Below are 114,264 nucleotides of genomic sequence, written 5' to 3'. Positions count from 1 at the left end.
AGTTCAAGCAGAATCATCAACCCTATTGAAGTAAATCTGAACTTCACCTATCAAATTAAAAATGCCCGTTTTCTAAGTTAATAGGCAAGAAGGTATAAACAAAATGGCATGGGGTGGACACAGCCCTGGAGAACATGTACCAATGCAATTTTTTTTCCCAAATTCCATTTGGTCAGCAGCAGTGATTTTTTGTTTTAAATGTTTAAAGTGAAACATTAAAAGGAAAGGAGCACTTATAAGAGTAGCCAAACACCCATGCATCCTCATGCCAGTAAACATGGGCTTCTAAGGTAAACGTTTATGTAAACAAGGCCAAAAAAGTAGATTATATTCTCGTCACCTGATGACAGCACTGAAACCGCTTATCTAAGGCTAACAGTCCCGCTCCGACGTGCTGACAGAACATCGGAGCGGGACTGTTTGCCTTAGATAAGCTGTTTGAGACTTTAATATTTGGTGCACAGTCTACCGCACCTGCCATTACAGACTTGAGACTCCCGGCGTACTGACCTCGGACCTGTTTATACAGATAGAAGATCTAGAGACACGCACTGTCAGCGGTCTATGTTATTGATGCTCTGTCATCAGGTGAGGAGAATATACTATACCTCTATGTGATTGCTTGTTTGGCTGCTCTTAGAAGTGCTCTCCTCCTTTTCTCTTTTAGATTACTGCTTTGTCTATTCAAGAGATTCACCTGGGTGCAGCTGCTTGAAGATTAGAGAGTCATCCACCTTCACTTGATTCTACAATCTGGATTTGTGAGAATTTCTTTTTTTTCCTCCACTGTAATCCTGCAGCTCCCTTGCACTGGCAAGGTGATTTGTATACAGATTTGTACGTTTACAATTGCTGGCAAATTACATTTTGCTGCCAAAAAAAAACAAAAGCACACAGACCCCCCTCCGAGGGTCTTTATGTATTCTTGGAGACCTTTAAAGGGGTCTGTGCTATATTTTTTTTTTTAAGAAGCTGTCATTGAATGTCATTTGCAGACAATTTAGGCTGTATAATTCTTTTGTTTTTAAATGTTCCTCTTGCTGTAGCACATCGTACAGCAAGAATTTTTTTTTTTTTTAAATGCATGTGGTCCCCCGAAAAATCCATACCAGACCCTTAATCCATATATGCAGACTGACTGGCCAGGAAAAAGGGAGAAGATGAACGTGCACCCTCCCCCCTTTGTGAACCATACCAGGCAACATGTCCTCAACACGGGAGGAGGGCGCACAATGCCATGTCAAGGGAAAGGGCCTCATGCCCTAATAATAAGGTGGTCCCCAGATACCGTTAACTGCAATATTTGGGCAGTGATGTCACCTTACTTAAGTGGGGGGATTCCTAATGCCGTCAGTGGATCCTAGGGATGCAACAGGTGCGAGCACCCTCTGCTTCTTTAGGAACAAGTGACAGCAGAAACTGTCATTCATATATATATATATATATATTTATATATATATATATATATATATATATATACACACCCACAGAGGGTATGTGAATCATCTAAGAAGGGGCTTAAGAAGACTACTGAAAAGTTCTAGGCTGCATCAAATGTCTGAGGTGTGTGGAACAAAAGGAACTTTGACCTGAGAGTAAGAGTTCAGGATTTACAACCGGGAAAGTAATCAGGTGCTTCTAAGAAATTTGGGTGCTCATGAGCAGCTGGCTGGTGAGTGGAGATTCTAACCTTATACCATCTGCAAGCAACTGTCCAGTCTGCCAGTGTATCCGAGGGGTAAGCAGGACCATTGAAGGTATGGCACCAGAATCCGCTACTTCTGAGCAAGGCTGTTCAGATGTCCCAGCAGGGCATCATCTTTGAGGAAAGATCCAGTAACCCTTCATTCTTCACTGCCTGTCGAAAAGAAGGAGAATGATAGTGTGAAGATGTCTGCACAGACTGGATGTGGTCTTCTGAGCCAATGGATACCATCCTATCTACCTCTACTACACTTATTTGGGGATCCTTAGGCCTTAAGTCCCTGAGTTTGTGCCTTAGATCTGAGAGTAAAGTGGACAGGAGGAGTATTCTGTTCCACCAGTAGAGAAACAAATTAGAGCTCCCTCAATCAGTCTTTGACTACGAGGAAGAGCCCCTAAGGAAAGCCAATCATGGCCCAAGGAGCAGAGAAGCAAAAGATTGATATGCCCTCCAAAGAGGCTGACATATGACTCTATAGGACAGAGCTCAGAAGAGACTGTGTCCACAGCCTGGAGGTCTTCGGAGATGCCCATACTTTTCAATGATGCACTGTTGAAAGAAGACCCTGGTCCACCTTTTGACACACTATAGTGGGAGTTTCCTATGCCTGCTCCTTTTGAAAAGCAATGCCGTAAAATTATCCCAATCTCTAGGGACACATTCAGTTAATGCAAACTGTTTATTGGTGATTTTATGTGACGCCTAATGTTATGTTTTTTCTTCTGTGTCCCCTGTTGCCTTTTTGGGGTAAAAGACGTTTTGGTGGAGAGAGTATAAAGCCCCAGTTGGCCAGGATTGCAGCTGTACAGACCAGGCTGTTACAGCCCACAGAGCTACTGCAGTGCCATTTCTCTGTCTTCCTTTTCCATTTCCATATGGTGGGAGCTTCACAGGGAGAGAGAGAGGAGGAAGACATTGACAGGCCACCTGAAGCCCCACCCATCGCCAAGAAACAAGAGATACCTGTGCTCAAATCCCAACAGCTAGTGCATGCATTTATCCATCAGGTGCTAAAGGGGTGTAACCACATAGTAACACTAGAAATTCTGAAGGACCCTCTGCACACTGGTATATACCCTTTCAAGCAGACTATACAATAAATAGGGATATTTAGTTCACACACATTTGCGTAAGCAGAGCAAAGTAGGACTGGCCATAGAGGGATTGCTTTGATGCAGTTGGCCAGCTTAAGCATGTATTGCAATATGTGTGAACTAAATATCCCTATTTATTGCATAGTCTGCTTGAAAGGGTATATACCAGTGTGCAGAGGGTCCTTCAGAATTTCTAGTGCCCATCGCCAAGAGACACAGTGATTGGCTACTGAGGCATGTAAAAGCCCACCATGGAGCCAGGGGACCTGCTTGGATCTGAAAACTGCTGGAATCTTCAAGAACTGCTAGAAGTTGTAGTTTCTGGATATGCAGCTCCTGTGCAGAAGAGACTTTGTAGGACTACAAGTCACAAAAGAGAACTGAGCAAAGAGAGGAGGAAAAGGAATGGGAAGCCCAGACTACAGACAGTCATCACATGGAGAGTGGTGCCGTGCAGAGCTGCAGGTGTGTTGCTGACCCTTTTGGGCTCTGCTGAGGTTACTGATGCAGTGGAAACTTAGTGTGGCTTGGGACCAATCTGTTTCACCATCTAGAGACCACTGCTGTTGTCAGAAAGACCGTGCCCTGGAGCAGAGGAACTTGGTGAGCCATAGGAAAAGTCATCTGAGTGCCCTAGTTTCACCTGAGATGGTTGCTACTGTGACCAGAGTTGCTGCCATGGAGATTGGATATCGCAGGAAGCAGACTACTGGGTGTCCAGGGTTCCAGATACCCACAAGAGGGAGAAGGCTCTGCAATACACTGCTGAGTGGTGAGAGGCCACTGACCACGATCCTATTATTCTCCATTTAAAGGGACAGCACTACTGATATTCGGAATGCAGCTTTGGGAATTCCTCCCCCCACTAATGTTGGGATTACAATAACACTTTTAGAGTGCGCTGACTTCATCTTGGGCCCCAATGCTAGCCAGCAACATCAGGTATGCCACAGACCATGGGGAGGTGTTAAGGAGAAACTGTTTACTGCCGCTGCCATAATTTTTGTTTTTCTGGGTACATCATTCAAATAAACATACTTTTATTCAGCTTTGGTGTGTCAGAGGGTGTGGCACTGCCGGAAGGGTAGTCGTCGCTAAAAACCAAGAACCCTGTACAACAGTGGCACTAAATGAGCTAGTTTTGTATTGAGTCAGATTAAACTTTAAAGTAAATCTAAACCCAATCACTAGAATCTTAAGTAATATTTAATATGAAATGTCAGTTCCAAAAATATTTTTATCTTTTCAAATCTGCAGTTCCATTATAATAGTCCCTGTTAATCCTGACTACAAAGGTAACTTCCTTTTATATGGTGATAATTCTTGGTTGCTGTCTCCCATTTACGCCGCTGTGTTGTCACCCTGTCACATGGGATTCCAATTGAGACTACAAGTGGCAGTTTCAACACACATTTCACAATGTATTTTCTACTCTTGTCCCCACCAGCAAACCCATTCTAAGAAACTCCATGCAACTATTGCTGGAGTGCATGTAGATGGGGAATGGCTGCAAAGAAAGTGCAGAAGATCAGCAGCAGGGGTTATAAATTATGATACACAAAGCAAATGAGAGGTTACCTTCAGTGAAAATTGCATGTCAAATTATGAATGCTCCCTTTGCATAACTGCTTATTTTTTGATAAATAATGCGAGGCTGCATTCAGTTTTAATACCCAATGCAAAGGATATTGAAAAACAGGATTTTTGCACACAGTCAGATGACAAAAGCAAACACAGCATCACCCTTATTCTATTACTTTCACTGTGATTTTTATGGGGGGACTGGGGGATACCAAGTAAACAGATCTGGCATTTTCATGTAAGGTCCTCTTAATTATTAAAACAAATTTCATGATTGCACAATATAGGATAAAGTGCATGCAGTCACTTTGAGGCAACTGAGTCCTGAACCCAAAATTGTTGAAATTTGTGACATTTTGAAATCCTGATGAGCTGTACAATGATTTTTGCTATCTAATAAAGTATTCAAAAAAAGGAAGGAAACCATGAGGCACTAAACAGATGACATAAGAGACAAACAAGGAAGCATTGTTGTGTTTGTTGTCATTGCAGCACAAACTTTGTTTGAAAGAAGAATGGCACATCCATGGATGATGGGGCACACCGGGTGGCTGGTTGTCTTTGTCTTCATCTATGGATTTAGAAGTGGTGAGTTACAAATTCTCTTATCTATGTCTGGGAAATTTTAGCTACTTTAGTCATTGGGAAAATTCCCTATTTTGACTAAAGCATGTGGACCTCCCTCCAAATAATTGAGTTCAGGTGTTTCCATTGAAGAGTACTGTTAATACTATAACATACAAAAACATCTTGGACTATTGTGCTCCTCCAGCTTTGTGGTAACACTTTGGAAAAGGACCTTTTCTGTTCCAACATGACTGTGTCCCTGTGTACAAGTCCAGCTCCCTAAAGACATGGGTTATTGAGTTTGGTGTGGAGGAACCCAAGTGGCATACACAAATTTTGACAAAGCTTGAAAATTTAAAAAAATACTTTTTTTTTTCTCTTTAGAAACTGAGCACTCCAAAGACATACTATTAGATTAATTGGATCCTGTCTAAATTGGCCCTAGTATGTGTATGTATGTAAGGTAGGGAAACTGGATTGTAATCTTCTTTGGCAAGGTCACATGCCTAAGAAGCTTGCATATGAATGTACCCTGTGTACATTTTCAAATAAAACTACCCATAATAAATAAAAAGTGGGTAAATTTGTGGTAATGTACTTTATTGAATGTAGTGGGGGTTTTTTTTAATAGCTTTTAGCTTTTTTGTGTGCATTTGATTAGTATTTTTGTATTGTTGCTCTAATTTTCTTTTTGTTTTTTTTTATGCTGTCTGGTTTTTTTTTTCATTCTGTAACACATATGTTAAATAATAAGATTGAGGGGCTTTTTTTGCGCAAGAACAGGTTCAGGATAGATGAAACTAGTAAAGTAAAACTAGTAAAGTAAAGGATAGATGAAACTAGTAAAGCTCATTGCACCCTTAAAAACTACCTTCATTTTGCCTTCTATATTGGCTTCAGTGCATTTCACCAAAATTATGAAATTTCCTGAAATGTTCCGATTTTCAGTAAAACTTTATGGAAATGAAAAAAAAACCTCAATATTTATAAGTTTATAGTACACATACACTACATTGCCAGAAGTATTGGGACACCCCTCCAAATAATTGATTCAGGTGTTCCAATCACCTCCATGACCACAGGTGTATAAAATCAAGCACGTAGGCATGCAGACTGTTTCTTACATAGTTAGTCTGGCTGGAAAAAGACAAGAGTCCATCCAGTTCAACTATCAAAAAAAAAAGCTATAATCCTATAACCACAGTTGATCCAGAGGAAGGCAAAAAACCCCAGCAAAGCATGATCCAATTTACTCCTGCAGGGAAAAAAAATTCCTTCCTGATCTCCCGAGAGGCAATCTGATATTCCCTAGATCAACTTTACCTATAAATGTTAGTATCCAGTTATATTCTGTGTATCCAAGTAAGAATCCAGGACTTTTTTAAAGCAATCTACTGAGCTGGCCAGAACCAACTCTTGAGGGAGTCTATTCCACATTCTCACAGCAATCACTGTGAAGAAACCTTTTCATGTTTGGAGATTACATTTCTTTTCCTCCAGACGTAGAGTGCCCCCTTGTCCTCTGTTTCTTCATGGTGATAGACTCTCTGGAGTCTATATTTTAAGGGATGTCTGTATTATTTTGTGAAATGTTTTATGAATATGTGTGTGCAGTTGGATATAATTTTGTGTTGGAGTTCTCATTGTTTATAATTTTGTTGTGGAATTAATTCACAATGGCAATAAATGAATCCTAATCAAATATCCCCTCTGCTGCCTCTGTCCCCGGTCACCTACACACTATTCCCTGCACTGCTCCACAGACTTGGAATGGGCACACCTTTGCAATAAAAAAAACCATAAAGCGCTAAGACTACCACTCTTCTAGGATTGTTGGGTCGCTGGTCAGCCTCTGCTCTCTGCAGTTCTATTCACTGGACCCTACAGCCCTGGTCAAAAGTTTTGAGAATGACACAAATATTAATTTTCACAAAGTTTGCTGCTTCAGTGCTTTTATATGTGCTTTTTGTCAGATGTTACTATGGTATACTGAAGTATAATTAAAAGCATTTCATAAGTGTCAAAGGCTTTTATTGACAATTACATTAGGTTTATGCAAAGAGTCAATATTTGCAGTGTTGACCCTTCTTTTTTCAACACCTCTGCAATTTGCCCTGGCATGCTATCAGTCAAATTATGGCCACATCCTGACTGATGGCAGCCCATTCTTGCATAATCAATGCTTGGAGTTTGTATTAATTTGTGAGATTTTTTGTTCACCCGCCTCTTAAGGACTGACCACAAGTTCTCAATGGGATTAAGGTCTGGGGGATTTCCTGGCCATGGACCCAAAATTTCAATGTTTTGTTCCCCAAGCCACTTAGTTATCATTTTTGCCTCATGGCTAGGTGCTCCATCATGTTGGAAAAGGCATTGTTTGTCACCAAACTCTTCTTTTGATGGTTGAGAGAAATTGCTCTCGGAGGATGTTTTTGTACCATTTGTTGTTCATGGCTGTGTTTTTTGGCAAAATTGTGAGTAAGTCTACTCCTTGGCTGAGAAGCAACCCCACACATGAATGGTCTCAGGATACTTTACTGTTGGCATGACACAGGACTGCTGATAGTGCTCATCTTTTTTTCTTAGGGCAAGGTTTTTTTTCCACATGCCCCAAACAATCGGAAAGGGAATTCATCAGAGAAAATGACTTTACCCCAGTCCTCAGCAGTCCAGTCCCTGTACCTTTTGCAGAATATCAGTCTATCCCTGATGTTTTTCCTGGAGAGAAGTGGCTTCTTTGCTGCCCTTCTTGACACCCGGTCATCCTCCAAAAGTCTTCGACTCACTGTGCGTGCAGATGCACTCACACCTCCTTGATGCCATTCCTGAGCAAGCTCTGCACTGGTGGTGCACCGATCCCGCAGTTGAATCTACTTTAGGAGACAGTCCTGGTGCTTGCTGAACTTTTTTGGGTGGCCTGAAGCCTTCTTCACAACAATTGAATCTCTCTCCTCGAAGTTCTTGATGATCTGACAAATGTTTGATTTAGATGCAATATTAATAGCAGCAATGTCCTTGCCTGTGAACCTCTTTTTTGTGCAAAGAAATATTTGTGTCATTCTCCAAACTTTTGGCCAGGGCTGCACTTCTTTAGAAGATACAGTAGTGAGGTAGGGTCTGTCAGAGGGAACCACAGAGCAGCATCAGGAAATTGACACACCCAGAAGTGTCGGATTCAGAATATTTTTCTAAAAGAGGTGAATTGGGCATGGCTGATGAGATTGCTTGAGCTAGGACTGCAGTGTCCACAGTACACAGGCAGCACTGGCTCTCTGGCAGGATCAACAGGTAGTTTTTAGCACCTATTGAACAGATCTAACAAAACACTTTCAATGGTATATTTAACAGACCAAAGAGGAAGCAAATAAGAGAAGTTAGCTGTTAGGGATTACATACACCGTAATGCTTTTGTTTGCAGACAGAGCAGGACAGAGTCCTTTAGAGAAGGCAAGATAATGAATGTTTCTTCTATAAAGCGTACTTTTGTGTTTCCTTCCTACAATATCAGCTCATTATCCAAAGACTATTAAAAACAGGAAATGATATTGTAGAATCCCCCCGGTATTTCCAGTTTTGCAAGGCATAGAACAGATTAATTTATAAACAATGACCTATAGTTCTTCATAGCTACAGTACATCCATTATATTGCTATTGATACCCTTTGTGTTCCCTGTAATTGCAATATATAAAAATTAGTTGATGGAACAAGAGCTTACAATCAACCAATCTGGTTTTAATGAAGCAACTTCCCAACTGGTTTATAGGGCAGAACAACAGAAAGTATTAAAGTATAGCTAAAGGCAAACCTTTTTTTTGTTAGTTTTGGATAGAGTGGAGAGGGATTAGAACCCCTGCCAGTTTCCATTGCTTTCTGTGCCCCTGTTAGGGAGATTCATCTTCTCTATTCATCCTATTTACCATTATCATTAAAAGAGAAAGTAAAAGAATCCCAAATGTTGTGTTGTTCCCAGAAAAGTAATAGAGGGGACATTTTCCAATGGGAGCACTAGTTCTGGTGACTTGGGAGTCCCCAAGGAATCCCTTTAATTTGCAGGGATTTATTCTCAGTTCCTGTTTGGCTATGGGATAGGAAGTGAAGGGAAATCTCTGCAATTGGACACAGATGGCAAAAAAAAAAAAAAAAAATCTGGCAGGGGTTATAACACTTCCTTACTCTATCCAAAATGAATAAAAAAAGCTTTGCCTATAGTTCTAGTTTAACTTGTTAGCTTTAATAGTAGAACTATTTTTTCGGAAATAGCTCAGAGGCCAGCAGTATTGAAATTAAAAGAGCAGCCTTTGCTGCAATACTTATCTTCTATCTAACATGACTTCCTCTCTACCATTAGATGGCTACCATCATTCAACCCACTTCTGAGCCCAGGCTGTTATGAATTCATCCCCTAGGTGTCATGACACTAGACCAGGGATTTCCAAACTGCGGGTTGAGGGCCGGATGTGGTCCTTTGCTTGCCTTTATCTGGCCCTTGGTGAAGTATTCCTTCCTCTGACAGCACAGACAGGGTACTATTCCTCCCACTGACACCAATGATGGGGCACTATTTCTTCCACTGACAGCAATGATGGGGCACTATTCCTTCCAACCAATACCAATTATGGAATACATCTCTGCAATACATGTACATTTCGCATGGTTTTAACCCTTTAAAGACTTTGCAAGTACGTTAAAATACCTGTTAATCTGCCAGAAATGCTCTCAGTTCCTACGTCTTATGGCCTGACAACACTCTGTACTAAATGGTGTCAGACCTGTCCAGTTGTCTTTTGTTAAACTATTGAATCTCCCCCCACCCCCACCCTACAACTCGTCTCCACAGCATAGGAACTACAGTTTGTATTCAGTAGTCCAATAACTGGAAGGGCTGAAGCTGAAGGGAAAGTTCCGCTTTAAGCCTTTGTCCCCCACTCCATGTTAAGGATTGGCACCTTTGGAGAGGGGGTACCCGAATATGATGGGTACTGGCTCCCACTTCTGCTACAATCACCTTAAGCAATCAGAATCGGAAGTTGTCCTCTCCGTAGTCTTCTGGGACATGTGACAGATGCCAGAATACTACGTGACTATTCAGAAAGCGCAGAGCTACTCGTGCATGCGCAGTGGACACCCGGCTGTGAAGCCGCAAGCTGTCACAGATGGGTGCCCATACTGAAGATGCTGGGGAGAGAAGATGGCCGGAGAAACCAGCCGTGGTTAGGACACTGCTGGACCGAGGGACAAGTAAATGGCTGTATTTTAAAAGTCAGCAGCTACAGTTTTTGTAGCTGCTGACTTTTATCTTTTTTTTAAATTCAACTGCAACTTGGCTTTGAGATAACACAGGAAGTGTATACAGGACATTTCTGACATAATGAATAGCAATTCTATTGCTTATACTTAAGAGCACTTCAATGGGATATTCAAGGGGCAAATTCAAACTATGAACTTTTTGTCCTAATGCAAAGCATTCACAGCATATTTGCACTTTATGGCACACTTTCCCAGCAAGGTGATCCCTTCCATCACTACGATGTTTGCGATCCCCTCCATGGCCAGCCCCTCATCTTCACCTGATCTTTTTTTGGATTTGAAGTCTTTGTCCATCTTGATTGGCCTAGCCAGGGTGATGTAACTGCTGCGCATGCGAATGCACACGGGAATCCTGCAGAAAAGTATTGAGACTGTAACACTGAACTGTGCATGTGCACAAATGCTGATAGTCAGGGAGAAGCACTTATGGCAGAATAGACACACAGGGTTCTTTTTTTTTAATTGCAATAATGACAAATAATCTGTATTGTGGGTAATATGTTTATTTCTTCTGATTGTCAGCTTCATCTAGTGGCCATAATCTAGTATTTTCCCGGCATGCATCAGGAAAATAGTGCATTATGTCCACTAGATAGAGCTGTCAGGATTTTTTTTTAACCATTTCCAGGCCAGTCCAATTCTGACATTCCTACATGTAAAAAACATGGATTTTTTTTGCTAGAAAATTACTTTGAACCCCCAAACCCATTATAATACCCAATTTTTGGTAAAATATAAAAGATGATGTTATGCCAAGTAAATAGATACTCAGCATGTCCTCGTCACTTCCCGTTTCTGATGTCACACAGTGGGCGGAACATCAATTCTTCTCACTGTGTCCCTGGAACTGGATCCCTTGGGAGAGCCCGGTAAAGGTTGTGTGAGGGTGTTGGGACCCCCTTCCGCTGGCTGTAAAGATAATCCAGCAGTTTCAGAATTACTTTAACTTTGAAAGGAATCGCTATTTGAAAAAAATTATATCTTGGTCATCGATGCAGCTGCATTGATGACCGAGATATTGCCCTTCCTACGCAGTGACATACCAATACGACACTGGAAGGGAAGTGGTTATATGCATTTACTTTGCCTTTCGCAGACAAAAAGGGAAGGAAATAGGAGAAGTTCATTTTTAGGGTTACACTTTAATTTGATATCTACTAAGGAGGAAATGTATAATAAAAATTGTCTGGGGTGGTGATAGGTTGTGCATTTAATTAAAACTTTTAAGTGGGAAGCGGTTGTGGAGTTGGGCTTTTAACAAATTCCCATTTATTTTCTCCACCCAGGTTTATGCGACATCTCCCTGACCATGGAAAAGACAATAACTGGCTATAAAAGGGATACGGTGGTCATACCCTGCACCTATACAGCATCGAAAGATGAAGAAGTGACCAAGATTGAGTGGGAATTTAAAAACGATCCTGTCATTTACAGAACCGATGATCAAGACCATATTCCACTTGTTAAGTACAGAAACCGCGTGGAACTATCAAAATCACTCCCTGGAGATGTGTCTTTGACCCTTCGGAGATTGGACACGGATGACAGGGGGAACTTCAAATGCAAAGTCACTGGGAGAGACACCAGCGGCAAACGGATAATGCAAGAAAGCGTAACTATACTTAAAGTCCTTAGAAGTAAGTGCGTACCTAGAAACACAGTAGCTTTCCTAAAAAGTATCCAAAACCAAAACATTTTCTGTACTTTTGGATGGAGTGGTGAGAGGCCGGGACCCCTGTCCGGTTTGCATTGCTCTAGAGATGATCTGAAGGAGAGCGCCAAACAATCATCTCAAGTCTAATGGCCTTTATTACAATCACAGGTAAGAACAGGAGGACATAATGGCATCCAACACTATTCAGGGCCAAAATGCTTAAACAATGTAGCACAAAGTATCCATACTGGAACCAAAATATAGCTCCATGAAAAGATCTCAAGTAAGAGCAATAGTGTACAGATGGTTTTGCCTGTACCCAAGGCAAAGAGATGTCACACATCACTTGGCCACTGATACAGGCATACTTATCTGTACTTATTGCTCCTGCTTATGAGCCTCTTCTGGAGCTACAATTCTAGTCCAAGAGATCCTTTTTGCTAAATCGTTTTAGCCGCGATGAAGATACATTTTTTGCCCACCAAAATGTGTTGGGTGCCTTTTGGACCCCATGTCGTTACCTGTGGTTGCACTAAAGGACTCTTGAGATGATTGTTTGGCATTTTGTCTCAGCTCACCTATACATGCATCTCTCAGTCTGGTTGACCCCTATTCTTTGGGAGGTCCCCTGTTTGATAGAGCTGCCAAATCCAAGATTTTAGGCTGGACCAATGGGTTAAAGATCTCCAGCACCTCTCCTTGGAGGTTTGTTTTGCTCTCTGTTTCCCTGTTGAGCAGATTCACCTCTCTGTTTGTCCTGGTGGCCATTGTTATTGAGACAGAAAAAATGGAAAATCCAATATTTTCACCAGAACGGGACTAGCGGGGAAATGTATAGGGCAGGAACATGGATGATTTTGTAAAAATAAAAAAATTTATTAATTTAAAACAATTTACAGAGCAAGCCAACTACAGCTCCTCCTTCCTCAGAGTCCCTATGTCATTACTTTGGTAGCTGCTAGTAGAATAATCTCAGAAGATCATAGGTGAAAGCCTTCTAGATCAGTGATTACAATGAGCAGAAGAGTTCCTATGATCAGGGAGTTAGGCTGAAACTACTGAATAACAGCAGGGATAAACCCCAAATAGGTGTCACCTGAACAGAGGTCCCCGTTGGAAGATTTCGCTTCTATTCCTCCACTAATAGAAAGAGGGGACACAGACAAAAACTGGACAACAGTCTAATGCCTAGTGCACACAATGAGAATATCGGACAAATGAAAAGTGGTTTTTGGAGCACTTGTGCAATAAGATGATCGTTCGTACACAGTTTTCGAGAGCCAATCACGACAGCTCATGCAAAATTATCAAGCAAAAAAATGTTTACTTGTAAAATAAAACAAACAATTTTCGTTTAATCTGTACAGTATTCAATGGGAGGAATAGTGCCCCATCATTGGGGTCAATGGAAGGAATAGTGCCCCGTCATTGGGGTCAGTGGAAGCAATAGTGCCCCATCATTGGTGTCAGTGGAAGGAATAGTGACCCATCATTGGTGTCAGTGGCAGTAATTATTCCCCATTGTTGGTGCCAGTGAGAGGAATATTTTATAGGTGGGAGGAATAGTGCCCCAAGGGCTGGATAAAGGCAAGAAAAGGGCCACTATGTGGAGACCATTGATTTTGGGGTAGGGCTCAATATGCATCATGCAGTAACCATGCATATCTTTCTGTATCTTTGCTGCTAAGATAAGAAGGAGAAAATTAATTGATTTGTCTGGTACTAATCTTTTCCAGGCTACTGATTTTTAAAATAAACCCAATCATTAAACCTTGTCAATTTAATGTCATTTCAATAGGTCTTTGTAATCTTTTTAATTCTGCAGCTTATTTAAAATACTCTCTGGCCTTGTTCAGGTACTTCCTGTTATAGAGTGACAACTCTCAATCCTTGTCTCCCAGTTGTGCTCCTGTGTTGTCACCCTGTCACATGGGCTTCCTATATGTACACATTTCATATAGTCTACTGTGTTCACCATGAGGAATTGCCATGGAGCCATCATGTAGCATATGTTGATGATAAATAGTTGTACAGAGGCTGCATGAGATGAGCAGCACTAAGATTCAAACAAGAAGGGATCAGACTTAATGACAGAATCAGAGGGTATTATTTTAATGAAAGCTGCAGATTTAAAAATACTAAAATAGATTTTTTAAATTAACAAGTTAAATCTTATGTGATATTTTAGTGATTTGGCTTATGTCTACTTTAAGGGCTCGTTTTCTTGAGCAGCTAAGGGGGCGGTAAAGGCAGGTGGTTAAGCCATGGTTTTACACCACCCACCCAAATACAAAAATGCAGCCCTTCAGTACACATGCTGTGGCTGTGATGCTTTGCAAAAAAAAGTATGTCTCATGCAGCTGGTGGTACCTCAGCTGAATATGACCCATTCAAGTAAGTGCAACCACCTTTCCATCATGAGGGGATGTGTGGCCCCCTCACTGCCCGTCAAACGCCCTTTGAAATTGGATCTGCTTTTCAGAGTGGCAAAAATAATAGCTGCACATGTGAATGAGCCCTAAAGCTGAACTCTGGGATAACCAAATATTCTTCCCTGTGTTTCGTGTATTCTTGAATCTTGCTGTACTTTGTGTATTTCTCCCAGATCTGTGCAGTCATCCAGTGTGAGACTTCTCCTTCCTGTAATAAAGACCACTCACTGCTGCTCTCTCTCTTTGTGCAGAGTGACTGGTCTCGACTCCACCCCTCTTGTAGTTTCCTATGGAGGGTGAGGCCTGCTGGGCCCCTCCCACAGGCTATGTACAGCACAGTGATAATGTCACTGCCATTTTACAAGGTAATACCAGTGTTTCCAAAAAGAGATTTGATGCACACAAAAGGCTGCTATTAAGGAACCTATTTGTATAAAAGTTTTAATTCCCAGACTTCGGCTTTAAAACGATATCTTTTTTTTCCGTTACTAAAAGTCTTACCAAATTTGAATTTTTGATCTTTCCTACTGCAACAATTTTCAATAACATCTGTGTTCTGGTATCGCAGAAAAAACTGAAACGTCAAATGTGGGCAGTGATGATGAAGAAAATGACTACTGGACAAGTATTCCATTTGTAGAAGGACATCCCTGCTTATGCAGCTTTATACGCTGTGTGCTGATTGTCTAACCGCTTTACCGCTAGCCGCTCGCATTTTGGGAAGTCTGTTTTATTCTATAGGAGCTGAAGACCGGTGTATGGTCAGTTGTGTATATTGGCTACTCTATACAGGTTTGAACAAGTCCGCCTTATGCATCCTAGCACTAGCAAGAGCTTTTCTTTTTTTTTTTTTTTTGCATACGACATGTGATGTTTAAAAGCTCTCATTACAAAGTTTGCCTACTGTCTATGTAATTGTGTTCACTGAAGCTTTAAATGTTTAATCAAAGTGGACTTTTCCTTACCTTTACAAGTCTGCATGAATAATTTCCTGCAAGCAGAAGGAAGCATTTCCTCTGTACCTTCCTCGCAACGATCAGACAACATTATAAAATTGTCGCAGGTCACCAGTTCATGGTTGCAGCAGGGGCTGATCTGATGGGTTGGGTTACAAGGGTTGTTGTAGTTTGTACTCTGATACAGTCATTGTGTGTTTCGGTTTATCATCATTTGATGGGAAGCAATTTACCTTGGAGAGTGCAGGCATACTTTTTTTTCCTGTCTTTTATATGTGAGGAATTGTTACATTTGGTTGTGCCTTTTGCACAATGGCTGGTGTAGTCCTCATGCACACTGAACATTTTGATAACGCTGGTAACGTTATCTGTGTAAAGTCATGTTAAAAACGTAAAAAAGTTTTTCAGCGTATTTTTTGCAATGGCGTTTAGCGGCATTTTCCCACCTTTTTCCACGTTTGCGGTTTTTAGCATTTTTTGGGGGGTCAAAAAAGTCCAAAAACGCTGGTTTGTGGTGTTTTGCTGCATTTTTCAACGTTAAAGAGTTTTTTACAGCTAAAAAACTAATCTAGAAACCTCTGGTCCTGGAGTTTTTTTCCAGCCGAACAGTGTCCCTGCTAAAAAACATTGATTATAGTCTAGGTGTGCATGGACACATAGGATAACATGCTGGGGAGTTTACTGGCTGTAGAAAAAACGTCAAAAGCCAAAATCAGCAGCTGTAAAAACGTCCAGTGTGCATGAGGACTTAGGCCACACAAAAGAGGATGTGTTATTCACTAGGCAGTAGCGATGCAAGTGCAAAATGGCCTTGGCCTTCTGTCCTTTGTAACAACTGAAGGCTGGGGTACTTCTGTGCCTGCCCTATTACTAGGGAATGATTTAAGTGAATGACTGTCTCTGTTAAGCTGTGGTAGCGGCACATACGGGAGCTTGCCAGTCAAGTCACTGTTTGTCCTGCCTGACCTAATTCTTTGAATTTCCAGTGGAGATGTAAGCATAAATGAAGAGTCAATAAGTGAAATAGGTCACTGGCAGCGGTGGTGGTTACCCCGTTGCTCTTATTGAAAGCCATTAATGGGTGGCAGTTTAGAGAATAGGTCCCAATATAGCCAGGCACTCCCAGGAATATGAAGAGAGATCTAATTTGTGGTTAGGTGAATGGGTATTTGTATTTTGTACTTTGATACAGTCATTAGGCTCAATTCATAAAGCTCTGACACAATTATAAGATTTTTATTTTGAGCCATGTGCCCAGGGCCAGGACAAGGGGGTGGGCAGGAGGGGCAGCTGCCCTGGGTGCTGTGGTATCGTGGGGGGGGGGGGAGCACCACGAGAAGAATAGGTAGAGGGAATTTGTGTTGGGAGGAGGAATTTTGGGGTCGGTAGGGGGTATGAATTGTTTGAGGAGGGGATATATTGGGGAGATATGCTAGAAGTGGTGATTTGGGGGGATTTGTTTTGGGAGTTAAGATGGGGGATGAACATCTGTGTGAGGAGGGGGATTTGAGGAATTTGTGCTAAAAAGGTGATATGGTGGGGGGGGGGGAGATTTGTGCTAGGAGCGGATTTTTTTTTTTTTTGGGCGGGGGGTTTGTGCTAAAAGGGAAAATTTGGAGGGGGGGATTGTGCTAGGAGGGGGGAATTTGAGGGGTAGAGAATTTGTGGCAGGAGAAGGATTTTTTTTTTTTGGGGGGGGGTGGGGGGTTGTGCTGATAGGGTCGATTGGGGGGGGGGTATTTTTGCTAAAATATTTGTGTCAGGAGGGAGCCTTTTTTTGGTGTTGTGCTAGTAGGGATGATTTGTGATAAAAGGGGATTTTTTTTTTTTTGGGGGGGGGGTATTGTGCTAGGATGGGGAAGTTTGAGGGGTAGAGTACTTGTGGCAAGAGAGGGAAACATTTTTTGGGTGGGGGGGTTGTGCTAGTAGGTATGATTGGGGGATATTTGTAATAAAAGGGGTAAAAGTTTTTTTGGGGGGGGGGTTGTGCTAGGAGGGGGACATTTGAGGGGAAGAGAATTTGTGCCAGGGGAGGGAATGTTTTTTTTGGGGGTGGGGGGTGGATTTATGCAGAGAGGATATGGGGAGAGGGAAGATTTGAACTAGGGGGATGGGGGTGGCAAAAATTTGTGCTGGGAGGGGGGATTTCAGCAAGGGGGAGGAATTTGCACTTGGAGGAGTGGGGATTTATGCTAAGGGATAAGAATGAAGATAAGTGCTCGATTTTTTGGGTGGACTTTTTGCTGATATATAATGCTCATGCATCTTGAGGAAGGGGGGGGGAGCACACAAGTTGGCATGCTCACCCTGGGCTCTAGATAACCTTGTCCCGGCACTATATGTGGCTGTTTTTTTCTAATCTCCTTGGACTTAGCTGAAAACAACTGTCACTTCTTTTAAAAATAAATATTTATATCCTATTGTAACAGCTTTGCAAATTAAGCCTATTGGGTGTTTTTAGTTTTTATCGGATAAGCAGTTTTCCCTAAAATAGATTTACCTCCGCGAGCGCAGGCATACGTTATTCCAGTCTTTTATATGTGGGAAGTAGATGATGATCCTGGATGATTCCTAAGCAAAGATGGTGCTATCCTTCCTGAAGAGGAAAGCAGATTAAACTATTGTCAAGGGGTGCACTGTGATCTTTGTGAGGAGGGAAGAACTACCTGGAAGGGTTATATTGACACATTACTTGAAAATGATATCTAATGCTAGGTCCACTTTAAACTTGCTGCAATGTGGGTTTGATTGTTTGCTTTATTTTGCTTTCACCAGCGCAGCGCTACAAACATTACAATAATTTACATTTACGTTTTATTATCTCAGCAAGGCCACCTACAGAAGAACCCCAAGTCACAACTGCAGAAGCCGAAGTAACAACAAGTAGGTGTTTTGGTTTTTTCCATCCTCTAACAATATTTATGAGCAGACTATTACCAGAATAGGCCGAATCTTTGAGTCAGTTATTATTCCTTAGCTCAGGCGGGAGACAGGCCAGCCTTCCTGGGAGCTTACATTGGGCGGACAATACTGCTTTGACAGGGAGAAAATACAAGTGAATAAGAGCACAAACAACTATGCCTTCATGTTAAAGATGTCCCATTATAACCGCCTTCCTGAACCTGTGCTTAGCCAATACAGATTAGAAATGTGCAGTACAAAATGTTCGTTATACGGACATTCGATTGTGTCTGAATTTCTGAAAAAACAATAACGAATTTAAATGAATCCGAAATAACGAAACAAAATTTCGTCCGGAAAAACACATTTTCCGAATTCGTATGGCATTCAAAAACAAAATTGGGTTTAAAAACAAATTCAAACTGTAAACACATTGCTGACTATTGCTGATTTCCTTCAAAGACCGTGTGTATTAGTGTTAAAATATAACCGTCTTCCAAATTTCTAATTTCGAAGAGAATAGAATAGAAAATAAAAGAATGGAAAAGAAAGGAATACAAAGAATAGAAAATACAATAAATATACAATAGAAAAGTCAATAAAGGAATAGAATAGAAAATAATAGAATAGAAAAAAAATAGAACAGATTAAAATGGAATATAACAGTCTTCCGAAATTCGTCTTTTGAAGAGTAGAATAGAAAAAAATAGCATAGAATATAGTCATCTTTCAAAATTCGAACTTCGAATAGAACCAGTTATTCTTCACAATGAATTTAGATCAATTTGATATTTTTAATAGAATTAAAAAGCATAAAATAGAATAGAAAAAAATGAATAGATTAGAAATGAATAGAAAATAAAGAAATAGAAAAGAGTAGAATAGAATAAAATAGCATAGAATATAGCTGTCTTTCAAAATTTGAACTTCAAATAGAACCAGCTATTCTTCACAATGAATTCAGATCGATTTGATATTTTCAATTCAAAGTCGATTTGAATTAGATTTGAATACTTCGAATCCACTGGAAAAAATGTGAATGCGTCCGAAAACAAATAAACAAAATGAAACAAATTTTGTTAAGAATGCCACAAAACAAAATGAGTAACATAACGAATCAAAACAAAACAAATGTTTTCATTCTGCAAATGTCTAATGCCGATCACAGCAAGTAAGTACAATTCCAGCTCCTTAATTGCTTTTTCATTCCTTATTTTTACTTTCTTGTAATTGCTTTGCCCATGTAAGGCAGCCCGTGTGCGAGTTCAATTCACAAATTGCATCGGTATGCCGGGCACTTAGAGGAGGACTTCCTGCTGTCTCAGAGCCAGCAGGATCCTTTGCCTACTGTCTCCATCCCTGTGAAGCAGATGCAATAGACAGAAGAGAAATACAAGAAGGAAGATTTTTGGGGTGCTGGCAGTGAAAAGGGGGAGAAAATAGGGCTTTAAGGGGGGTGTTTCACTCTTCTCAAACCGTGGAAACTGTACATGGGTATAGTGAGATTGTTAAGGACAGTGTTTTCTGAGGACTCTGAGTCATTCTGCAGGCAGTTTGTGATGAATGGGGGGCCTTTAATGCTCAAATGCCTGCTCAAAGGCTTTAGATCACCAAGGACAGGGACAAATATAAGATCTCCAATACAAGGGGAACACTTCGGGACACTACGAAAATTGCAATGTTTCCACATTTGGACCAAATTTGTAATCTCTGCTGCAGGGTAACTCCTGCTTTGTGTCTTAAAGTTTTTATTCTGTTCCAGTGCCCAGGCACTATAAAGATGCCGCATGATGTTTCTAAAACTGCCAGATTTGTAATGTTTGTTGCAGGGAAAATCCTGCATTGCACCTCAACGTTTGCAGCCTATTCTGGTGCTCTGGTATTTGTGGCTATTGTCTATCAGATTACACACACTAATGTTTATTCAAAGGAGATATCTGCCTTATCTCTCCCTCTTGAATTGCTGCCTAACTGAGCTGTTTACATACTATCCAGACACTGTACAATATGTGTAGCTATCCTCCCTGAAATACTACACTCTGTTTATTTACAAAGAAAACCTGCCTGGTCTTTCTCTATTGTACATTGTAGTCCAATCAAGCTGCTTATATGCTGTCCAGCCAACGAACACAAGATAAAATATGCCTTGTCTCTTTCTGCTGGCTGCCTTTTCAAGTACTCACATTGTAGTAGCAACTTTGGGACTACCAGGTAAAACTCCGGACAGGAACTTGAGGAAAACAAACCTTTTATTAGCGCTGATTCCTAGCAAGGACTCATGTCAGCAAGCTAAGTGCCTTGAAAAGCATCTCACAGGGTATACATATCAGCAATTACGTCACAATGCATATATTTCCTCTTTCATTTTCTGTACATTCAAAAGACTTTCTAGGCAGTTCAGAATATGGCCTTGCTAGATAAATTATCTTCAGCTGAAAATAAGGGTACCAGCTACAGACTGGAACACTTTACTTCACAGGAAATAAGGGAGAGGGCAAGTGAGCTGATGACCTTGCAAACAGATGCTGTTAGAAATGTTAAAGTTTAAAGGGGAACTCTGCAATATTTGGGTGTTGCCACAACATTACTATCCTGATGCTAGCCAATTTCCACGAAACATACCCGAGGTCTATATTTTTTATATTTTGGGAATAATTGGGAACACATGAAGGGGGTTTGGGGAATGTGGGATTTTTGTTTTGAAGTTTTTTATGTGCTTTGTTTTAATGTTTTAGTCAACTTTTAGGACAATGCAGTGTGGTACTGCAAAAAAACAAAAAAAACCCTACAAAATATAATAAGAAACTGTTTTTCCACTGACCAGTGTGTACGAATCTGAGGGCTTTAACTTAATTTTTCTAAACTTTCATATCAATTTTAGATCTGTTGCTGCTGCCACTTTGACCAGTCAATACAGGCTTACTATTGCTTGATTGAAAAAAACTCAGGTGTCGCAGCCAAAACTAAAAAGTATTTTTTTTCCAAATAGACATCAAATTGGGGTGTTGCTGCTGTATTTAAAGCAAGGTCAATGTAAATTAACCCAAAAAATGAAATTACACAAAAAATATGTGAGGCCAGTGTGTGATGTTGCTGATGCTGTCTGTGAGAATCTTACTGTTCCATATCACCAATTACAGCATAACTACTTCTCCATCTAATTCTACTACTACTACATATACTGTGGGTGGGTAGGTAGCACAAACAGGTTGGATCACGTACATGTGTCCATGTTAGGGACGCGAAGGTGCGCGCCTGCTGCTAAATTCTGTTGTCACTGGCTACAGCGAGATTTTGTCAGCAGGTTCCAGCCAATGATTTATGACTGAGAACTGCTCATTGGCTGTAGCCAATCACAGCACAGAGTTCTATGTTTGCAAACAGCACAGGGCCCTGTACACATATCTGCAATATGGCTATTTCTTCAAAGCATGGAGAATAAACAGCTAGATCTGTAAGTAAAAGCAGCACATATTACACATAGTTAGGCACACACAGTTAACCCCTTGATTGCCCCTAGATGTTAAACGCTTCCCAGCCAGTGTCATTAATACAGTGTACAGTATTACATATGATCACTTTATTAGTGTCACTGGTGATTTCAGTATCACTTAGTGTATCCCTATTGAGGGTCTGTTAGGGTCTCTCCCCCATCTCTCCCTCCCCCCTCTCTCCCCCCCTCTCTCCCCCCTCTCTCTCCCTCCTCTCTCCCCCCTCTCTCTCCCTCCCCCCTCTCTCTCCCTCCCCCCTCTCTTTCCCTCCCCCCTCTCTCCCTCCCCCCTCTCCCCCCCCTCTCTCTCCCACCCCCTCCCCTCCTCTCTCTCTCCCCCCCCCCTCCCCTCTCTCTCCCCCCCCTCCCCTCCTCTCTCTCTCCCCCCCTCTCTCTTCCTCCCCCCCTCTCTCCCCCCCACCCCCCTCTCTCTCCCTCTCCCTATTTTTCTCTCTCTCATCTATTTCTCTCCCCCCCCTCCCCTCTGTTTCTCTCTCTCCTATTTATCTCTCTCTCCTATTTACCCCCCTCTTCCCCCTATCTCTCTCTATCTCACTCCCCTCTCTCTATCTCCCTCCCCTCTCTCTTCCCCCTATTTCTCTCTCCCCCCTCCTCTCTCCCCCCTCTCTCTCCCCCCCTCTCTCTCCCCCCTCTCTCTCCCCCCTCTCTCCCCCCTCTCCCCCTATTTCTCTCTCTCCCCCTCTTCCCCCTATTTCTCTCTCTCCCCCTCTTCCCCCTATTTCTCTCTCTCCCCCTCTTCCCCCCTATTTCTCTCTCTCTCCCCTCTTCCCCCTATTTTTCTCTCTCTCTCCCCTCTCATTCCCCCCCTCTCTCTCCCCTCTCTCTCTCCCTCTCTCTCCCACTCTTACCCCTATTTCTCTCCCGCCCTCTCTCGTCCCCCTATTTCTCTCCACCCCCTCTCTCTCTTCCCCCTATTTCTCTTCCCCCTATTTCTCTCCACCCCCTCTCTCTCTTCCCCCTATTTCCCCCCCCTCTCTCTCCTCCATCTCTTTCTCCCTCTCTCCCCCCTCTCTCTTTATTTCTCTCTTTCTGTCTCTCTCTCTCTTTCTATCTCTCTCTCTCTATCTATTTCTCGATTTCTCTCTCTCTATTTCTCTCTCTCTCTCGAGCAAAGACACACCTCGCTATTTTATGCATTTGCATTACAAAAAGTGTTACATTTTTTCTCTAGGAGATCCAGTGTCTCATACCTTTCTGTTACACAGAGTGCCTGATACCCCTTTATAACATTTGCCTTATACCTCTTCTTAACACACAGTGCCTTGTACCTCTTATCTCTGTGTCCCAGGATATTCGGGCAGAGTCTCTTAACAATTAGGTACATTTGTGTCCAGCTTGACGGAGCAAAATTTGCAATATGAATAACATACATTTTCATGTAATGGCTACCAGATTGAATAGCTCTAGACCAGGGGTGTCCAATCTTTCTGACCTTCCTGGGCCACATTGGAACAAGAGAAATTGTCTTGACCCACAAATAAAATACACGAACAATAAGGATAGCTGATGAGCAGTTCCTCATACGGCTTTTGGTGGGTAGATGCGGCCGCAGAGCCCGTTCACTGTAATGACAGGTTGCTGGCGGATGCGCCTATTTGTAGCTCTCTGTGCAGCCAGCTATTACCTGCAGTGGCTGCTGCTAGACGCAGACAAAGGCGATTAGGGCCGGTGCGGATTGTATCGGCAGTTTCTGCGGTTCTCAGCAGGTAGGTGCAGCCCTAATCGCCAGTGTGACTATAGCCTATGTATGTGCTGTGGGGTGGCGAGAGTTGTAGGCATGGGGCTTTGAGGGGGCACAAATTCAATCTGGGGGGGGGTGCAGCCCAGGACCACCCTAGATCTGGGCATGAAGCATTTACTTACCTGGTGCCACTGCATTCCCTGCTGCCGGTGCTATTGCAAACATGGCATCCCTGGCCGGCAGCTGTGCTTGAATGGCATCCCTCCAGATGGACCCGGGCCACATGCTAAACTCTCTGGGGCTGTGGGTTGGACACCCCTGTTCTAGACCATATCACTCCAGGCCTTTCCCTGCCCAAGTCTATAGATTTAGCTACCTATCAATATGTTATTGCTACATCTCAGATACAGTATGTTTGCATATGTTTACTCTGTGATGTGCCTATAGTTGAGTCAGTTGTGCTTACATTTATGTACAGTAGCTTAAAGCCCCACTGAAGTCTCTGAAATATATACACAGATAGACTTTGAATGAACAACTTTAAACTTCTTAGCTTTACCTCCACTTTTCTGTTCCGGCAGCTGTGCTGGGTGTCTAAGTATGACATTGGCGTTTAATAGGGCAGCAGAATTAGTCTTCGAGCTACACTCGGTAATGTAACAATCCTGGTCAGACACGCCCCCTCCCCTTCTCTCTGAGTCTATGCTGAGGGGGTGTGGATGTTACTCAGCTCTGCTAGCACAGAGCACTGCAGTGTGAGAGCAGGAATCAGCATTTCGACAAAAAAAAGAAGGGTATTTAGTGCAATTTCCTAGCAAAAGTCACTCATAAATAATAACAAGATGGACTATAAAGAGAGGAAAATGTGTGAGACTTTGTTTGGTCTTTAACGGTGTCGCTCTCTAAGTGCACTAAATGAGGATAAACTCTGTAATATCACCACAGAAACCCTTATTACTACCAAACCTGATGTGAGAGATAGTACAAATGGAGAAAAATCGTTCACAGAGGACAGCACTGATGCTCATAATGAGGAAGTATCTACTACAAAGATCTCACATGTTTTAACAGGTATAAATGATTGCCTGTGTGTGTGGCTTTGTCTATCCATATGACTTTATTTCCCTAAGTGTTTGTTTTTCTGGGAGTCTGTGACCTCAAAAGCCAGATTCGACCCATCAGTGGTACACATTAACCACTAGCCCTCCTGAGGATTTACCCTCCTTCCTGACCAGGCCTTTTTTGCATTACGGCATTGCATTACTTTAACTGACAATTGTGCGGTCATGCACCCAAATTAAATGTACGTCCTTTTTTCCACTAGCCACTAGCCCTCCTGAGGATTTTTCCACATTAACCACTAGCCCTCCTGAGGATTTACCCCCCTTCCTAACCAGGCCATTTTTGCGTTACGGCGCTGCATTACTTTAACAATTGCACGGTCATGCAACCAAATTAAATGTACATCCTTTTTTCCCACAAATGGAGTTTTTTTTGGTGGTATTTGATCTCATGTGCGGTTTTTTATTGTTTGCGCTTAAAAAAAAAATGTTGAGAAAAAAAACAATATTTTTGACTTTTTGCTTTTAAATATGTCCAGTAAAAAATTTAAAAAATCAAAGTTAATCATAATTTTAGGTCAAAATGTATTCTGTCTTTGCTAAAAAAAAAACCAATACGTGTCAATTAGTTGGTTTCCATGAAAGTTATAGCGTTTACAAATGGCGTTATAGAGACTGGATTTTTTTTTTATACTAGTAATGGCGGCGATCAGCAACTTATAGCTGGACTGCGGCGGACATTCCGACACTGGGGGGAACTGACTTGGTGTCATTGATATTCCCGGTGATACCAATACAACGATCAGTGCTAATAAAAAGCACTGACACTGTACTAATGGCACTGGGCAGGAAGGGGTTAACATGAAGGGCCATCAAAGGGTTAACTGTGTGCTGGGAGTGTTTTACTAGGGGGCGGTGTATGTGTGTTTCACGGTAATCACACTGCTCAGGATGGCTGTGCCCGAGCTGACAGGGAGGAGAACTGTTCGTAAACAAAACAGTTCTCCTCCCCGTCAGAGATGCTTGGTAATCACCGGCCGGGACCCGGTGATCGGCGACAGTGAATGGCGGCGTGGCCCATGCACGCCCTCTACCCGGAAATGCAAAATCACGTATATATACATGCTTTTGTGCACCCCTGCCGCCCTGTAGCAGTATATCTGCTATAGGTTGGCAGGAAAGCGGTTAAAGTGGAACAGTCAGTAACGCTACAGTAACTCCCTGTATAAATAAAGTCCTGACATGTCACAGTATACAGCAAATATATAGTTTCTTCCAATCTTTAATCAGAAAAAAAGTCTTTCTTGTGATCCAGTTAGTGACTTTGCCTAGGTCAAGGTGATGTCTTTAGTCTGTAGCAGGAAGAGAGTAGCATATTCCCCGTCTGCTCTCCCCTAGTGATTAGATAGCAACATTGTAACAGCAGGGGCTGATCTAAATCACGCACTGGGAATTTACATGATTGCTGAGTTGAAATTTTCATCCAGGTAGTAGACGGTGACCTTGGATGAACAACAATTTTCACCACCTGATAGCACCAGTGTTCCGCTTCCTGTCCGCTCTATAGCAGTAATACAGGGTGCATCGGGTGCGCCAAATCACGTATACACGTGATTTTGCATTTCTGGGTAGGGGACGCTTGCGAGCCGCGTGCGCTCCCTACCCAGGCCACTATTTGCAGCCTTGACTGTCAATCACCGGTGATTACTCGCCGGCACTCTGTGATCAAGGAGCATTACCGATGGAGGGAGAGAACTGTAAGTAAACAATACAGATCTCTCCCCTGTCTGCTCCTGCACACTGCTATGCATGGCTTTGAATAGCAGAGCCATGCAAAGCATTGTGCTTAAAGTGAAGCACACACACTGCTTACTGTAAAACAGCACACAGTTTACCATTTGATCGCCCCACATGTTATCCCCTTTCTGCCCAGTGCTTTTTATTAGCTGTATTGGTGTCGCTGGGGAAGTCAGTGACATCAAGTCAGTTCCCCCCAGTGTCAGAATGCCCATCACTGTCCTGCAATAAGTCACTGATCGCCACCATTACTAGTAAAAATAAAAAAGTTTTTAAAAATCCCATTATATATACCGCCATTTGTAAGAGCTATAACTTTTACGTAAACCAATTAAATTACACGTATTGGGTTTTTTTTTTTTTAGCAAAGACATGTTGCAGATAACATTTTTGCCTAAATTTATGACAAAATTACATTTTGTTAAATTTTTTACGGGACATGTTTAATAGCAAAAAGTCAAAAATATAGTTTTTTTCCTCAAAATTGTTGGTCTTTTTTTTCTGTTATAGCGTAAAAGAATAAAACACACATGCGATCAAATACCATCGAAAGAAATCTCTATTTGTGGGAAAAAAAGGACGTAAATTTCATTTGGGTGCAGCGTTGCATGACTGCGCAATTATCAATTAAAATAACGCAGCGCCGTGACACAAAAAATGGCCTGGACAGGAAGGGGGGGAAATCCTCTGGAGGACAAGTGGTTAAACAAGCTAAATGTGAAACGAGATAAAGTATTGCACAATAATACGTCATAGCACCCAACTGTCCCTCCTTTCAAAAGAAATTCCACTGCCCCCTTTTAGTTGTCCTTCATTTTGCTCTAATATAAAGTCCACCAAATAAAATGTATACTTTAAAGTGGTAGTCTACTGCCAAAAAAAACCCCCCCAGAAAAGTGGTCCCCTGCAGGATTATAGCATAATGTGCATTGCATACTAGCACATTACGAGAGACTTACCTTGAAGCAAAGCCCTCCAGCTGCATTCTGACAGGGCTTCACCTGGTCTTCCTTCCGGGTTTGCAGACTTCTGCTGCCAGCCACGGTGACGTCAATCCCATGCATGAGCACGTTGTCCAATGAGAGCGCAGTGCACATGCGCTGGTTATGTCACCAGCTGCTACTACAGTAAATATCTCATGTTTGGGAGATTTTTACTGTACCTACAGCAAGCCTTATTTTAGGCTTACTTGTAGGTACAAATAAACAGTGGGAACTCTACTACCGTTTTAACTACCTTAGGCTTTATAGAATGGAATAGAATAAAATTAAATAGAAAAGAATAAAAGAAAATAGAATAGAAAATAAGAACAGAGAAGAGAGCGAATATAGTCATCTTCAGAAATTCGAATTTCAAATCCATTAGAAAATATACAAAACAAATCCAAATAAATCAAACAAATTCTGAAAAATCATTATAACATAATGAATATGTTGAAACAAAATGATCAACTTAATATTTGCAAACGAAACTGTCATGCACATCTCTAGATCCAACAGATTTCTCCATCCACGCTAGATAGCTCAGATGGACAAATCTCCCCTGGCGGCTTATGTGTGCTGACACCGGACATTGTCTGAATACCCAAACAACTGACTGACTGCAGTCATGGTCTGGCTCGCAATTCTTTGTCTGGGTCCTTCAATCTTCAGTTTGAAATTTGTAAAGCTAGGCGGTGCCAGCAAAGCCAGCCATGCTCTGAATTGTTGCCAACTGGGTAGGAAACAGACAAAATTTTATCTTTGTATGGCCAACAGAGGTGAAAAAGAGTTGGGCTTAACCATTCATTTTTGCTTATTCCTCATTGTCCACGTAATGGGGGTGTATCTTTTGCCTACAAACTTTGTGTTCAAAGTTGCCCTTCTCAGAAAGTTGGGAGCTATAAAATTTTATACCAGGTAAAACACATGGAATACAGTAAATGTGACAATTATTCTTTGCTTTGATACCATCGAACATATTGTTACTGTATCACCCGATATGGAACGTGAAACAACTGCATGGTGGGACATTAATACAAGTAAATAATAATAAATGGTTTCTCCATCTTAGTATGTTTTGATGACGCTGTTCACATGCACTTAACCATCTTCATAGACTTGTACATGCTCTGCCTCTTTCCTTAAATGTCTTGGAATTTATGCTGTAGTCTCCAATGTGTGCCATAACATTAGCCAGAGTGTATAAACGTCAAGAATTTGCTGTGCGCGCAGTATGTGTTCACCTAGGAGCATTTACTACATGCAACATTTTGTTGGCTCTTTCTGCTTGCTTCTGTTCAGCTTGCTGCTTCATTTTGGAGCTCATTCCTATCAAGAGAGTTGGATTGGCTGCCTTGCGCTTTCCTTGTCCATCAAGTGATATTTTGGGAATTAAAGTCCATCTCTGGGGAAATTTTCAACGTCTCCCCACCTGACTTCCACCTAACTCCCACTTACATAATAACATAGTTATTCTGGTTAATAAAAAGACACAAGTCCATCCAGTTTAACCAACTTGACTCCCTTCCAAAGTCCAAAATAACCTGATCCTCAATCTCACCTCTTCCAGAAGTGGTGACCCACCATTGCAGTTCTGTCCAAACCAGTCATGTTGCCATCATTACACCACTGCTGATGATCAATGAGGTATAGGGGGTGGGAAGGTTAAGAATTAAAGTCCATTCATCTCTGAAGATATTCAAAACTTACACCTGACTCCCATTCATTCACAAATTAAAAAAAAAAACTTCAAAAGTCGTCAATCAGCTGATCCTCAATGGAGTGAAGACTGGTGACCCACCACTGCAGTCCTTGCCTTCTGCCAAACCAGTCTTGTTGCCTCCTCTCATCATGCTATCATCACACCACTACTGGTGATCAGATGTTCCTATCTGTGCTGTCCACTGCTCAGCCTATTAGAATTGCCGGTATTGCCCAGCAATTTAAAAAAAAAAAAAAAAAAAAAGCCAAATTTTTTTAAAAATATAGCATGCGGGTTCCCCCTAAAATCCATACCAGACCCTTATCTGAGCATGCAGGTCAGAAAAGGGGGGGGATGAACGAGCTGGGGGGGGTGTTTTTGGGCAGGGGGCTCCCCTCCTGCAACACACCTTGTCCCCATGTTGATGGGGACAAGGGCCCTTCCCCACAACCGTGGCCAGTGGTTGTTTGGGTCTGCGGGGGGGCTTATCAAAATCTCCCCCAGATCCCGCCCCCCCCCTCCTATGTGAATGAGTATGGGGTACATGGTACTGCAACTCATTCATAAATTAAAAAAAAAGTGTAATGTAAAAAATTACAGGGGACAGACTTTGAAAAGTCCTCTATTAAAAACAACAATAAAAAAATGTCCCCTGAAGTAGATACAACGTCAATCACGATGCCCGCCAACCTGACAAAAAAAAAAAAAAGTTACGCTCTCGACGCTGGCTCCTGCCATCTGACAGCTGAGCCAAGATGACTGTTTTTGAATACAGTGATGACATCACAAGGGGGTGGGGTCACCCTGCCCCTTGTGACATCATTATGCACTGTGATTGGCCAAAGCATTTCACCTGACCTGAGGTCAGGTGCATTGCTTTGGCCAATCACAATGTACTGTCAGGGTGCAGTGCATTGTGGAGTGCGGTGGGCAAACAGACCGCCCTTACCGTTCGTGTGTTTGCAGAACACACAAACGGCCGATGTTGAAACTGAACTTACGTTCGACTCGAACATCTAGCTCAACAGTAATGCTTTTGCATTCTGATGTCTTGTGTGGGGAGAAAAGAAGTTCTGAAGTAAACAAAATCCAGAGCACTAAGGCTGCATTCACACTTGAGCGTTTTGTAGCTTGAAGCTCCTGTGAGGAACCCTTTGTGATAACATTTTGCCCTGTTTCAGTTTTCTCCCCTTTGTAAAGCGGTGTTATGTAGACAGGCATTCTACACTGTTTGTTTAGGGAAATGTGACCTTGTAGTCTTTCACTTCTATAGAGTTCATACTGTATTGTTGGTTGTAGGGTTTTGTTGTGGGTGGGAAAACCCCGGTGCCAGGCTGTCTGGTGGGGGTGAAGCTGCATATACTGAGCTGTGTTTAATAAAGAGTCATTCATTTCACCCTACACGAAGTTCCGACTCGTGGTTTGGGACAGCAGGGGAAGGATTGGTTTTGAGCTCTAATACCTGCCTTGACAGAGTGCTGGAAGACTTGCAGGACAAGGGGACCATTGGGTGAGACGTATCGCTCCGCACGAGGAAGCCCAGGCAGAACGGTTCCGCCGCAGCTCCAAAAAAGCTCAAACTTAAAAAAAATCAATTGTTCTCTATGATCTCATGAACAGGCACCATAGAGAACAATTGACTTTTGACGTTTGAGCGTTTTTGGAGCTTCAAGCTACAAAATACTCCAGTGTAAATGCAGTCTAAGTGTCATTTCTGTGTGCTGCTTCATTCCTCTGCTATCAGCTTTGGTCACTTATGACAAGTTTTCCTAAGAAAAATGGTGACAGGGGAGGTACCTCCAGCAGATTGACAGCCTCAGCTCTGTTTCTGTGTGCTGTGTGGAGGGGGTGTGTCCCTTCCCTCCAATCAACTCTCAGAACTCTCCTCACTGAGCTCTGTAGAGTGTAATTTCAGCTGTCCACCCTCCTTTTCTCCGAACTCTCAGACAAGCTTTATAAATTCAGCACTTTGGACAGAGGTATAAAAGAGAAAACTGCAGATAAACAGGTACAACTTATGCGGGAGGATTTGTTTATCTGTGTGTATTGCCTGAGGCCAGTCACTTCACTAGGAATATGTGAGAGTTTGCTGATACAAGAGTGCCTGGAACTATTACTTCAAATGTTCTACCGCAGTTTCTACAGTCTTATTACTAGTGTTGGTGATCGCCGATTGCTGCCTATGTTGTTATCCTTTATCCTGCAAACTATAAATACAATAACTGTCAACCCTACCCACATGGAAGAAAAATATATTTGAAATATATGTTAAAAATATTCTTCCCAAATATATTGACATATATTTGAAATACATAAATTTCAAAATATATTTCAATAAATATATATACTGTATGTTGAAATGCATTTTTATTACAAAATATATGAAAAATATTTAAAAAAATACTTTCAAATATACCGTATAGCTTTAAAAATAAATTCAATTTACATTTTTGGAATGCATTTACAAATATATGCTAAAATAACTTTTTTATATGTAAAAAAAAAATCTGAAGAATATATTTTAAAAAAATATATTTTTAAAAATATTTTTCATATATTTAGTTATTAATAAAAACACATTTCAACATGTATATATATATGTGTGTGTGTGTGTATTGAAATATATTTTGAAATATATTGAGTACGGCCAAAATTGTAGTATTTCAAATATATGTCAATATATTTGGGAAGAATATTTTAAAAATATATTTCAAATATATTTTTCTTCTGTGTGGGTATGTGGACTCTGTGTACCGTTTCCTTAACTTGGGTGCCACCTTGGGTGCCACCTTCTTGGCCCCGTCCACACCCAAATAAGTCAACCATATGGGTGATCCAGCCCCGCGGCTTCAAGACTACCTTTGTTGACCTCGGGTTGACTTTGTGAAAATGCTTTGCTACCTCTGGCTTCAATACTTTCTAAGATGTGATGGCTCATTAGCATCCTGATTGTCTTATTAATTTTATTATTATTATATTATTACTCAAAATGTGTTTGAAGTTTATATTTGTATAGTTTATTTTTTAATATTGTTGTGTTTGTGTCTATTTTTGAAAGAGTCTTTCTCTGACAGCACTATATTGGGATAATTGATGTAACTGTTATATTATCACAGGATCCTTTACTACTGTTAATCCGGTTGTAAAAGTTAGTTCTGTTGGCAAAGAACCAGACTTCACTACAGGTAAACTGTTGTAGGGTCCTCTTCTGTCTGCAGACTGCTTTTGCTCTAGGATTGTTAAAAATCGAAGGTGTATTCTTTATAGTTACTTTGACTTTTGAAAAGAAGACAGAATTTGTATTGCATTCATATTTACAATTTGGTCATGGGCAACACAGTTGCTAAGTGTGTAGCGCTACTGCTTTGCAGCACTGGGGTCCCCAGTTTGAGTCCTGGTAAGGCACTACCTGCATGCAGTTTTTATGTTCTCCCTGTGTTTGCATGGTTTTCTTGCCACACTCCAAAATACATGCTGGTCGGATAACTGGTTCCTGTCTAAATGGGCCCCAGTATAGAGCCTTGAAAAAGTATTCATACTCCTTTCCAATTCCAGACGATGGATTAAACAGTGCTTCGTGAGATGTTCAAAGCTTCGGATATTTTTTTTATAACCTAACCCTGCTTTAAACTTCTCCACACTTCTTTGACCTGTCTGGTGTGTTCCTTGGCCTTCATGATGCTGTTTGTTCACTAATGTTCTCTAACAAACCTCTGAGGGCTTCACAGAACAGCTGTATTTATACTGAGATTAAATTACACACAGGTGGACTATTTACTAATTAGGTGACTTTTGAAGACAATTGGTTCTACTCCACTTTAGTTAGGGATACCAGAGTAAAGGGGGCTGAATGCAAATGCACGCCACACTATTTATTTGTAAAAAAACATTTATCATTTCCACTTCACAATTATAGTTGGTCTATCAAATAAAATTCCAATAAAATACATTTACATTTTTGGTTGTAAAATGACAAAATGTGGAAAATTGAATAGTTTTTCAAGGCACTGTATGTGTATGTATGCATGTGAGCAGAGCTGCCTATGCACGGGTTGAGCTGGGCCCCATCAGTTCTGCAGGGAGGGAGAGAGGGCACTCTTTAGATACTTTTGATTGCATGCATTGTAATTCTTGGGGCCGTGGCTGGCAGCAATTAAAAAAAGTTCCTGGGGACCCATCAGTTAGACAGCAGAGGCCTGGGACAGAGGGGGAAATATTTAATCATTACTCACTGGAACAGGTGGAGTAATTCTCTGTACTGTGACTCCCCATAATGTAATTAAAATTCCAGCCATTTCTTCTACAGTATATAAATCTGCCAGGGCATTCCTGAAATTTAATTGGCAGGGGCATCAGCAGGAAGAACTACTCCACCCTATTCTGTCAGCAAGCCCAAAACACTCTAGTCAATGGCTTGACAAAGCTGGAGAAAACTCAAAATGCTTTGCCTGGCTAATGCAACATATTAAAGAGGAGGTAAACTGTGAACTCAACGTTCCCTACCAAAAAAGACCCTACAGTTACGAACATTGTGTAGGAACCACAAACAGTGGACACTGGGAATAGTCCTTTTACAGCCCCACCACCGGCGTTTATGGGAATGAAAAACTGTCTCTGGTGTCCACTGTTGCTGGATCACTGCACACTGTTTGTGGCTGTAGGGTCCTTTTCAATCTGGAACGCTGAGTTCACCGCTTCTTTCCTCCTTGACAAGTGTGCCTTAGACAAGAAATGTGTTTGAGTCTTTTCCACTCTTGTCAAGCCAATGGCCAGGGTGTTCTGGGTTTGCTATCATCAATAGACACCAAGACTAGTAGGTAGATCCTGCACTGTACATGGTGGTAGGGTCCGCTTAGATAGGAAATGCTAAGTTCCCAGCTTCCCTCCTCCTGGACACTTATGCTATAGCCAAGCAACAATTTTAGGAGCCTTCTCCGCTTTTGTTAAGCCATCTGCCTGGGTGTTCTGGTTTTGCCGAGATCAACAGGCACCAGTACTGACTGATGTCTGTCCTCCAACTGATGCTTGTAAAGAAAGCTGACATGATTTTCTTAATACATTGTGTGATCCTGATGTGCTATGTTAGTGTGCCTTTATGCCATAAATACTTCTAAGAGGAAATGTTTTAGTATCACAGAAAACCCTGTTTCTAGCATTGATGATTGTGATAAGAAATCAATTCCTACAAAGAAATTGTGACAGGTGTAACGCTTACATTTGTGTGGCTTTGTTTTTGTGGCTTTGTCCTTTTTGTTCTGTTTTCAAAAACAAGGCTCCACCAACTCAGGGTACTTGTAGAGTAGATGGCACACAAACTGCCCTTTGATGGCCACCCTCTGCCCATGACAGACAAACCAAAAGTAAAATGTCGAGTCGGTAATAATGTAAGAAACACAGCTGAAAGAGCATCTGAAATAAAAGCGCTATTTAGATTTTTTTCATACCTATGACTCCTCATAATAATGTTATCATTTGCTTTGGTACCATAGAATATTTTTCTACTGAGACACCCGATATGGAAACTGAAACAACTGCACGCCGGGTTCTTAAAACAAGTAAATATTGATAAATGATGTCACTGTCTTTGCAGCTGTTTATGGCGATGTTCACTTGCGCTTAGCATCTTTCTAGACATGCACGTGCTCCATCTTCTACTTGAATTTTTCTGCATTTCATGTCGTAGTCTTCAATGTGTGATATGCTATCAGCAGGAGTGTGCATTCTAAGCTGTTGCTGTGCATTTAGCACGAGTTCTTCTAAGAGCATTTACTCTCTACCATGTTCTGTTGGCTCTTACTGCTTGCTCTGGTGTATAGCTTGGTACTAAATTTAGTAGCTACCAAGGGAGTTGAATTATCTTCCTTGCTTTTTCTTTGTCCATCATCTGATACTGGGTTTATTAAAGCTCATCTTTGGGAAAATTCTCAACATCCCTCCCCCAAATAAAAAACCCTTCTGAAGCACCTGAGATCCACCATCATCTGATCCTCAGTAGAGCCTCTTCCAGGACTGAAGATTGGTGACCTACCACTGCAGTCCATGACTTCTGCTGACCAGTCTTGTTGCTTCCACATGTCACTCATCGTGACATCATTAAATCACCGCGGTTGTCTTTGTGACCCAATGAAGATCAAATGGGAATTGTCCACGTTACTAGGTGACGTGGTCATACAGTTTATACTCTTTAGTCCAGGAGAAAGAGGAGTCCAGACTTGTCACTTGGCCACAGATTAAAGTAACTATTTGGGCTGCTTAGCTTGTTTTTTTTATCTACTGGAGCAGCTAGCTATAAGACTGTGTAAAGTTTAATGGGCGGGGGAGTAGATATTGCTAAATGGCATCTCCTTTCATCTTTATCCGTTAATGGCACTGCTCAGTTGTGCTGAGCATCTTCATACACACGCACATGTTCCACCATGAATTTTACTGTAATTCATGCTGCAGTCACCAATGGGTGCGATGCCATCAGCAGAAGTGTATCAGCTCCAAGCAGTTGCAGTGCATTACGTATGTGTTTACTTAACAGCGTTTCTCTATACGATGTTCTGTTGGCACTTCTTGCACTGGTATTCAGCGCAGTTCTGCATTCTGTGGCTCAGCATTACCAAGGAAGATGGATTGCCTTCCTAGCTTTATCCTTGTTTCTCATGTGATACTGGAAGTATTAAAGCCCTGAAGCACAAGAATCCAGCATCACCTGGTCCTCCGTAGCACCTCTTCCAATGACTGAAGTCTGGTGACCTACTGTTGCAGTCCATGCCTCCTGCTGACTAGTCTTGTTGCCTCTTCTCGTTATGACAACATCACACTACTGTAGTCTTCAGGACCTCATGAGGATCCCGCTGATGGATCCAATGGGAAATGTCCATGTCACTAGGCAGCGATGTGGGCATCCAGTATATAACCCTTCCACACTTTAGTCCTGAAGACAGAAGTGTCTGGATTTGGAATGTCACACGGCAACATTTTAAGTAAGCATTTGGGCTACTTAGTTTTGTTTTTTTTTTATTTACTTCAGAATTTAACTAGAGAAGGGCTTAAAGTTTAATGGGAATGGGGTGAATATTGATAAATGGTATCATATCTCTTTTTTAATCTGTTGATGATTCTTTCCAGTTGCCCTTAGCATCTTCATAGACAGGTACATGCTATGCTTTATTCCTGATTTGTGCTATAATTCATGCTGGAGTCACCAATGTGTGCCATGCCATTAGCAGGAGAGTATTAGCTTCATGCAGTTGCTGTGCATTCACTTAGGTGCATTAGGTTGATTTCTTTGTGCAATCTTTTGTAGGCTTTTCCTGCTTGCTTTGGTATCCAACTCAGTCTAGCATTCTGTAGCTCAGTTCTGCCAAGAAAGTTGGATTGTCCTCTTAGTTTTGTCCTTGTTCATCATGTGATCCTGGAAGTTTTAAGACTCACCTCAAGCACCCAAGTCCATCATCACCTGATTCTCCATAGCACCTTTTTTAGGACTGAATACTGGTGACCCACCAATGCAGTTCATGCCTCCTGCTGACCAGTCTTGTTGCCTCCTCTCATCAAGACAGTATCACACTTCTGCTGTGTCCACATCACTAGGCAGTGATGTGGGTATCTATTATATAAACTTCTCATTCTTTTAGTCCAGAGGACAGAAGATTCGGAACTTGGCATGTAAGATGATCACAGATTCAAGCGACCATTTGTTTCCTCTCTTTTTGGGAAGAATGTCCATCTACCTAGGTAGTTGGTCTACCTAGTACTAAGCTCCAGAATGTCTATCTACATAGGACGAATGTCCATCTACCTACAGTGGGGCAAAAAAGTATTTAGTCAGCCACCAATTGTGCAAGTTCTCCCACTTAAAAAGATGAGAGAGGCCTGTAATTGCCATCATAGGTAGACCTCAACTATGATAGACAAAATGAGAAAAAAAATTCAGACAATCACATTGGATGATTTGGAAAGAATTTATTTGCAAATTATGGTGGAAAATAAGTATTTGGTCAATATCAAAAGTTCATCTCAATACTTTGTTATATATCCTTTGTTGGCAATGACAGAGGTCAAACGTTTCCTGTAAGTCTTCACAAGGTTGGCACACACTGTTGCTGGTATGTTGGCCCATTCCTCCATGCAGATCTCCTCTAGAGCAGTGATGTTTTGGGGCTGTCGCTGGGCAACACGGACTTTCAACTCCCTCCAAAGGTTTTCTACGGGGTTGAGATCTGGAGACAGGCTAGGCCACTCCAGGACCTGGAAATGCTTCTTACAAAGCCACTCCTTCGGTGCCCAGGTGGTATGTTTGGGATCATTGTCATGTTGGAAGACCCAGCCACGTTTCATCTTCAATATCCTTGCTGATGGAAGGAAGTTTGCACTCAAAATCTCACGATACATGGCCCCATTCATTCTGTCCTGTACATGGATCAGTCGTCCCGGTCCCTTTGCGGAGAAACAGTCCCAAAGCATGATGTTGCCACCCCCATGCTTCACAGTAGGTATGGTGTTCTTTGGATGCAACTCAGCATTCTCTCTCCTCCAAACACGACGAGTTGTGTTTCTACCAAACAGTTCTATTTTGGTTTCATCTGACCATATGACATTCTCCCAATCCTCTTCTGGATCATCCAAATGCTCTCTAGCAAACTTCAGACAGGCCTGGACATGTACCGGCTTAAGCAGGGGGACACGTCCGGCACTGCAGGATCTGAGTCCCTGGTGGCGTAGTGTGTTACTGATGGTAGCCTTTGTTATGTTGGTCCCAGCTCTCTGCAGGTCATTCACTAGGTCCCCCCGTGTGGTCCTGGGATTTTTGCTCACCGTTCTTGTGATCATTTTGACCCCACGGGGTGAGATCTTGCGTGGAGCTCCAGATCGAGGGAGATTATCAGTACTCTTGCATGTCTTCCGTTTTCTAATTATTGCTCCCACAGTTGATTTGTTCACACCAAGCCACTTTCTTATTGCAGATTCAGTCTTCCCAGCCTGGTGCAGGTCTACAATTTTGTTTCCGGTGTCCTTCGACGGCTCTTTGGTCTTCACCATAGTGGAGTTTGGAGTGTGACTGTTTGAGGTTGTGGACAGGTGTCTTTTATACTGATAACAAGTTCAAACAGGTGCCATTGATACAGGTAATGAGTGCAGGACAGAGGAGCCTCTTAAAGAAGAAGGTACAGGTCTTCGAGAGCCAGAAATCTTGCTTGTTTGTAGGTGACAAAATACTTATTTTCCACCATAATTTGCAAATAAATTCTTTCCAAATCAGCCAATGTGATTGTCTGGATTTGTTTTCTCATTTTGTCTCTCATAGTTGAGGTCTACCTATGATGCCAATTACAGGCCTCTCTCATCTTTTTAAGTGGGAGAACTTGCACAATTGGTGGCTGACTAAATACTTTTTTGCCCCACTGTATAACTAAACTCCAGAATGTCCATCTACCTTGGAAGAATGTTTGCCTCCTTATGGAGCTGGTGTTGGCAACTCTCCAGGTAGAAATAGGCTCCAGAATGTCTATCTACCTGGGAAGAATGTTTATCTACTTAGGGAGTAGGTCTTCCTGAAACTAAGCTCCAAAATGTCCATCTACCTAGGAAGAATGTACATCTACCTAGAAAACATGTATGTCTACCTAGGAAGTTGGTACACCTAGATATAAGCTCCAGAATGTCCTAGGAAGAATGTCCGTCTATCTGGAACTAAGCTCCAAAATGTCCATGTATCTAGGAAGAATGTTTGTCTACCTAGAAAGAATACCCATCTACTTAGGGAATAGGTCTACCTAAAACTAAGCTCCAGAATGTCCATCTAGCTAGGAAGAATGTCTGTCTACCTAGAGCAGCCTTTCTCAACCAGGGTGCCTTGAGGTTTCTTCAGGAGTGCCTTGGCAAAATGTTCACAAATTGGCCAAAACTTGTATACAAACCAGCGGGAGGAACAATCCTGCCACAGGTTTTCATTGTGCACCATTCTGCCCTTCTAGCCTCTGGGGTCCTGACAACCAATGACATCATCAATTGGTAAGGAGGATGTCAGCTGCCTGCACAGCATCCTAGTTTGACCCTCCCCTGCCCCTCTCCATCAGTGCTGCGGTCACATTAGCTTAGTGATGGAGAAAAACTAAGGAAGAAGAGAAACTGTGGAATACTACTCGGTACCAGTGTGCAAAAGTGTATTTGCTTTGGAAGGATAAATCACCTCTAATGCTTGGTGCCCTACATGTGTGGATGTTGCTGCGTTATATAAAACTATTAGAATAGTTTTTCACATTTTAGAATGGGGTGCCATTTTAAAATGATGCACAGTTGTGAGGCTCCCCATTCTAAAATGGCATGCCTCAAGACTGTCCATAATTTTAAAGGGAGCCTCAGGACTGTCTATAATTTTAAAGGGTGCCTTGACTGAAAAAAGGTTGAGAATCACTGACCTAGAGAGTTGGTCTACCTAGATTTAAGCTCCAGAATGTCTGTCTACCTAGGGAGCTGGCTTTGTCAACTCCCTAGGTAGAACTAAGCACCAGAATGTCTGTCTACCTAGAAAGAATGCCCATCTACCTAGAGAGTAGCTCTTCCTATAACTAAGCTCTAGAATGTCCCATCTACCTAGGAAGAATGCCTGTCTGCCTAGAGAGTTTGTCTACCAGTTCTGCCAACTGCCTAGGTAGAACTAAGCACCAGAATGTCCATCTATCTAGGAAGAATGTCAGTCTCTCTAGAAGTAATGTCAATCAACCTAGGGAATAGGTCTACCTATAACTAAGTTCTAGGATGTCCATCTATCTGGGAAGTTGGTTTACTCAAAACAAAGCTAAAGAATCACCCATCTGCCTAGGAGGAATGTCTATCTACCTAGTGAGCTGTTTTTGCCATCTCCCTATATAGAACTCCGGAATGTCCATCATGTGATGCTGGAGGCATTAAGGTTGGCTTTTTAGCTACTTTACAGGTCTGCACAAACACATTTCTGACATGACAAAGCGCAACCTTTTATCATTTAAAACTTAAGCTTCGGGCAGCGACTTTGCTATCGGTCTGCTGTAGACAGGGGGAAGCATTTCCTCAGTCTCCTTTTCCCCAGTAGTGAGACTGCAACATTGAAATTTTGTAACAAGTCATGTCAACAAGACATTTGTGAACCAAGCCAGAAATTGCATAGGCACCATAATTTACATGATTGTGTCATCTCTAAACCAACATCTGAGTCCAGGAAGTAGATGGTGACTCTTAATGTGACTGAACAAAGATGATGCAATATATCCCAGTCGGCAGCACATTGCACATTCAATATCTTAGCTCTTCCCTCCTGTACACCTGTGCGCTTGTACACTCTGCAAAGCAGGAGAAATCTGATTGGCTCTTCCTCTCAGTCTGATTTCTTCTGTGCAGAGGATAAATGAAGGCTGATATCAATATATGATTACAATATCCCAAATATTTTTTTCTTTCTTATATAGTTTATCTATGTAGGCCTTTTTATGTTGCAGAGCTTACGGCATCCTATGAAAGCTGTGCTTAAATGTGTCAAGCTTAAAAGTGTGCCACTTGGGGGTCTATTTTTAAAAAAATTTGCTGTAGGAACATCTCAAGCTTTTGCACAGCCATCACAAATAATCTCTATTTGTGTCCAATACGTGTATTTCCTATGATCATCAGCTCCATCTAGCGGAGCTATTGCAGTATTTTCAGGTAAATACCACATTTTGGCCACTAGACGGAGCTGCCGATAATAGGAAATACACATATTAGACAGGATACAGGGATTATTCATGACTGCTTTGTAAATTCTTGTGACTTTCACAAAGAAAATATTTTTGTAAATAGACCTCTAAATTAGAATAAACTAAGTAAATGTTATATTGTCACAGAAATCCTTTCTACTATCAGTCCCAGTGTGAAGGTTACTAATTTTGGAAGAGAAGCTGACAGAAGCACAGGTAATATACGTAAATAGAAATCCATACTTGTAAACAACCTATAATAACCTAAAAAGTTGCTATATCTTGATAAGTCTCTACAGTTCAAATTAAAGAGGAGTTGAGACCTTCCCCCCTCCCAAAACTTCTGGCTCAGTTCACCGCTGCGGTCAAAACAAGGTACCAGTTGACACCCCCCAAGGCAGATAAGCAGAGCTTCCACTTTTGGAACTCCACTTTAAGAAACAGAGGACTGCAACATTAATGGGTCTATTTAAAAAACATTGTTGAACAAATGTCACACACATTCATGCAGGCTGGATGAAGTTTCCCCCATATATTACATAGTTACATAATTTTTCTGGTTGAAAAAAAAAAAGTCCATCCAGTTCAACGAATAGAAGAATAGAATTACCAGATTTTTTTTTTGTAATCGTCAGCTCTAACTGCATGCAAAGTCGTTGTGCGAATGGGGCAAAATCGAATTCTTCCAGGCTATATACTCTGCAATTGGAATGCTTGAATGTGGAAGATACTGCATTATGGCCACTAGGTGGCTCTGAGGAGCGTACTTACATCCTATGACAGTAAGCACCATCTAGTGGCCATAATGCTGTATGATCGCTGTAAGGTGCTATCATATGAAATAAATATGCTCCTCAGCGCCATCTAGTAGCCATAATGCACTGCTTTCCACATTTGCATATTCGATTTACAGAAAATAAATTCGCTTTTGTCCCATTGAATGAAATTACATTCGGTTTCAATGGATGAACAGCTATGAAAATACTTTATAAATACACCCTTATCTACAAAACAAAGCAAGTAACCACTAGGACCCATAGAAAACGACTGTTTTCTATGTGCTCTATTCACACCCCAATGCAGCGAAGAGGTGCAGCAAAATGCAGCTTGTGTGCATTCTTTTTGCGCCAGCGTTCCCCTTCATCTCCATCCGTTTGTTTCTATGCACCCCAGCTCCAAGGTGCCTAAGAATTTATGAAATGTCACTTTGTGACATTTCAATAAAACTAAGAACAAAAAAATGCAAAAAAGGGTAAATTGTGGCTTGCATTGCAAAACCACAAGTCATCCCCCAAACAGAACATTTGCAAACATATGCACAGAAAAACTGTTTTTTTTTAAAGTGTGAGCTAGTGTCAATGAACCCTAATGTAACTTGAAGTTTATAACCACAGGTGAATCACTGTCTATTAATAAATAATTATGTGTGTGAATGTCTCAGCATTCACACAAATGTCAGTATTAACCACTGTAATGTTTGCGATACATGGGAAATGTCATTTCCATGTATTTACTATGATTATCAGCTCCATCTAGTGTCCATAATGTGGTATTTTCCTAACGACAGTATTTTTGGGAAAAATACCACATTATGGCCACTAGAGGAGGATGGTGATCATAGGAAATATAAAAATAAGACATTTCAAACATATTACAAAACTATTGAGGGTTATTTATGTTGTTTATGTGAATGCGGAGACTTTTTTTTTAATAAACAGACCCTCAAGTGTGTAATACTGGAACAATCATCTCCAAATACTAGTTTTGGGGATTTACGATTTTAGTAAGTTGCAGACAGGGACAGACCACGCAACCCAACTAAGCATGCCTCTGACTATGCCTTATCGAGAATAGAAAATACCCAAGACTAACTACTTATCTAGATTTCTTAGCACTGCAAAACCAGACCCTGATGAATGGGGGATTTGTGTGTAACCCCCCAAAATGCATCTGTCAACATCTGATTCTGCTGTGACAAATAAGAATGATACAGGGATATAACCTTTCCCGCTACATAATAAAAAAGACACTTGACCACCCTCTAAAAGAACCCGTTTCCTTGTTTCAAAGAAACCAGACGTGAAATATAGTGTAAGTAGTACACATATCTAACTTATATAAGATATAATAGCTGCAAGTAGATTTGGAATGAAAATGTGCGCTTCAGGTTTTAACACCTAACCAATGACTCCTTGTTTTGCTTCGGTACCATAGAAAATCCTGTTACTGAAAAGCCCGATATGGAATGTGAGATCACCGTGCAGCAGGACGATATCACAAGTAAATGAATGATAAATTACGTATTTGTCTTTGCATCGTACCCTGTTTTAGAATACACTGGCATTTTCAGCTTTTCTTATAAATTCTATTATAACTTTCTACCCAAGTCTTCAATCGTACATACTATATGACCAAATGTTGGTGGACACCTGATTATCACAGCTCTATGAGCTTATTTGACATCCAATTCCAAAACCATGGTGTTTTATATGAAGTTGGCCCTCTGTTTTGGCTTTCCACAAGATTTTGGAGGGTGACTGGGAATTTGTGTCCACTTGTGAGGTTGTGTACTGATGTTAGATGAGAAGACCTGGCTCATAATTGCCATTCTAAGTCATCCTAAAGGTGTTCAGTAGGGTTGAGGTCAGATATTTATGTTGGAAGAGAAGACCTGATCCCAAACGTATTCGGTAGGGTTGAGGTCAGGTAATGTTATTAGATGAGAAACCTGATCCCTAAAGTGTCCAAAAGGGTTGAGGTCAGTTACTGATATTGGATGAGAAAACCAGATCCCTAAGGTGTCCAAAAGGGTTGAGATCAGGTACTGTCGTTGGATGAGAAGACCCAATCCCAAAAGTGTTCAGTAGGGTTGAGGTCAGGCACCGATGAAGGTTGAGAAGACCTGATCCCAAAGGTGATGAGGTCAGGGTTCTTTGAAGGCCACTCAACTTCCTCAACACTAAACCTATCAATGTCATCATGGAGCTGGCTTTGGACACAGTCACGATTGAACAGAAATAGGCCTTCACCAAACGGTTACCACAAAGTTGGGAGAGCGCAATTGTTTAATGGGTCTTTGTATGCTGTAGAAGAAATAGCCTTCATTGATTATTTAACAATTCCACAGGATGTCAAAATACTTTTGGCCCTATAGGTACTATAGAAGTAACAAATATAGTATATGTGTAACATTCTATCAGAAGGTGGGCATTATCGGCAATCATTTGCTCAGTATGTTTTCCTCTAGGAGCATCTACCCTGTCTTGCATACTGTTAGTTCTTCCTGCTTGGTCTGATGTACTCTACAGCTTAAAGTGTCACTAAAGGAAAAACTTTGCAGAGGGACTAGAACATCTGCCAGATTTTACTGCTGTCTGTGCCCTTCTTAGGGAGATTGACCCTTTTTATGTGTCCTGTTTACCATTATCATTGAAAGTGAAAACAAAATAAAACCCCAAACTTTGAGTTGACATCAAAACAGTAATAGAGGGGAAATCTTCCAATGGGAACACTAGTTCTAGTGACACCCTGGGATTCCCTCACTTTGGAGGGATTTCCCCTCGCTTCCTGTTTTGGCTATGGGACAGGAAGTACAGTGGAGAAAATAATTTTTTGATCCCCTGCAGATTTTGTAAGTTTGCCCACTTACAAAGAAATGAAGGGTCTATCATTTTTATCATCTGTGTATTTTAAATGATAGAGACAGAATATAAACCACAAATCTAGCAAAAACACGATACAAATGTTATTAATTGAGTTGCAGTTCAGTGAGTAAAATAAGTATTTGATCCCTAAGCAAAACGACTTACAGTAATACTTGGTGGAGAAACTCTTGTTGGCAAACACAGAAGTAAGACGTTTCTTGTAGTTGGCTACTAGGTTTGCAGAAAGACCCATCCCCGACCCATCTTTAGCGTTCTGGCTGAGGGAAGAAGGTTCTCATCCAATATTTTACAATACATGGCCTCAATGCGGCAAAGTCGGCCTGTACCTTTAGCAGAGAAAAGACCCCACATCATAATGTTTCCACCTTCGTGCTTTACTGTAGGGATGGTGTTCCTAATGTCATAGTCAGCATTTTTCTTCCTCTGAACTTGGCGAGTTGAGTTAATGCCAAAGAGCTCTATATTGGTCTCATCTGACCACAGCACTTTCTCCCAATCCTCTGAATCATTTAGATGCTCATTGGCAAACTTCAGATGGGCACGTACATGTGTCTTCTTGAGGAGGGGGACCTTGCGGGCGCTGCAGAATTACAATCCGTGGCGGCGTATTGTGTTACCAATGGTTTGTTTGGTGACTGTGGTCCCAACTGCCTTGAGATCATTCACAGGCTCCTCCCATGTAGTTCTTGGCTGATCCCTCACTTTTTTCACGATCATCCTTACCCCATGAGATGGATCTCGCATGGGTCCCCAGACCGAGGGCGATTGATGGGTATTTTGTATTTCTTCCATTTGCGAATAATCGCTGCAACAGTTGTCTCTTTCTCACCAAGCTTCTTACTGATGGTCTTGTAGCCCATTCCAGCCATGCGCAGGTCTACAATCATGTCCCTGATGTCCTTTGACAGCCCTTTGGTCTTGTCCACGGTAGTGAGGTTTGAAGGAAAGAAAGAGATTCTGGGGACAGGTGTATTTTAGACACATAACGCATTGTCGTTAGGAGCAGCTTCTTAAATTGACAAGACTAATCTGTGTACCACACGAGCACAAAGCCAGTCTGTGGGAGCCAGAATTATTGTTGTCTGGTAGGGGATCAAACACTTATTTTACTCACTGAACTGCAACTCAATTTATAACATTTGTATCATGTGCTTTTTTCTGGATTTTTGGTTGCTATTCTGTCTCTTATCATTTAAAATTCATCTCTGATAAAAAATTATAGACTCTTAATTTCTTTGTAAGCGGGCAAACTTACAAAATATGCAGGAGATGAAATAATTATTTTCCCCGCTGTAAAGGGAAATCTTCCCAAAGGGACACAGATAGCCAAAAGAAAATATTCACAGTGGTTATAACCCTCCCTTACTCCATACAAAAATAAAAAGATGTTTTGCCTCTAGTGACACTTTAATCCTGCATTCGGCTACTTGTTCTACCTGGTGAATTGGAATTATTGCCTTGCATTTTCTTTGTCCACCATTTGGTGCTGGAGGTATTAACTAATCAACAACATTGTCTGTGTTGTGGATGTAAGTGTTCAGGAATGGGCGTTCCTGGACAGGATGCATTTGTAATGCCAGTATGTGACACTGAGCCTGCACGATTGAAGGAACTGAAATCAAATGAATGAAATGAGTGCGCCAAGGACAGTCAGGCTGGGGAAGAAGGGATGACAAGACTCCCATCTTCTCACAGAATTGAATGGTTTTTTTTTTTTGGGGGGGGGGGTCCTATCTTGGGGAGCCCTCCCTGTTGTTGGTTTCTCTCTTAGGCAGGAATGATGTTTACAATGCCTGCAGCCTCCTGGGATACCAACACCATGGATTGCAGGTGGCGGCAGAGTACTGTCTGGTACATGCGCCATGCTGAGTTATCAGGGGATGCTAGCTGTTTCTCCATAGATTTTGCAGTTGCCCCCCCAATGATGCATTAGTACACATGTGGATCATCGCAGGGTCCTTGCACAATCCAGAAAAAACAGCAGCTGGCATCCCCATGACACAAACATGACGGTGCAGGAATAGGGGCGTTATGGCGGAGGGGTGAATCCCCTGAAACCACTGGATCTGTGAGGTGTAAGTATGTTTTTTTTACGTACAACCCAGTTGAAGAAGTAAGAGAAGAGGGGGAAAAATGGTGGTGAGGTTTAGGAAGGTGGAGGTGGAAAGTCAAGTTCCCCCAAGTAGCCAACAAATGTTTTCTTTTTTGTTTGCTGAAAGGGTAAATATGTTGACTTTTATGTTGCATTTTGTTGTTTTACATTTATAGGTTATTTTTTTAATAATTTTTACTTGTAATTGTGGCCATCAGCGACTTTTAGCGGAACTGCGGCGGGCATAATGACACGAGGGTAAACTGATTTGGTGTCACTGACATCCCCAGTGACACCAATACAGTGATCAGTGCTAATTAAAAGCACTGACACTGTACTAATGGCACTGGGCATGAAGGGGTAACGTGGGGCGATCAAAGGGCTAACTGTGTGCTGTTTTACTTGATGTTCTTTGTTTGTGCTTCACTTTAAGCACACACACACACACATATATATATATATATATATGTGATTTTGCATACAGCTGCCGCCCTGCAGCAGTATTTCTGCTATAGGGCGTAGCTAAAGCGGTAAAATGATGATTTCATTTATTAAGGGAAAAAAAGCTGTCCTAACATGCCTGGCCCCATCTGAAAAAGTATCCCTCCTCCCCTCCTTGCTAAATCATGAATGAACTGTGATTAACCACATTTTCTAAAAAGCTGAGTTAAATTTCACTTGCCACACCCAGGCCTGATTACTGCCGGACCTGTTGAATCCAAAAATCACTTACAATGGTTGTAAAGGCTGAAAGTTTTTTTTTTTTTTTTTTACCTTCATGCATTCTATGCATGAAGTTAAAAAACCTTCTGTGTGCAGCATCACCCCCAGCCCCCTCAATACTTACCTGAGCCTCCACGCGATCCAGTGATGTGAATGACAGCTTCGGCTGTCCCAGGACTTTGCCTCCTCATTGGCTGAGACAGTTAGTGGGAGCCATTGGCTCCCACTGCTGTCAATCAGAGCCAGTCAGCCAATGAGGAGAGAGAGGGGCCGGGGCCAAGCCGCGGCTCTGCGTGTGAATAGAAACATGGAACAGCGGGTGCCCCCATAGCAAGCTGCTTGCTGTGGGGAACCCCTCAGACAGGAGAGCCTGCTGGGGACCAGAGAAGAGGAGGATCCAAGCTGCTCTGTAAAACCACTGCACACGTTAGGTAAGTATAGTAAGTATAGTTTATTATTTTACACAATTTATTATTTTACACAATAAAAAAAAATGAACCTTTAAAATCGCTTTAAATGGAAGCCGTCTGAGAAAGTGAAGCACGCTAAAAGATCTAAAAATGCAACACATCATGCTGCGATCTAAAGAAATTCCAGAATAGATGAGAAACAAAGCAATTGATATCTATCAATCTGGAAGGGTTACAAAGCCATTTCTAAGACTTTGGGACTCCAGTGAACCACGGTGGGTGAGAGCTATTATCCACAAATGCAGAAAATTGGGAGCAATGGTGAACTTTCCCAGGAGTAACCAGCCTACCAAAATCACTCCAAGAGCACGACGATGACTCATTCAGGAGGTTATAAAAGAACCCCGAACAATATCTAAAGAACTGCTGGCCTCAGTTGCCTCAATTAAGGTCTGTGTTTTTACGATTCAACAATAAGAACAAGACTGGGCAAAAATGGCTTCCATGGGAGAATTCCAAGGCAAAAGCCACTGCTTACCAAAAAGGACACAAAGGCTTCTCTCACATTTGCCCAAAAAAATCTTGATTACGTCCACAATATTCCACAGAATATTTTGGGCAAATATTCTGTGGACTGATGACACAAACATTGAACTTTTTGGAAGGTGTGCGTCCCGTTACGTATGACTTAAAACTAACACAACATTTTATAAAAAGAACATCATCCCAACAGTCAAACATGGTGGCGGTAGTGTGATGGTATGGGGCTGCTTTGCAGCTTCAGGACCTGGACGACTTGTCATAATTGATGGAACCATGAATTCTCTACTCTACCAGAAAATCCTGAAGGAGAATGGACATCAATTTGCAATCTCGAGTTTAAGCGCACTTGAGTTACGCAGCAGGACGATGATCAGAAACACATCAGCAAGTCCACGTCTGAATGGCTCCAAAAACAAAATGAAGCTTTTGGAGTGCCCTAGTCTTGACCTTGGTCCTGACTTAGATCTGATTGAGATGTTGCGGCATGACTTTAAACAGGCCGTTCATGCTGGAAAACCCTCCAATGTGGCAGAATTAAAACAATTCTGCAAAGAAGAGGCGGACAAAATTGCTCCGCAGCGATGCCAAAGACTCATTTCCAGTTATCACAAATGCTTGATTGCAGATGTTGCCGGCAAGGGTGACACAACCAGTTATTAGGTTTAGGGGACAATTATTTTTTCACACAGGACCAGGCAGGTTTGGACAGCTTTTTTCCCTTAATAAATGAAATCATAATATAAAAACTGCATTTTGTATTTACTTGGGTTATCTTTTTGTACTGATAAAATTTGAAGATCTGAATCATTTAAGTGTGACACAGTATGCAAATACTTTTTCCCAGCACTGTATGTGTGTGTGTCTATATACTATATATATATATATATATATATGTATATCTCTATCTCCCCCCTCCCCTTCCTACACGTACAGTGTATGTGTATATATATATATATATATATATGCCAATCAGGCATAACATGACCACTGACAGGTAGAGTGAATAACATTGATTATCTGTTTACAATGGCACTTGAAAATGGTTAACATATGTAAGGCTTTAAGTGAACATGTTGTCTTCGAAGTTGATGTGTTGAAAGCAGAAAAAAAGAAAAAATGGGCAAGTATAAGGATTTGGGTGACTTCGGCAAGGGACAAATTGTAATGGGTAGATGACTGGGTCAGAGCAACTCCAAAACTGCAGCTCTTGTGGGACATTTCCGGTCTGTAGTGATCAGAACTGACCATAAGTGGTCTAAGGAAGGAAAACTAGTAAACCAGTGTAGCACTACCCCCTAGAGTAGCTTAGGAATGATGTTGAGTTCCCTGTCAATCTGAATCTCTTGTGGAAAGCCCAACCTCTGCTGACACCACCATGCTTCCGTGACCACATTAAATCACAACTATAAAATGGACTCGCACACAAGTTAGTGTAAACCAATATGAACTTTATATTGGAATCAAAGGTAATTTGGTTAAAAAGATCAAAATGACATTGATATAAGCAGCAAATATAACCACTCTTGGTAATTGTACGCAAAACGACATTCACCATAAAGCAACAATAACTGTTAGCAGTTATTCAAAATAATCCACTGCCTCCAATCTGAGGAGACTGCTGAATCCCCAGTGAGGAGGAACAACTATCAAGTAACAGGTAAGCTCACTGTGGGTTCTCAGGACTAGATGAGAAGGATTAGATGTGAAGGAACAGAGAATTCTTATTTGAAATTGAGCACTGTCCCTTTAAGAATACTACAAGGTCTTCTGCACGTTCGTTGAGGCCCAGTTGGTATGCGGTTGAATTGAGGTGTGGGATATAGTTCCGTGGGATATAGTTCCTTGGGATGGCAACACAAAGATGGTGAAGGAACAAAGGAGATTTTCCTATTGGTGGTAGTGAATTAGAGTGGGGTCTCCTTTAATGCACTCAACATGGGGCTGATTTGAAGCAATGAATTGCAGCAATTGGCATGAATGTCTATAGGCAAAGACAGCTCCCTTTGTCCATCAAAGGCAAAAGTTAACAGTAATGGGAAATCTTTGTCAAAGAAGGGAAACTTATGGTTTCAGTTGGCACTGCTGTATCCTGGCCCGTGATTGTATGTCCTGCTGTCAGCTTTTACGATAAACTGTAATGTAGATGTGTTTCAATGATGACAGCTGTGAGAACTAGGCTGAAAACTGAAGCAACGTAATGTTCACAACTATGCGTAGGTAGCCGAGGTTGCAAAATGTCAGTATTCAGTTGGTTAGCGGGTGCACGTGTCTCTCTCACCCAATCAAAGTAGTCTGGTAGATTGTAGCGTTCTGTCTTTCTCTGCAAACGGGGTCAGTCCACGGACTCTCCGCCTCAGACTCGGCATCCCATCTGGTGTTCTTCTGTCAGATTGGCCTGCTGGGCAGTGTGGCAGACCGGGTGGTCAGTAGGCTCTTTCCCGCTCTTCCTCTCTTTCCAACCATGGTTCCGCGGCCTAGCTCATCACGTCAGCCATCAGCACATTTCCTTCTCCTTCAGTCTCTCCCCACATTCTCCTGGCCATTCTTTGGGCTTTTATATTTATATATCCTTGCTCACACGCTACTTCTCTTGGGAAATGTGGTCCCTGACTGGCCTGCTCACAAGCTCCTTTTCCTGTCATACAGCATACAAGTTTCAGAAGGATGTTCTGCCTATGTGAGGGACCCTGAATGGCAGACCACCGCCACCTAATGTCCATTTTAATGTATTGCAAGTAATAACATTTCACTAGCTTACACCATTGACAGGGTCATGGGTGGCCAAGGGTAAATTGATGCATGTGGGAAGTAAAGGCTGGCCTGTGTAGTCTGATCCAAAAGAAGAGTTACTGGAGCTGAGATTGCAGAAAAAGTTAATGCTGGTTCTGATAGAAAGGTGTCAGAACACACAAAACATTGCAGTTTGTTGTTTATGGGGCTGTATAGCTGCAAGCCGGTCAGGATACCCATGCTGACCCATGTCCACAACCAAAAGCACCTACAATGGGCATGTGAGTATCAGAACTGGACCACAGAGCAATGCAAAAAGGTGGCCTGGTCTAACGAATCACGTTTTATTTTACATCGTATGGATAGTCGGTTGTGTATGTCCATTATTTGAGGAAGGATGCACTATGGGAAGAAGGCAAGCCGGCAGAGACAATGATCTGCTACTGATGGCTTGATGCCAGATACCACATCAGAGGTGTAATGGAGTCAATGCCTCGAAAGATCAGGGTTGTTTTGATGACAAAAGGGGGACCTACTCAATATTAGGTGGGTAGTTATGTTATGGCAGGTGTTCATAATGGTATGGCTGATCAGTGGTAAATATACAGTGTGTGTGTGTGTATATATATATATATATATATATACTGTATATATATATATATATATATATATATATAGAGAGAGAGAGAGAGAGATTTTGGTATAGTAGTGCCCTCTAGTGATTTCAAAATATGCAGTTCTTATACCATCAATTCAAAGTACTATACAAAGAGGCGTCTCTCAAGATTTTTGCTATATCATTCTCTAGCTGTCTGAGCATGCATGTGAAAGGAAAATTAACAAAACGCTGGTCCTTTAGACACTTTTTTCAATCTCAGTAGTTTGAATTCCACCCACAAAATGTCTTCAAAAATGGATGTTTAAAGCAGTGTTTCCTCAAGGGCCATCTTGTAGCTTAGATACCCTTTAGGAATGTATAAACCCAAAATCTTTTCTAAGGCTACACCCCTATATCACTGGCGGTCATTAAAGTTTAGTTCAGCTATTTTCAACTGGGATTCCGTTATAGGTTGCTTGAGCTGTGGCTGTTGGTACCTGGATAGTTTCAGGTTCAATGTTACTTGGCCAACAGCAGGACCCCGATGAAATTTTAATTGGCTGTAAGGGTGAATTCTGATTGCCACTGTAAGGGGGGCATCCTACTTTGATCACTAATGTAAGAAGCATTCTTCTCACTGAATGTAAGAGGCATTTTCCCCATTGGCCTCCAATGTAAGGAGCATTCTTGCCACTGACCACCAATGTAAGGGACATTCTTCCCACTTAGCACCAACGTAGAGCATTTTTCCCACGGATCAGTGTAAGGGGCATTCTTCCCACTGACCACTCATGTAAAGGGCATTCTTCCCACTGGCTACCAATGTAAGGGTCATTCTTGCCATTGGCCCCCAATGTAAGGGGACATTCTTCCCACTGGCCTACAATGTAAGGGATATTTTTCCCACCGGCTACCAATGTAAGAAGCATTCTTCCCATTGGCCTCCAATGTAAGAGGCATTCTTTCCACTGAGCACCAATGTAAGGAGCATTCTTCTTACTAAACACCAATATAGGAGGCCTTCTTTCCACTGACCCTCCATGACTTAAATTTAGTGGTGATTCCGTGAGACACTACAATTTTATTCAAGGATTCCTCTGGGGGTAAAAAGTTTGAGAAATGATGGCTTAGATGCCTAGAATATATTGGGCAGCTTCATTAATCTCCCATCTAAATAATTTAACATTGTTTTTTGGGGACATATACATAAAATATAAATAAAATGTGTACTTTATATTTATGGTGAAACTCCTTTCTTTGAAAGGAACGCTGGTAAAAAAACAAAAAACACATTTCTCCATATTTGTTTTTTACGTCTATTTGTCTATAGATTTCATAGAAAATAAAATAGGTTTTTCAAACAATACCTTAAAAAAAAAAGTCTGGTTTCATCCAAACAATAAAAAGAGCAAAACTGGTAAAATTGTATATATGGCTAAAACTTGTTTTTTTTTTAAATCCCATATAGTTTCATAAACCAAAAAAAAGATATAATTCTTAAAAATAATAATTCATATCCTGGTGTTTGAATCAAGACTATAGAATATATTTGAAGAAAGTGTTTTGTTTTTTTTTGTTTAAATCATAATCTTCTTTCCTAATGTCTGTCAATACTTTATTGTTTTGCTAATGACGGTTTGCAGTGTCATTACTTCCTACATTTTGCATGCACATATTGTCTTGTCCATGTGTTATATATATATAATTTTTTTTTTTTTACACAATAGGAACTTCCAGTGAAGATGACTCAGCCATTGCCAGGACAAAGCAACCCAGGAAGTTTCATGCAAGCTCAGTTCCTGCATACCCATTTACCAGTAATGTTGTGAACGATAACGCACCAGCTGAAGCTATTAAAAGTAAGCTGAAGAAACACATTACCAGTGTAATAGATTTTCATTTGGACACTTGTGTTGCAAAGACAGTATCTCTTTACAGCTAAACTCCAGGCAAACCCCCTAAACACACATCTAAATATAAAATATGGGGGCCACTTTACTTGCTAAAGGATTTGTATTTATGTCCATCCAGTCCTGATTTATACAGCATAGTCTGATGCATGACTACTTTTACTGTTCGTTATAGACTGTAGAAGACATTAGGCGATGTCCTCTCTGCACCCCCAGCCTCCTAACTGGTTGGTGAAAGAGCAGCAGAAAGAATACTGATGAGGTCATCCCTCTGCTCACTCTCTCCTTCTAATAACATGTTCCACGACAGAGCATTTAAAATTAAATGCAAAACGCTTGATTGGATCCCAGTCCTACTCCTCCCTTTTCCAGCCTGCTGTATAGGGAATTTCAAGAGTCAAGTCAAATTTAGGAATGTGCACTAGTTGTTTTAAAAAACATAAAAATTATATATATATATATATATATATATATATATATATATATACACACACACACACACACAGTATCTCCCAGAAGTGAGTACACCCCTCACATTTTTGTAAATATTTGATTCTATCTTTTCATGTGGCAACACTGAAGAAATTACACTTTGCTACAATGTGACGTAGTGAGTGTACAGCTTGTATAACAGTGTAAATTTGCTGTCCCCTCAAAATATCTCAACACACAGCCATTAACCACTTGCCGCCCTGCCACTGCATATATACGTGTGCAGGGCGGCACTGGGGCGCAAAAGCACGTTTTAAAACGGGCTCCGCGCTCCTAACGTTTTTGCGGGCAGGGGGCCCGCGCGTGCTCCCGCCGACCCACGGGTGACACCATTTGATCCCGGAAGGATCAATCATTCGATTTCAGCCAGTGATGTCTGGCTGAAATCAGATGATCGGTCCCTGTCCTATCCTGTCCTGTGTTGACAGTTACACAGGACAGGATATGATGTCATTCTTCTCTGCCTGGACACATTCCGTTCCAGACAGAGAAGAAGACATATAAATTGTGAGTAAAACAGCACATACCCACAGTTAGAACACTCTAGGACACTTTTAACCCCCTGATCGCCCCCCCCCCCAAGTTAACCCCTTCACTGCCCTGTCACCAGTGTCACTGATCAGTGAACCGATTTTTACTGATCACTGTATCAGTGTTGCTGGCGACTTCCGATAGTGTTAGCGCCCCTCCCAGATAGCGCCAGATTGCCCGCCAGTACACCAGTAATCCCGTTTAACCCCTTGATCGCCCCTCCAGTTAACCCCTTCACTGCCCTGTCACCAGTGTCACTGATCAGTGAACCGATTTTTACTGATCACTGTATCAGTGTCATTGGCGACTTCCGATAGTGTTAGCGCCCCTCCCAGATAGCGCCAGTTTGCCCGCTAGAACACCAGTAATCCCATTTAACCCCTTAATCTCTCCCCCCCAGTTAACCCCTTCACTGCCCTGTCACCAGTGTCACTGATCAGTGAACCGATTTTTACTGATCACTGTATCAGTGTCATTGGCGAATTCCGATTTTGTTAGCGCCCCTCCCAGATAGCGCCAGTTTGCCCGCTAATGCACAGGATTTTTTTTACCAAAAACATGTAGCAGAATGCATTTTGGCTTAAATTTATGACTAACTTTGAGTTTACGATATATTTTTTATAGCTGAAAGTAGAAAATATTGTTTTTGTTCAAAATTTTTGTATTTTTTTGTTTATAGCGCAAAAAATAAAAAGCGCACAGGTGATCAAATACCACCAAAAGAAAGCTCTATTTGTGTGAAAAAAAGGACGTAAATTTCGTTTGGGTACAGCATTGCATGACCGCGCAATTATCATTTGAATTAGTGCAGCGCTGTATAGCAAAAAAAGGCATAAATTACAGAATCTATACCATAGTTTGTAGACGCTATAACTTTCACACAAAGCAATCAATATACACTTATTGGGATTTTTTTTACCAAAAACATGTAGCAGAATACATTTTGGCTTAAATTTATGACTAACTTTGAGTTTACGATATATTTTTTATAGCTGAAAGTAGAAAATAATGTTTTTTTTCAAAATTTTAGTGTTTTTTTTGTTTATAGCGCAAAAAATAAAAATCGCACAGGTGATAAAATACCACCAAAAGAAAGCTCTATTTGTTTGAAAAAAAGGACGTAAATTTCGTTTGGGTACAGCATTGCATGACCGTGCAATTATCATTTGAATTAGTGCAGCGCTGTATAGCAAAAAAAGGCATAAATTACAGTATCTATACCATAGTTTGTAGACGCTATAACTTTCACACAAAGCAATCAATATACACTTATTGGGATTTTTTTTACCAAAAACATGTAGCATAATACATTTTGGCTTAAATTTATGACTAACTTTGAATTTACAATATATTTTTTATAGCTGAAAGTAGAAAATATTGTTTTTTTTCAAACTTTTTGTATTTTTTTGTTTATAGCGCAAAAAATAAAAAGCGCACAGGTGATAAAATACCACCAAAAGAAATCTCTATTTGTGTGAAAAAAAAATGTAAATTTCGTTTGGGTACAGCTTTGCATGACCGCGCAATTATCATTTGAATTAGTGCAGCGCCAAACAGCAAAAAAAGGCCTGGTCATTAAGGGGGGTAAATCCTCAGGAGCTCAAGTGGTTAATGTCTAAACCGCTGGCAACAAAAGTGAGTCCACCCCTAAGTGACAATGTCCAAATTGGGCCCAAAGTGTCAATATTTTGTGTGGCCGCCATTATTTTCCAGCACTGCCTTAACCCTCTTGGGCATGGAGTTCACCAGAGCTTCACAGGTTGCCACTGGAGTCCTCTTCCACTCCTCCATGAAGACATCACGTAGCTGGTGGATGTTAGAGACCTTGCGCTCCTCCACCTTCCATTTGAGGATGCCCTACAGATGCTCAATAGGGTTTAGATCTGGAGACATGCTTGTCCAGTCCATCACTTTTACCCTCAGCTTCTTTAGCAAGGCAGTGAAAGTTTTGGAGGTGTGTTTGGGGTCGTTATGTTGGAATACTGCCCCGCGGCCCAGTCTCCAAAGGGAAGAAATCATGCTCTACTTCAGTATGTCACAGTACATGTTGGTATTCACGGTTCCCTCAATGAACTGTAGCTCCACAGTGCTGGCAGCACTCATGCAGCCCCAGACCGTGACACTCCCACCACCATGCTTGACTGTAGGCAAGACACACTTGTCTTTGTACTCCTCACCTGGTTGCCGCCACACACGCTTGACACCATCTGAATGAATCTCTTTGTGTCATCAGACCACAGGATCCATGTCCTTAGTCTGCTTGTCTTCAGCAAACTGTTTGCAGGCTTCCTTCTGGAAAGACAGACATGCAGACCAATTTTATGCAGTGTGCGGCGTATGGTCTGAGCACTGACAGGCTGACCCCCCACCCCTTCAACCTCTGCAACAATGCTGGCAGCACTCACATGTCTATTTCCCAAAGACAACCTCTGGATATGACGCTGAGCACGTGCACACAACTTCTTTGGTCGACCATGGCGAGGCCTGTTCTGAGTTGAACCTGTCCTGTTAAATGCTGTATGGTCTTGGCCACCGTGCTGTAGCTCAGTTTCAGGGTGTTGGCAAACTTCATGTAGAGCAACAATTATTTTTTTCAGATCCTCAGAGTTCTTTGCCATGAGGTGCCATGTTGAACTTCCAATGACCACTATGAGTGAATGAGAGCGATAACACTAAATTTAACACACCTGCTCCCCATTCACACCTGAGACCTTGTAACACTAACAAGTCACATGACACCGGGGAGGGAAAATGGCCAATTGGGCCCAATTTGGACATTGTCACTTAGGGGTGGACTCACTTTTGTTGCCAGCAGTTTAGACATTAATGGATGTGTGTTGAGTTGTTTTGAGGGGACAGCAAATTTACATGTTATACAAGCTGTACACTCACTACGTCACATTATAGCAAAGTGTCATTTCTTCAGTATTGTCACATGAAAAGGTAGAATTTAATATTTACCAAAATGTGAGGGGTGGACTCACTTTTGGGAGATAATGTATATGTTTTTTTAATCCCACTGACCACCAAGCCTGAGTCATTATTTACATCAATTCTAGGGCATTTTCTACTCCCCTTGGCCACCACCTGGCCCCCCTAATGTCCGAAGGAAAGGCTCTTTTTAGTCCAGGGCAGGGGTCTCAAACTTTCTGAAAGAAGTCATTTTTACAAGCTGACTTAGCATCCCCACGTTTACCGGAACATATTAGGACAGAGTAATATTTGAAATAATGTATTTCTTTTGTTTTTTCTCGGCAGGCTCTGGAATATTCTTCTACATGCTTATCATTGGTTTGCTTTGTATAGCATCAGTTTTGATCCTCGCTATCGTTCTGATTGCCAGAAGGAAGAGGAAGAGTGAGTTGCTGTAAAAATGCAGTAGATGTCGTGCATGTATAGCACAATAACAGTATTTAAAAAAAAAAAAGTGATGATGTGTATGTCCCAGTGCCAACCTTCATCATGTGTGCATAACAGACTCTTGTCCTTAAAATTAATAGGACTTATGATTTCCAGCACATGGTGTTCAACACCATTGATGTGGAATTCAAGTGTTCAACTTTGTTCCTCTAGATATTTGCTTTTATGTATATTTGGAGTGTACTATTTGCTTTTTGCTTGGACATTTTTATTTATATTTTATTGTACAAGACACCTTGTGAAGGTTGTTGCTTTATAAAGGATAGCTAATAGTAGTTAACCACATTTTACTGGGCTTGTATAATGTCGTACTTAGTTTTGTTACTGTGTTTTGTTTCATCATTTATTCAAGCGGCTTCCTCAGTTCAAATGTTGGAACATACCCAATCCCACGTGGGCATCACTAGACCCCAACCCCTGGGGCCCATGCCCCAAGATCTCTTACCAGTTGCTCCTAGTATACAGACACCCAGCCTTTATGCTCCGCCCACACAGCCTCATCATTCATTCCTGGAGTTCTGCGAATGCGAGGCCCTGCTCCCACTCTCTTCTGATTGACTGTGATTGACAGTACTGCCAATGAGGAGGGAGAGAGTCGGTCTTGGTTCATATCTGTGCGGGTGGTGCAGCTGCGGGACCCTCACAAATACCTGCAGCCGCACCACCCACAGAGAGGAATGTGGGTTAATTCTAATGGCACGCCGCCCGCACTGGAAATCGCAACCACACTGGGAACCTCAGTTCACGCGTGGGCTGTGATTTCCTAAGCGCAGGGACTTCTTCCCAAAGTGCCATGGGGCACTGGAGTCCATTCAAATGTGTGCTGCTGCACACAGAAGGTTTTGGTTTTTTTTTTAACCTTGGAATACATAAAAGTAAAAAACCGTGCTACTTTACAACCACTTAAAGCGGTAGTAAACTCGGGGGACCCAAAAAATAGGTTATGTGTCGCAAGGTAAAGTCATAATGTGCTAGCATGTATCAAATACTGTCACATTATGAAAGACTTACCTTAAAAAGAAGCCCTCCAGCGGTGCGCTTTCACCGCTACAGGAGACTTCCACCTTCACCGGGTCTTCCTTCCAGGTCCGCAGACTGCGGCCGCTTCAGTGGCTGAGCCGCGATGACGTCACTCCCGTACACGCACGTGGGAGTTTTGGCCACGGCACACAGATCTGAAGGAACGCTGCGGGTATGCCGTTCCTTCAGAGCGCATGCGCCAGTGATGTCACCGGCTGCTGCTCTGTAGAATATCTCGTAAACCAGGGGTCTCCAAACTTTCTAAACAAAGGGCCGGTTTACCGTCCTTAAGACTTTAGGGAGCCAGAGTACCTTGCGGGAGTAGAAAATGTCCCAGCATCAGTAGGAGTAAAAAAAAAAAAAAATTACATTGTGCTTGTAGTCAGTGGAAGGAGTAATAGTGCTCCGTCATTGGAATCAGTGGGAGGAATAGCACCCCATCATTGGTATCAGTGGGGGGAATAGCGCCCCATCATTGGTATCAGTGGGAGGAATAGCGCCCCATCTTTGGTATCGGTGGGAGAAATGGTGTCCCATCATTGGTGTCAGTGGGAGGAATAGTGTCTCATCATTTGTATCTGTGGAATGCATAGTGCACCATCATTGGATCATAGGAAGGAATAGTGCTCCATCGTTGGTATTACTTGGAGGAATAGTACCTAATTGTTTATATTAGTCGGAGGAATTGTGGCCTATCGTTGTAAGTGGAAGTAAAAATGCCCCATAGTTTGTGTTAGTGAAGAAATGTTAGCTCCTTGTTGGTGTCAGTTTGAGGAATAATATGCAGAGGGCCGGATAGAGGCAAGCAAAGGGTTGCATTTGGCCCACGGGCCGCAGTTTGGACACCACTGTCCTAAACAGAGCACGTTTAGGAGATATTAATTTTACCTCCAGGTAAGCTTTATTATAAGCTTACCTGTAGGTAAAAATCTAAAAGGAGAGTTGACTACCACTATAAGCCCAGTACACATGTACCAAAAATTTGTCTGGTTCAACAGGAACCAGACAACTTTCTGTACATCTGTACTACTGTCTGTTCAACAGAAGCAGGTCTAACAACTAGCTTCTGTCTAATGGTCTTGGTGGAACATCAGCGTTCAATCAGTGCTCGCAGTGCTGATCAAGTGTATTCTGGTGGGGGAAGGGAGGTCCCTTGTTAGAATACAATAGCACTGTGGGGATCTATTTTTTTTGTTTTTTTTGTTTTATAAACCAAATGTTTTCTAAAAATGTATACCTAACTTTAGTCTACAATTTGTGACGATTGCCTTTTTTTTTTTTTTTTTTTTTTGCAGGTTTTGACTACAACATACCCACGTAAGTAAAAAATTTTTTTTTGCACTTTGAAAGAAACTGTTGTGTCAGAAGTAAAATTCACCAGGTTGGGGTAGGGAAGGAAAATGTGAGTCCTTTTTGATGGTTTTTAGTGCAATTGGCTTAAAGTGGTTCTAGAGGCTGAAGGTTTTGCCATGCCTGAAGGTAAAAAAAAATCCTTCAGTGCGCAGCTTCCCCCTCAGCCCCCTCTCTGCCAAATAATTACCCGAGCGAGCCTGATCGTTATCCAGTGCTGTGGACTAGAGCCTCGACTTTCCCGGGTCTCCCTCCTCCTCAATTGCTGAGACATGGCAGTGGCAGCCATTGGCCCTCGCTGCTGTCAATCACAGCCAGCGAGGAGGGAGCTGAGCCTCTGTATGTCTCATGGATATATTAGGTGCGTCCAGATTATAAGGAGAATGCGGTACACTCGAGAAGGGCTCTGCGAAGCTGAGAAGCTGGCCAAGGTCACTTGGGATGGGGTGACAGGTATACATTAGAACACTGATCAGTTGAATTCCAGCCCTGTCAGATTCGAGACATTCTTTTTTGTGACACCCTGTTCAAGTGCCTTCGTTTTATGAAAAATGTAAGCGAGTTTGGAATAGCAGTACACGATAACATTTTGTGTGAAATTGGGTAAAAGTGCATCCGAATTGGTGAGGAAATCTTATGGAGAAGCTGCGCTATCATCTGCACAAGTGTACAGATGGCGGAAGTACAAGAATGTGTTGAAGATGAACAATGGCCCGGACGCCCCTCTTTTTCAAAACTGCAACAGAATGTGGATGCAGTGAGGTCTGTTCTCAACCGTGACCAATGGTTTACTATCAGAATGCTTGCAGACGAACCGGGAATTGTCAAGTCAGTTGTTCTTGAAATCATGACTCAGGATTTGAACGTGAGAAAAAGCATGTGCAAAACTTGTCACCTTACCAGGAGGAACACCGTCAACTCGTTTGCCAAGACCCGTTGGCCCGTTTGGAGAGAGCCTGATTTTTTGAGTCAGGTGAACACAGGAGATGAATCCTGGGTGTTTGAGTACGATCCCGAGGCAAAGTTCTGAATCGCATGCACTTGCGTCACCTCACTCCCCAGAAAGCTCAAAAGTCAAATCAATGGTCTTTGTTTTTTTATTCTTATTCAGGTGGAATTGTCCCTAAGAAATGTGTTCCTACTGTTCAATCCGTGCATCAATGATTTTACGTGGAAGTTCTCGGTCCAAAAGTTATTTGTGTAGTTTTTGGCTGAAACAGTCCTTCCCCATCCACCCTACTTGGCGCCTTGTGACTTTTTCAAGTCCCTAAAGTTGGAGAAGGGCTTGAAAGGACACCATTTTTGTAGTGTGGATAACGTCCAAAGAGCCACTACGCAGGTTCTGAACGCCATCCCACTTGAAGACTTCCAAGGATGCTATGAAGAATGGCCAAATTGCTGGGAGCAGTGCGTACACTCACACGGCGCATACTTTGAAGGAGACCATGTTTAATTGTAAAATGCTTCATTGCTTTCTGGACACACCTCGTACAGGGCTGGCTCGGGAGCGAGCATGCACGAGTGCCCCCAGAGCAAGCTGCTTGCTCTGGAGGCAGTCGGCAGGGGGTTGGAGTCAGGAGCTTTAGAGGAGGCCCCAAGAAGAGGAGGATCGGGGCTGCTTTATGCCAAACCATTACACAGAGCAGGTAAGTATGACATGTTTGTTATTTGAATAATAAAGAAACCAAACTTTTGGATGGAAGTCCGCTTTAAGTCTAAGACTAAAGTGGTTACTTTAGTCTTAGACTTAAAGCGGAGTTCCATCCAAAAGGGGAAGTTCCGCTTTAAAGATTGGTCCCCCGCTCCCCATTAAGGATTGGCACCTTTGGGGAGCAAGGGGGGGGGAAGGGAGAATGGGTAGCCGAATTTGACAGGTACCCGCTCCCACTTCCGTTGTGATTGCCTAGGCGTTTGGAAACGGAAGTTGTCCTCCTTCCCTCCCTCCCCGAAGTCTTGCGGGACACATGACAGGTCCCAGAAGAAGACAGGGCCATTCGGGAAGTGCAGTGCTACTCGCGCATGCGCAGAGGGTACCCGGCTATGAAGCCGCAAGCTGTCACAACCGGGTGCCCGCACTGAAGATGCCGGCGCCTGGAATACAGGACGGCGGGGTGAACACGGGAGTGTGGAACAGGCGAGTGGCTGTTTTTTTAAAGTCAGCAGCTACAGTTTTTGTAGCTGGTGACTTATTTTTTTAATGGAACTCCGCTTTAAGTCCATTGCACTTTACTGTTTCCTTTAAAAACTTACTTTGCTTTTTTTTTTCCTTAGACAAAAACCTTAATGTGGTTGTAAACCTCAGCCATGAAATTTGAACTAAGCATAGCCCTCAATAGTTTGTACTTGTCTCAATCCAGAGCAGAAAGTGTTATTTCTGTCTGCCGCCTCGTTTTTCTGCTATCTATACGAGTCACTTTTGACAAGTTTTCCTGACGCTAAGAGATAAAAATGTCACAGGGGAGGGGGTTCCAGCACACAGCCTGCGATTGACAGCCTCAGCACTGTTTGTGTGTGCTGTGTGAAGGAGGGGTGTTCCTTCCCTCCAATCAGCTCTCAGAGTTTCCCTCACTGAGCTCTGCAGTGTGTAACTTAGATAATCCCAAAAATTATATTGTCGCACCTCTCTGGGATCATAAATACTGTGCTCCAAAACTCATTATCGCATAAAACAATAAATTGCTTTTCAAAAATAAGCAGACTTTTCTTTTAAACCAACACCACATGTCATGTAATGTCCACAGTTCATAAATTGTGCTTATTATTTATCTTCCTTCCTAGCACGTGCAGCTTTATTAACTTTTGCGATAAACATGCACCGCCTCCTATGTTATTGTGAACAAGCACACTGCGTATCCACCAGCATTCAATCCTGCGCTCACCTCCACCTTTTGACCTGTCTTTTACAGATCAAACTCGCTTGTTTCTCTTTCTTGGGGGTTCTTTAATCACCACCTCTCCTCCCTACGGGCTCCCCTCCATTTTTCACTTTTCATCCAAAGATTACCCACCGATACACTATATTTGGGGGTGTGGCCCATTAAAAAATGCACTCCCTGTCCTGCGGTTTGCTCATATGTCAAAGCGTATCCCCATAGTGCAGTATGTTGAGTAAAAATTATTTATTCAAATAGAATTCTAAAAATCTGAACAGGAATTCACATGTACTGCGGAGCCGAGGCTCCCGCGTTACTTCCGGTTCTCCCGGCGCCCTGGCTCCACCTACACGCGTATCCTCACGATCACGTGGCTTCTTCGGTAGTAACTTGCTGCTTTTTGAAAGCTGAGGCTGTCAATCAGCTGGAGATCCCTCTCCGTTATCATTTTACTCTCTGTGTCAGGAACAGTGCCAAGACAAGGTCATCCTGCACCCGGGGCAAAGATGCCAAACTGCCTCTCTTCCCCCGTTCATGATTTGCAAGCTTAGGAAATCCTACGCCTAGAAGTTTCTTGCTTTTCAAAATCACTGCGCAGCTCAGTTTTAACACTGGGCTCACGCTTGTGCCGATGGCTGTACTCTCTCTCCTCCTCCACTGCTAGTGCAGCTCCGGTGCGTTTGTGAACATCGCCGTTTGCATGTTAATACAGGAGCGCCGCACCGTCAGGAAGGAGGAGGGAGGGAGCGAGAACACAGCCCGCAATGCGTCTCGTGTCTCTCCTCCTCCTCTCAATGCTGCTCCCAGCGCTGGGCTGACGGGAGTAGCGATGCCGTCGTCATTACTCTTGTCAGCCTTGTAAAAGAAGGCAAGCATTCCCAGCCTTACAGTAAACCACTGCACCCAGGGCAGCTGCCCCTCCTGCCCACCCCTTTTGCAGTGTGATTCTGAATAGGGTCAGGTATGATTTTCAGCCCAGTTCAGGTGAGATTTCCAGTGTCACACACTGTAAGAATTTGTATCGGAATCATACTCGAACCTCTGAACAAAGTTGTACCGGACGGGGTTTAAATTGTGCTGTTCAAACCGGCCGGCCGGCCGGCAAGCAGCTTCTTTATTGGTTTGTATTTGGTGATAATTTCACTAGGACTAGAGCGATGGCAAAAATTAAATCATGAAAGACCAGCTCCTAGTTTAATTTCACTTGAAATAGGTCATCCAGGCCAAGCTGGCTCAAATGAACTCTTTCCTTTACCAATGCACGCACCTGCTGTCAGTGCTGTATATACCGTGCATTGCATCAGCCACATACAGTATACAGGGCTGTGTTTCAGCTGCGGTCTGGGAACTTTCCTAGGACAGGACGTTCCTAGGCCAAAATCAGATCAGACCGAGCGCCGCCGAACCGTTCTTAGGAAGCCTTGCATTTTCACAAACGACAGCGGTCGCACGTGTTGATAAAGGACATAGTTTGTTTGGGTTACGTTGGCCAAAACAAACGGTTTAAAGGGAAACGGACCCTGGAGTTTGGCTTTACATTTTAAGTAGAACAAGAGAAGAGGAAATATTTTTCAATGGGGGCCTTTGTCGTGTCGACAGCTTTCCAGAAAGAGGGGGGGGGGGTCTCTCCCATTTTGTCTTCTCGATAACAAGTGAAGGGATAACTCCCCTGTGGGATACAGACGGCAGAAGAAAAAAAAACACCACCCAAAAGGGGTTTTTATCATTCCCTACTCTATCCAAAATTTAGATAAACATTGTAGCTTTAGATATACGGTACTTTAGGAAGTTAACATGGACCTTGAAGAACAATGCAAGGACCACATTTAATATCCAGGCCACCTTAGGGTAGTAATTTAAATAAAGTAAGGTTTATACTTGCCATACCCCTCTCTTCTGCATCGCTAGATGCGAAAGCACTGTCTTTCCAGAAGTGTTTCTGGGGAAGGGAGACCAGGCCAAATGTCACGTTGGGTCCCCTAAGTACATTGCAATGGCATCTTCTCGTTAGATTTCTTCTGCTCTGTATTCTGGGATCTAGCCAGGAGCGCACGGTTATCATTGTCCACGTACCTTTTGGAACAACTCACATTAGGAGATTTGTGAAGAGGGAGAATACTTGTATGGTAAAAGTAGACCAGATCCGCTTTAAAAATGAGTGGTCCCGTTTAGCTTATTATATTTTTACTGCGTGATAGGAATTTTTAAAAAATTGCAATACATTTGAATCCTTTTCTTTTTTTCACCTGCAGTATGAACCAGCTGGCATTGAATTTAGAAGGACATTCTAGCGAACCGGCATCAAATAATTACGAGCCTGCTTTTCCCGTGTCCCAGTATGAGAGCCTCCCCATGTGTTCTAATATTTATGAGCAACTTGTTCTGAAGAATCTGGAAGGAAATGACAGCAAATCTCAAACATCACAATAATGTGCACAATGCATCTTTGCTTAACCCTGAGCTCTCCGCGATTCTGAAATAGTAACCGTAATCTGCCCGGACACGACAGAAAAGATCACCGACTTCTGTAACGACTGCAAGTGATCCACGTGACCGCTCGTAATTGGAGAAAGCATACCCATATATTACAGCATACACAACAGCATCTACACTATATGGCCAAATGTATGTGGACTCTTTAAAGAGCGGAGTGTTCCCGGGTAAGGGTTCTGTCATTAGACAATTGTTCTTTTCCAACATCAAAAATAGTTTGGCGAAGGCTCTGTTTTTGCCACTATGTACAAAACCAACACCATCAATATATGATTTGATCAGTTTGGAGCGGAGGAACCCGAGTGGTCTGCACTGAGCCCTTGCCTCAACCCTACACATTTGGGTTTAGGTCTACTCATCCAACATCAGTACTTGGCCTCGACCCTACTGAACACCTTTGGGATCAATCTTGTAATCTACCTTCAGACCCCGATCTAAACTCTACCGTGATTACTTTTGGGATCGGGTCTTCTCATCTAACATCAGTACCTTATCTTACCGTTTGAACTAGATGTTTTTTTTTTTCACCCAGACTAACAATGTAATTATGACCTCGACCCTACTGAACGCCTTTGGAATCACATCTTCTCCTCCAACTTTGGAACCTGTCCTCAACTCTGCTGAACACCGTAGGAATCAAGTCTTCTCATCCAGCTTTAGAACCTTATCTCTAACCTTCCTGAGCACCTTTGCGATCGGGTCTTCTCACCCAACATCATTACCTGACCTCGGCCCTTTTGAACACCTTTAGGATCCGCTTTTCTTATCCAACATCAGTGGCTGATCTTATTTGTTGAACTAGATGGATTTATGGCTCTCAACCAGACTAAACTATGATCTCAACCCTTCTACACACCTTAGGGATTGGGTCTTCACGCTCAACATCTGTACCCAACCTCACCGGTGGACACAAATTCCCAAAGCTACACGCCAAAATCTTATGGAAAGCTTTTCCATAAGAGGAGGTGGCTTTTGGATGTCCAACAAGCTCATAAAGGTGTGACGGTCACGGCTCAGATATGTTTTATCATCACTTGCCGTCCAGAGGATTTCCCCTCTTCCTGACCGGGCCATTTTTTTGTGATACGGCACTGCGCTATTTTAATTGACAGTTGCACAGTCATGCAACGCTGCACCCAAATTAAATTTATGTCCCCTTTTTCCCCACAAATGGATCTTTTTGGTTGTATTTGATGGCCTCTGCATGTTGTTTGTTCAGGCGCTCTAAACCAAAAAAGACCGACAATTTTGAGGACAAAATTTTTTTGGGACTTTTTGCTATAAAACAAATGCAGTAAAAAAACGGTGTAAAAGAAAAAAAAAAAATTAAAATTTGATATATATTTAGGGCAAACATTTATTTTGCTACATGGCTTTGTTAAAAAAAAAAAAAAAAAAATCCCAATATGTGTAAATTAATTGGTTGACATGAAAGTTATAGCGTCTACAAAATGGCGGTATATACATCCTGGAAATATATATATATATATATATATATATATTCTGCCACTGACATCCCCAGTGACACTAATACAGAGTACTGTGCCAGTGCTTTTTATTAGCACTGATCAAACGACACTGGGTAGGCAGGGGTTAACATCTGGGGCGATCAAAGGGTTAACCGTCTGTTGTTTTACTATGTGGGCTGTGTGCGACATACTGCGTAAGCATGCCGTGCAGAGCAATACAAAGCAGCATGCTGGAGCTGACGGGAGAGATCTGCATTGTTTACATACAGACCTCTCCCATCAGTGTTCCTCTGCGATTGCCGGCTGCCGGTGGGGAATGGGCAAGGACCGTAACACTGAAGCTTGTACTCTCACTTTGAGGCACGGTCTATTTAGAGCGGTGCCCGGGGCTTTGTAGTACCACAATCTGACTAATACATTGACCTTCTTTCTTCAACCTAATGGCCCTTATGCACGTTTTTCCTCAATGAGGTATTTCTGGAAAAGACCACGTTACGGCCGCTAGATGGAGCCGACGATCATAGAAAATAAACCTATTAGGCATAATTACGGTGTTTATTTGTAAAGGCCGTGCGAAAGTTTGATTGCTTCTAAACAGACCCCTTAGTATTAAGAATTAGGTTTAGGTTAAAGTTAGGCAGCTATAAAAGAAATCAGTTAATGCAACTCTGTATTCATTAATATATCATTGTTTAAATCCATTTATTGTAAGTACCCGATTTTGATTTAGCATTTTCCTCCTGCAAACCGCTATACGGCATCAGCCTGCCGCTTCTCCTTCACGGTCCAATCACTTTTCAAAATAGAAAATCCATATATTGTACCGAGTAAGCTTTTTTTTGTTCGTTTTGTATAAGTATATTTTTAGCTCCTATATGTATATTTTGTTCTCGATTCCAGAAATTAATAAAGAAATAACGTAGCACTGTAAAAGTAATATGTACGATTTTATTTTGTCTCCGCGGTATATACAATGTGACAATAATGAACAACAAACGAGGGTATTCTATTTTATTTATACACAGGAGTTGGAAAGGCACACACAGTCTTCATTGATAGTTATAGGTCGGCATATTTTTATTTAACACTTTTTGTATAAAATTTTCCAAAAAAAAAAGAATTGTAAGGTCTCGTTCACGCAGGCGTCCTCCAACGTGCATAAAAACATTAGCCCATAAGGCAAATGTGAGAATGGCAAGATTTTTCCAAGTTCACCGACTTACCTGTTTATAGTGCGGAGCAAAGCACTTATGACATACTGCCAATAAATGTCACAGGGAAAGAGACCTATAAAGAAAAAGTATTTCTTAAGATCCATGCATATAAACAAAAAAAGACTTAATTTTTGTTGAAAAAAAACAAACATTTTAAACATCCTATTATAAAAGATATTCAATGTAAAAAATAGAAACCAAGAATTCCAAGCGCTAAAACCCCAGATGTGTTGAAATACAAACAGTCCTCAGCTGCCGATGCCACACCAGAAGCAGGGATAAATGAAGTTAAAAAAAAAACCACGCTCAAGGACATAAAAGATATCGATTTATTCCAGTGAAAGAACAATATTGTCATTCAATATTAGCAGTATCCAACTCGATAGCGGCTGTGGTGGATTATCTGTTCACCTTGGGCCGCACAAGCCCCCAAACCAAAGCGGACACAGAGCTAATTCCTTGACGGTTGGAAGTAAGCCGACAGGAACGGGGACCACGGCGCACCGCAACCGACGTAGGGGGTCCCGGGAGGAAACGGAAGTCAGCCACCAAGGATCAGGCTGAACGCAAAGCTAGTTGCCACGATAACGCGTTTCTCACGCCTGCAATTTGTCAAGTCAAGAATAACTGTGGCAACTAGCTGTCTTATATAAGGGGGAAGATCTAAAGGGCAGGCAAAGGGGCGGAGCACGATTGTGATCTTCCACCAATGCCTTTATAATAAATCCTTCAACAAATAACCTTAGACAAATTAAAATACTAACTTATGTAGTTTGAATACATGACTATGTATTAATTCATGTATTCGGGGAGATTTAACAAATTATTAAACGATTTAAAAATATCACAATTAACGAACGATTACTCCAATCATAAAATACCTTATAGCATAAAAATGTACACAATGCCAAAAAGTTTAAAATTAAACCATTATAAAATTCTAATAAAATTATACAATATACAAAGGGGGGGGAGGAAAGATATATTCAGGCAATATGTAATTAAGAAAAAAAAAATATATAAAATTTAATAAAAAGGCAAGATTTACAATCACTATTCAGACAATACTATGGATCTCAAGGTCTTTCTTGACACCATTTGGGGACAAGGAACCAAATTTTTATATCCAAAAGGTCTCCTTCTTGCATAAGAGGTAGAACCTCTTGTTATACTTCAATGATCTATCCTCAATGCACTCGATGGCCACAACTTCAAGGCAAGCAAAATATTTATAGTTATAAATTGTTTTATCTGAAAGCAATTCCCTCTGTCATCTATTATTTTGGAGCGTCAGCGCTTAATAAACTGACACGTCGGACATCCTCTTTTTCTACATTGGAACACTCTGGTCCTGTGATTAAAATTGAACCAAATGTTCACTTTACTCCCATTTTGTTCTAGCAATTTGCTAGCGGCCAAAATATTTTTTTTAACGCATGTGCCTGGGGGAGCTGGTGGCCTGGGGAGCTGGTGGGCAAAATGAGAGCCAACTTAGGATCTAGCTGAAGGATGTTTCTATGTTTACAGACAATTTTGGAGATTTTACGGTATGCGTCGTTATATCCCATAATAAAGCTCACCATATTACAATCCTGATGTTAGGAAATATTTGTTTGTCATCCTGTGGATTTTGGTATTTGTCCAAAGCTTCGCATACTAAAGGTGGAGGGTACCCTTTTTCTATAAATTTAGATGATTAGGTTTCCCGTTGTTCTCTATACACCAAGTTAACAGTTCTTCCCCAGCTTATTGAATTGTCCACTAGGGATGTTATTTCTCCAAGCCGGACGGTGGCAACTGGAGTAACAGAGGAGTTACCCCCCGTTGGATTTAACGCAGTCGCTTGCGCATCTAACCTCATCTTTGCGAGACAATTCTAGGTCCAAAAAGACAATAGTATCCGGATCAAAAACATGGCTAAAATTGAAGCCTAGGGAGTTTGAATTGCTATGGGCTACAAAAGTTGAAAAAAACGTATCGTCCATAAAAAAAACTATAAATCCGGCAAAGGGATTGTTGGCCCAAACGTATTGTTCCTCCCAAAAGTCAATTGCCAAATTGGAATATCTAGGAATAAAAGTGGGTGCCCATTGCTGTCACATTTGTGTGCAAATAGAGTGGATCTAAAAAAAGGTGAAATAATTGCGTTTGTGGCAAAACACTGTCCCGTCTGCTAAAAATTGAGTCTGCCTCGAATTCACGTTGGTATTCTTAGATAAAGAATGCCGTAAAGCTAATAAGCCAACTCTATGGGGGCTGGAAGTATATAACAAGGACAGATCCAACGCTGCCCAATTATATCCATCTTCCCAAGCGTATCGTTTTCGAACCTCGATAACGTGACCAGAATCTCTAATGTATGATGGAAGTTGGCAGACCGTAGGTTGGAGAAAAAAGTGGATGTATTTCGATAGGCTACCAATGAAATTTAGCGCCGGCTACTAAGTGTCTCCTCGGAGGATGTTGTGATGATTTGCTGACTTTAGGGAGATGGTAGAAGTAAGGGGCACCGCACACAGAGGGGATCAAATCTTGCTTCTCCCTCTTATCCAGCACCCCATCCCTCCAAGCGTCCTCAACCAATGTTTTCAGAGCCATTTGATATCCCGGTAAAGGATCACCCATCAGCTTGATATACATCCCAGTATTAGAAAGAAGACGTTGCGATTCTTTTAAATAATCTCCCTTCTCTTGAACCACCAGACTACCTCCCTTATCAGCTTGTTTTATACTAATATTTCTAGTCGGTCTCTAGATTCTGCAAAGCATTTTGTTCTCAGTGTGAAATATGTATTGTGGTTAAAATTCCCCAATGTTTTGGCCAAAACTAAAAAAATCCCTATACACCACCTGGTAAAAGGTTTCACTAAAGGGACCCTTGGATTGTGCCAGATCAAACGTTGTTTTTGCTTTGAAACCTATGCGTGTCACTTCATCTAGGGAAATATTAAATTTTTTTCATAAATTTAGGTTAAAAAGTATTCTGCTATATGCGTTTTGACAAAAAATTCCAATATATGTATTGGTTTGTGTGAAAAGTATAGTAAAGTCTAAAAACTATAGGATAAATACTGGAATTATTATTTTTGTTAGTCTGCTAATGGTGGTGATCAGCGACTTAGCGGTACTGTGATAGCGAGGGTTTTTTGGCGGACACATCTTGGGGGGGCCCACAATTTTGCACGTTCGCCCTGGGCTTTAGATGACTTTGTCCCGACACTGGGTGAGCGTGTGTACAGACACAGGTTCCATCTGGGCGGCCTAGTGCTCTTACACACGCGTGGCAGGATGTATCAAGCAATGGACTGGAGCCAATGACGGGTCACACGGATGGAGCGTATGGGCCCGTAAGCTACCACCAAGCTCACTTGAACTGTGCCGCTTTGTTAAAATACATGTATGCAGAACTATATACGATCAATGCCGGGCAAGACACGAGAGCGTCTAACAAATGCGTGCGACTAAATTCCATGGTAGCATTTATTTATTTCAGGTATAGCGCTGTCAAATCTTTCTTTACCATGAACTGTTGGACAGTATAAAGTTGGTTTTATCGCAGGCTAGCTGGTACGAGGGCTGGGGATGTACAAGTGTTAGTCGCAGCTCTGCGCAGGCAGTCACATTCATGTCAATTGAAATGCCACAGCTGCACGAACACAGCTGCATACTCCCCAACTTTGCACGTGTAGGCCACACACCCCTTAAAGGGGAATTATTTGAAAAAAAAAATGATTGGCCATCCCAATAAATTGCTTTTTTCACCACTACTATTCCTATATCTTGGCTTTTGAAATTTGCAAAAGTAGTAATTTAGAATTCGGATCCAAGGTTTAGCACTGGGAAACACTTTTTGATAGATAAACAGTGCATTTTATATACAACTATTTAGATCAGACCAAAATCAGGGACAAATGAGGAGGAAGGAGGGACAGTCCCTTGAAATCAAGGACAGGTGGGAGCTATGCAGCCACTGTTCCCAGATTGACTGCCGTGTAGGTGCACGACCCCGGAGACGCACCGTCTGCATTCAGGGACGTGAGCCGCACCTGCACGGCTGTCCAAACTGGGAACGGCAGCTGCGTCCCAATTGGCCTGAATGGGATGCACGGAACACCTGAACCTTGCACTAACACTCTGCGATTGTGCGCATGACATGCAGTTTTGGGGCAGTTGCAGAGTCACCATTCACCTGAATATGTGCCTGCCAAAACCTACGGGGTATAATTCCTGCTGGGGCTATGAAGCAAAGCCCTGCAGCCATGGCATGTGTCCAACCGCAGCCACTGCCTCCGTGACTAAAAAGGGGAGGGGAGGGGGGGGCAGTAAGTGTGTCAACTGCAGGATTTTAATGCAGTTTCTAGTTGAACATTTTTTTACAAGTAAAGTGTATGTTAACTCAATTTTTTTTATATTTGTGTGCTCACTATCAGGAAGAAGAAATGCACGAGCATCACATTACAGAGCTTTTTCAAAAGAAAAAAAAAAAAGTGAGAAGTAATTTCTGAAACTAAGCCAAAGCATTTATGGTGTCAGCATAGTTCTAACTATGTTTATTATTATTACAGGTACTTATATAGCGCCATCAATTTACGCTGATGTACTTTAAAGATATAGCACTGGTGGGCAACTGTTGTGGAACTACATGTCTGACGAGGTATTGCAAAACTGACAGTTACAAGCATGATGGGAAGATTGGTTACTCCCAGAGGTAGATGCACAATGGGACATGTAGTTCCATAACAGCCGGATGGCTGCAGTTGGCCACCCCTGGGCTATAGGCTTCATACAAGGAGAAGGAGCTTTGTTTTCAGCCATGTGACTGTTATTTTCAAATTCCATGGAAATCGGTAAAAAAAAAACAAGAAACAACCCTCTCACTTTGTGAAACATATAGACCGGGTGTCGGCAACCCACGGCTCCGGAGCCGCATGCGGCTCTTTTTCACCTTTCCTGCGGCTCCGGAGCACACTGCCCACCAGGTGACAGGCAATAGGGTCGGCAAGCCGCGGCTCTTTTAATGCAGCTCTTCTATGTGCCGGGCGCCCGCTCCCCTCCCTCCTCCAAACATTGGCTGTCAGGATGTAGGCGGGGCAGCGTGACGAACTCCTCTCCTCTCACAGTCCGCCCTGAAGACCAGAACGGCGCGGGAACACAGCTAGAGGAACGCGCGGAGCAAAGGTAAGTGAATTGACACGGGGAATGAATTACTATATGGGGGATGAATTACTATCTGGGGGATGAATTACTATAGGGGGGATGAATTACTATAGGGGGGGATGAATTACTATATGGGGGGATGAATTACTATATGGGGGATGTATTTTCAGTTTTAAAAATGTTTCTCTCAAAATAAATTTCAATCGTGGTTTTGGCAAGATTTGGCTCAGTTGAAAAAAAAGGTTGCCCACCACTGACCTAAGGCTATGATTGTGATTATGACGATACACTGTGGCCCTGGTTAACCATTTGCTTACTGGGCCCTTAAACCCCCTTCATGACCAGAGCGTTTTTTGCAATATATGCAGTGTCGGATTTGTTTTAAATGTTGCAATGGTTTTGCGGCTCCCAGTCTTTTTTTCCCTCTCGGAAACGGGTCCAAGTGGCTCTTTATGTCTTAAAGGTTGCAGACCCCTGATATAGACCCTTATCTTACTAGTTTTGTGAATTGAGCCTTAATGTCTAAGTTTTAACAAAATCGATAGATCACCCAAAAAAGAATAAAAACGTGGCTGAGACTCAAACATCCACCCTATGTTTCAACCTCATTCCATTTTTAATTTGTATATTTGGACAGTATACATAGCTACTGTAAAGAATGCAATTGTAAATGTAGTTCTCGAAATTTTCAAAAAAAAAAAAAAAGTCTTAACCACTTACCGACGCCGGCAGTGCAGGGTTGGGTGGCCGTTTATAAACAGCCTCCACGCACATTGCTTGTGTACGCTCCCCGGGAGTGCGCAGCACCGCGATCCGGTGCACAGTGAAACACCAATCGTCGGACGGGACCTATGTACGAGGTCCCGATCATGTGATCACTGATTAGCCAATCAGTGATCAAATGCAAAGTAGTAAGCAAGATGTCACTTGTGGCATCATTGCTTACTACCTTTGAAATCTGTGAATGATCACCGAGGTCACATGGTACAAGGCTATTCACAACAGACCAATCACAGCTCACTCAGTACTCAATGGCTACAAGAATGCAGATAGAGAAATGATTGCTTTTACATCCTATATGGGTGTAGGAGCAATCAGTGTAAAAAAAAAAAATAATCTTCATCACACCCCCCAAAGTAGTACAGTGTCACCATGGTGACACTGTACTGCTAGGGTGACAGTATGTAAAAAAAATAAACAAAAATGTAAAAAAAAAAGTTTAAAAAGAATTTTTGGTTATAAACTACTTTGGCTTATTATTTTTTTACTAAAAAGATAAACGGAATACATTTTGGCCAAGATTTGCTGAAATATTATTTATTTGCAAAATTTTATAAGAAAAACACTTTCAAAATTTTTGGACATTTTCATTTACATAGCCAAAAAAATAAAAATCCCAGCAGTGAATAAATACCACCAAAATAAAGTTTTATTTGTCTCCAAAAAAAGGTAAAAAATTCATATGGGTACGGTGTTGCATGACCGCGCAATTGTCATTCAAAGGGTGATTGCACTGAAAGCTGAAAATTTCCCTGGTCAGGAAGGGGGTAAAAGTGTCTAAACTGTAAGTGGTTAATAAATCTAGTATAAATCACCAAAAAAACTCAGATTAAAAAGTTTGGTAAAGAAAACAATATATAAAGTAGACAATGCCATCTATTTGTTGCTTGGCCATTATCTAATTTTTGGAGTTAAACGTATTAATATTTTTTTTCTAAAAATTACCTTGCCAATTGCATAATTGACAATGGTTGTGTACACTGTTCATGAATAATAAAAAAAGGGTATGAAGTATAAACATAGGGTGATTGGTTGACTGACAGATTTTTTTTTTGATTGCTCAATTAGCTGGTGACTCCTCCACCTGGATTTATATATTATTTTGGGAAGCTGAGGATATTGTGAAAGTTTTGGGTAATTTAAATAAATAAAATGTAATTAATCCAAATAAATATCACAGAAAGCAAAATCATTTTAATATGGATGCACATTTTTAACAAGGAAAGAAAACAACAAAAAAAAAAAAAAGGAAAGAACCGGCACTACGATCCAAAATCTTGTTTGTGATTTTAATTTTTGTCCTCAGAGAGTATCTGGCTGAGTGTCGGTGCCTCGCTTGGGGTATTTGACAAACTGACACTGTTATTTGAGTGTCAAACTCAGCTTGTCAAATACACTCAGCGCTGCATCAAAAAGCTGACCCTCGTCTTCGCTCAATGCAATGCTGAAAGAAAACGGAATTGTTATAATGAATACCGATAAGCATATGCTTACATATAAATTATTATATTTTCTATACATTTGTGTGCTACCTGTTGCATTAGGGTGCGTACACCAAAGTTCAAATACACATGCATATACTGTATATGCACATACAATCCTGGTTGTGGCACTCTGCCCCGCCGGGCCATTATTTCCCTGTCTGCAGATTCAGAGCAAAGGAGAAACGCTTCCACATTTCTCTTATAAATAGAACCACTCACTGAGAGATCTTTCCCATCTCACAGACGGATAATGCTAATGGGGTAATTAGGGTGTGCTCAGGCACATCCAGCACACCCTGTGGTTTTGTTTTATACATACGGATAAATAAAGTACTCCAAATGTATACTTACTTCCATCTTATGGCCACAACTTGCAATTTTTACCATCCATTGGGGACAATCTTGCACGACTGATGTAGATTTATTTATTTCAGGCATTTATATAGTGGCAACAATGTATGACTTTACATGCAGTGCGGTGCCGCTTGCTAAAAGCACGGGGGGCAGTTTGAGGTTTTAGAAAGGTCAGACAAACGTATTTATTTATATAGCACCAACAACTTAAGCAATGCTTTTTCCATATTGTAAGTTGGCATCGGTCCTTGCCTCAAGGAGCTTACAATCCAGGGTCCTTATCTCACATACTAGAGTCAGGTCGGACAAGAGTCTATTAACCTACCAGCATATTTTTGTAGCGTGGGATATACCGAGGAAATCACGTAAGCACAGGGGGAATATGCGAGGCGTGTCCCGGTTGGGATTCCAATCAGAGGCCCTAGCGCCACCTTTAGACTTCCACGGGGCCGTTCCCTGAGATCCTTCATCTTTTGAATACGCTGCCATGGAAGTCTACAGGAATCTGCACGCTATGTAATCCCGATCACAGGATGGGGATGAATAGATACCTACGGAGCGGGAAGGTCAGGCATTTTGGATGAAAATGAAAGGTAACGCGCAGGGCCATCTTAATGCATGTCGCCGTTCAGGGGCCCCACAATATTATTGTATCATACCGGACAACTAATCCAGCTTTGGCGGTAGTCGGGATACAGACATCCTGGCACAGCTTAGTCAAAAGCCTAATAGATACAATGATGCGGCCTGAACTGTGCCCTCTCGATCCCAATATTGCACCTTCCCGATTTCGCCTGCACTGAGCCCTTTTATATTTTCCCCCGTACCGTTGACTATTGGGTCGATTAGTCTTTGATTTATGGCAGGTTTTCTTATTTTTAATATATTGATTAGTATTTTAATAAAAGCTATGTTTTGAAATAGCTGATTGAAGTAAATATATGTATTAGTATTTTCAATAAAAAGGTATTTTACTTCTCGAGAGCAGGCTGGTAGGGGCCCCAGGGTGTGACTTTGCCCGAGGGGCTCTTAATGCTATTAAGACAACCCCGGTAATGTGTTTCTATTTAATCACCTGGATCCTTTAAAGTGAACCAGACTATGCACACTCAAATATGTAGATATTTGAAACAAGCAGACCTAGATAGTCTGCCGGTCAACCCAACTTCTTTGTTATCTTTGAGAACAACTTACTTCGCAGTACAAGAAGCTAGAGCGGTCAGGATTGCCTTGTTTTGAAAGTTTGTTACAGCTGGGCTTCAGGGGGCCAAAGAATTTGCGTTGGACACGCGGTCAAAACATTTACCTCTAAAGGATGAGTGCCCTATGCGTGAATGCAGCTGTGCCAAGTCAAATTTATTTTCATTTAAACTGTACACTGCTATGAGTGGCAATTATTGAACCTCCAAACTTACAACTAAAATGTACTAATATAGCGATAAGGGGTTGCTTTCTCTGCACTTTGTTTATTTATAAAATGTCTTATTCTTTTGCAAGTTACAAGGAGTTTTGCAAATGGATGGGGGGACAAGAGGGCCAAATGAACATCATCATCTCTCTGTACATTCAAAGAACTGCTGGTATTTTGTAATATGAATATGAGACATTATACAAATGGGTGAGATGGAGTGCAAATGACCCCCTCTTATCACTGTATTAGAAATGGGACTGTAAAATGCTAATAGTGTAGTATGTCCATGACAAATTTTTTTCCCCTGATGTAAGTTTAACTATTAAATAGTTGTTAGTACCTAAAAAGCCAAAAAAAACCCAAATAAATACCAAATTAAAAAATATATGTTCTAATAAATATATCCCCAATCTACAACCAGATGAAATTGTTAAAGTAACAAAAAGTGACATCTCCCCTTAAAATTAAAAATAAAGTTCAAAAATCAAATCAGATTTAAAGTGCTACAGGAAGTCTAAATCATCCCAAATTGCTATAAATAATGTTGAAGAGTAAATAAGGCAAACAAAAAAAAGTCTTGTTTACTAAGAGAAGCTAATGTTCACATACACAAAAAAAGTTGATACTCAATAGAATTATCCAGTGATGTGCAGACAAAAACAGACAAAGAACTTGATTTTCATAGTATTGGATAATTGACGGAAAAAGCCAACATTTTGACTTGCCAATGAACAGGAATAGTGAGGAAATCTTTCAATGGGCACACACATCTGTTCAGGTGTCAACTGTTTGTGGAGATTCCTTTTATTGCCTGTTGAAGTAAAATCTACAAAATGGGACAGAGATGACAAAAACAAACTGATAGGGGTTTTAACCCCCCCCCCCCCATAAAAACACACAGCGGTTAAAATAAATATTGAACATGTCCCCATTTTCCTCAGTAAATATATTTCTAAAAGGTAAGCCATTGATCTGAAAATTTGTTTTGTTTTTTGTATATATGGATGGGAAGGGTTGTTACCAACATGTGCTGAAAATGTCAGGTCAATAGCACCTTTAGAAATATATTTATTGAGATTAATGGTGGTGTTAAATACCACTCACTTATGTGTATGTATATTTATATTGTAAAATTATAGTATTTGTAATTAAAATATAATAGAATTACACATTGGAATTTGTAACATCTAAATTTAACTAATAGCTGTTGATCCTGCTATAAAGGTCCTCATTTAGGCACTTCCTGTTATAGAGCGATGACGCTCTGTTAATACCTCCCTACGGTGCGATTGTGTTGTCACCGTCACATGGCTGACTAACGAAGACTAAATGGCCTTTGCAACAACTTTTACACATAGTCCACTCTTGTTACCAATAAGTAAGGCACCCTAAGACATGTCACGCAGCCATCACCGAAAGGCATGTAGCGAGGAAGTGTCTGCAAAGGGGCTATGGGAGATTAGCAGCACTGAGACTTATCAAAAGGTTGGAAATAGTTATCTCTTAAAATAAAATTGTTCACAATATGCAGCACTTTTCTAAACTAAATATCTCCCTGTTCTCTTCTTTAAATGTAGGCAGGAGGAGCCAAACATTTCAATGTTGCTACCGTTGCAGGAGACATTTATGCTTGTGGGGACTCACCAATGGAGTGCTTTTGAAATAAAAACGACTCAACTTCACAGCAACAAGTGACATTTAAGTTTAGAGTCGGAACAACTTTAAAGCTTTCCAAACATGTTGCAATTTGATTGTACAACTCTTTTTAGCTCTCCCAACAACTGTGTAATGCAATGTCCTGCAATAAGATAAATATTGGATAGTTTAGGGTTGTCTCGGTATTATATAGTCTTAGCATCTTTCACAAACTCCTTTGCATTTACTAATTGGATGATTGCATTGTAATGAGAAAGAAGTTAAACAGCTGCATACAAAAATATAAAACTCTTTACAAAAGCTGCAGTAATAGAAGTGTTTTAAATTAAAAACCCTGCTTTTTTTCCCCTCATTTGTAACAGTTATATAATTTTGGTTTAAACAGGTTTTGTAGGTTTTTTTTTTTTTTATCAACTAATTATGTAACTATTACAAAAAAATCCTGCTTTCATCTGTAACAGTTATATCATTATGTTGTATGAAAAAAAAAAAAAAAGTTTCTCAGAAAGTCCAACCAATAAAATAGGTAAATATTAAACCTTCATATAACAAATCCTATAACCACTGTTGATCCAGAGGATGGGGGAAAAAAAATATATATATATAAATTATATATATCATGGTCCAATTTGATTCAGTGAGGGAGAAATAAATTCCTTAATGATCCTCTTTGCAGAAAGCAATTGGATGTCCCCTGGATCAATTCCAGCCTAGTTAGCCATATCATTTGATCAGGTCTTCTCAAACAGTGTACTCTAGAGGAATTCCTAAAATAATTTTCAGTTCTGGAAGAATCCTTCTTTAAAACAGTTGGTTTTCAATGGTAAAATTGCTTCTTATATTGGTGGTTATTTGGAAAAAATGACCCTTACATTCGTGGTCAGTGGGAAGAATGCTTTGCCTACAGTATTGGTCCAAAAGCTACCCTTAGAGACAGATTATTGGTGTCACATGGCTGGCCTTGGTTGTGGAGCAATGCAAGCAATGGGAGGTCTATGAGTCACAGTTCAGGGAAACCTCTGCAGGAACCCTTGTTTAGAGTATCAGTAGAATTTTTTTTTTGGCCTATGTGTTTATATGTTTTTATCTCTGCTAGATAGACAAAACAATTTGACTCCCTAGTATTGGTATGTAATTTCCCCGAAATTGCATCAAAGTTGCAAAGAATTGTTTTGCCAAATTTTGGTGAAATGGCTTCAAGGCAATATGGAAGACTACATTAAAATGATTCCTGACGTATTTAAAATGGCTTCTTTTAGTTACAGAAGCTCCTTTCAACTCTCCTGGACCTCTGCTTGGGCCAAAATTAACTCCTTACAAATGACACTTTCAAATAAAAAAAAAATAAAAAAAAAGGCACTAGACAAATAATTTTCAAATACCCAAACAAAGAAAATAGAAAGAATACCAATTTAAATAAAATACCTTAAATAACATATCCTAATGCAAAAGAAAAAACAATGTTTGTAAAAATTTCACTTGGACAAACTTTGCTTCAAAGATCATTACACTCATCCCAAGCTAGTACATCAAGGTTACCTTATAATATTCTTGTTAAAGATTACCATTTTGCTTTACTTTTGCAGAAGAACAGAATTATCAGACACACACACACACACACACACACACACACACACACAATCTGTGGAGACCTGAGAGATGTAAACTGGATTAGGGATCATGCAAAGTGAATGTAATGGGAAATTGGAGTAAAGGTTATAAAGGGATGCATAGGTATCGTTAAAGAGTAGAAAAGAAAACATGCAGGTTCACCAGACAGGAAATCCAGGTCTCAGGGCCCTGAGGGACAGCTCACCCCACCACGATCCGACAATCAATGTGCCTTTTAGCAAGCAGGCCTCTCAATAAGAAGGGTGCAGCAGTTCTTAAAGAGGAAGCTGACAAAGAGGAAGATAAGTTTGAGGTTTGCCAGCAGGAAATATCTGGATGTAAAATGACAAAATAGTATCTGTGTTGCGAAAGATGTGACTTGCTGACCATTTAATGGCAAGGGACAGTATTGCTGAACCCTGTGCATTGGTACACATCTTGTTGAACTTTCATTGTTGTATTGAATTATTGTTATTCCAAGAATGTCTTAAAACGGATTAGATTGTGTCAATTATTTGAAAGTTAGATATTCCAATGCAAGCTCCTAAAGTAGATGTAAATCCACTGAATGACACGTACTTTGCTCTGTGAACTGTGTCTAAGAATCCATTTGCATTTTTACGTTGCATGAGGTGATTGTAGCCGTGTTAGTGCATTTGTGACAGAAACAATTGAGCACTGTCCGTGATACTTTTTTTATTTGCACTAACATTTGATTTTGAGGACACGCTTTTGGGGAATGTCCCCTTCTTCAGGTCCAAGCAGTACTGATCACAATGTTTTAGCAGAATGTTAGAAGAGATGTAGGGGATGGAGAAAAAAAAAAACAAAACACAGCAAAAGCAAAGTTGGGGAGGCAGTCACGACAGTCCTAAAACTGTTGAATAATGATTGAGGAATCCCATGTCCAAATATAGGCTGTTATCTCTCTCTTGTGTCAAATAGAATTATCATTCTTAGTTTAGCAGTTTCTTTCCTGAAAGAATTTGAAATTTCCTTTAAGAACTAAAACATTGAGGTCTTCCATAATGTGGTCTGGTTGTGTGAAATGGTGTCCCACAGGTGTGCAAAAGTAATCTTCTTTACGTTCCTTGATGGTACGTCTGTGCAAATTCATCCTTGTTTGCAACTTCCTGTCCTGTTTTGCCAACATAAGATCCTTTGCTGCATTTTCTGCACTGGATAAGGTACACAACATTACTAGAGGTGCAGATGTATGATCCGGAGATTTTGAAGATCCCGTTTGAGCGAGACTTTGATGGATTGATCTGGTTGCACAGTTTGCAGCATTTGCGTCCATTATTTGTGACCTCATAATCAGAAGGAAGTTTCCTACGGATTCGTTTATTTCTATGTTTGGGGGGGGGGGGGCCGTCTGAAGGCCAGTATTGGTGGTTGCTGGAATATTTCTTTCAGAGTTCCATCCTCTGTTATGATGGGTTGTAAATCTTTGATTATTTTTCTTATTCCTTCTTGTGTTGGGTTGTATGTGGTTACTAGAGGTACACGGTTGTTTGTTTTTTTCTCCTTGTACTGAAGTAGATTTTCTCTTCGGGTTCTAAAGGCTGCGTTGATAGTTTTGTTCTTGTAACCTTTCTTGTGGAAGGAGTCTGCTAGTGTCCCAAGATGTTTATCTCTGTCTCTTGGGTCAGAACATAATCAGTGGTATCTAATGGCCTGACTGTGTACGATGGCATGTTTCACGTGTTGGGGGTAGAAGCTAGAACTGTGGAGGTAGTGGGTTTCCTGTATAGAGGTGTGAAGTGTGTCATCCCTAATGTATACTGTGCTGTCTAGGAAGCTGACGTGTGTTTGAGTATTCCATTTTTAGTTTGGTTGATGAATGAAAAGTGTTGATCAATGAGTAAAATTGGTATTCTTCACCTTCTGTCCATATGATGAAATCATCAATATAGCAATAGTATCTGTATGGTTTTTGTTCCATGCTGTTCAGGAATTTCCTCCAGGTCAGCCATAAATAAATTGGGGTGCCATTTTATATCCCATTGCAGTACCCATACATTGAAGATAGATGTCTTTATTGAAAGCACAGTAGTTGTGTGTAAGTATGAATTCAATCGGTGACATGCAGCTAATCTATCCTTGTAAGGGATACTACATCCATAGTTACCAGAAGAGAGTGACAGAGTATTTAGAAACAAAAGAATAAGGCAACATCACTGTTAGCTGGATCAGTTAGACAGCAGATCAAAACATTTCTAACATCAAATTTGATCATAACAATCACCAACCTTCCCAGAAGGACAAAGGCATTCTGAAACCACTTAATCTCCAAAACTTAGCACTAAAACTGCAAGACATCTCAGACCCATTTACCACATCAAAAATAAAGATTTCACTCCCTACCACTTAAAAAACACTTCCAAGCAGTGATGGTTTCACTAACAAATACTACAAACAATTTACTAACATACTGTCCACACACCTAACTACACTCTTTAACAAGGCAGCATCCAAGGACTCCATACCCAAAGAGACATTACAATCCACCATAACTATTCCTAAAACAGAAAAATACCTCCACACGCCCCCCCCCCCCAAAAGGTTAATAGGAGATACAAAACTCATTAATACTGAAATTACATTTGCTTAACTTAGAGCTTATAGACTACTCCCAATACTACCTACACTGACCCACCCAAATCAGGTGGGTTTCATACCAGGCAGACAAGCCCCAGACACCACAAGACACCTAATCTCATTACTACACCACAATCAAAAAGGCATTTGACCAAGTCCATTGGGGATTTATGCAAACTGTCTTAAAGAAATTGGACAGAACAGCTATAATCAGCAATAATGTCTCTATACTCCAAACCATCAGCCAGAGTACTAACAGATGGTAGACTGTCACAGCCATTCAAAAGCTCAAACAGAACTTATTTCACATTGCGAATAGAACCACTCACATCAAAAATAAGACAAGACCCTCTTAGGTCAGGTAGAACACTCCATGACAATATACACTAAATAAGTTATTTCCCAACAGTGTCATCCTTCTGATAACAAATCCAGCCACATCTCTACATAAGGAAGTTACTTACACAATATTCTAACATATACTACAAACTCAATGAATATAAAGTACTTAATTCTTCTTCTATCGACAGCAAAAAATACTAACTCGACTCCAACAATCTAAATTATATATGTTTGGCCAAAATATTCTATCCCATACCTCTGAATTAACCTGACCCCTTAACCCTTTACAACCAATTACAACCATAAGACTCTCCTCCAAAATCTCACCAGATATATCTTCATTTCAAGCATTTGCCAGGCCCAAAAGAGACCACATCACAACCTTAAAAATGATTAACCTCACTAAAATGTTCTAGATTTAAATAAAAAACAAAACAAAAAAAAAACGACAATTTCAACTGTACACTTAGGTTGGAGTACAACTGACAAATATGAGACTATCATAGCTACTTTGACTAGTATTTAAAATTTTATTATTGATCACTTTTTTCTATTTTGTCCATTTATGCACAACTGTGAACCTATGAATGTTCATGTTCTTTAATACCTTGTTAAATTTTTTTTTTCTAATGGATTTCAATCTAACTTGAAGATAAAAAACAGAGTCAGCAAATAAAGCACATTTATGTTCCTGAAGACCACATTGGATTCCATGAATACCAGAGTGAGAGCAGATAAGTAAAGCTAAGGGTTTAATAGCCAATGCAAAAATTCAAGGGGAGAGCAGACAACCTTGTCTAGTGCCACCACAATTTGGAGATGGGAGGAGGATCTGTAACCTCTAAAAAGGACACTTGAGGCAGGGGTATGCAATACAATGACTGCAATAAATTTAAACAGGACAAAAAGCTTTCAATATAACAATAATATTTGTGTTGAGCCAACAAAGCCTCATATTCCAGTTTTGGCACAAGTCAACTCATCACAAGATAGCTTAAGTCTAGAGGATAGTTGAATACAAAAAAAAAAAAAAAAAAAAAAAAAAAAAAAAAAAACAGAGTCTTTAGAAGCTGCCCAGATAGTAGGAGTCTTATCTTCCACTTTGTTGCTATTAAAGTAAGATTTAAAAATGTTCGAAGACGTCAAGGTGGGTCAACTCAGTGCTAAGGAGGGACTCATTTAAACATTAATGTGACTTAGCCAAGCTGACCACTATTTTTGCCAAAAGCAATTTAGACAGCATCTCCATAGGGAGAAAAACACAAAAAAAAAGGCAATACACAATTATGAGCTATGGAAAAAAGGGTGTAGTCTCTATAGGTAGAGATAGCCTCCCTCCACATGTCTATCAGATTAACAAAACAGAAGTGGGCAAATGCACAACTGTTTCAGAGGGCTCTGAGTTTAGTAGTATGCAAATTATCAAGCATTTGATCTAAGGCTAGACTCAAGGTCCCCGCTTCTAACTCTGGGGATAAAGTTTGAAATAGAGATAAAAAAAACACTAGTTGATTCACATTGGGGGCCTAATCAAGAAAGTCACCAAATAGCCTTGAACTAGTAAATATTGACCTTCTTTGGCACTATCACTTTAGATTCAGTCAAAGATAACCATCACAATAAACAGAGCACTACCCCTCATTTCTTTGCAAATTAATTAGCAAAGAAGCATACAGAGAAATCCCTATGGCTATACCTAGGCATAACAGATGAAGCAAAATGGGTTTCCTGTAAAAACACTATCAGCTCCTAAAGATTGATAACAAGCTAACACCTTGAGACATTTAAAGGAGGATCGCAGGCCCTGAACATTATGGGATAGAAAGCCAACAACATTACTAGAGGGTCTTCATGTAGACATGAAAAAAACAAAAATAAAAAAAAACATATTGGATCCTGTTCAAGATAAAAATACAAAAACCAAAGTGACCATCACATAGAGAATATGAAAAAAGTCAAGAGAAATAAAGAAACAAAAAGATGCAAAGCCAAGAGGGCGTGTCCAAGCCACATGGGAAGATGGCTGCCTGAGACAGGAGCTCCTCACACACCCTGCTGTAGTAGCAACAAGACCAGTAACTCTTATCACCCATGATGAGAAAAGGGGAAGAAAATATCCAAGGGACCAAAGAAACTCACACCCTCATACAGCAGACAGCCAAGATGGCTCCGGCTCTAACACACAGGAACAGTCAGAGCTGCAGCAGGAAGACATCACTATCCTCAGACACAGATATAGCTGATCCTCTGTCACCAGTGAAGAAAAAGAGCAAAAGACCAGCTTCATCTCTTCTCCTACCATCATGTACAAAGGCTCCTGTAAGTAAAAAAAAAAAACAACAAAAAAAAAAAACCAGTAATGACTGCAATGAAAGACAATAGCTAGACAAATTCATTCAATATTCTCAGACCCACAGGGTTATTATCTTAGTTGCACATATCAACAATTTCTTAATGACATTGGTAAATGTCTATGCACCAAACAAAGGACATAAAACATTCTTCCAAAGCTTAGCAAACAAAATTAAACTACTAAGACAAGAAGATTTAATCATTTGCAGAGATTTTAATGAGGTAATGGATACAAACCTAGACTCCACTAACAAACTACACAGATAATCACATACTCTAACATAATTTATAGACTCAGAAGATCTATATGATACATGAAGATGTCTCCATGGTGACAAAACAAATATACATACTTCTCACTCCCAAAAGTCATACTCACAGATTTTTTTTTTTTTTAACAAATAAAAGATCTTTACAGCAAATATCTAGAAATATCTAGAACTGAAATTGGCTCCATCACATGGTCAAACCATGCCCTGCTCACATCAAAAATCTTTAAAACACCATACACCAACAACCTCTCTGTATGGAGACTAAACTCAGCCCTAATTACAAACCAACATTATAAATCTCAGAGAAAGAATTACTCTATTTCCATATCAACAATACAGAGGTCGATAATTTTGTTCTGTGGAATGCACACAAGGCATACATGAGAGGAATACTCAAATTAGGGGCTTACAAAAAAAAAAAAAAAAAAAAAAAAGGAAAGCTAAAAAAATTAGACATATTGCAAATTCAACTCCTGGAATCACAACACAAACAAATCCCAGGCCAAAATTATTTTCTCTCAGCTACGCTCTCCACGACAGAAACTAGGACTTCAACTAATGGAGCAACATGACTTTGATATAAATTGTATATATATATATTTTTTCTATCATACACGCAGCCAAATAAAGCAGGACCACATTTAGCAAAACAATTTAAGCGATATCAATCGAAATCAAAATATGGCATATCTAAAAAAGACCCATCTAAGGGAAAACTTCAAAATCCACTAGATATAGCCAATGCTTTTAGTAGATACTATGCAACACTATATTACATAAAAAAGTATCAAGCATTTAAACCTCCTACTGATAACCAAATCAATAAGTTTGTGGAATCGCTACAACTTCCTAAGATCTCCACAGAACTAGACTCTGTATCACAACCCTTCACCACCTCTGAAATTTAGAAAATTGGTGATCTACCTTCACATAAATCACCAGCACCTGACGGTTATACCAATGAATATTACAAAACTTTTGCTCCAACCCTTATCCAAAATCAACATAAATTGGTAAATACATTCACATATGAAAATATCCCAAAATAAATATTAGAAGCCCTTATCACACTGCCAAAACCAGGCAAACCTCCCACATCACCAGCCAACTTTAGACCTATATCACTTTTAAATACAGATCCAAAGATTAAGGCCAAACTACTAGCCAACCGACTTCAATCATTATTACCAAAACTAATTCAGATCAGGTTGGATTTATCAACAGATGTCAAGCACCAGACGTCACACATAGATTCATAAAATTTAGCTCAATGGCCAAATTACACACAAACACCATCTCTGCTAATCTCATTAGATGCAGAAAAGTCATTTGAAATAATCTACTGGCCATACCTACAACTGGTACTAGAAAAATTTGGAATCACAGGTTCGTTCAAGAAAGCAATTATGGCTTTATATACATGCTCTAGTGCAGCGGTTCTCAACCTGGGGGTCGAACGACCATTTCCCAGGGGTCGCCTAAGACCATCGGAAAACACATATTTCCGATGGTCTTAGGAACCGAGACACCGCTGCTGTCTCCGGCGATGTGTGGGCGGGATGATATGCTGCCCCTGTCACCGCCTCCTCGCCGCTGATTGGCCACCGGAACTGTAGCTCAGGAGAGGCACACAGGCGGCCAATCACCGGCGAGAAGGTGGAGCTTGGAGAGGAGGAGCCGAGCGGCAGCGCGCGGAGATCGAAGAAGATCGAGGGAGCTGCAGGAACGAGTGAAGAGAGAGGCCAGAGAAGGAAGACAGCTGACAGGTAAGTGCAAATTTTGCTGCTGTAGCCAGGTATGCAGGCTGTAGATGGGAGAGGGAGAGAGCGAGCCCAGGCTGGAGCAGGAGTCAGCAAGGTAAGTATCATTGGTGTCAGTGGAAGGGATAGTGCCCCATCATTTGTGTCACTAATACCAACGATGGGGCACTATTCCTCCCCCCACTGACACCAACGATGAGACAGTATTCCTCCCCCCACTGACACCAACGATGGGGCACTATTCCTCCCTCCACTGACACCAACGATGGGGCACTATTCCTCCCCCCACTGACACCAACGATGGGGCACTATTCCTCCCCCCACTGACACCAACGATGGGGCACTATTCCTCCCCCCACTGACACCAACGATGGGGCACTATTCCTCCCCCCACTGACACCAACGATGGGGCACTATTCCTCCCCCCACTGACACCAACGATGGGGCACTATTCCTCCCCCCACTGACACCAACGATGGGGCACTATTCCTCCCCCCACTGACACCAACGATGGGGCACTATTCCTCCCCCCACTGACACCAACGATGGGGCACTATTCCTCCCCCCACTGACACCAACGATGGGGCACTATTCCTCCCCCCACTGACACCAACGATGGGGCACTATTCCTCCCCCCACTGACGCCAACGATGGGGCACTATTCCTCCCCCCACTGACGCCAACGATGGGGCACTATTCCTCCCCCCACTGACGCCAACGATGGGGCACTATTCCTCCCCCCACTGACGCCAACGATGGGGCACTATTCCTCCCCCCACTGACGCCAACGATGGGGCACTATTCCTCCCCCCACTGACGCCAACGATGGGGCACTATTCCTCCCCCCACTAACGCCAACGATGGGGCACTATTCCTCCCACTCATACCAATGATGGGGCACTATTCCTCCCACTCATACCAATGATGGGGCACTATTCCTCCCACTGATACTAATGATGGGGCACTATTCCTCCCACTGACACCAATGATGGGGCACTATTCCTCCCACTGACACCAATGATGGGGCACTATTCCTCCCACTCATACCAATGATGGGGCACTATTCCCCCCACTGACACCAATGATGGGGCACTATTCCCCCCACTGACGCCAATGATGGGACACTATTCCTCCCACTGACGCCAATGATGGGACACTATTCCTCCCACTGACGCCAATGATGGGACACTATTCCTCCCACTGACGCCAATGATGGGACACTATTCCTCCCACTGACGCCAATGATGGGACACTATTCCTCCCACTGACGCCAATGATGGGGTACTATTCCTCCCACTGACGCCAATGATGGGGCACTATTCCTCCTACTGACGCCAATGATGGGGCACTATTCCTCCCACTGAAACCAATGATGGGACACTATTCCTCCCACTGACACCAATGATGGGGCACTATTCCTCCCACTGACACCAATGATGGGGCACTATTCCTCCCACTGAAACCAATGATGGGACACTATTCCTCCCACTGACACCAATGATGGGGCACTATTCCTCCCACTGATACCAACGATGGGACACTATTCATCCCACTGACATCAGTGATGGGGCGCTAGTCCTCCCACTGCAAAATTACAGTTATGAAGTAGCAACGAAAATAATTTTATGGTTGGGGGTCACCACAACATGAGGAACTGTATTAAGGGATCGCGGCATTAGAAAGGTTGAGAACCACTGCTCTAGTGCTAGAGTAGAGTCATCTGGTATACTCTCTGACCCATTCCAGATGTCAATTGGTACAAGGCAAGGGTGTCCCCTATCACCTTTCATCTTTGCTTTATGCATAAAACCATTGGCAGAAGCAATACGTATACAACCTGACATTGGAGGTATCAAAATAGGTCACAAAACACATAAAATAGGACTATACGCTGACAGCATCGTAACTGCTATTACAGACCCCATTATCTCAATAATAGCATTGCAAAAGGTTCTCTCGCAATTTTGCTTATTATCCATGTACAAAGTAAATGAAGCCAAATCCTACATGTTGCCGATAGCAAGCCCACCAAAATTACATAAACAAATTTAAGCAATCTCCCCCTTCTCATGGGCCACATCACCCCAAATGACATACCTAGGAATCAAATTAACATCTCCCCACTCAAACACATTTTAAGATCAACTTTTACAATCTACGCATTAAAATAACAGAACTATGTAAAGAGTTCTCCAACACCACTATTTCATGGGTTGGGAGAATTGCTATTGTAAAAAGGTATCTTACCATACATTTTATATTTCTTTTGAGCCATCTCAATACCATTACTATCTTCATCCATACAAAAACAATTATCGCTATTAAACACCTATATCTGGGAACACAAAAAGGCACGAGTCAACAAACTGCCACTATACACTTCTCAATCAAATTTAAGTATGAGAGCCCCCAATCTACAATTAGACTATAAAGCAATCGTGTTGGATCAGACACAGCATTGGTGGTCAACTCAAATAGGCAAATGATGGGTACAGATAGAACAGTCCCTTATCCATAGTGGCACTTGTGCTACATTGGGAGCTCTTACTCTCACTCAGAGCCCAAAGATACTGCCTAGACACAATCAATGTGACTCTCCGCACATCAGTGTCTATTCTACGAACCTCTAAGGGAAATCGCCCTACAATTAATGGCTTCATTCCTCTACTCTCCATATCATCAATTGCACCTGATCTAGAACTTAAATCCTGGTCAAAAGCAGGCCTTCAAAATCTTCACCAACTATATGCCAATGGTACCCTACAAACATTTCAACAACTTTCTGAAACATACTAAATTACGCATAAGGACTTTCAAATATCTAAGACTTTGTCAGGCATTATGCAACCTGGAATACCAAGAGGATTCTCTCCTCAGATCAACTTTTATATAAGAATAGATTCTCAGAAACGAGGTCTCTCATTCATAGATAAAATCCTTTTACATAGTCACCAAGGAAAATTACCAAAGATGCATAAATAGGAAAAACCATTGGGAAACAATTCCAGATTCAAAAATGGCAAACAGCAGGAAACTGGACTAGGAAACTTACCAGATGCATTAACCATTGGGAATCAGCCCAAAAGATATTACACAGATGGTACACAAGTCCACAACATTTGGCAGCACATTCATCCAACTCATACTGGAGGAACTGTAACCAACAAGGATCCCTGTACCATATATGGTGGGAATGTCCACAAATTACTCCATTCTGGTCAGATATCTTCACATTTATAACAATTACAAACTACTCTCCAATTCCTGATCCAGCCCTGGCACTTTTGGGAACAGGAATAGACTCCAGGCCACCACAGGCCAGAACTGTGCTAATGCATATTTTGATAGCGGCAAGATTGAGTATTGCCAGGCATTGGAAACAAAATACAACGCCATCCATTCACACAGTAACTGAAATCCTGAACAAAAACACAGCCTTTGAAAAAAAAAAAAAAAAACACACACACACACACCTTTGTTCAAATACACAACTCATCTGCTAAATTCCATAAACACTGGGACTTATGGCTCAAAGATAAATCTATGTACTGTTAGATAAGAAGCTACAAGATGTACCAAACACAACTAGAGATACAGCTACTCCGCTCTATTATCACCCTATTATCTCAAAAAAGATAATATGTAATAATTTCAAATCTCATTCTTTATGCAACCCTCTCATCTCCACCTCACAACCTTCCTTCCTTCTTTAAACAAATGATTTACTGAATATTTCAAACAATGCATACTCAGCAGAAAAAAAAAAAAGAAATGTATTGACAGTAATGACTACAACATCATTGTTTAGAAGCTGAATTTTGAACGATATTGAATATGCTCATACTCTGTTATCTATATCCTTTACAAATCTGTAATACATTATTGCGACAATACTGTTATTTGTTATAAACAAAATGACCAATAAAAAATACTTCTATAAAAAAAAAAGATGCAAAGCCAAAAAACAAAAAATATAGCCAATAAACAGTATATCTTATAAAACAATTGAATACAAGTATCCCAGACACAGTCAACGAACAGAAGAGTCTTCACCAAAACAAAGCAATAGGGAGAGTCTTTAGATTGCAGAGAGTGCATAGACTCTTCCCAGCACCATGCGATCTATGAAAAAAGCAGGACGTTCGAAAAATTAATGACACCCAAAACTAGAATTCCAGACATATATAAAAAACAAAGGGCCAGCCCAGAACACAAAAATTACTATAGCACCTAATGCAAATACCAATAATGCAAAGAAAAAATAAATAAATGAACCCAAAAAAGAGAGGCCAGAGGCCAATGTCCCCAAACAGGACCACAGAGGTAAATAAAGCCCAACTTCAACACAATTTTCTCCCCTTCAGAACACAGAATGCATAGGACTTGCCGTTGTAAATAATTTGGAGGCAGAATGGACCGTTCCATCTATAGCAGCTATCTCTGAATCAAAAGGTGAAAGCACCAGTTTGAATGCCCTCAGTTTTTGGATGGTAGCTTGTGAAATGTCAGCAGAAACTTGAATCCAATATCCACTGCTTTCTTAATTCAAAAGAAATGAGGCGTAACAATTACATTTCAAGGGGGTCCATCAAGCTTTAAGGGGATCAGAGCTCTATGAATACAATCTCCATGTGAATTTAATCAGTATCCAGAGCCGACAATATGAGGGAGTGGGCAAATGCTACAATATCTTTAACCACTTGCCTATCAGGCACTTATACCCCCTTCCTTACCAGGCCAATTTTCAGCTTTCAGCGCTGCCGCACTTTGATTGACAATTGCGCGGTCATGCAACATTGTACCCATATGAAATTTTGATCATTTTTTTCTCACAAATAGAGCTTTTTGGTGGTATTTAATCGCCACTGGGCGCTTTACTTTTTGCGCTATAAATTAAAAAAGTGCAAAAAATTTGTAAAAAAAAAAAAAAAAGTTTCTTTGTTTCTATTATAAAATTTTTCAAACAGGTAATTTTTCTCCTTCACTGATGTGCGTTGATGAGGCAGCACTGATGGGCACTGATAGGCGGCACTGATAGGCAGCACTAAAGGGCACTGATAGGCAGTACTAATGAGGTGGCACGGATAGGCGGCACTGATAGGCAGCACTAATGAGGTGTCACGGATAGGCGGCACTAATATGCAGCACTGATAGGCGGCACTGATAGGTGACACTGATGATGGGTACTGATAGATGGCACTGACTGGCATCACTGCTGGGCACTGACTGGTGGCACTGACTGGCAGCACTGCTGGGCTGCACTGGTGGGTGGGCACAGGTGGGTGGCACTGGTGGGCACAGGTGGGTGGCACTAGTGGGCACAGGTGGGTGGCACTGCTAGGCACAGGTAGGTGGCACTTCTGGGCACAGGTGTGTGACACTGCAGAGTGGCACAGGTGGGTGCACTGCTGGGCACAGGTGGGTGCACTGCTGGGCACAGGTGGGTGCACTGCTGGGCACAGGTGGGCGGAACTTGCGGGTGGCACTGCTGGGCACCGATCATCAGGGCACTGGTGATCAGTGACCCTGATGATCGGTGCCGATCCTCGCTCTGACAACTGCCGCTTCTCGGCAGTACTTTCCTCACGATCTGACAGCGTGAGGAAAGTGCAGCCGAGAACCGGCACTTGCATTTCCCTGTGATCAGCGTGTCATTGGACACCGCTGATCACGTGGTAAAAGGCCGGTATGATTGGCCTTTTACCACATCTCGTGATCAGCTGTGTCCGTAGGACACAGCGATCATGGAGATCGCCTGGGGCGTGCAGGAGAGCGCGTTCTGGGGGGACGTCATATGACGTCCACCCAGAACTGGCCGGCCGCAGTGAAGCCGTCATTCGGCTATCTGCGGTCGGCAACTAGTTAATAGTTTCTAGTAGGCCTCCATTTCTAAAATTGCCCCGGCAAGCTCCATTCTCAAAGTCATCTATCTTTGGACCTACAAGATTGCCTTGAAGTTTATACAAAATCGCCAATCTCCCTAAAATCCAGCCTAAGCTCAGAGGTCAAATATAGTGGTAGCTTTTTCAAATTCCCTCTGAAGCAAAAGGGCATTGACAACAGAAACCCCAGACTAGCGCTGGGGTACATTTGGAGGAGCAGGGGATAGAACTGAACCATTGTGAGTAGAATCATGCCCACTGAGCCAACTAATAAATATCTCCACCATTTCCTTGTCGACTATGGAGTAAGTGTGGGATTCCTAGCCTGGTGACAGGGCCGCAGCCTGAGGGGGGAGATCGGGCAGAGCTGGAGATAGACCCAGGAGCATTACATGTACTCACAGGAGCCTGGGAGCCATCACTGCAGGAGTCAGGGCTGGATGGGGAGAGCTGAGCCCTATGTTGCAAAGGTAGCCTCCCCTCTGCCACCCACCGATCATCCAGCCGGCCATCAAAGGTCCCCCACCTACTCCAAGCTGACCAGGTAAGTAGTCTGGCCAAACAGGGTCAGGATGCACTGTCTATCCCCCCTAAAGCATCGGGAAGGTGCGGAGCAGCGATCACCACTCCAGCCACCTGCACTGTCTATAAGTGAATACAGAAGGTAACTAAGTAACTCATGTATTATTCACAAAACTATCTTTTTGAAATTCTATTAAACCACTGTTTTATTTCTTTTTATTTATTTTTGGGAACAAACATGTATTAGTAACAGTTATTACTGCCGATAAAAAAAAATAAAAAAAACCCAAACACACACAACAAATTGTAACCGGGGTAAAAGCTATATAATGACTAATGAGCCATTCACCACATCTATTTTTTTCTCACATTATATCCATTTGATAAAATTGTCAGAACAGTGTGGGGAGAGGGTTAAGCATAGTGACGGTTTTTATTATCTGCTTCCATCCTGTACAAAAAAAACTCTGCTATCTCCTCCTCTGAAATAAGCACAGTGCCAATCAAAGCGGCCTGTGGCCTTTCATGTTATGTGGCCGCCTTAGATCACTCACACCAGCTTTGTAACCGCCACCAGAGTAGGAAGCTATGTTTACTGGACAGCTGTACACAGTGCAGAAGACATTTAAAGCCAAACGCATCCTTAAAAGACAAAACAGACAATTTTACTATAATTTCATTGACTACATTGCATTTGGCTGAAATGTTCTAGTTTCAACAAAATGTTGAAGCAAACCACTCTGTTTCACTTGTCCTTAGCAGATGGAGACAATATTTGGCTGGCCCAGCAGATGGAGACAATATTTGGCTGGCCCAGCAGATGGAGACAATATTTGGCTGGCCCAGCATTAGATTAAGGCCAATTTTGACATGTCCAGAATTTTTGGTGGAATTGCTCCTGTAGTAGGTAGTGTGTATTGTGACTTTGTCCAGTCTGGTATTCCAGTTTTCTATTTATATTGGTTGAGCTAGATGGACGTTTGTCTTTTCAACCTTACTATGTACCATCATGGCAGGGTAGATCCTCAGCCCTCCATTTCCTAATCTGAGAGAATACCATCCCTCATCCTGCCTGTGGAGGGGATCATCTTTGTAAGGCACAGAAATTTACAGTAGCCATTTTGGCCTGTGATATCACCGCTAGCCCCACCCAGGGGCAGACTGACCAATTGGAAACTCGGGCACTGCCTGAGGGCCATGGTCAGTAGGGGGCCCCATGAGATGACCCTGGCACCTTTTTCATAGGCTTTTTTGAGTTTGGCCAAGGACACAGGGGCCCCACAATCCCCTATTGCCCAGGGGCCCCCACGAGTTGTCAGTCCACCCCTGACCCCACCCCTTGGACTACGTGGCCAGAGATTACAGCCTAACCCCCAATCACCGACACCAACCTACACAAGCCACACCTACACCCCCAAACAGACACCTGTCCACCCCCAAACAATGACACCCAAGATTAACAACTAACACCCCCCCAACAACTGACATTCACATCTCAACACCCACTGAAACCCCAGACCAATTCACACCTACCCCAAACCAATTGCTTCCCAGGCTGACACCTGTACCACAGCTACCTACACTGCAAATTGATACCTGCCCACCCCCAACCAATGACACCCCAGATTGACACCCACCACTAACACCCCCCAACATCTAACAACTGACATTCACATCTCAAAACCCACTGACACCCCAGACCGATTCCCACCTACCCCTAACCACTGGCTCCCCAGATTGACACCTGCCTGTCCCAGCTACCTACAACCCAAACCTATACCTGCCCACCCCCAAAACAATTACATCTCAGAATGACATCCACCTAACACCAGGTAATGACACCCCAAACATAACTGTCAACCCGCACTGCAACCCACAACTGACATTGACAGTTCCACAGCTCCTGACACCCAACCATCAACACCTGCCCACCCCCCAGCCATTGACACCTCAGACTACAACCTGCCTACCCAAACACTACCCCCCCTGAAACCTAAACCTGACAATTGCCCACCTTCACCCCTCACACTTCACATTGAAACCTTCCCAGCCCCAACAACTGACATCCCCAACTGGCACCTAAAAATAACATCCGCTTACCTCAAACTAAAATACACCCAAGAATAAAACTCACCCCAACTACTGTCACTCCAGACTGACAGCATCCCTTTGCCCCCGACACCCTATAAAACCCAAACACTGACACCACATACGGATACCATTTCCACCCCACACAGACATCCTGAACTACTGAAACCTCAGTCATCCCCAAATCCCTGACACCCATCTACCCTCAACCACTGACACCCCAGACTGACACCTACTCATGCCCAACTAATGCATCCCAGGCTGAAAACTGCCCTTCTCATTCACTGACACTCCTCTGACATCCCCCAATGCAATCTGACACCTGTCTCCCAGTCAACACCTCACACTGACACCCTCTTACCCACAACCAATGACACCTCAGAATGAAATCCACTGAACCCCACACACTAACACCAGAATGACCCCCCACACTGACCCTCCCCCACCTCAAACCACTGGCACACCCAAAATGGCATCCACTAAAACCCCATGACACCCCTGAATTACTTACAACAAAAATGCTGTGCAATGACTAATAAGTAACTGCATCAATTTCATAGTTCTTGCACTTCAAAGATAAAATAGCAGCTTCATGCAAATTAGCACAATAGTATATTTAATAATTGCTTGGATTTACATAACAATCAAAGCCCCTGTTCAATGTTTAAACATTTTGGATGGGGTACCCCTTAAAAATCCAAGGAACAGTTTATTACAGTTCAAGAGACAGTGGGTCAGATTTGCTAAGAAACATACAAGATCAGAGAGAAAACGCCATGAAGATTTTAGGCAGGTTGATGTTGCACGATCACAGAAAACCGTGGCTATTTGTGTACTCGGCAAATGAGAGCCCTTAACTGATCTACTAAATCAGATACTCCTGTTTAAATGCATGGGTTACCATTCTCATTTCTGCTGAGCACTGCACATCAAAATAGACCACCAGGTATTCTTTCAAAGAAAACTGTGGATTTTATAATATTGAAAAGAACTTTTGGAATTTCATAAACATATTAAAGCTCACATCATATGGCCAAAGGTAACAAAGCGGTTGTAAGCCCTTACATATACCCAGAGAAGTGACTGGGCTCCGGTAATAAAAGGAGCATGTGGGAGCTCTTGTCCATGGTATTGACACCTCCAGATGATCCACATTGGCTCACAATTGATATGATCCAAAATTATTTAGACAGTATAAAGGTCAATAAAGCACCTGGACCAGATGGCTTACACACGGGTCCTTAAAGAATTGAGCTCTGCCATTTCAAAGCCATTGTTTCTCATTTTTAGGGACTCTAATGGCTGGCATAGTACCACTGGATTGGTGTAAGGCCAATGTGGTGCCAATATTTAAAAAGGGGTCAAAATCTTATTATAGACCTGTTAGTTTAACTTCTATAGTTGGGAAGATATTGGAGAGTTTAATAAAAGCACATAGATGAGTTTTTGCTCGAAAAAAAGATTAAGCAACAGACAGCATGGATTCATGAAGGACAGAAGTTGTCAAACAAATCTGATTTCTTTATTTGAGGTGAGCAAAACCTTAGACAGAAGTGGCACTGGACGTGGTATACTTGGATTTTGCAAAAGCATTTGACGCAGTTCCCCACACACAGCTAATGTGTAAGGTAAAGTCTATGGGCTTTGAAAAATCTGTATGTAAATGGATAGAAAACTGGCTAAAAGATCGTATTCAAATGGTTAATGACTCTGAATGGTCTAGAGTCAGTGGTGTACCCCAAGGTTCAGTGTTGGGACCCCTGCTTTTTAATATAAACAATATAGGGTCTGGGATAAAAAAAAAAAAAAAAAAAAACACCATTTCAGTCTTTGCAGATGACACCAAGCTGTGCAGTGGAATAACGTCCTTACAGGATGTCTCCAATTTACAAGCCGACCTCAATGCACTGCTTAATTGGGCAACTATGTGGCAAATGAAGTTTAATGTTGATAAATGTAAGGTTCTGCACTTGGGGGGCTTACAATATGTATGCATGCATCATACATACTAGAGGGGGTACAACTGGAGGAATCAATGGTGGAGAAGGATCTGGGGGTTCTGGTAGATCACAAGCTTAATAATGGCATGCAATGCAAAGCTGCAGTTTCTAAAGTGAGCAAAATCCTCTCTTGTATTAAAAGAGGTATAGACTCCAGAGAGAGAGATATCATATTACCCCGGTACAAATCATTAGTAACACCTCATCTGGAATATGCAGTTCAGTTTTAGGCACCAATTCAAAAAAAGAACACTGGGGAACTGGAGAAAGTACAGAGAAGGGCAACTAAACTGATACGAGGCACGGAGGAGCTCAGTTATGAGGAAACAGAGGAACTGAATTTATTCTCTCGTGAGAAGGAGATTAAAAGGGGGATATGATCAACATGTATAAATACATCAGTGCTTCATATAGTGAACGCGGTGTAGAGCTATTCACCCTGAGGTCATCACAGACGACAAGGGGGCGCTCTTTACGTCTGGAGGAAAAGATGTAATCTCCAAACACGGAAAGGTTTCTTCACAGTAAGAGCTGTGAAAATTGGCATAGACTTCCTCAAGAGTTGGTTCTGGCCAGCTCAGTGGATTGCTTCAAAAGAGGCCTGGGTTGTTTCTTAGATACACAGAATATAACTGGATACAGGGGCAGACTGACCATTTTGCCACTCGGCACTGCCCCATGAGATGCCCCTGGTACCTTTCATACACTTTTTTGGGTGTGGTTTGAGGACACAGGGGCCCCATGAGTTGTCAGTCCACCCCTGACTGGATACTAACATTTATAGGTAAAGTTGATCCAGGGAATATCCAATTACCTCTCAGGGGATCAGGAAGGAATTTTATGTTGCCAGCAGGAGCAAATTAGATCATGCTTTGCTGGGTTTTTTTTGCCTTCCTCTGGATCAATTGTGGGTATAGGATAATCATTTGTTTTTCTATAGTGGAACTGGATGGACATGTCTTTTAGCCAGACTCACTATATAATACACAGATATGGAACAAATCTTCCTACATTGTACCTGATTTACAGTCTTCACCCCCCCTTCACACAGCTCATAAGGAACAGAGCTGAGGCTGTCAGTCTGCTGGAGGTCCCTCCCCTGTCACCATTTTTCTCTTTGTGTCAGGAAAACTTGTCAGAAGTGATTCATGCAGACAGCAGAGGAACGAAGCACCAGATCGTAATGACACTTGATGCTCTTAATTGAAACAAGTACACACTATAGAGGGATGTGCTTTGTTCATATTTCATGTCTGAGAGTTACAAACCCTTTACGGAGCTGTCTCATGGATAACAGGGACATATTTGCCCTAAACTCACCCTTCGACATGGCGTCAAAGTGACAAGGTCTCTTAAACGTCCACCTCCCTCATAGCTGCTGCAAAATACCCAACGCTTCCCAGTATCATGTTGCAGTACTCGGGTCTACTAGCCAATCACAAGGCCTAAACATGGTCACTTGGATTATTGTCATCTGGCACCAGGTATTTTGCAGTGGCTGCAATGGGTAAATATTGGAATGGGAGTATAAGTGAATCAGGGGGTGGCCTCTAAGGAGACCCTGTTATTTTGCCCTGCATGGACAAAGTATCAGAGTCTTTCAAGAGACTTGTTAGTATCAATGCAGATGCATATTTTGAAGACGGTAACTCATGGGTTAAGAAAGCAGTGGTGTAATGTACTGCAAACCGTTACTTCGTTTCAAAACACACTTCATGTTTCCTCACCATGTACAAACCCCCAGCAGTCAGTTAGATGTTGAAAACAACTGAATCTGAATAGTTCCGCTTCACAAAAAGATGTGCAATGTTCTCTGCTGCCAAGATCTCAGTCTAGGTAACACTTTGCCTTTTAAGTCTAATATTCTACATTTTCTGCCTGACGTTTCGAAAATTAACAGCGGGCAGAAATTAAGTTGAGGTATAAAAAGACATTTATTAAATAATGATCTACCATGCTACATGTTTTTCTAGATCTAATGTAGCAAACCAAGAATGTTTACCATAGGCATCAGCTAACATACACTATATAGCCAGAGGTTTGTAGAAACCTGACCATCAACCTATACGAGTTTGCTGGACATTCCATTCAAAAACCATATAGAGCTGGTCTCCTTTTGAGGTTATAAAAACAAAAGGCTTTCCAGAACATTGGAGGATGTCTGTGGGAATCTGTGCCCATTTGTAAGGTGAAGTTGGATGATTAGACCTGGCTCACAATTAGAGTTCTAGTTCATCCCAAAGGTGGTCAGAAGGGTTGAGGTCAGGTGCTATGCAGGCCACTCTAGTTCCTCCACACTAAACTGCTCAAATCATGCCTTAATAGACCTGACTTTGTACACAGGCACAATCCTCCTGAACAGAAAAGGCCTTCATCAAACAGTTTTCCAAAAGATTGGAAGAGCACAATTGTCTAAAATGTCTTTGTACGCTGTAGTATTAAAGTGTTACTAAACCAACAGTAAAATCAGTCTATATATGCAAGAAAGCATGTGCGTTATACTCATAGAACCTAAAAGGGTTAATCCTCTGCATTGTGTAAAAAAGCCATTTGATGTCTTCTCTGATCCACCCCTTCTAACAGTGTGCCCCTCTTATCTCCTGATGAGACATGTGGAGTCACTCTGCACATGCTCAGTTTAGTGTGTATTGCTAGAGAGGAGTTTTTTCTTGGGAGAATGCATGTGATCAGCACTGTTCAGACAGTTCAGGGGTTCTGCATCCTCCTAGATCAGAATTAAAACTCTGAAAAGCTATAACATGTGCTCTGTTAGACACTGATAGAAGTCACAGGACTGCTCTAACTGCTGATGAGAAAAGGTATATAGCAGTTTAGATTTACTACAATAATTATACTTCCATGTTCTGTGTACTGTGGGAGACCAGATATAGTGAATGCAAGGTCCTGGGTTTAGTAACACTTTAACAGAACCCTTTGCTAGGAACACCAAAACTGTCATTGGGAAGAGTTTCTATATATCTTACTTCTCTGACTAAAATTAAAGCAATACTAAACCCAAAACCCTGCATTCACTATATCTGGTCTCCCACAGTACATACAACATGGAAATGCAATTATTTTAGTAAATATAAACTGATAAATACCTTTTCTCATCAGCAGTATATAGCAGTCTTGTGACTTCACCAGAGCACTGGTTAAAGCTTGTAGGAGGAGTTTTCCTTCAGCTCTAGGAGGATGCAAAGCCCCTGATCCTCTGTCTGGACAGTGCTAACTGACCATGTGCTGGTCACATGCACTCTCCCAAAAGAGGTAAAAAAAAAAACAAACTAAAAAAAAGCCTAGCAATACACACCAAACTGAGCATGTGCCTACAAATTCAGTCTATCAGGTGGTCATTTCAACAAGATGGGCAAAGAAGAGCAGATCAAACAGCTTTTTTACACAATGCAGATGATTAACCCCTTAGTTTCCACAGCGAGTATAACAAGTATGCTTTACTGCATGTATAGACTGATTCTACTATTCTGGGTTTACTAGCACTTTAACGTTATATTGCTTTTGAAGAAGAAAAAAAAAAAAAAAAAAAAAAAAAAAAAACACACAACAGTATAATACCATAACTATCTGAAATTAATTAACCTAGTAAAAGCAAAAACAACCCAGGTCTCTATCAGTGTAACACAGACCCAGCATCAAATACCATTTTCATGTTAATTGTAGTATGTTCAGTAATGTGCCAGTATTTGTTACATATCACTGAGATCACAGTACTCCTGACAATGCCATTCCTCCTCATAAAGACGGCAACATCTTTCTTCAGGTGTCATCCTGGGCCACCATCTACTTCCTGGACCACCTCAGATGTCGCAATCATTTAATTCCTGGTGCCTGGTTTCTTGGCTGTGTTCACAGATATCTGACAAAGAGCCATCTTTGCTTCAGCCTCTTACTTGTGATTTGCTACAAAGTTACAGGATTGCAGTTTCATCACCGATGGGAGAAAAGACTGAGGGAATGCTTCCTCCTGCCTGCAGCAGACTGATTACATCTCAACCTAGGCAAAGTCACCAGACTTGAATTAAAGTGTCGATGTTTAATAACAAAAGGTGGAAATTTGTCAAACAATACACTTTTGGTGCATGCTACACCTGTCAGTAATGGATTATTACAGCTCTAACAGTCAGCACAGTGGTTTACTAAACAAAGAAAGGCTGTACAGTTATGGTACTATTCGATACGAGAAGATTAGCAGGACTCTGTATGAGTTTAAGAAAATACCAAAAGGGCCACTTTAAGACCTTCTAATGCAAGTAGAGTACTAGAGTGAAACTCAAGTTACAGTATAGAATCCTTCTTCCCTCCACCTTGTCATTAAATTATGATGCAGACCTCAGGCGAGCAAGGCATTGCCTGTAGCTTGTAGCAGTCCATAGCTGTGTCTTTATGTGCATCAGCTCTCACTGAGCTGGCTCAGTGTAGTACTGCTTCACCACTGGATTATACATCTATGGGCTACCTCCATCAGCCCTGAGCTCATGTATGGGCTATCAATTATTCACAAACATCGTTCAGTGAAAGCTCATGTAAGCAAAGCCGCTATACAAGCTGCTAGTAGCTGCAGTACACTTGGACATGTTGGATGCTGAAGACCCAGCAGTGCCTCTAACTCTAGAGGAGAATGAGAGATTCCATACAAAGGAGGCAGCATGCCATTTTAAGAGGCGCTCCCGTTATATTTTTGCCTTTGATGGAATATACTTGGAAAATATATAAATATTTCCAAATATAAGAAAAGGCACGTAAAAGGAGCTCTATTTTGCTGTACAGTGTTTTTTGCAGCTCCCCCCCCCCCCCCATTTTTGTTAATAGAGAAATAAAAATAAGGAAGGAAAACACACTTTGCAAAGCAACATGGAAAGATGTTCTTAAAGCTATATAAATATTTCATATTCCAGATAGACCAAACAGCCTAGAGTGCATGGAACACCTCCCTTGGCACTTGGAAAACACTATCCGAGGGGTCAGAAAAACAAATTTTAGGTGGGTGCTCTCTAACAGAGAGTCAATGTTTCTCCAACAAAGTACGAGATGGATCTACGCATTGGCTCTCCAATAGAGTTAAAAGGCATTTAACAGTGTAGGGCACAGGTGTCAAACTCTCTAGGAGAGCCAGAGTATTAAAACTGTTCCAGAGCTAATGCATACACCCACCTCAAACTCTGTTAACGTATGAGGTGGATGTACTAATTGGCTCTCCAACAGAGTCTGAGATGGTACTTGTTGGCTCTCCGTTGGAAAGCCAATGAGTACCACCTCAACGCTGTTGGAGAGCCAAATAGTATTTATACTTCATACTCTATTGCAGAGCCAATGCATACACTCACCTCAAACTGTATTGCAGTGCCAATGAATGCACTCTCTTCAAACTCTGTTGGAGAGCCAGTTAATACACCTAAATATATAGTGATGCAGCGCTAATTAAAATAAACATTCATTGGTGACATGGAGTGTATAAAAACAAATAAACATATAAAGGTCTAGAGAGCAGACCTATAGGTGATCTAACAATCGTGACCCCAATCCACACGAGGATAGGATAAAATCGTGACCCCAGGTGCCCCGATTGGGACGCAATGCAACTTCAACAAGTGAATCCCTGCTGAGGGATCAACACATAGCACCATGTGAAACACACATATCACATATAAGTAATATCAGTGTCAAAAGTTCATAAATCTGTGTTGTAATCTTCCTGATCATGCACGATGTGGATGTCAACACACCATCAATGTGAACCCAAAGGAATGGCTACAATGGCCTCTCACCTCCACTTTGTGACCCTGCAGGGTCACAAAGCAAAATAACTCCCCTCTGGATCCTCAAAGTAACCGCTCTTTCAACCAGATGGTGCAAGCAGATAATATGGATTCAATACTCCAGTGGACCGGTCAGTACTGTCATAAGCACTCTCATAAACATCTCAGCTCATATGCCCATAAAACGAGAAGAGAACACAATCTCCATAGTGTAATACTGTTTTATTGGCATGTAAAAAATGAAGCCAGAAGCCAATAAAACATTGTTACACTATGGAGATTGTGTTCTTCTCGTTTTATGGGCATATGAGCTGAGATGTTTATGAGAGTGCTTATCTGTCTGCTGACCGGTCCACTGGAGTATTGAATCCATATTATCTGCTTGCAACATCTGGTTGAAAGAGCGGTTACTTTGAGGATCCAGAGGGGAGTCATTTTGCTTTGTGACCCAGCAGGGTCGCGAAGTGGAGGTCAGAGGCCATTGTAGCCATTCCTTTAGCTTCACATTGATGGTGTGTTGACATCCACATCGTGCATGATCAGGAAGATTACAACACAGATTTATGGACTTTTGACACTGATATTACTTATGTGATATGTGTGTTTCACATGGTGCTATGTGTTGATCCCTCAGCAGGGATTCACTTGTTGAGGTTGCATTGTGTCCCAATCAGGGCACCTGGGGTCACGATTTTATCCTATCCCCATGTGGACTGGGGTCACGATTGTTTGATCACCTATAGGTCTGCTCTTTAGACCTTTATGTTTGTTTTTATACACTCCATGTCACCCATGAATGTTTATTTTAATTAGCACTGCACCACTATATATTTATGTGTATTTAGGACCTATATGGTATAGGATTGGATGCTAGCTGCTTTTTAGTTTGTATATTATTCTTTTTCCCTCTAACATAAGAACGCAGGAAGACCTTGTCCCTTTTTCAGTTAATACACCTACCTCAAAATCTGTTGGAGAGCCAAAGAGTAGACTTTGAATTCTGTTGCACAGCTAATGAAAGCATTTATCTCAAAGTCTACTCTTTGGCTCTCCAAGAGAGTTAGAGGTGGTACTTGTTGGTTCTCCAACACAATTTTAGTTCTATGTACTCTTTTGGCTCTTAAAGGGTTTGAGGTGGGTGTATTCATTGATTTTACAACAGAGGTTTGAGGTGGGTGTATTCACTGATTTTACAACAGAATCTAAGGTAGTACTCACTGACTTTCCAATAGAGTTTGAGGTGGTTGTACTATCTGGCTATGCAACAAACTGTTGGGAAAAAAAAAAAATATACCCACCTCAAAGGTGGTACTCGCTGACTTTCCAACAGAATCTAAGAATCTAATCTCAAACTGTTGGAAAGCCAGTGAGTACCGCTTTAGATTGTTGGAAAACCAATGAATACAACCACCTCAAACCTCTGTTGGAAAACCAATGAATACATCTGCCTCGGCCTGTTTAAAAGCTAAAGAGTACATAGACCCAAAACTGCTAGAGAGTAAATGAGTACCACCTCATACTCTGTTGGAAAGCCAATGAATACACGCACCTCACTTTGCTGGAGAACAGACATTTTTGAAACTGCATCTTGAGTGTAAATTGTATGAATTTAGTGTAAAAAAAAAAAAAAAATAAATAGAACCCATTATAAACTATCCATCTGTGTTGCCTGTGTTTCAGATGGGAGTTGTCTGAAAATAAATCTACTTAATAAAATGCACTCATCTATTTATGGATTTGTATTCTCCATAAATAAATGGATTGTCTCTCCCACAGGAGCAGGCTAGCTGTGCACAATATTTCCATATCGCACATACTGGTAATTCTAGAAATAAACTAACTATGACTTGCAAGATTTGACAGGAGATTTCAAAATTATTTATGGTTGTTTCATATGTCTATTACCACTTCATTTCAAACTGCTGCAGAAACACCATAAATCAACAGTATCACCCTGACACATTACGTTGAAGAACAATTTAATTTCACAGAACTCACAGCAAGCAGAGGGGGAATAGGTATCCAACTCTGCCAGGGGTGTCAGATGCAGAAGATTCTTCAGCAAGCAGAGCACAGTAACATATGCAGTAGGAAAGTTAAAAGATCAAATATGCAATTTTAACCACAGAAGGGCAGCAAATATGAGAATTTTTTTTTTTATAGTAAAGAAAAAAACTTCACTAATGTACACTCACTACCCCATAATGACAAAGTAAAAACAGAATTTTAGAAATGTCTCTGAATTTAAAAAGAAAAAAATGAATTATGACATATACGTTAGTATTCAGACCAGGGGCGGACTGACAACTGACAACTCATGGGTCCCCCTGTGTCCTCACCCACACCCAAGAAAAAGCCTATGAAAGGTACCAGGGGTATCTCATGGGGCCCCCTACTGACCCCGGGCCCTCGGGCAGTGCCCGAGTGGCTAAATGGTCATTCCGCCCCTGATTCAGACCCTCTACTCAGTACTTTGTTGAACCACCTTTGGCAGCCATTACAGCCTTAAGTCTTTTTGGGGAGGATGCCACAAGCTTGGCATACCTGGATTTGGGGATTTTCTGCCATTTTTCTTTGCAAAACATCTCAAGCTCAGTCAGGTTGGATGGGACATTCAGTCGACAGCCATTTTCAGGTCTCCCCAGAGATGTTCGATAGAGTTCAAGCGAGGGCTCTGACTGGGCCTTGTAAGACATTCACAAAGTTGTCTCTAAGCCACTCCTGTGTTGTCTTGGCTGTGTGCTTAGGATTAGAGATGAGCGAAGTATTCAACAATTCGATTCGACTGATTCGGCGAATTCGTGGAAAATATTCGATTCGAGTCGAATATATTCGCTGTGAATTTAACTTAAAAAAGGGTGTTTCTAGGCTTCAGAGAGACTTAATATTAGTGCAGAACACTGTACCTTTAATTTAAATGCCCTTGGAGTCTGCTGGGGAAGAGAAATAATACTGTCAGTCAGTATGACATGCAGATGAGTGCCGTCGATCTTAGAATCACCGCACACTTCACTCATTTGGCCAGTCACGGTGCCAAAACCAGTGTTTGGAGCCACAGTGTGGCGGTGGAGGCAGCAGCAATGGGAGGCCATACAGCAACCTATGACAAAATGGAAACCAGCAGGAGTGTGAGGAGACCTCAAAGTGGCACATGGCAGAGTGGGAGCAATGGGAGGCGAGACAGGGACCCATGTCACACTGTGGATCCAGCAGCAGCGTGACGAGGCGGTACGGGGGCCCATGGCAGATTTGGGGCCTGGCAGCACCTATGGGAGGCCTGTAATCTGCCAGCAACCTATGACAAAATGGAAACCAGCAGGAGTGTGAGGAGACCTGAAAGTAGCACATGGCAGAGTGGGAGCAATGGGAGGCGGTACAGGGACCCATGTCACACTGTGGACCCAGCAGCAGCGTGACCAGGCGGTACGGGGGCCCATGGCAGATTACAGGCCTGGCAGCAGCAATGGGAGGCCCGTAATCTGCCAGCACCCTATGACAAAAAAATGGAACACACCAGCAGTGTGTGAGGAGACCTGAAAGTGGCACATGGCAGAGTGTGGCGATGGAGACAGCAGCAATGGGAGGCCGTACAGGGACCCATGAGAGACTGTGGACCTGGCAGCAGCATGAGGAGGCGGTATAGGGGCCCATGGCAGATTAGGGGCCTGGCAGCAGCTATAGGAGGCCCGTAATCTGCCAGCACCCTATGACAAAAAATTGAACACACCAGCAGTGTGTGAGGAGACCTGAAAGTGGCACATGGCAGAGTGTGGCGATGGAGACAGCAGCAATGGGAGGCCGTACAGGGACCCATGAGAGACTCTGGACCTGGCAGCAGCATGAGGAGGCGGTATAGGGGCCCATGGCAGATTAGGGGCCTGGCAGAAGCTATGGGAGGCCCGTAATCTGCCAGCACCCTATGACAAAAAATGGAACACACCAGCAGTGTGAGGAGACCTGAAAGTGGCACATGTTTGGGGCATGATTCATGGCGGATTTAGTCAGTTGTGTCAGGAACTGGTGGTTTGAAATCCAGACTAATCCACGCCTGATTCATTTTCACAAACATGAGTCTCTCCACACTTTGGGTGGACAGTCGTGTCCTCCGCGGACTTACAATACCTCCTGCCGCACTAAACACGTGCTCCGATGCCACGCTACTGGCCGGGCATGACAGCCTTTCAAGGGCAAATTCAGCTAGTTGGGGCCAAAGGTCAAGTTTCGTTGCCCAGTAGTCAAGGGGATTGTCTACCTCGGTTGGCAGGGTGCTGTCCAAGTAGGCCTAAGCCTGTTGTTTGAGGTCCTGCTCCAGTTCCACCTGATGCTGCTGCTGCTGCGGCTGGTTAGTAGTTTCCTCACTGCGCTGGTGAAGAAAGCTACTCATCATCGACTGCAGACTGAGGCAGCCGCTGCTGGTGGAGCTGCCACTGCTCCTACCACCCCACCCCTCCCCTGCTGCCATGGCAGCGGAACGCGAGCGCACAGGGCCCACAGTGTCTGAGGATGGACGTTGGCGCAGAAAGGCAGAGACCAGCTGACTACATAGGTGGTTTTTAAAGTACGTTATTTTGGCCTCCCTCTCAGCAGGTGTGAAAAAGGCCACCATTTTTGAATGGTAGCGAGGGTCCAACAAGGTGGACAGCCAAAAGTCATCCCTCTGTCTGATGGTTATTATTCGGCTGTCGCTACGCAAGCAAGCGAGCATGCTATGGGCCATTTGTGCCAAAGAATGCGAGGGACTCCCTGCCTCCATCTCCACAGCATACTGCCACGGTGCGTCTGGGTCCTCTGTCTCCTCCTCCTCCTCCTCTACCAGATGCTCCTGCTCCTCCACTCCTGTCCGCTGAGTGGAAAAACCACCCATTTCACTCAATAATTCCTGAGCACCAATGTCCTCCTCTACCTCCTCCTCTTCTTCCTGTCCTGCCCCCACAGGGGTCATGTGGCGTTGAGATCTGTGCGCCACGTCTACCGCACCCTGACCAGCCATTGTTAACAGCATTTGTTCCAGGACGTGCAACAGAGGAATGACGTCGTTCATCCCATAGTCCTGCCGACTCACGAATAGCGTGGCCTCCTCAAAGGGCCTAAGCAAGCGCAGGTGTCACGCATGAGCTGCCAATGGCTGACATCTAAGTTACACAGGGAGTACCTTTATCCGCTTTTAACATCAGGAAATCTGTGATGGCCTTTCGCTGTTCGTAAAGGCGGTCTAACATATGTAGGGTTGAATTCCACCTTGTTGCAACGTCGCAGATCAGGCGATGCTGTGCAATTCCGTTCTGCCGCTGCAGCTCAAGGAGGGTGTGCTTTGCAGTGTAGGAATGGCTGAAATGCATGCAAAGTTTACGTGACATTTTAAGGATGTCTTGCAGTGGGATGGTGGATTTTAGGAACCGCTTGACAACCAGATTGAACACGTGAGCCATGCATGGCACAACCTTCCTTGACGCAGAGCAGACACCATGTTCTTTCCGTTGTCGGTCAACATGGTTCCGATTTTCAGTTTGCGCGGAGACAGCCATCTGTCGATTTCTCTGTTCATTACACTCAGAAGTTCCTCCCCTGTGTGACTACGTTCGCCAAGGCATACCAGGTGCAGCACAGCGTGACACCGTTGCGCCCTGCACATGTGATATGCCGGTCGGGTAATGGGACTTGGCACGGGGGTGGCGGCTGAGGACACGAAGGAAGAAGAGGTGGTAGAGGCGGACATCTTTTGTGGACCGAGGACGTGCAAACGTGGAGGCAAAAGCGGCGTGACCTGTCCAAGTTGCTGGTGCGGCTGTGACGGCACCACGTTCACCCAGTGGGCCGTAAATGACATGTACTGTCCCTGACCGTAGTTACAGCTCCACACGTCGGCGCTGCCGTGCACTTTGGCAGAGACCGACATGCTCAAAGACTGGCCCACCATCTCTTCTACATGTGAATGCAGGGCTGGCACTGCCTTTTTGGCGAAGAAATGATGGCTTGGCACTCTCCACCACGGCGCGGCACAAGCCGTCATTTCTCGGAAAGGTGCTGAGTCCACCACTTGGAAAGGGAGGGACTGCAGCACCAGCAACTTGGACAGGAGGACGTTCAGCTTTTGCACCGTCGGGTGCGTGCTCGCAAACTGTTGTCTCTTGGAAACGGATTCCAAAAAAGACTGCTGACGGAATCCGTGAAGAGGAGTAGCAGGAGAAGGAGCATCTGAACGAGCGGAAGATGCCAACGAGCGACAACTCCCCTCAGCAGAGGTGTTGGAGCCTTGACTGGCTGATTGAGGGCGATTGACGTCGGGTCACGGAGCAAGTAACGGAGCGGGTGATGGAGCGGGGGCTGGGGCGGGCAGAACCGCCGTATCTTTATCACGGTTTTCCCAGGCCACCAAATGGCGACGCTGCATATGCTGCCGCAACGCTGTAGTCCCAACATGGGCCCCCTGGCCACGCTTGACTTTCTGGCCACATAGTCGACATACGGCTACGTTTACTTCCTCGGGCGGCTTGACGAAAAATTGCCACACCGCCGAGTAGGAAACTTTGCTCCCGATACTCCTCACTGGCTGACTGCTGCTTCCTCCGTGCACACCGGCACCACTACTGGCCGTGGTGGTAGGCTGCAGTGGAGCTGGTGCTCTACTCCGTGGCCGTTTGGCTCCACTGACACTGCTGCGACCCTGCTGCCTCCTGGGCAACCCACCGACTGTTTTGCTCGCTGCCAAGCTGCCACCCTCTTCTCCTGATGATGCGGAAGAAATTGCCTGATGACGACGAGGCTGCCAAGTGCGATCAACCTCCTCATCATCAAGTAGGGTCTCCGCCTCACTACTAGCCCCCTCGGCTGCGTCTGGGTCAGGAGACAGACCTGTCTCTAGACCGGCTACCGAGCCACTCTCCTCGCCAGTACTTCTTCGCCTGGCTGCTGAAAAGGCGGATGTCTCCCCCCGTTCCTGACCGCCCTCTGTTAGCTCTTCCTCACTGTACAGTGGGGCTGAGCCCACAGCATGTGATACTTCGCTTGGTGAGGGAACACCAAAGGACAGGGGCAGGTAGAGGACACGTGATTTCAGTGGGCTTGCTCCCGGGCCATGCCAACTAACGGTTGTGTCTGACGTACCCACCGACAGTTGGCTGTAGGTGTCAGAGGTGACCTGGGAAGAGGAAGACGACCGAGCCAACCAATCGATGACGGCAGGGTTGTCGGTGGAGACACGACCGCTGGATGACACCGGGAGCACTGGCCTCTGGCTGCGACTAGTGCTGCCTCGACCCCTTCCTCTGCTGCCACGTCTGCTCGCTCCTAAAACATTGCCTCCTCTGCCACTCCTCTGCATGTTGTCTGACATACTCTTTAATTCAACGATTCTGTGTCCCTGAGTAACGGTTCTGTGTCTGTCCCTCAGTAACGGTTCTGTGTCTGTCCCTCAGTAACGGTTCTGTGTCTGGCCCTGAGTAACAATTCTGTGGCCCTAAGTAACGGTTCTGTGGCCCTCAGAATCGTTACCGAGGGCCACAGAACCGTTACCGAGGGCCACAGAACCGTTACCGAGGGCCACAGAACCGTTACCGAGGGCCACAGAACCGTTACCGAGGGCCACAGAACCGTTACCGAGGGCCACAGAATCGTTACCGAGGGCCACAGAACCGTTACCGAGGGCCACAGAACCGTTACCGAGGGCCACAGAACCGTTACCGAGGGCCACAGAACCGTTACCGAGGGCCACAGAACCGTTACCGAGGGCCACAGAACCGTTACCGAGGGCCACAGAACCGTTACCGAGGGCCACAGAACCGTTACCGAGGGCCACAGAATTGTTACTCAGGGACAGACACAGAATTGTTACCGAGGGACACAGAATTGTTACTGTGTCTGTCCCTGAGTAACGTTTCTGTGGCCCTGAGTAACGTTTCTGTGGCCCTGAGTAACGTTTCTGTGGCCCTGAGTAACGTTTCTGTGGCCCTGAGTAACGTTTCTGTGGCCCTGAGTAACGTTTCTGTGGCCCTGAGTAACGTTTCTGTGGCCCTGAGTAACGTTTCTGTGGCCCTGAGTAACGTTTCTGTGGCCCTGAGTAACGTTTCTGTGGCCCTGAGTAACGTTTCTCTGGCCCTGAGTAACGTTTCTCTGGCCCTGAGTAACGTTTCTCTGGCCCTGAGTAACGTTTCTCTGGCCCTGAGTAACGTTTCTCTGGCCCTAAGTAACGTTTCTCTGGCCCTAAGTAACGTTTCTCTGGCCCTAAGTAACGTTTCTCTGGCCCTAAGTAACGTTTCTCTGGCCCTAAGTAACGTTTCTCTGGCCCTAAGTAACGTTTCTCTGGCCCTAAGTAACGTTTCTCTGGCCCTAAGTAACGTTTCTCTGGCCCTAAGTAACGTTTCTCTGGCCCTAACTCTGTCCCTAATACAGAGCGGTCTGCCTCTCTTGAATGACTGGAGGCAAATGGAGAATTCTAAAATGGCCACCATTTATAGCTCGACCATTACACAGTGCTGGCTGGCTGGCTGCTGATTGGCTAATGCGATCACATGTCATTAATGAATGCATTATGAGTCAGCGCGCCTTGTCCGCGCGCCTTCCCAGACATCCCTGCTCCGTCGCCGCACATGTCGCCGCCATTTTAGGAAAAATTTTGCGCCGAATCCGAAAATTATCATACTTCGGATGCGCGAATCGAAATTTTTTCCAATTTTCCAATATTCGAAACGAATTCCACTTCGCCTACTTCGATTCGCTCATCTCTACTTAGGATCATCATGTCGAAAGGTGAACCTTTGGCCCAGTCTTAAGTTTTCATTGAGGATATCTCTGTACTTTGCTCCATTCATTTTTCCCTTAACCCTGACCAGTCTTCCAGTTCCTGCTGCTGAAAAACACCCCCACGGCATGATGTGGCCACTACCATGCTTGAGTGTTGGGATGGTATTGGGCATGTGATGAGCAGTGCCTGGTTTCCTTCAAACATAATTAGAATTGAGGCAAAACAGTTAATTCTTTGTTTCATCAGACCAGAGAATATTTGTCAGGGATCTCCTCGATCCCTGCCGCGATGGTCCCGGCGCAGGCGCAGTGCACCGCCCTGTGCAGGGACACGGGCACTAGGTCCGGGCTGGCCGCGGCGTTCGAGTTCGCGCATGCGCAGTAGAAGCCGCGGCCGCCCGCTGGGCACCAATGGCAGCGCAGGGCGGGATATTTAAATGGCCCTGAGCCGTCATTCAGTGCCTTCTGGTCTTCCCTGCATCCTGTGAACCTGTGATCCTGTACCCCTTGTAAGTTTTGACCCGGATTGAACCTGACCTTGCTGCTTTCTCCTGCTCTGACCCTTGCTTTGCCTGACCTCTCTCCTGGATGCCCCCTATTGGATTTGACCTGCTGTTGCTGACCTGGCGTGTGACCCGACCATTCTATGCCCGCTGCCTTGTACCTTGCCGTCCTCTGTTACCTACCCGGCCCGTCTGACCTTGCTCATCCATCCATCCCTTGCAGTGGGGTCTTCCGACCTCCTCACATCAGACTCTTCCCCGTGGAAGCCCCTTGCGCATACTACTACCACTGACGGGCGCACCCGGTAGTCACGACCTGGTCTCAGGGAGCTCCAAGTCCATCCCCACCATCAGGGGCCCTGGTGAACAAGCACCCTGGGACTTAGATTCCGTGCGCTGGGGACGCCTATTCAGTGGAGTGCTAGTAGTACCGCCGGGCGGTCCCTTACAATATTGTTCCTCACAGTCCTTCAGGCGCTTTTTGGCCAACTCCAAGAGGGCTTTCATGTGTTTTGCACTGAGGAAAGGCTTCCGTCTAGCCATGAGTAACCATCGGGTTCTTGGCCAGCCTTTACTTAGGCCCTTCTCCATCGATTGATCAGTTCGGCCAGGCGACCAGCTATTTGAAGAATCCTGGTTTTGCCAAACGTCTTCCGTTTGCTAAATTGCACTAAACTGAAGGTTCTCATGAGCACCGTGGCCTCCATAATTCTCAATCAAGATGTAGAAACATCTCAGCGACAATCGAGAAATGGGAGACACCTTAGCTAAATTGAAATCATTGCTGCAAAGGGTCTGAATATTTATGGC

At 42.4% G+C, this 114,264-nt stretch overlaps 1 protein-coding gene across 10 annotated transcripts; it reads left to right on the top strand.

Moving 5' to 3' along the window:
- Positions 1-484: 484 nt before the first annotated feature.
- VSIG4 (V-set and immunoglobulin domain containing 4) lies at positions 485-67,882 on the top strand. 10 transcript variants are annotated; one of them, XM_089674885.1, is made up of 15 exons: positions 485-588; positions 668-761; positions 4,873-4,968; positions 11,543-11,893; positions 14,911-14,967; positions 18,125-18,181; positions 24,337-24,462; positions 32,048-32,116; positions 34,421-34,486; positions 40,778-40,846; positions 42,845-42,910; positions 53,119-53,250; positions 57,583-57,681; positions 60,060-60,081; positions 65,240-67,882. In XM_089674885.1, the coding sequence occupies exons 3-15, from the start codon at positions 4,896-4,898 to the stop codon at positions 65,415-65,417; spliced, it is 1,365 nt and encodes a 454-aa protein (XP_089531011.1). In that variant the 5' UTR covers positions 485-588; positions 668-761; positions 4,873-4,895; the 3' UTR covers positions 65,418-67,882. The 10 variants fall into 10 exon arrangements, with proteins under 10 accessions (XP_089531011.1, XP_089531013.1, XP_089531016.1 ...); XM_089674887.1 differs by lacking the exon at positions 14,911-14,967; XM_089674890.1 differs by lacking the exon at positions 24,337-24,462.
- The last annotated feature ends 46,382 nt before the right edge of the window (positions 67,883-114,264 follow it).

The sequence above is a fragment of the Staurois parvus genome, unplaced genomic scaffold (assembly GCF_062004578.1).
Source record: "Staurois parvus isolate SC_StPar_1 unplaced genomic scaffold, SC_StPar_1.0 ptg000154l, whole genome shotgun sequence".
In the NCBI taxonomy this organism is placed as follows: domain Eukaryota; kingdom Metazoa; phylum Chordata; class Amphibia; order Anura; family Ranidae; genus Staurois; species Staurois parvus.
Note: the sequence above shows the minus strand (reverse complement) of the source record. Positions and strands in the feature narration are given on the sequence as shown.

Excerpts from the sequence above, each read along its gene's own strand:
- VSIG4 (XM_089674885.1), top strand. The coding sequence starts at position 4,896 with ATGGCACATCCATGGATGATGGGGCACACCGGGTGGCTGGTTGTCTTT. Across the intron at positions 11,894-14,910 it reads TATACTTAAAGTCCTTAGAA|AAAAAACTGAAACGTCAAAT; the intron begins GTAAGTGCGTAC and ends CTGGTATCGCAG. Across the intron at positions 40,847-42,844 it reads AGAAGCTGACAGAAGCACAG|AAAATCCTGTTACTGAAAAG; the intron begins GTAATATACGTA and ends TCGGTACCATAG.